The 140,388-nt window shown below is 43.8% G+C and overlaps 3 protein-coding genes across 7 annotated transcripts; 2 read left to right on the forward strand and 1 right to left on the reverse strand.

Annotated features, from left to right (window-relative positions):
* Window positions 1-31,368: 31,368 nt before the first annotated feature.
* Window positions 31,369-94,073, reverse strand: LOC111146565 (phosphatidylserine synthase 1). The gene is made up of 13 exons (XM_022502157.1): window positions 93,780-94,073; window positions 81,389-81,480; window positions 69,113-69,157; window positions 66,346-66,470; window positions 62,518-62,676; window positions 58,656-58,807; window positions 55,445-55,586; window positions 53,389-53,501; window positions 50,333-50,398; window positions 42,915-43,014; window positions 35,203-35,271; window positions 34,393-34,462; window positions 31,369-32,437 (listed from the first exon to the last, which is right to left on the reverse strand). Exons 1-13 carry the CDS (start codon window positions 93,956-93,958, stop codon window positions 32,328-32,330), a joined length of 1,422 nt encoding a protein of 473 aa, XP_022357865.1. The 5' UTR covers window positions 93,959-94,073; the 3' UTR covers window positions 31,369-32,327.
* A 295-nt stretch (window positions 94,074-94,368) lies between these two features.
* LOC111146513 (mitochondrial transcription termination factor 3) lies at window positions 94,369-114,477 on the forward strand. Of its 4 annotated transcripts, none has more exons than XM_022502053.1 (9): window positions 94,369-94,490; window positions 94,647-94,871; window positions 97,212-97,560; window positions 98,840-98,992; window positions 103,838-104,027; window positions 109,479-109,626; window positions 110,020-110,091; window positions 111,227-111,388; window positions 114,177-114,477. In XM_022502053.1, exons 3-9 carry the CDS (start codon window positions 97,227-97,229, stop codon window positions 114,369-114,371), a joined length of 1,254 nt encoding a protein of 417 aa, XP_022357761.1. In that variant the 5' UTR covers window positions 94,369-94,490; window positions 94,647-94,871; window positions 97,212-97,226; the 3' UTR covers window positions 114,372-114,477. The 4 variants fall into 4 exon arrangements, with proteins under 4 accessions (XP_022357761.1, XP_022357763.1, XP_022357762.1 ...); XM_022502055.1 differs by having other exon boundaries at window positions 111,227-111,395; window positions 114,177-114,223; XM_022502054.1 differs by having other exon boundaries at window positions 94,382-94,490; window positions 97,359-97,560.
* Window positions 114,478-117,988: 3,511 nt separating this feature from the next.
* Window positions 117,989-122,596, forward strand: LOC111146514 (cytochrome b-c1 complex subunit 7). Of its 2 annotated transcripts, none has more exons than XM_022502057.1 (4): window positions 117,989-118,041; window positions 120,231-120,302; window positions 121,554-121,720; window positions 122,386-122,596. In XM_022502057.1, exons 1-4 carry the CDS (start codon window positions 118,023-118,025, stop codon window positions 122,461-122,463), a joined length of 336 nt encoding a protein of 111 aa, XP_022357765.1. In that variant the 5' UTR covers window positions 117,989-118,022; the 3' UTR covers window positions 122,464-122,596. The 2 variants fall into 2 exon arrangements, with proteins under 2 accessions (XP_022357765.1, XP_022357766.1); XM_022502058.1 differs by having other exon boundaries at window positions 118,013-118,041; window positions 120,237-120,302.
* The last annotated feature ends 17,792 nt before the right edge of the window (window positions 122,597-140,388 follow it).

Genomic DNA, 140,388 nt, shown 5'->3' on the forward strand with positions numbered 1-140,388 from the left:
TTCTTCTTCATAGTCCTTACAAAAACTTGCACAGTCTGGGCCAGTAGCTCTCAACCCTGTCTGACCCAATGCCTCTTTTGTAGCTAATATTTTAAATGTCCTCTTGACTATCTTAAAATGAGGTTCATGTGTAAGTATTAGAAAAAGAAGACCATGTTGTATTAGTTAGGGTATACTGATTGCTAAAACAAATGGGTCCTATATTTAAAGGCTTACACTGATAGAAATTATTTCTAGCTCCTATCATGGGACTGACAGATAAGTAATGTGTGGGGAAGAGAAAGGGACAGGGAGTGTGGCGTGTGGGAGGTTTTCATGGGCCAGACCCGGAAGTGGCAGGTCACGCTTTTCTCATGTGTCATTGGCTAGAACTCAGCTCATGACCATACTAAATGCAAGGGTGGCTGGGAAACTGAGTCTAGCTGGGGGCCCAGAAGGGAAAGGAGAACATAGCTTTTGGTGGGCATCTAGCTGTTTCTGCCACGAATATAATACTCTGTTATTACAGAGAAATAAAAGAAAAATAAAAGTTAAGAAAATAATATGATTTTCATGATGCAAATCCTTAGGGATGGCCTCACTAGCAGACATGAAAGTGAGATGTCTTTCCATATGGTGAATCATGTGACTGTGAAGGCCTGGAATGCAGTTTGAGACAGGTATGTCGTCTTAGTGACTAACGTGTCCTTCCCATTTTCCCATTACTATCCAACAGTAGTATTGCTACTAGTTGTGAGAGTTCACGAAATGATGAACAGCTCTTGGTAGATGTCCAAACAAAGGGCCATTTTCTCTTAATTTATACAGCTGACACATTCCTGGAAAATCCAGTGCATATGAGAATTCTGAAAAAAAAAATGCTTTCCTTTTATGTGTAAAACAAAAATGGCCTCTAGGCTCAGATCATTATGAAGAGTTATTTTTTTTTTTAACCCACGTCAATATCCAGTGGGACACTAGGAGGCCATGAAAGATGAAGGACCATCCTTCGTGGTGGACACTCCTCTGTCTATTGCAAATGTCCAGCATCCCTGACCTCTTCCCACTAGGTGACAGTAGCAACCCCCCCCAAATCATTATGACGACCAAATACACCCTCATAACTTTCTAAAATATCCTCTGTGCAGAAGTACAACTTCCACTGAGGACATGTTCTGCTCAGTAATGCTTACCCAATTCACTCACAGATGCATGAACAAATGAACTAAATTCGCCAAGCCCGGCCTATGGCTGTAAGACAAAGGATGTGGAAATATGTGGAATGCCACCTTTGTGCTTGGCTAGACGACTTCACATATGCTATTTCATTGAATCCCCATAAACATCTTGGAAGATCGGTATTAATATAACATGAGCAAAGCGGGGCTTTGGAGGTGAAATGACGTGTCTGCCTTCATGCGGTGACTAAGTATGTGAGCAACTAGGATTGAGATCTGGGCCTGACTAGAGAATCAATCCTCTTTCCACTGATACTGACTGACCATCTGTGGAAGCCTGTTGTCCAGGAGTGATGATTATGAGCATCCCCTTTCACTCTCAGAAGGCCTGCAGCTTGGGTCATAAATTACATGGTCACCGTGAGTATTATATGCTGCTATTGTCGTCACTATTTATTGAATGAGAAGTTCAAGGGTGAGAGTGGAAAACCGTATTCTTCTGTCTCAGGCATCAGGAGGGTGACAGAGGATGCCGAATGGGTTCTCCTCTTCCCAAGTCACTGTCAGCGCATATCTTAAATCATCCGTGGAGGCTTACATTTGTTTATCTTCTAGTGAAACAATTTTTTAAACAGTGGGAAAACAAACACTTCCTAGATTTCCATTCTCGGCCCATCAAACAGGATGGTGCTCCTCACCTTCAAGTAAGATGTGCTGCCCATTGAGCAAGTGAGAGATTAGATACTCCGAGTCTGGGAAACAGCTGGAAGTGTGGGAAGATGAGCTGAGACATTCTGAGCAAGGTAACGCACGGATGCTTGCTTTGTTTCTATTTACAGGTCACAGTCCTGAGCCAGAGAGACACCCTCTTTTCTATTTTTAAAAGTCAGAACCCATCTCTATCTGTTCCTGCTTCTAACACTTTTTAAACAAATCACAGGTTTAGAAATGTCACATGCACGCATTCGGTCTCAGAGTTCTGGAAAAGGCCTGGGAATTCCTGGGGTGATTTGAGCATGCAGAGACAATACAGTACTTCGCTGGGAGTACTCAGCCCTTGTGCCTTTCCCATATCACTCTGGCAGTGACTCCTTTGCCTCCGTCCACATTGTTATCCCCCAACTTTTGTTTTAGCTTTCCAGGTATTTTATTATTTTCTCTCCAGATCTGTAGCCCCCTGTCAGGGACTGGTGAGGCAAAGTGGATCGGATTATCGTCTAGGTTTTGTGCTACACATCCCCAGAACCAACCTAAATCCTTGGGTCCTTCCCCAGCTACATCACCCATGACCCTCGTGGGTGCTCTGAAGAGCCTTCTTGGTTTCCCATCAAGAGCTCCAGTATCCAGGGTGTCCCCGCTGGGCCAAACTCCCTCTGGGGCACTTTTCAGACCCAGGTGGGGCAAGAGGTGGGGAGGAACAATCTGGACTGTTCCTGGTTTATCTGTCCCCATTGCCAGTTCTTGGGAATGATGCTTAACAGACAGCACAGTGTCCCAGGACAGGCTCACAATAAAACTCTAAAATTTAAAAAAAAAAAAAAAGAACAAATTGAGTCATTGAGAAAATACCTTCCTGTTGCAATTGCTTCCTTCAGCTTAGCTTCTGTTATATCTCAGAAGAAAAGAAATCACCGGAAATGGATACAAATTATTAACATTTCCCACTCCTCAAGTCTTGGTAGTGGAGGAGCAGGTGTGAAGATGACCAAGAGAAACCTTCAGTCCTTAAACGGTTCTTATGACATAAATCCCCCCGAGTGTGGATCTTAGACTTTTTGTTATATAAAGACAGGTTGTCTTGCTGAGGCCAGAGGAAAATACACTTCATAAATGCTTTCCTTCCTGATCACCGGACCCAAGGCAGTAGCTATTAATTGATTACTTACTCCTTCTTGCTAATTCTCACTTTTCCCTTCCCACCTAGATTAAGTGCATGCCCCTAAAGAGAGGACAGTCCCAGAATCTGTTAACCAGGAAAGATGCAGCCCTTTGTGTCAGAGTCTGGAAAACTTAGAGAGTGGATTTCGAGCACCAGGGGGCGGATCTCCTGTCTCTCTCTTACCCCATGGGTCTATCTTGAGAAGTCTAGCTCTGCTGGAGTATGCCAGGTGGGAAGGGAAAAAGATGTGGAGGTACGTTGGGAACTGGGCAGGGAGACCCTGGAGAGGAATACAAGCCAGAGATGAGTAAGTTACACTTTGTAGACCCCATTCCTTAGTCAGAACTAGTTTTCTGGATCTGTTTTCGCTTTTGCCATCCATGATCCTCAAGCAAAATTCATTCATCCAACAAACATAGCGAGCATCTATCCTGTGGAGGTCCCTGAGCGCTGATCTGTAACATGGGGATGGATGACTCAGATACAGTCTAGGGAAGGCAGACCTATAACAGCCACTTATTCTCAGTTATGTTTAAATGAATCTCACTTTCTGGAAAAGCACAGGCTTGTTTAGGGGCTCATCTGATTAGGCCAGGCCCACCCAGGACATCTCTCTTTTGATTAACTCCAAGTCAGCCTATTAGCAACCTAATCATGGGTGTGATAGCCCATCATACCTCCTTGTTCTGCCTACACTGAAGGTAAAGGAGTTATACAGGGTATGTACACCTGAGGGCAGGAATCTTGAGGCTATCCTGGAATTCTGCCCACTGCAGACTAGCAACCTCAGCATTCCCTGTGGGATAGAAAAACCGAGGCTCTCATTAGGATTGCATAACATTGCACTTCTCCCCTCTGCCACTCCTACTTCCTTTATGCCCCACAGATGATAATCTCAAGATTACCAATAAATTTTTGAGCATGAATCTCCATCTGTGAGTCTGTTTCCCAAGGAACCTGACCTAAAACGTGAGTGCTACTGTACCACTGGATTAGAGGGTGTGGAGAATGCACTGGTAACATTCAGAAAATCTCTGAGCTGGTTGTCCTTGACACTTTACTGAAAAGGATATTGACAGAGCTGTGGGGCTTATCTCTGGGCTGCCCAAATCAGGAGCAGCACATGGGTCATCACCGACAACCACATCACTCAATAGTCCTTCTCCAGTTTCTACCTGTTTTAAAGTTTGGTTTTCCTTTATCATCGTCACAACGACATCACAGATACTTACACTGAGAGCTCGTTCTGTTTCAGAAACCATGCAAAAACATTTCCCTGACCGTCTACCGAGACAGCCTAGCAGAGGAGTTAAGAGTCCCATGGATGAGGGGCACCTGGGTGGCTCGGTGGGTTGAGCCTCTGCCTTCGGCTCGGGTCCTGATCTCGGGGTCCTGGGATCGAGTCCCACATCGGGCTCTCTGCTCTGCAGGGAGCCTGCTTCCTCCTCTCTCTCTCTGCTTGCCTCTCTGCCCACTTGTGATCTCTCTCTGTCAAATAAATAAAATCTTAAAAAAAAAAAAGAATCCCATGGGTGAGACGACTTACTGAATGCCAGCTTCTCCACTGATTGCAAGATGGTTCCAGTGACTTAGCTTTCCTGAGTCTGTTTCCTCATAAAATAAGCCTCAGTTTCCTCTGTTTGATAGAATAGCCCTTCCCGGAGAACTCTTAACATGTGCTTGGTACAGAGCAAGCATTCTGTAAGTTTCAGTGATAACCTCAATTTAACTCCCAGGACAACCCTGGGAGAGGACTTATCGCTGAATGAGCTGGAGTTCAAAGAGGTTAAGCAGCTTCTTAGTCTCCAGCTAACAGCCAAAGAGTGCCAGGGCTAGGATTTCAACCGCGTTCCTTCTGACCACAAGTCTTAGCCCTTAACCATGATTCTGTCTTAGTTCACCATGGTGGGTATCGACAGGAGGGATGGAGACAACACAGCCTTAAGCACAATGCAGAAAGAAAGAGGGAATGAGAAAACACACAGAGTCTCCAAATCTCTGGGAAGAAAACACAGGTGCAAGTGGGTTTGCGCAGGTTCACCTGAAGGGTAGGTATCAGGATTCCGAGTCTGAATCTGTGAGCTGGTGTGTGGTTTCCTAAGCGAGGGAGTGGAAATCCGAGTTTCTCTTCCTCAGAGAGCTACTCTGGGCAATAGCCCCTCAGGAGAACATTATTACAGGTCTATCATCCACTCCCAAATTTCCTTTCTAAAACCTGAAAAATTCTGAATTTTGGATGAAGGCTCTGGGGCTATTGTAAATGATCTCTGACCATTTTTTTGCTACTTACCAGAGCAAAGCATACAAACACACCAGATTTCATTCACAGAATGACCTTTTGTTGAGAGAACCTTTATCCGAGAGCTCTTCAGAGGACTCTTTGCTTACCACAAGCCCCAGGCCAGCCACACCCGCCCAGCTTGACCCGAAGGCAGGCCCGGGGATCCTTAGTGGCTGGCTACAGTATTTCTCCTAGAACTACGGCTTTCAGCTCTGCCCCGTAGAATTCTCCTGCATTGTTTTCCATGCCCAGAGTGCTGATCCTGGAGTGATTTTATGGCATTATGGTATTTGGTAGGGCTAAGGGCATTGAGGGTCCAGGGGAATATTGGGGCTGTGGGCAGCGGTCCAGAAGAGAAACGGGTGTTATGCCCTTCTCGGCCTCCAGTTCCTTCCCTGGAACCTTAGGGGACAGCAATCATCCACTCATCATATCTTCCACATAACCCCCATATATAAACTTTACATATTTTGAATGCATAAAGTCCACATCATCCTCCCTCCTTTTTCACTATTTATTTAAATAAGATGAAATGGTCAATGAGATACAGGCCTGGTCTTATTTAAAATGACAGATTCAGAACTGTAAAAGGAAGAGTACCCCCAAATAAATGACTGGTGTCTCCATATTTCTGCCAAGTCTATATTCTAATATTCAAACCCTATTTAGCTACTTTGATGTGGGTCTGAATGCATGAGCTTCACTTTACCACCATTTGTTTAGCTGTACTTTGGCAAATGTCAAGTCCAAGTCCGTGTATTTGGACTGTGGTGGACAAAATGAGGTCAGCAGCCTCCCAATGGGCTGTCTGTCTGGCTGACCTCACTGACCTTCACTCCATGAGGAATTACATGACCCAGAGGGAAGAATCAAAGGAATAAGGCCTCTGGTCACTTTCTTCACCTCATGAGAAATAACAATGATCAGCCAGCACAGAAGATACTCACCACTACTCCTGCTCCAGAGCTCACCCTGAGAGCAAATCAGTGAACACTTGGAGCATATAAAGTGAAAGCAAATTAAAAATGTTTCTATGGTTAGTCACTTGGAAATTATTCTCAAGTTTGTGAACTATCCAGGGTAGCGTCCCATTCAGCCCCCTTTTCACTGGCAATCTGTATTTGGTCAACAAATAATCATTGGTGATTCCTTTTCCAATACACAGATGGGAAGCAGGGGGGAAGGAAAACAAAATCAGCTTCTCCTTTGTGTTAAATTCAGTTTTACAAACAAACCAGGTATCTACTAATGGCCAGGCATTCTGCTAGTATTACGGAGAAGGGGAAGGGACAGACCGGTTGATTGACTTTCAATGACAAGAAGTTAGCACGAGATGCTACAAAGATATACAAGATAAGGGATAGTCACTCAACTTGGCCTTGGTGGGGATGGTAGAGGATCAGGGAAGGCTTCCTGAAGGAGGTGACAGCTATTTCAAGTCCTGGAGATAGACTAGAAGTCATTTAGGCAAATGCGCGAGTAAGGGATAAAGACATTGTGTGCGGAGAACAGCTTATGTAAAGGTTCTGAGGCAAGCACATATATTTGTATATATATTTTATATGTCATTTATTTTATTTATAGATTAAGAGTGTATGTGTTAGTTTTAACCTACATCCTAGGAGTACTTTGTTAATATCTGAAGTACCCTAGTCAGAGATACACATTCCAGAATGTTTTGTAAGCTCTGATAGACTCTAACTGGAAATCTACACTCTAGGGTAGTTTCTACAAGAGCTTCAGCAATTTTCCCCTTCACCCCCAGCTTTATTGAGATATTACTAATTTATATTCAAGTTTAAGATGTGCAATATGATGATTGATAAACATATACATTGCAAAATGATTACCACAGTAAAGTCAGTTACCACAGTAAACTTATCCCCTCACATAATTACCATTTTTTGTGATGATAAAATTTAAAGTCTGCTCTATCAACAACTTTCACATGTATAATACAGTATTGTTAGTTATAGTCATCTTGCTGTACATTAGATCCCCAGAATTTATTTTTCTTATATCTGGGAGTTTATATCCTTTGACCAACATCTCCCATTTTCCCCTTGCACAGCCTCTGGCAACCACCATTCTAGTCTCTATTTCTGTGAGTTCTATGAGTGACTTAGTTCACTTAGCATGATGCCCTTGTGGTCCATCTGTTTGTCACAAAGACATGATTTCCTTCTATTTTATGGCTGAATAATAAATTCCATTGTACATATATACCACATTTTCTTTATCTATTCATAAATATTCATTTTCTCTATCTAGTCAACTTAGGTTATTTCCATGTCTTGGCTGTTGTGAATAATGCTGCAGTGAACATGGGCATACAAATTTCTCTTTCAGTTAGTGATTTCATTTTCCTCAGATATGCACCCAGAAGGGAGATTGCTGGATCATATCGTAGTTCTATTTTTATCTTTTGAGGAACCTCCATATTGCTTTCCATAGTGGCTGTTAAATTTGCATTTCCACCAACAGCATATATGGGTTCCCTTTTCTTTACTTCCTCACCAACCCTTGCTATCTTTTGTCTTTATGATATTAGCCATTCTAACAAGTGTGTGCTTTGATTTGCATTTCTCTGATGATTAACTATATTGAGCATCTTTTTGCATACCTGTTGGCCAGTTGTATGTCTTCTTTGGAAGAATGTTTCTTCAAGTCCTTTGCCCATTTTTAATTTTGGAAAATTGGATTTTCTTCCTACTGAATTGTATGAGTTCCTTATATATTTTGGATACCTTAGACCTTATCAGATAGATGATTTGCAAATATTTTTTTCCGTTTGGTAGGTTGCCTTTTTATTTTGCTGATTATTTCTTTTGCTGTGCAAAAGCTTTTTAGTTTGATATAGTCCCACATGTTTATTTTTGCTTTTGTTATTTGTGCTTTTGGTGTCATATCCAAAAGAATCTTTGCCACAAACAGTGTCAAGGAGCTTTTCCCCTTTATTTTCTTCTAGTAGTTCTATAGTTTTGTATCTTACATTCAAGTCTTTAACCTACTTTGAATTAATTTTTGTGAGTAGTATAAGATAGGGGTCCAATTTTATTCTTCTGCATATGGTTATCTAGTTTTCCCAAAAACCACTTATTGAAGAGACTATCCTTTCCCCATTGAGTCTTCTTAGCTTCCTTGTCAAGTATTAGTTGACTTTATATATGCATGGGCTTATTTCTGAATAGAACTTCAGCAGTCTTTATCTTCCACCAGCCCTAGAGGGTCTGCTCATTGTGTAATGGGTTTAGAAATTATTTTTTGTTGGTGAAATAACTGGTGCAAAAGATATGTGGATAGCCGAAATATAATACACTTCCATGCTTATATGAACACAGTGTAAGAACTTTTCAAGTTCAACAGCCTACACCCTTCATAATGGCCTGCCTAGCCACAGACTCCACCTTATCTGCATGTTGCAACTAACAGATGAGGCTACTGCCTGATTTTGACTAGAATTCTGCCCCTAGAATATTTTCTCATCATGCAAAATGCATGTCACAGAACAGAGATTTTATCAAGCTTAGAAAAAAAGATTGTGATTATAAGGTCTGTTTATTAGTAAATGTTTGTATGTATAACAGAATTTGGTCTGGGTCTTGCTTTCAATGCAACCTACCCTTACCCTTTAGTTGGGCAGTCTTAGTAGAGGAGATCTATAATCCTTATCATTTTTAAACTATGGTAGGCTACAGAAACCCAGCATGAAGAACCTAATAATTATAAGTAGCCAAATTGGCTGGAGTCAGATTTCCACAGCATGATTCCTTTGTTTGTTTTTAACAGTGCTAGCCATCCATCCCCACCACTCCAGGGAGGGAGTTATCCAACGTGGCTCAATTCAGCTGAGCAGCAGGAAGGACAGAATCCCATGGAAAGGAGCCTAAGTTCTACCAGGAAGGCAATACCAGTTCTGACAAATCTGCAGGGTGATGCAAGGACAAAATAAGGCCACTTGGGGACTGGGAGAGCTGAAAGCAGGATGGAAAGAGGCATGAGGCGCAGGTTAGGGTGAATGACTCAGGACTGTGGCTGGCTCCAGCAGGTGATTGCCAGATCACACCTTTGTCATGGTGCCAGAACATACTGTGTCAGCTTAAAGCGGTAGCACAAAGCTGAACACCAGTCAGCTACCCATGGCCAAGCTTATTACCTATTGCTTCTCCACTCATCTCTTCTGAGTCTGCTCTGCCTCCTGGGCTTTTCTGTTGGGCTAATGGCATCACCATCTACTTGAGAATCATGCCGGGCATCACCTGTATCACCTCCCTAATTTTAATCAGTTGCCAAATCAGAAAACTCCTCCCAAGTTGACTCCATCCCCAATTTTGCCTTGGTTCTAGCCCTCATCATCTCTTTGAGGGACCACTGATGCAGCTTATACAACAAGAGGCTCCTTGCAGGTCTTCCTGCTTAAAGTGTTCCCCTCCACTTCTGCCTCTCTCCAGTGCACGTTAAAGCCCTTTAGAAGCTCTGAATTGTCCTTAGTAGACCAAATTCCAGTGCAGGGTGTTTTAGTGTGGTTTTATCACAAGTAATAGAAAGTCAAGTAGGACTATTTTGGGTGGAAAGGGGTAATTTATTTGCTTACACAGCTGAATTATAGGAAATATAAGGGTGTGCCCCCCGAAATTGGAATCAGGGGCTCAAATGCCATTGGAATTTTTTCCATTACTCTGTGTATTATCAAGCATTATCTTCTTGCCCTTCTCCACAAGCCTGGACCATGATCCATGGCCACTTAGAGCTTTTGTCTACCTAGTTGCACCACTGGTGTAAGAAAGGCTTTTCTTTTTTTCAATTTCAATTTGAAAATTCCCAGGGAAGACCTCTTATTGTTCTGTCTGGGCTGGTGGGCCCATCTCTGGTCTGATGAATATGGTTGCTATGGGCAAGGAAAACTATGATTATCGTATATGCCCCTGATCAGAAGCCAAGAGCATGATGTACCACCCATATTGATGAAAATGGGTGTCCTTAGACAGTCTAGCTAAGTTCTGGCCACAAAAACATGGCCCAGATAATTCCCTTTCTGGCTAGCTCACCCCTAACAGTATGGCATAGGAGTTCAGCCCTTAGACTGTGGATCCAGAGAGATGTAGGTTCAAATCTCAGCTCTCCCAATTACATTAGTTGCATAGTCTTGGGCAATGGGCAAAACCCCAATGAGCCTGTTTCCGGATCTGTGAAACAGGGAGGGAAGTAAAATAATACCTATGTGAAAATTTAAGGAGATGGGTTTCAAGAGTGCTTAGAACGGACCTGGCTCATGGTGTGAGCTCAGTCAGCCCTTCCTGTTCCCAGTACCCCTGGCATGAGTGGGCAGCCTTCAGAAGGCAGCAGGGCCTCAGGCTACTGCCTGCTGCCAACAAAATGAGATCAGGGTTAATCAGAGGAACAGACTGACCTGATTCACAGCACTCCAGTGAAGTGACCCATCTGACACCCCAGAGAAGACAGTGCCAGGAAGATGAGTTGCTTGGCAAATGATATTCTCCAAAAGCAACAATAAGGGGTCCTTTCAAAGCACCTTGTCTCCCTGCCAGAGGAGGACAATGTCTGGGAGAAAGCCCTTCTCCAGCTCCATGGTTATGATGCTGCCACCCTTGTGGGTCACAGCCTGGAATCATCTCTTTATTAAATAATAATTAGGAGGCCTCTGTAAAGGGAATCTGGGTATAATTACCTGACTTATGAAGCCACCCAGTTGAAACTGGGAGGCTGTTTTACTCGTGTGGCCACACTCTTTGGCGATTTTTGTGGTTCTGGAAGCAGCAAGTGGTGTCTCAATTTTGTGGGGGGCTCAGAACTCAAAGTCACATGTGTAAGTATACACGCCCCTCAGGAAGTCTCCAGCCAAGACTCCTATTCAAATGGAGAGTCCTCCCCTTTCCTGCTCAGCAAGACTGGTCTTGGAACAGAGAACACAAAGAAGGACCAAGGGACCAGCTGGGCAAGGAGTCTGCTCATTAGTAGCCTCCACAGAGGTGTTGAAATGAAGCAAGTTAAAAGCATATTAGTTTAAATGAGATTTTTCATCAGTGAGGGGTGGTGTTTAGATAGGAAGCAAGTGCAATCATTTTATGACAGTGCATAATTTAATAATTAATGGGGAAGTTGTCAGCGTAATCTTGATGGAGTCCCAGGAAATGAGAAATCTGTCTTTATTAAGGAGAAGCCGGGAGAAAGTTATTGGAATGCCGACAACTCACCAGCAAGGTCCTGGTAGCAAGTCCTTATTAGATGCATGATTTGGGACAGACTTTCTGTCCCTTCTGTGTTTCATCTTGATTTGCCCAGACCACTACCTCTTTTAATAGAAATACAGAGAAGAATAGAGGACATTGCTGGGGGCTGTGAAGCAAGCACAGCTTGCTTCTCAGAAGGGCTAGCCAGTGCCTCTGCCATGCTCCTCAGGAAGGGCAGGGAAAGATGAGCCAAACCAGCTCCCTGGGGGCTCAGCCATGTCCCTACTGCCCTCCTGCCTGTCAGGGCTGCGCAGAACCCCCAGTGGGCCAGTGAGGGAATCCTAGGGAAAAATCCTACAAAGGCACCAAGTGTACAGTGGTTACAGGACGGTTCTGGGGCCAGAACACCTGGGTTCAGCTTTCCACTTGGGGACATAGTGGTGTGTGATCTCAGACAAGCCACTGAAGTTTTCTGGGCTTCAGTTTCTTCATGTGTGACAGGAACAATAACTGTGCCAACCTCATAGAGCTGTTATGAGGATTAAATGAGTCATTCTATGTGAAGGAGTCACAGCAGTGGTTGGCACTTAAAGCCTACTCGACAAGGGTTCTATTGTTACGATTCTGTTCTCTAGAACTTGGCTGTCTACTACAGTAACCACTAACTGTATGTGGGTATTGAGCACTAGAGATGTGTCCAGTCTGGGCTGACAGGAGGTATAGGTATAAAATACACAGATTTCAATGACTTTGTACAAGAAAAATAATATATAATATGTCATCAAGAGTTGCTATATTGATTATATGTTATAGTGATAGCACTTTGGATATGTCCAGTTAAATAAATATATAGTATTAAAGTTAATTTCACCTGCTTCTTTAAAAAAACACTTAGTAAAAAACACATAACACAAATTCCTCATTTTAACCATTTTTAAGTGTACAGTTCAGCAGTGTTAAGTATATTCACTTTGTGTGAGACAGATCTCAAGAACTTTTCCATCTTACAAATATGCAACTTTATACCCATTAAATAATTCCCCTTTTCCTCCTCCCCCCCTGAACCCTTGGCAACCCCCATTCTATTTTTTCGTTTCTAAGAATTTGACTACTTTAGATACCTCATGTAAGTGGAATCATGCAGTATTTGTCTTTTTGTGACTGGGTTATTTCACTTAGCACAATATCTTCAAGTTTTATCCATGCTATAGCATGTGACAGGATTCCTTTCCTATTTAAGGCTCATAGTAATAATCCATCCTCTTAATTTTTTTAAGGTGGCTACTAGAAAACTTAAAATTTTATTTGTGGCTTGCATTTTATTTCTATAGGATGGTACTAGTCTAGAACCAGTAGTTCTCAACTCCATTAGTCTCAACCCTCCCTTATAATGATCAACTTGTAACAACCCCTTCACTCTCCTGAAATGAAAATAATACATAACTCACCAAATGCCTAACTTTAAAAAAGCCAACATAATGGCCTAACTATAATGTGAAGGATCAATAAAAAGAAAGGAATCCATAGGAAAAATGTATTTCAACTTATGATTAGATTGAGTACTTGAAGACAAAATAATCATGCTTGAATGCATATGCATATGCATATCCATCATTAGTGGAATAGGTATTAATGCAGAGTAGTAACTCAAAGTCTAGGAAGGATATTACCATCAGAGATGTGATTTTCTGAAATGCAACAACTTGGTCAAGTTCCAATAAATCAAAGTACAATTTTTTTATTTACATGGTTACATTCTTTTGAAACTGAGCACAAATTCAAATGGAGCAAAATATGTATGTATATATGGAAACTTTAAGTTAGAGTCCAGGCTGAGAGACTTATAAAGAGTTTTCACCTAAATGAATGTCCAATGGGACATTTAGAAATGAAGAGGACCCCAGAGTGATTTTTCACTGTGCAAAACTGTCCCATGCATTGTAGGACATCTTGTATCCTATATACCTTGTATGTCTACTGAAGACCAGCGGCATCCTCCAACCACTGCAACAACCTAAAACAACCCCTCCATTTTCCAGTGTTCTGCATCAGAGGTAGCAGAGTCCCCACTGAGAAGCAGAGATACTGTATCATGAGAAAACAGTGTGGTGGTCCCAAAAGTTCTGTTCAGCAGGCTGCTCTGTTTCCTTGCCTGGCATCCCATCTGTGTCCTTCAGTATGTCAACCCGAGGCTAGTCCACCAGTCCAGCCCTGACTGTTCTCCATATCAGAAGGCTAGACTGCAGTTCTTCCAATCAAACACAACAGGCTCGGCATCTTTCCCTTCAAACCCATGCCCTCCCTTGACATCCAAGTTTCGGTGTCACTGGTGTTTTCTCAGGACCAGAAGCTTCCTTTCCTCTCCCTCCAAACCCATTCCCAACCCTCAAATGTGGTGGTCACTACTATGAATATGCCCTGTTTCTAGCTCACTAACCCTTCCTTTTATCCTTGGGCTTCTCAGTGGCTCCTCATTGCTCTTCCTGACTCTGCTTTTCACCCAACCACCCTCTTCCCCCACTGCAAATCTATCCTGACCCTATATTGGGTTTGTATCCAAGCATCTCTCCTTACTAGCTGCCTATGGGCAAGCATATTAGCCTCTATGTATCTCCTTCCTCATCTACTAAATGGGATCATAACACCTGTCTTGTAGTGCTGTTATATAGAATGAACAAGAACGTGCTTGTATGACATCAAGCACTGGCCTGGAACATATTAGAAAATAAACAATGCTGGTTCCCTAGACCTTATTTTCTCTTATTCAATCTTATTCCTTTACTTTATGCACTGAGGTAAATATTTGCCCATATCTCATATCATCCCAAGCAGAGAGTTGTCCAAGAACAGTCCAGAAGGGTTGCTAAAGCATCATCAGTAATGGTACAAGGTAAAGAATTCTGTACTTACTAGAACACAAGGGGAGCAATTTCAGTGGGTTGTGAGATCCCAAAGGGGATTAAAAAGTCACAATTGATGGTCCCCAACAGGCCAGTAGCAGAACCCGTGGCTTGGGTTTGCTGGGTGGGGTGGATGGGCTTGTGTAGAGTGGAACTGCAGAGGCAATAGAGACCATGAGTCCTGCCACCTTTGGTCCTGTATGCTTTACACACTCACTTCTCAGTTTTGCTTCCAATAAACATCAAGCAAATATTTTTCACACATCAGTTTGAAGGAGTGTCCGACTGATGCCGGCCCAGGGTGCTTACATCTTCACCTGGCTATGGCCACATCAATACTCAAGGGTGTTATTTCTAAGCCCCCAGGGCCCAGCTGCCCTGGGAAGCTTTTCCTGCTCTGTGTGTCCTTGACCATCCTTCCCTTCTTGGAAGTCCTGGAATACCCACCAAGCCCATGCCTGATAAACTCCTCACTTGGATTATTTTGTGTCTCAGTGAAAGGATGAACCTCTCAGCCCTCAGGATCCATGGCACCTCTTTCATCATGGAGCTTCGTTCTTTACAACATACATCTTGGGACTCTCAGAAGGATTCATCTTGCCTTGGGCAGATTTTGCCTCAAGTGATCAGACAGAGATCAAAATTAGCTGTGGTTTCTTCTAACGAAAAAGTTGAAGACCACCTAGGAATGCCTTAAGATGGACTTCATCTATCTAATGGTGCCTACCAACAACAGCTGAAGAGCAAATTGTTTTGTCATGAAAATCCAAGCACCCATTTGAAGTCCCCTCCTAAAAAAATTTTAAAAGGAAAAGAGCTCATTCCTAAAGTCGTCTCTTCCCAATAGAGAACCTCCTTGAAACAAAGTTTAACCTTTCTGGGGTTCAAGTTCATTTATTCTTTGCATATAACTACTTCAGCAGCTTCTTTATTTCTAAGAACAAAGGCTTGTTAAAAAGAAAAAAGTCTCTCAAGTCTCCTTGGACATCAAATAGCTCTTCAAAGGAAATGCTTTGATGAGTTAAGTGTAAATGAGTCAGAAACATATGGATTAGATTTCTCCTATAACACACATGGATTTAAGAATTAAGAGGGAAAATCTTCTTGGAAAATATGGTTTGGATTTGGGTTCTGCTTACTCCACAAACACGGATTAAGCTAAAGAATATGGATTTTCCTCAGGTCTCGCTCTGCCCCTTCAGCCTTGGGCATTTGGCGTCATTCTTTCCAAAGAGTAATGTCAGATCAGGAAGATTTTTGAATGGGGCAATTTATAGATCACTAATGTTTAAGATCCAAATAGTTTTTGTAACAGATTCTCTTCCCATCAGGCTGGTTCTGAAGAATTTTTCAGAAACATCTCTGTTTCTGCTGGCCAACGCAACTAACCAGAAGGAACCCCAAGCCCTGTGTTTTGGTGAACTGAAAACACTACCCTCTGGGAACCAGAATCTGTGGCTGGTAATCCCATTTCAAGGAGGCCTCCTCCCACTCTCGGGTAGAAGATTTTACCAGTTGTGGACTTGATGGGACATTATGCATACCCCACAAGTGGAACCCAACTAAGAAAGTTTCTTTTAGTCAGCACATGCTTTCATACAGTGTCCAAAAGGGATTATATGGGATTAGGGCTGTGAGAGGAGTTGACACTGTATATGGCTCATGGAAGGTGCTCATTATATGTTGGTTCTGTTGGAAAACTCTGAAAATAGACTCCTACTGCCTCCGCGGATGGGCACTGCTCATTCCACATAGCCCTACTAAGGGGTGGCCTGGCTGGGGCAACAAGTCTCCAACCAGGGGTACTTAAAGCTGGGTTATTACAAGGATTTCTACTGTTCGAGCATGGAGGCCGGATGCAATGTAGAGTAAGCCCTCAGATACCACTTTTCTCCTTGTGCACAGAGAAAGCCCAGCCACAGAGAGGAAGGGGAACAAAACAGAAGCAGAGTGAGAGAAGAGAGATGACAGGCTGCACACTCCTCTTCCAAGCCAGGAGCTCATCCTGTCAGTTCTGCCTCCCAGTGTGAGTCTCTTTTTTCTACAGTTTTACAGAGAAATAATTCACATACCATACAATTCTCCCGTTTGAAGTATATCATCCAATGGTTTTAGTATATTCATCATTATTTACAAGCATCATCTCAGCCAATTTTAGATTTTCATTACCTCAAAAAGAAACCCCCTACCCTTTAGCTGTCACCTCCTCTCCCATCACCCCACCCCTTTGTCTTAGGCAATCACTAACATACCTTTTACCTCTATAGATTTCCCTCTTCTGTACTTCTATAAGGATGGGATCGAATAAAATGTGGATTTTATGACTGGCTTCTTTTTTTAAAAAAATATTTTATTTATTTATTTGACAGAGAGAAAGATCACAAGTAGGCAGAGAAGCAGGCGGAGAAAGTGGGGGAAGCAGGCTCCCTACTGAGCAGAGAGCCCAATGCGGCGCTGGATCCCAGGACCCTGAGATCATGACCTGAGCCGAAGGCAGAGGCTTAACCCACCGAGCCACCCAGCTGTCCCTATGACTGGCTTCTTTTAATTAGCACAATTTTTTAAGGTTTATCCACACTGTACCATGTGTTAGTACTTCCTTCCTTTTTATAGGTGAGTAATATTCCACTGTATGGATATACCACAATTTGTTTATCCATTCATCTGTTGATGAGCATTTGGGCTGTTTTTACTTTTTGGCTATTATGAATAATCCTGCTATGAACATTCATGTACCCCAAGTATGTCTTGACCCTGGCCCCTTCTCTCTACTTTCCTGGTCTGGGCCTAAGCCACTGTCTATGAGATTCCCATTCCTGCCTCCTTCTCCCACTTCCCCCCTCCCAAATCCACTCTCCATCTGACTTCCAGAAGGATCTTCTAGAAACATAAATCAGATATTGTTGCTTCCCAGCTTATAACTTGTCAGTGAATTTCTACTAAACTAGAAAATAAATTCATTCGATAGTCAACAAGGCTCTGTGTGATCTGGTGCACACCATTACAACCTTTCCCTCTCAGATTCTGCTACACTATCCCTCACTCACCTTGCTCCTAGCTCCTGGCTTTCTCTCACTTCATCAACACAACATCTATTCTGCCTGTCATGTGGCTGTCACCTCCTTGTCTTTCCAGTTGTAGCTTTAGTGTTGCCTCCTCAGAGCAGCAGTCAATGATCAGCTAAGATAAAGTCAGGTCCCTCTACCACCCTCACCTCCCTGCTATTTCTCACAGCATTTGCTTTTTTCTTCACATAATTTACAGAGTTTGGAATTTCTTGTTCACATAGTTACTTATTACTCATCTTCCCCAGTGTAAAGTTGGTTTTATTTACAATTGAATCCCCAAATTCTAGAACAGCGATGTCTGCAGTTGAAAGAACAAATGCGGGTTCTGTGAGATGAAGAGAGGGATTTAGTTTTTTACTCTAGTTTCTGGATCCAGTCCTTCCTGGGGGCTCACCTTAGGTACCATGAGATGCTCCTGTGTTCTTATGATAAGCACTTCTCTTTCCTTGAGCTAGTATGAGTGGGTTCTGTTTCTTACAATTCTAACAGTCCTTGACTAATGACTTTTTTTTTTTTCCAACTGTTCACAGGTATTCTTTCAAAATTGCCATTATTGGGCATGAATTGCTTTTTGAGTTTCCTTGTCTCTATGAATTTATTTCCCTAAATTTCCCTTCCTAACTTTCCAAACCTTCACGTCTGTACTCCTTTAAGAGCATGTCTATTTGCATAGCCTTGTTCATGGCAACATTATTCACAATAGCCAAGATGTGTAAGCAACCCAAGTGACCATCAATGGATGAATGGATAAACAAAATGTGATTGACTGATCTCTCTCTCTCTCTCTCTGTCTCTCCAATGGAAATAAAGGAAGAAAGTCCTGTCACATGCTACAATGTGAATGAACTTTGAGGACATTATGCCAATTAAAATAAGCCAGTCACAAAAAGACAAATACTGTATGATTCACTGAAAGGAGGTTATTTAAAATACTTAAATTCATAGAAACAAAAAGTAGGGTGGTGGTTGTCAGGAGCTGGAGTGAGGGGTAAATAGGGAGTTGTGAGAGTTTTAGTTTTACAAGATGAAAAAAATTTTGGAGATCTGTTCAACAATGTGAATATACTTAACACTACACAATTACACACTTAAAAATGGCTGAGATGGTAAATTTTATGTTTTTGTTTCTTTCTATTACAATTAAAAAATTTCTTTAAAGAAGTATTTCTGGACGCTTGGGTGGCTCAGTTGTTAAGTATCTGCCTTCAGCTCAGGTCATGATCCCAGGGTCCTGGGATTGAGCCCCACATTGGGCTCCCTGCTTGGCAGGAAGCCTACTTTCCTTCTCCCAGTTCCCCTGCTTGTGTTCCTATTCTCACTGTATCTCTCTTTGTCAAATAAATAAATAAAATCTTTGGAAAAAAAAAAAAAAAGCATTTCTAGTTCATTCTCCTTCCCTCCCTCTGTCCCCTCCTAGTTCAATATCTCTAGGTCTAGGCCATGGCCCATGCTGGGCTAGGCAATAACCAAGGTGCAGGCTCTGTCTGGAGATGCTCACAGGCCCCCACCACATGCTGACGAACACTCCCTATTCTGTAGAGCACATCAACAAAAGGCAAGGTTAGAGCTAGAGGCTAGCTTAGTCTCCAGCATGGACTGACTGCATGCCAGGCGTTTCCCTCAGAGGATGTTTCAGACCAGCTCTGGCCTTGTCAGAGATTTTCTGGCTAAAGCTAAATTGCCTCCACTTCAGTGTATCCACTTTTGCTCATTTCCAGTTGATTCCTCTTTGTCCCCATTGTGAATGCTGCAGGAACTAGGGTAATAGACTTAAGTAGGCTTTGGGGCATGATAACCAAGAACACTCTGTAGGGGGAAATATTTGGTACAGGAGAGATGGTACAGGAAGAAAAAAATACCCCTAAGACTCTTATTGTGTAATCAGAAAACTCCTATATAAGTACTAAGTAGATTTAATTTCACTGACAACAACTATTAAGATAATGTTACCTAATATTTATTGTAAATGTACTATTTTTCTAAGGACTTAAAATATCCCATTTATTTTATCTCATAAAATGTAAGTACTACCTCTACCTTACAGATGGGGAAATGAAGGCCCAAAGAGCAACCTGCCCAACCTGTTCCAAGATGTGGAACCAAGATTTGAATAAATGAACATTAACTGCTCATTGAGAACAAATCCCTGAACTAGGCTGTTAACAGAGCCCCCAAACTGGAGAGAAAGCATCCATACATAGGACATGGCTGAAGAACAATTTAAAGTAAGTCTCCCTAAGTATCCCTCAATAGATATGAATAGGATTTGAACATGTATGAGTTTACCACATATGGAAGAGAACAATAAACTGTCTAGCTGATTGTTCAAATCTTTGATTCATGAGTCATTGAATCACAGAATCTCAGAATTGGAAGAGATCTGGGGTCATCCAAATCTCACCTCTTACCCAAAGCAGAGATCTCCTCTACAGAATGGGTGGTAATTCCACTGTCAATTTAAAGGCAACCAAGCCACTTCCTTTGTTTCCTAGGTTTTGATTAGTACAAAGTTCCTATTTTTCATCAGCCAAATGTACCTTCCTTAAGGAAATTCTCCTATTGGTCCCAGTCTCCACCTCTCCGATCTACATTAAATAAATTACCTTTCTGACTGTCATGATTGCCCTTCTTTGCATGGAGAAAGTAAAGAGAAGCACACATTGATCACCTACTCTGCTCCAGGACATGACAATATCCGCACTAAATAGGGATGATGATTTCTTACTTAAGGGCTTAGAACGTCAGAGATGTTAAGAAACTTGTCCAAGAACACACAGCCTACAAGTACTAGAGCAGAGATTTGAGCCCAAACTCACCTCTTTGCTACTCTACTGCATTGCCTCCCAAAGTTAGTTATCAACATGCTCTTTATCATCTCTTCAACAGACCACCTAATGTCCCTCCTTTCTTCAGACTTTTCTCCTTAGAGCGCATGCTCTTCAACCTTTCCTGATGGTGGTCACTCTCGAAACATGCTCCAACTTGTCAATGGCCCTCTCAAAATGCAACATAAGGCTGGAATACCATTCCCAGAGGGGCCAGACCATCTTGCCTGCCTTGCTTGCCTGACAAGCCATCTTACCTGCCAGGATGGCTTCACTGACTTCAGAAGCATGGTAGCCCTATCACATGTTTGCTTCATAGAGCTACAACCCCACGTCTTTTTCCTATTAGCTAGTTTCAAGTCAGAGTTCATCTATGCTTTACTTATACCACTGATTCTAACAAATTTTGATGGCATTCTATTGGATTCCTCTCGTGGTTTGTTTTGAGACAGTATTTCAATATGTTATGTAGCCTATTAGCTGCCTCTCTCACTTTAGGTTATGGGAAAATTTTAAAAGTATATCTAGTCTTCAGTGTTGTAATACAAGTTACTGTAAGAATGTTGACCATGCCAAGACCAAGGACAAAGCCTCAAGACATTCTATTAGAGACTTCCAAAGAGTGGCTACTAATTGACTAAGGTTCTTTGTACAGTTGTCTACCCAATTGTGAGTCCAGTGAGCTATTTTTAACCCGATATTTATTCAATTCCTTCACAGTTTACATAATAAGAGATTTTGTAAAACACCTTGCTGAAATTTGCCCAAACCATCCTTTCTCCAAGTGTGTTCTGTGGAACATTTCTCAGTACAGTATTTTAAATAGGTTTCTTTGGTGCAGGATTTCTCAGGACCTTTAATGTGCTAATATACACTGTGACTAGGAGGAGGTGTATTAGCATACTGGGTTTCTCAAAGTTGGGGTGGGTCATTTTTTTAATCACCTAAAACTATTTTTTAGCTTAGATGGGATTTGTACTCTGAGATTTGATCTCCCAGTCTGGTAATCCTGTGAAAAAGGACACATTAGCCTTACATGCTTTGTTCATAGTGAACCTGTGCTAATGGTCAGTGATTAATGCTTTCTTCTGTAAGGACGGTCACAGACCATCTTTAACAACTTGTCCTGGAACTTTACTGTGGATTAATATCAAGCATGTTGATTTGTAGTTTTCAAAATCTACCTCTTTACTTCTCTCTCCTAATGTGTTTTGTTCCTCAGCGTTGACCCAACAATAGCTCTAAAATTCAGTACCACATTGACACGATATTTACCTGGAGTTGACATTTCTAACAGAAGTAGGTGCTATCTTGGGCTCTGATTTCCTTCTACCAAGGCATGTTTTGCCTTTCTCCAGTTTGTATATCATACTATTGATGGGAAACATATAAAGGAAATCTTGAAAATAACCCCATCATGTTCAAGGTAGAGTCCTCACTGACTCTGCATCAGACTTGCTTGTTTCTCCCACTGCTTCCCATGGACCTTCTGCCTCCTTTTTGCTAACTCATAGCCAGTTCCTTCTAGAACTTGCTGGAGGATCTCTCACATCATTTAGGTTCTTCCTGACCAACATCATCTCTCCCTTCCTGTATTTCTGTGTTATGCATGTATTGACTTGCCTTGCTTCCTCTATCATCCTTTCGTTCAAGAATTCATTCATTCAACAAATATACCTACTGTGTTAGGTGCTGGGTATCAGAGAGTGGAAAACAGTCTTGGAGTCAATAATCTGGCAGGGAAGACAGATGTTGCATAGGAAGTAAGAGTTATAAGAGGAGGTGGACAGTGCTGTGGGAGCGGTAAGCTAGTCTGGGTGTTGATGAAGGTCTTCCTACAAAGCAATGTTGTGAATTGAGAACAAAAGGATGTGGGTGAGTTTACTAGGGCAATAGTGGGAGGCAGGATGTGATGGGAAAGACCCTGGTGGATTTGCAAGTGATAAAAACAGGCCAGAATGACCGGAGGGCAGAGGTGAGGGGGACACGGTACACAGGAGGACCAGAAATTCCTCAGGAGCCATAGTAAAGAGCAAAGAGAAATCACAGAAGGATCTGCAGCAGGGAAATAAGACATAATACAATGTAATCAGACTGAACTCTTTTTTTCAAATGGTGGACATCGATCTTTTGTTTTCCTTTCTGGTCCTATACATGACTTGCAAAAACTCTCCCTACCTCCTTTTAAAAAGTTGTCCTAGCCCTTTCCAAATAGCAGCCCAGGCTTTGTTCACTTCGGATATGCAACTTTTCCATGGGCTCTGTCTTTCTTTTATAAGCATCCCTGGCTATCTATATGCTTTCTGTTCTTGTATGCGCCTTTTAAAATTCTGAACTCATTAGTGATGGAAGGCTTCTGAGGGTGGAGCTGGCTCACTTCAGGAACTTGTAGGACGTGGTGGACGAGGGCAGGAGCATGGGAGGATGGAGTCAGAGGCCTCCAAACCCTAGCTCTGGTTGCAGCCAGCTCTGCAACTCTGGCCAAGTTACTTGACCACTCTGGGCCTCTGTGTCTTTTCTTTCTTCCCCCTTTCCTTTCCCTCCCTTCCTTCCTTCCTTCTTTTCGTCCCTGCCTCCCTCCCTCCTTTTTTCCAATTTCTTTGTCATTGTGGTGAAACATACATAACATAAAATTTATCATTTTAAGTGTACAGTGGTTTTTAAATATATCTAAAATGTTGTGCCACTGTTCTATCACCATCCTTCTCCAGGACTCATTTTAATTTATAAAACTGAAACTCTACCTATTAAACAGCAACTCTCCATTTCCATCTTCCCCTCGGCCTCCAGCCACCACCCTTATGCTTTCTGTCTTAGTGATTTTGACCACAGTGCTTCATGCCAGTGGAATCTTACAATATTTGTGCTTCTCTGAGTGGCTTAGTTCACTCAGCAAAATGTCCTCAAGATTCTTCCATGTGGCCACATAGTAAGCATTCTCTTCCTTTTTAAGGCTGAACAATATTCCATTGTACGTCTGTACCATTTTCTTTATCCGCTCATCTATCCAGACACACTTGGGTTCCTTCCACCTTTCAGCTATTGTGACTAGTGCTCCTGTGAACACGGGGGTACCAATCTCCAAGAGTCTGCTTTCAATTCTTTTGGACATATACCCAGACTAACCCAGCGGAATTGCTGGATCATCTGGTAGCTCTATTTTTAACTTTCTGAAGAACCACCATACTGTTTTCCACAGAAGTCACATGGTTTCACGTTTCCCAACATCACACAAGGGCTCCAATTTCTCCACATCCTTGCTGACACTTGCTCTTTTGTTTGTTGTTTTGGATGGTATCCATCCTAATGCGTGAGCGGGGCACCTTAGTGTCTTGACCTGTGAACCGCAGGGGTTTAATTGTGGACTGACCGACCCCGAGCCCCTTCCTCCGAATGTCTCCTGGCTTCCTCCATCTCTGTGTGTGTGTGTGTGTGTGTGTGTGTTACAACATGAAGGCTGGGTCACATGGGCTCTTTGCCATCCACAACCTTCTTCTTGAACCGTTTGCAAGGCAGAGTTGGACTGCAGAAACAGCATCTGGGAGCAACTCTCTTTGGATTGGAAAGGAGGTGAAAATGTGCTATTCTGTGTCATTTCCTCAGCCATCTTTTAATACAGCCCAGTCTTCTGGCTTCAGTCAGCAGGAGGGATCGGTAGGCTGATTATGGGATTGGAGTCTTCAAGAATGGTAGGTCAGCCTCTCCCTGCAGCCAAGGGAGTGATTTATTTTTGGCTCAGTTCACCCCAGAGAGAAGTCGGATTCACACAGACACTTGCTCAGAAGGGGCGGATGTTGCACATGGCTTTCTTGAGGAAACACATAAGTGCTTTATCCAGGGGATAAAACATTTTACTCAATGGTGTGTCACTGCCTGTTTGGAAAGCTTGTGGTAAGCAGATGCGAGAGGGGAGATCATTTACATTCAAAAGCCAAAATAATTCCCCACACTGAACCGGTCACAGCAGGATAAAGTTAGCAGGATGAAAGAATTATTTCAGTTGGGGGAGAACCACCAAAGGAAGTTCTTTGGGGGGCTCTTTTCTCACTAATGCAGTCACCAGGCCTGGCAAGATATGGAAAGAACATCTTCCCTAGATGCCCGGCAGCCATAGCCCCTGGCAGCCTGGCCTCTGTGGCTCCAGAAAGAACCCCCATGAACACTGCTGTCACCATCTGAGAACCAGAGGGGCTGCAGGTCTCCTCAGGAAGGAAGTGGCTTACATGGGAGCAGGAACTCCTCTGTAAACTGTCAGATGTGAGGAAGCACATCCAGTCAGCAACTTACAGGGAAAGAACCAGTCCCCTGGGAGACAGGGGATCTGTGGCAGGAGAACTGTGTCGTTCTGCTTTTGTAACCTGGCACCAAGCTGTTCGTGGCAGGTGACAGAACTGCCGAGAGGCCAAAGGGCACGGGGAGCTTGTGGGGGTGGGGTGTAAAGCTTAATTCTTCCCTTTTGTGGTCGTGCTTAGGACAACCTCCTGGATGGATTAGCTGGTCCCCGGCAGTGATGGATCCTGAGGCCCCAAAGGAGGACTCGTCCTGAAGGAAGGAGGTGTCTGCCTGGTGAACCGGGCTCCATTTTGATTTTCTCATTTCCTTTTGCAAGTTTGACTTTCAGACATCAGTCCAAACACAAGGCTGGCTGTGTTAGTCAAGGTTCTCCGGAAAACAGAACCAATAGGGTATCTCTATCCCTATCTGTAGCAATCTACATGAGACTTGCTAGGAATTGGCTTACGTGGGTATGGAGGCCAAGAAGTCCCACGACCCATGGTCTGCAAGCTAGAGAACCATGAAAGCTGGTGCATGGCATAATCCAGTCTGAGTCTAAGAGCCTGAGAACTGTGCGTGTGTGGGGGGACAGTGTTGGGGGGAGGTCGTGGTCTGAGTTTGAAAAGCCTGAGGACCAGGAGCAATAATGTCCGAGAAGATGGATGTCTCGGCTCAAGCAGGGAGAGCAAATTCGCCCTTCCTTCACCTTTTTGTTCTATTGAGGCCGTCAATGGATTGGAGGATGCCCACCCGCATTAGCCAGGGCCATCTGCTTTACTTAGCCTGCAGATTCAAATGCTAATCTCTTCCCCAGACACTCTCGCTGACACACCCAGAAATAACATTTTACCAGCCGTCTGGGCCTTCCTCAGCCCAGTCGGGGGTGACACGTAAAACTAACCACCCCACTGACCTAGACATTTCCTTGACCATCACCACTGGATTTATCTTCAGTTTTTGTTGAAATTACTTAGATGTCCATAAATGGAAACTTCCGGCAGAGACACAAGATTGAGACCCACAGCGGAGGTGATCCAAGGGGCCAAAATATATACTTCCACTTGGGTGTTTTCGAGAACCTTAGACCTCTCGTCCATGTCCTAGGTGTGGTCTGGCTGGTCCCACTCTTGAGCTGAGCTTGGCGTTCTGTGAATCCAATGAGGTCCAAAGGAAATGACAAGAAGACGTGAAGGGCGAGTGTGGGGGTGAATAGGTGCTTGCGAGAGGATGTGTTTCCGTGGTGGACACGATTTTGAGTTTAAGTGCCATACTCTCACACACACACTGCTCTGCCGTCAGCTTCCTTGCTGACCACGACCTTAATAGATACCCTGGCAGACTTGGGCTGTGATAACAGTGGCTTGGGAACTCTGAGACCCTGGGTGTTTTCTCAGCTTTCACCCAGCCTTGTGAGCTGGGTTGAGGTCAGGTTTAAGGGGAAAAGTGCTGAAGGGCAGCACAGCAATCCCAGGCGCTGTCATCTGTGGTCCGAGATGGGTAAGGGGAATTCACACGGTCGGTCACTGAGAGGTTTCTTTCTGCCTCAGCAGAGTGGGGAGCTGCTTGTGAAATCGAAGCCAGAGCTGACCCACCACTGGAAGGAAAATTCAAACCCATGCCACCCTTTGGTCTTCACCGTGACCCTGCGGCTGTCCTTACTGCTAGTGGCAACAGTAAGAAGTCTGTTCCCAGCGAGAGCACAGAACCTTGACTGTTAACAGGCACAGGTGGAGAGTTTCAAAAATCTTACAGGAAAACTTCTTTCTAGAGAGTTACAACTGGGGTGACACGGGCTTGCTAAGTGAGAACACGAGGGTTTGGTGTGGGGTGGTGTGGCACTGGGTCGGCAGGAAAAGGGTGGGTATGTGACAGTCACCGACCATCCCGTCCCTCTGTGAAGAGTGGCTTCCAAAGTATTCTGGCCAGTGAGTCATCAGAAAACTGCTCTCTCTCATTCATATCTCAGCAGGGTATTTCACGGCTCTCTATTCTCCCTAGAAATATGGTGGTGGTGGGGCAGGGGAACACAGACCCTTAGAAATCAAAGCCATATGCATACCATATTAACAACAACAACAACAACAAACACAAAACCCGGGCCATTCCATTATTGCTGACCATAGGAATTCAGTATTTATAATTTACATTCTTTCCCATACTTCGCTGTTTTTCAGAAGTGAAGAGCGGAGGTTTACGGCCTCACCAGATCATAAATCAGATTCCTGAGGGTAGAGGGAGCGGCTACGGGCTGAGGAACTGCCTTCTGACAGTTTGCAGAATGCATCAAAACATGAGGAAGAGAACCCAGAGATGGGACCTGCTTCAAGGAATCACATCTTGACTCATCTGAGGCCACACAAAGCGCAGAGGAGGCCAGAGTCCATCTTCTCACACAGCACTGGTTATTTCATCCACCCAGCACGCAACCAGCCAAAATCACACGGGGAGCCAACATGTGGAGAGCGGTTTGGAGGTTTGGCCATCCCTCACACAGTGAGCACCTGAGAGGAGTCACACCGTCGCCTTCCAGGGGGAGGGCAGACAAGGGCCTGGGCTCCCCCATTTGAGCAGGCTTCTCACTGTCCACGTATCTGCCATGGATGCTGGCTGGAAGCAAGGTGGGGGCAGATCTGTGGAGGCTCTGGTCTGGCAGTGGGGCCTAAGACCTGTGCACAGCAATAGAGTCAAGGAGCCTGGAGTGGAAGAAGGAGCATTAGGCTCTGGGCTGATCCGACAGCCTCTAATGGCTGTGTGCTCTGGGGTCAAATATCCTGAGCACCATAACCCCAGAAAATGGTGATAACACCACCAAACTTACTGGATTCAAGAAGAACACACATACATACATACACCTGGACCCACGGGGTGGGTGAGGGGCGGTTTCAGGGAGGCCTTGTCCCCCTGGAATTGAAAATGTCACCTGGGGTCTGGCTCACGAGCAAAGCCAGCTGAGTACAACTGCTGTCCTAGGAAGATTCAGGGGCACGAGGGGTCCTAATAGCCCCACATAGAAGTCTTTCCATGGTTCCCTGTCCTCTGAAAGCCTGTCTGGAAGATAACCTAGCAGTGGCCCATTAAATCCATCCCCTTGCTCCTGGTCTGGATTTTGTCCACTCCAAAAGAAGGTAGAGGATTCTAAACATTTTGAAAGCTGGAGATCTTTCTTAAGCCTTTCCTGGGTTGCAACCATAAAATTCCCAACACCTAACCTTGATGTATGCAGTCGGATTGACGAGAATGAGCCGAAGGAGCCCTTCATCAAGTGAGCAGGAAGAGTTGAGGTTTACAGCCCGGATTTTCCAGTACGGATTATTACATAAACCTGCCTGCGATTTGACACCATCATTAAGGCTATACTTTGTATACTTCAGATATGGAAATATAGTATTTTGGTTCTTGAGTCTCCAATTTGTCTACTTTTAAAGGCAAACAAACCTTATTTCCAGTGGTTGGTAGAATAACGAGTCCTTTCCTGAGCATCCAGAACAGGGACATGGCCTATATAGAAACACCAGCACCTGAGGCCCCGGGGGCCACGCAGATCGAAGAAAACCTTCCAGAAACTGTGGGACATTATCAGTGCCCACAACTTGCAGGCCCTCTGAACATGTTTTCAGAGGCTTCCGATAACAAAGAAAAAAAAATAATTAATACCTGGGGCACAAGAGTTTCATACATGACTGCATCAGCCGTGAAAGCAAAACTCTTGGGCAAATTCTATTTTCTTGAATGATGTTCCTGTCCTCACTGGATTTATGAGAAGGGGATGGATTTGCCAATGCTCTTCTCCTTGCTCCAGGAAGACAAGAATGCTGGGGACTTTGGAGTCCCTTTTGCCAACACTACAGGCAGGGAGCTTGGCTATCTCCCCCTTACTCCCCCGCGACCCCGCCCCCCCCACCCCCCACCCCCGGCCAGCCAGCCAGGTGCGCTGTACATAGAGACTGATTTCCAACCACAATATCATGATGTATAATGAAAACTAAGCATAGCCCTGGGAGGCCTTGGAGCTACTCGGACCCGTGTGAGACTTTAACAACAAATATTTTCTTATACAATAGGCAGCTTCAAAATCTATCCAACAAAGCTGCAAGCAAGGGAATGTCAAGATAGACAAAGTCACAGATGAATTTCTGAAATGGGTTAAAGGCAGCCTTTGGTCAACAGAGGAGACAAGGAAGATTTTTACAATTCAGCATTCTAACAATCCCCCCGCCACCAAATCACATGCAACTATTTTTCTCCTCCTCTGGTTGACATTCATAAATGATTCCTCTGAATTCACAGAAGATAGGGAAGTAAAAAAAAAAAAAGCCTAAGTATTGCACCAAAAATAATGCCAAAGTTCCAATTTGAATTTTTGTGACTTTCACCTGTGATAGTCTTAGCATCATGTTTAGAATAAAATGAGATCAAGGAAATGTTGTAAAAACTGAATTATTATGGGCTAGCAACGAGACTGTGCAGCCCATCGGTCTTAGCCATGGCCAATGCCGATCCTTGCGAAGCACCAAGTCTCAAACATGACTCTTACAAATGCACACCTACATATGAAGGAAAGACATGCATTTCTGATGAAACACTCACTGACAGACAGAAGTCTTGGCTCTCCTTACGTCTTGATTTCAATCATGTAAGTAGGGAATATACGGAGGATGACAACGGCCTACATGTGGGATTCCTGCTCTCTCTGACAATGAGAACACTACAAATGAAGCCCAGCTGGTGAACACCGTGGTGGGCCTGGGAGTTCTGCAGGAGGAGCTGAGTGTAATTCAAAGAGCACACAAGTCCAATCCCGTGTTTAACGTGCTCACTTCAGTCCGGTGTCCAGTGGTGAACAGGTGGTTCTATTCCTGTATTTAGCTTCCCCCCACCTCCCGTTAAGGGCCTGGCCAAGTGGACTTCTAGAAAGAAATGAAACAACCCAGGGTTCACGTCCAAAGGAAGATCCTGGACAGTAAGAGCTATCGCTCAGAGACGCAGCTTCAGAGGGGAGACCTCTAGGGCAGAACCTGATTTGTTGGGCAAGGAATTTTATTTTCTTTCTCTTGGGTGAGTACTATACTCATGAGCTCACTACAGAAGAAGTCCTAGTGAAAATAAGGCCGCATTTATGGGATGTCTTTTATCATCACAATGCTTAGCAGGTCAATAAAATGTTCTAGCATCACTGTATGAGCAGTTGGGCCAAGTCTTTTTCAAACGGTGAAAGTAGACACAAGGAAAGCAGGGAAAGGCCATGGAAGACCAAGAATGACAAAAAAGGAAAGGTATCTAATACCCCACATGGTGCCACTTATGGAGAGAAAGACAGGAAACATTTTTTGCGCATTACTTCCAAAACAAGCGTATTTTAAGAGGGTGGTTTGCAAATGGCGAATGTGAGAGGATTTGCAAATGAATCGTTTCTGATATTAAATGATGCCTCAGATCTGTTTCTACCCAATGAGAGGTCCATTTCCATAGAAACGAGTGGAAAAGTGGGCCAAAGCCAGCAGTATGGTTTCTAGGAGGAAAGGCAGCAGAGGATTGGGTCAGCCACGGAAAGCACTGGTTTTGTAACCACCATGTCAAGAGCTTTTACTGAAAGGGGGGAAAAAAAAAGAAAGTTTAAACTCGAAGAGCAGGCACAGACAGTATCTGAGGACTTTGCTAGACGTTCAGACAAAGCCACAGAGGAAAAACGGTCTCATGCGCTCCGTGCTTTTCGATGTCACACAGGACAGTCAGCCGCCGCGTGCTAATAGGTGTCTCCTTCTAAGCTGGCCTTGGAGAAAGGAACATGCTGCAACTGTCTGACTGAGCTATGAGTTAGGAGCGTTCAAGGGCCAGGCCCAGTTCTCCCAGAGAATGAACTGGGAAATACTCCGCGATGTGGGCCAGGTGCACAGGAAGGAGAGTCGGGGCAGACTGTGTCTATGATACTGTGATATACTTGGGCACTTGGTGCTCAGAAAAGCAAAACACGTGGGGAAATGAAACAAACTCCCCTACTTGCAAAGAACATATACGCTCTACCTGTGTTTTAAAAATGCCTCTTTGATGGGCTCTCAAAGTGTAGGCGGTTTTTGCAAGGAGCACCTCTGTTGTCGCAGCCCTTTCTGAGAAGGACGGAGCTGCTGAGTGGACCCCATGTGAATGTGGAGCTGGGCGGGGGTGCCCGTCACAGCCGTCTCCCCCAGTCCCGGTGCCCGCGGAGCGAACGCAAGTGGCCGGGCGCTCGGCCACTGCAGCCAAGTCTGGATGACACTCTCCACCAAGTGGTCACCGGCGGCCCGGAGCACAGGATATGACCCCGGCTTTGCATGATGCATCTCACCCCCTCACCCCTGCCCTGGAATTCCTTTGCAGAAAAGAAAAACATGACACTTCTAGGGTGAAAGATTTCCTTAAAGGGAGAAAGGACATTGAAAACTCTGCTCTGTGAAATGAAGGAACAGGAGGATTTCTTTTGGCAAATATTTAGATCTCTGAGCCAATCAGCCGAGTACCAGCCCCTTGTTAGAGGCAAAAAAAAAAAAAAAACAGCTCGGTGTGGGTACCCATCACCACGTACACACACAATGACGATCCCATTGGTCTCCTATGGCTCATCCGGGGATCTGCAGAAACAGAACGTGGGTCTGTACACCCTCTAAAATACCATCTTTCCTCTCTTCTCTTGTCACTGCAGAAAGCGCGTCCGCACTCCAGTCTCCCTAAAGTCACCTGAAGAATACTGTGATTGCTTACAAATGGTGAAAAATACCAACACGATGCGAAGAAATGAGCATTTTACACAGACTCATCTTTGATGGACTTTCACATGAATTATTTTATTTAAAACAGGAATCCATCAGAGGTGGTGAACTATCAGGGTAAGTAAATGTTCTAGAGCATGGCACGGATGGAAGGTAATACTCACCAGCACCTCACATGGGACTAAAAGACAATGTCAGCCACACGGCACGGGGGAAACCAACACAATGTAGAAGGCACCTGGCTGGGAGAGAAGCCTGGTGTGCGTGGCCCGGGAGCAGCCCCGCTTCTGTGCACTGTGGCCGGTCAGGACAGACGACGTTGGGAACGAACGGGACGGGTTCTGACCTGAAGCCCTGGAGCCTCTGTGAACAGCGACCCTTTGCTCAGACCGGTTTCCTCCCACCGCGGGTGGTGTAAGGTCCTCAAGAGGGAACGCGTTTGCGAGAGAGCGACACAGATGCCCTCCTCCCCTCCTCCGGGGAGGGAAGCGCCCTCCTCAACTCAACTTCAGCAGTGGCTTCTAACTTAAAATCAAATACTAACGACGATAAAATAGAAGGCAGAATGGGGGCCTGAACCTGGACGGACCCACTGGTCCAAAGGGAGAGGCGGATTCGTAAAAATAAAGACCGGTCACCAGTCCGCACGTGCCGTAAACACCCGTCTCTGGCCCTGCGACCACAGGACACACCAACGCAGGGCTGTCCTGGGCGGCGGGGAGGGAGCCCCCACCCGCCAGCACTCCGCATGCCTCCCAGTGACCGCATGGCAAGTGCTGAAGTTGGAAGAGACCCCGAATTGGCAAAGGATCCCGGGCAATGAGCTGCCCAGGGTGGCCGGGTCTATGGGAAACAAGACTCACGCTCTCAAATAATGACCCCCGAGCCCCCTCTCCTCGTCCCGATGGCACTGCGTGTTTGCCCTCCGCACGGGGAGGTCCACACCATCCCATTTCCCCTCTCAGTTCTAGGCACTCTCTGGGACATCTGCGACGAGCCAGGCATTTTTCATTTCTTTCCCACTCCGTTGGTGACTTTTGACTTGGAATGCCGATTCCTTCTTCTGGAAGAGTGGCTCTCGTTGTTGCCTGGATGCTTGGGTGGGCTATCTTCAGAACCTGGCCAAAGGAAGGAGAACACGCCGTCACCATGGCTGTAGGGGGCTGGGGGCTCATGCCTCAGACTCAGAGACTCCCTGCTCCGGCCATCCGCCGTCTGTGTGCGGGCTCTTCTGCTGATACTTGCACTCCATCTAGTGGCCTGGTGAACACAGGACGGCAAGGCCCAGAAGCCCAGCACCAGGCTGCTACTGCCTGCCTGTGCAAGGAGATGGGGGGCGGGGGCCGTCCCTGAAGAACTTTTACATTCTCGCTGTGTAAGGTGGATTGCGCTCATGACAAAGGGAGAGGACAAACCAACTCAAAGCATAAGGAAGAACAATGACACCACATGGGTGTCGAGTCTATTCTCACAACCAAGGGAGGCATCACCCAGAGTTCTGTGCCCTGACGGGTGGATGCACTAGAGTTTCTATATCTCCCCCAGGAAGGATTCCTGACGCTACAAAATTAAGGCTCTTATGCCCTCTATCGTCTGAGCCACTGAACAGCTTTAAAAACTGGGCCCCTGCCCCTCAGGATCCCTCTGGAGCCTCCTGCTGAAGATGCCACACACCTTCGAGATGCTCTTGGGCTGCAGGGACAGCACCGTCTCTGGCATGCTTACTGTTTGTCTGGGACCTCAGAGAGAAACTTCCACATCAGCCAGATGCCTGAGCAGCCAGCAGGGGTCAGCCAGGTGGAGGGTGGAAGCGGGGGAGCAGGCTGTGGGTGGGCCTCCCAGGGAGTGGGGTGTGAGCGAGGCTTGGGAGAGAAGCAGAACTGCCGGGCATCATCAGGCTGCCTCTGTCCTAAGGCTGAGCACATGGCTGTCCTTCAGCCCAGCAGTCAAGGCAGACAGTTCTCTGCTCCAGGGCTCAGATCCAGGCCCTCCACCACCACAGCCACTAAAAACATAACAAGTTCCCAGATTTTGGTCTCCATGGCAAGGGCCGTTTGGCTTAGTCCAGCGGATTCTTTCACCACACTCAAGTTCTTTTTTTGAACTATTCTGTCTACCTTTCATTTAAACATATCTCTACCACTGCTTCCTTCCTGCAGTCTTCTTTTCAACAGAGAAGGGCTTCGAAGTGCCAAGAATTGATCTGTGAGGAGATAGTTCTGAATGAGGGAGCCCCTTGGCCCACTACTATTAGCATTCCAGAACAGGGTACCCATCGACATGGATTCAGGACTTTCAGAAAGGGCGTCCGGCCACTCAGCAGAGGGCATGCTCGCCTCTTCCCTGGAAAAAACTCTGAAAAGCTTGGCCCCAAAAAACCTCAGGAAAGCAATGCCAGTGGCAGTGCTTTCCTCTCTGTGGGACCGTGGTTCCTCTGAGCAATTCTGTGAGCTTGAATTCATGGTCTCCAGCACGCATAGTTCTCTCCCTTTGGCCAAGACGTCCAATCGGCTCATGAGAACTGACAAGAGATGACTGTCCAGTGGTATCTTTCCACAAGCCTCATTCTTTAAAACAGCCAGGTGGCCCCAAATCTTTCTCAAAGGCTCCCTGCAGAGGCCAGTGGGAGATCCCTGGCTCCACTCCCGAAATCTCTCTTATACTCATCTGCCTCTTGAACAAATACACTTAAATCAATCCACCTCTTCTGAGAGACCTCGCCTCCTGGTTTGTAATTCTTCCTCTTTCCACTCATGACCAAAGCCAGGAGAAAGAACATTCCCATCAGGCTGCCTGAGACGGGGGCAGGCCCCGTGGTATCTTCCCATCTCAGAAGAGGCAGAACCACACGGCGCCTCTTCTCATGAGACCAGTCTCTTGGGCAGACCCCGCCAGTACCCTGCAGGTTTCATGAACAGGTAACGGATGACATGTGATGGGCAGGTCTGAGAGACTTTGGGGTGTACATTTATCAACATTCAGAGGATAAATACTGCTTTCAAATCTCCTTACTGGGCCTCGGGGAGGAAGAGAACCCAATATAATTTTTAAGCAATGAGTAAGAGAGAGATACCTTTTGAGCCTTTCCCATGAGACCAGGAGATGTCTGGACTGTAGGTGCCATCTTCACACTCTGAGTACGTCTAGGGAGAGAAGCGGACTTAGTGATGGAGCTTCAAGTACTCCCCAGGGTAGGGGGGTGAGGGGATGAGGGGCAGTGATGGGGGCGGGCCGGCAAGCCAGGCTGCTCCACCCGAGTCCCTGGCAAGCGGCAGAACCTCCTCACGCTTCTTTTCCTTCGCTATAAAACCACGACTGTCTCCCAGGGCTACAGTGTCAATCTTCTAGAAAGTACTGTCAGTTCCTCAGACTTAGGGTGTAAGTCAAGGATGAAAGCCGTATTTTACTGAAGAAGATATGAGGTAGAGGTAGACTATCAACATAGCACAGCGTTTTCAGGCCTCTAACTGTAATCCCTGTGTCTTCTATGAGGCGGGCAGGGCAGGCATTTGAGGAGGGGGAGCCCCAGGCTGGATCACAGAGGGACACACACAACGTCCAAGAGCCGGGAAGAAAACCCAGTCTTCCAAACACCAGTCCAGGGCTCTCTGTGTAATTTTATTTTTTAAACAGACCCATTAACAGGGTCTTAAACCCCTTGCAAAAGGAGGATAGAAATAGTGACCGACTGAGCAGAACACTCGCAAGCATGGGCAGCCACTGATAGGGGACGAATCCTGAACCCGTTACGTTTCTGCTGTGGCCAGAACAGAAGGCGCGTGTTCCCCATGATGGCCACGCCATGTTCTCAGATGAACGCCGCCCCTGCCCCCACAAAGCTCCAAGCAGGACATGATCATTTTAAAGAGGGGCCTTTGCATACCTTTTCTCGGTGACCATAGTGCTCAGCGTACCAAACCATGCCATAGAGACACAGGAAGGTGGTAAAAGCCTAGAAGAGAAAAACAAGCACACAGTGTGGCACCAAAAAAATCCCATTTCCCGGGATTTCAGGGTTTCGACCTGTAACACATACAAGATGGCTTGTATCTCTCCTAGGACACTAGAGATCCTCGTGACTACTTATGACGCCGATAATCAGAATGCAAGACCATTTCTCGATGGCATATAAGATGGGAAGCATTCTCTGAACACTCTGCAGGTGCTCCTTGAGAGGGCATATAGGATTTTATATACTTTGTCTGGTTCTCATGACCCTTCCTCTGCCACCAGCACTGGGAAGTTACGAGGACTCAGCTGGTCGGCTTCTGTGGGGAAGAGGAGATGTAAATGAGAGACGAGTTTCACTCCCTCAGGGATCACAGTGGCTCTGGAGGGCATGGAGTCTGCAGTGTCTGAGTTGGGGGCAGGCACTGCGGGACACTCTGCCTGTGGCTCTGCACCGCTTTCTCAGCTCCTTTTTTTGTCTCCATGGCCCTCCCTCAACCCCAGTTCTGGATGTTTTTGTTTTTCTTCTGTAAGTCCACAGGAAAACATGGAGAAAACAAAACTGTTTTAGAAGCAAGCCCCCGAGTGAAATGGGAAGGGAGCGGTCTTCGGGTACCCAGAGGCAGGAAAAACTTCTACTTCCCCAGACAATTCCCCACCCACCTTGCACCACACCCTAAATTATACTCTAATTTAAGCAAAGAATAGCACCTACGGAAATCCAACGCCTTCAAATATGCCAAACCACTAAAAACCAGGGAGAACTTTCTGGTTGTCTTGTTGGGAGCACCCGAAGGAGACGGGGAGAGTGAGGACAGATGAGTTCCCCCCAGGCCCTCCAGCAAGGCCTGACCTTCCCACTGTAAGTGAATCACCAAAACAAAATGATTGTCCCTCCCAGTCCTGTTTCTTCAGAATGCCTTGCCTTAGGTACTCACTGACAACCAGAGCACCCTCATTGTCTGACCGCTGTCTCTTCCCCTGCATTTCCTGTTGGGGACTGTCACCTTGAACCAACCATAAGAACAGTTGTAAAATCAGAGTAGAACATTCTCTTCTTGAGTAAGTTTAGTTCTTTCTGAGAATCGTAACTTTAGATCCCAAAGGGCTGCCTCAGATAGCACTCATTTCCACTCCTCTCATTTCACAGAAGAGGAATGAAGGTTCAGAGAGATGAATGGCCTTTTCAAAGGCACAGCTAATATGTGGCTAACTGGGGCCGGGACACAGGTCTCTTGGTATTCCTGGATCCTCTATTGATTTTATGTCTATACATCCTCACATCTCTATCCATCCGTCCATCCATTTATCCACCCCTGGAGAAAGAAAAGCATCAAGGAAACAGCCAGGACCAGCAGCATCCCCCTGCATGGCCTGGACTCCAGATCAGAGCTGAGCCCGCTAGGAAGGCGGGGGCTTTGAGCTCTCATCAGTTCTCATCACCGCAGTGAGCAGTCTGGCTCTGGCCCAGATCCTGTCAGTCAACCACATTTACGGAGCATCTGTTGGGTACACAGCATCACCTTAAGTGCAAAAAAGACAGGAGTCCCAGGGCTCTAGAGGGCCTGCATCCACGTCCATGAAGTGGGAATACTGGTGTGGTGGAGACAACATGAAATGGAAGACCCACTGGTCCATTTTATTTTAAAGCCATATGCAAGAGGGCATACGTCCACAGGTGAGGGATTTAAAGAAAAGGAAGCTCATATCCTCCCCCATCAAAAAGTTAGACAATGAATGAATATATTAAGATGATAAAATGAACATAACTCCTAAGATTTAGCATATTCTAGGACTTGCTCAAGATTTCTAATATACACCACCATTAAGTGTACCATTTTGGGGGCATGGAAAGAGTGGGGAAGCCTAGAGGATTTGCATAGTGTCAAACTTAAGGATGTGCTTGCTCCTTTACAAAGAGCAAAAACAGACTGTCCTAGGTTTGGGGGTGGGAGTTGGGGGGTGGGCAGGTTGTTTGGCCAGATAGCTGTCCTCACTCCACTAGCCTAAGGGGCAGTGAGCACGGGGATGGCGGTCATTGCAAATTCTGCCCACTAGAGGCCAGGAATGTGGTGCTCCACCTTCCCCAGCCTTGTCCCTGGTGGGGGTGGAGGGGGGCTGGTGGGCGGGCGGGGAGGGGCAGCTGGGGCTTAGCAATTTGCGGGCAGGCAAACACTGGCAGGTGGTGAGCGACAGGTGCTTATCATCACAATCGCCACACAAAGGGCCTGCTGTGGTGGCCAAATTTATCACTTCACCTGGGTACTTAGAGGCCCACTTCACACTTGTCCCAGGAGACAAAGCTTTTAATTTATAGGTTTGCAATCACACCTGCGAAAATCTAGGTGTGTATCCACTTAAAATGCCAAGGCCTGGATTTAAAATAGCAATTGTACAGATTTTGTTTAAAGAAAGAGCAAGGAAAAAAAGACAAGAACATGTGGGATGGTCAGACCTGGCTTGGCTTCCACTTGGAGTACAAGCAGGCAAACTGAGGACGACTGATCAGACAACTGCCTAGGAGCAGCAGACACGACATCTGCGCCTGCGTTCATCTCAAAGTCTGGATCAGTCCTCCTACCAAGCAGGGGTAATAATCAGGGTCTGTCTTTCTCTGAGTAGTAAGGAGGCCTGGCCACACCTAACTCTTACTGAATAAGGTTCGCCTCCTTCCTGAGTTTCAGATCCATCTTGATGGTTAATAAAGGCCCTGAATATGGGCAGCGGGGACCCCTAACCAACAGAGCCAATGGCCTCTGTTCAGGCCAGGTCCCCCTCTGTGGCACTACTAACACTGATAACACTCATCAGGGCAGTCTTCTTCATCTTCAAAGTCTTGATCTCCTGGGGCTGTTTCTCAGGCCGGCCTCCTAAATGCGGCTGCTGCTCCAAAGAATCCCATCCTCGGCCAGTTTTCCTGCCCCCGCTCTGTTCCCCTCACCTAATCCAGTGGTTCCAGCCTTGTCCTGTGCACCAGTGGCCCTCACCTCCTGCACCTCCACCGCTGATGAAGTCTTCCTGTGTTACTGGACTGACTGGAATTTCCAGTGATACAGGACATCTTTGCCTGTAAGTTCTAAGGGTCCCTCAAACCCCAAAGCCCTCATCAAATTCATCTTTCCCTCAATGGGCTTCTCTGATATCCCCCAATCTGTGACTAACCCCAAAAGCCACCCAGGGGCACAAACTAGAAACCCTAGAGTCACCCTCATGCTATCACAAGGAGCGTGGTGACCTGTGGAGCTGACCTCTTCAACAGCTCTCAAATCCAACCCTCTGTCATTTCTTGCGTGGGACCCTCAGTACTCTCAGACAGCGCCACTCCTCCCTCCAGACTCTCCCACCCCATGCAGCCTTTCTCTGAGAACCAGTGTCTTCCTACTGAATGACTGTCCTTGGATCTCCAACTACAGACACACAAGTGTCCTTCTGAAGCAGAAGTCCCTTGTCCCCTCCCCCCACCTTACTCTCCTCACTCTCACTCCGCCACGGGGGAGCTGTTTTCCTGAGATGCTGGGCACAGGCACAGATGCACATCTTTGCACATGCCTGTTTCTCAGCCTGCCTGGATGTCTCTCCTGGTCTCTATCTCTCGAACCCACTCCTTCATTCTCCATGCATTTGCCCAGTCCAATGCGTCAGAGACTGCAGGTACTAGAGTCAGTGGGGACAAGAGGACAATAAAAACAATCTTTGTAAGCAAGAGGTACAATGCTGAGGAGACGATGTAAAGAACCCAAAATTATGTGACACTGAGTTTCGAACTCAAAGAAGTATGTGCCAGGTGTGAGCAGTTCCCCAAGGAGAGTTGACCAGCCCGCTGGCAGGGTGCATTTCATGGAGGGCGGAACTGAAGTCTGGTCTTGGCATTCGTCGCTGGGTAGAAAAAGCAGGGGAAAGCATTCAGATGAGGCAAAGAAAGCACCCTGGGTGAAGATAAGAGAAGTCTGGAAGGGTGACTCATTGAGGTGACTAAGAGTCGTCTGCGGTAGCCTGAGAATCAAGTCCAAGAGGGTGGGTATGATGAGGGCTCCCGATGACGACCGTCCAAACACACACAGAAGAGTTCCCACTGCAGCTGGTAGGTCTTGTGACTGGGATTCTTCTTCCTTCTTGACACTTCTTTCTACACAGAGGAGCTTTGCTGGTATAATCCTCCTGCCTCTCTCCACCCCTGACACCTTTCACTGGAGAAGAGTTCTCTCTTCACTGACGGCTGAATCTGAGATAAGGAAGCTGGACATTTCCTGTCCTTCCATGGGTGCTAGGCTGCCCACACCTCATGAGGAGACCTGCTTCCTGGGGCCTGAGAGTGCGTCTCATTCTGGGCTTCACTCTTCAGAAGCCCCTTGTCGCTGTGCTTCGAAAGCTGATGCTGAAAAATGTGCATCCTCAGTAAGAGAGATGCTAGGCTGATCTCCACAGCCTTCTCGCACCCTATCCTTGAACTATTCTGAATTGAAAAATGTTGTATTACTGGGCCTCCTCCAGCCTCCGAGGACAGGGAATGGTTCTGAGGAGGGCAAGAGAGTCAGGTCTGAGTCCCGGAAGCTGGTGGGGGGGCAGCGTAGAGAATGGGGCCGAGGGGCAGAATGCAGAGGAAGTGCATGTCCAGACAGCTGCAGGGACAGCGGGGGTGGGGGGAGGGGAGGGAGCTGGGTGGACAGAACCTGGTGACCCGCTGGTTTCAAGAGGGGCAGAGGAGAGGAAGCAGCCCTGAGGTTTTTAGCTGGGGCACCTGAGGGCTGGGAGGACATCCACTGCAACCCTTCAAAACCCTGCTCGCATGATACATCCCGGGAGACTTCAGCAACTCCCCAGTTCGTGTGGTGCTCTCCGTCCAGTGCTCCCTCAGCTCTAGGTACACACCCTTCATACTGTTTGTCACACAGGAACATGGTTCGTTTGCATGGATCATTCCCATTTGGACCTGGGGATCCTTGAAAGGGGGAGCCTTTGCAGGGGGGACAGGAACTCTCTTGCCAGACCATCTGGATGTTGGCCCCAGCTCTGCCCTCACCATCTGTGTGACCTTGAGCCAGCTCGTGAACCTCTCTGGGCCTTTATTTCATCTATAAAAGAGGGCTAATAAAGTGCCTCCCCTCCAAGAAATCCTCAAACGTGCCATTCATGAGAAGTGAATGGCCCCCAGTAAGCGTTAATACAATCTCATCCCGGCCAGCTGTCTGTGGGTGGCATCAGAGACCGCTCTGAGGAACACTCACTAGATGTGAGCAGATGACAGACTTACAAGGACCACGCTAGGTGCAGGACAGACCAACACGTGGACAAGAAGTGGTTCATCATGTCCTCGATAAAGTGACAATCACACAGACACCAAGGCAAACCAAAAGTGACCGACGTAAGGGAGCGTAGGCTAAGTGCCAAATAAGTAAAATAGAGAAAAGTCTCTAAAACTTAAAGAGAGGTTGGAGGAGCCCCTGCAGGGCAGGTGACTAGAGAGGGCTTCCTGGACACGGCCTTGGGAAGGCCTTGCTGGCCACTGGTGCCCCAGGGTGGGGCTGTACATGGATACTGTGAGAAGGGCGCTGCCCCCGTCCTGGGAGTCCTCCTCCTGCCTCAAGCTCCTGGCGGTCCCCAGGGCTCTGCCACCAGGTAGGGGCAGCACCCATCTCCGCCCGCCGTACTGCATTTGGTCATTCTACAATTCACGCACCTGAGGCACGTGCCAGAGAGACATGTGAGAAGCACATGGTTAAAATCTCCAGTCTCCTCTGATGCGCTCTCCTAACCGATTCTTAAATCTAGTCTCACTTGGATGGAAAAAATACATTTGAACATGAATTCTGGAGTACAGGTACAAAGGAAATCATCATTCCCTTTCATTGTTCAAGATAAAACAGGACAGAACAGGCTCAAGGTGCTCTGGCACAGCTCAAGTTTCTAATAAATGACCCTAAAAATAGACGCTGTGAAATGAAAGGCAAAAAAAAAAAAAAAAAAAAACCTTAAAAATACAAAGTTTAGTCATGCAAGAAAAAAAAAAAAAAGAGAGAGAGACCCAAATCTGATTAAGCCTCTAGATTCAACTACTAATTTGCAAGGAAAAAACAAAACAAAACAACAGAGGACAAAGCCATGTGTTAAATCAGAGTACACTATAAAATCAGTAAAATCCCGACTCTGGGCAAATCTACAGGACAACAAAGCTCGGTCCGTCGATGAACTGTAAAAGATAGGTAGAGACAGAGGAAAAACGTACATTAAGGGACTTAAAAGGCATGCCAGCCAATTCTAACAAGTGGATGTTGATTATCAAATAAACTGCTAAAAGTGCCAAATTTTACAAAATACCAGAAGTCTGAACATTGATATTTGATAGTATTATGAAATTATTCTTTTTCAGATGTCACAATGGTACGGTGGTTGCATTAAAGAAAAAAACATTTTGACCTTCTTTTCGGGATGCATCCTGAACTATTAAAGGTGGATCTGCTTCAAAATAATTCAGCGTGGGGACGGTGGGTAGGGAATATAAGGAAACAAGAAATCCATAAGGTGACCACTGTTGAAACTGGACAGTGGATGGGTGACATCTACTTCCACATATGTTTGAAATTTTCTATGATTATAATGAAAGCCCGAGTTCATTTTCTGGACAAAGTAAGTGAAAAGTGAAGAATCTTAAGCTTAAATGTAAAATAAGACTTTCCTCCAAAATAATAAAACAAATTAAGAAGGGTAGACACAGAATGGTAGGTTAAGATCTTACTTTGTTCACTTTTAATTTAAATTCAATTAATTAACAGAGTGTATTAGTTTCAGAAGTAAAGTTAGAGATTCGTCAGTTGCATATAACACCCAGTGCTCATGACATCACGTGCCCCCCTTAATGCCCATCCCCCAGTAACCCCATCCCCTCACACCCCTCCCCTCCAGCAAGACTCTGTTTCCATTGTTTCCTATGCTTTGTCTCCCTCTCTGGTTTTGTCTTATTTTCTTTTTCCCTCCCTTTCCTTATCAGAGAAAGATAATTTTGATTTCATTCAGATGTGGAATTTAAGAAATGAGACAGAGGCTCATGGGGGAAGATCTTACTTCATTTTAAAGAAGAGGAAAAAGTCCCAGGACAGTGGAGCTAGAGGCCCCCAAGGGCTTTTCCCTTCAGAGAGGAAGCTCAACCCACAGGGCTTGGCCCATCAGAGTCAGGCTGTGAGGCAGAAACTGCATGGTCTGATTACCTTCAAGAACATCTCACATGACCTATAAACCAGAGTCCACTATCTTGTACATAAACCCTTGTACAGCCATACATATGCTACAGGGCACGGTAACTGTCCTTGTCCCTTCATGGAGCTGAACTCCCAAAAGCAGAATAAAAGCACGTACAGTGCACCTGCAGAAGGCATTTGACTAGCACCTGCTCAGGTGACCCGTTTTGGATGCTGGGTGGTCTCATGTGTTTAACTTGACCTTTAGACTGGTGGCTGGTTTCGGGTTATTACAAATAGAAGGTTCTGTCTGCAAATTTCTAAAAGAACTTGGTGTACAAGGGTTTTCACCATTATTGTTTTGTTTTTTTAACCCACTGAGCCACCCAGGCGCCCCTCATTATTGTTTTGTTTTTTTAAAGAGACACCACGGGGAGTGCTGCTGTCACTTTTGGGTAAATAAGTAATGACTTACCACACAAAGAAGCCAGAGCACAACATAGAGTATCTGGGTCTTAGAGAAGAGATCTTGCCCAAATTTTATGCACACGATAGCTTCCAGGAAACCGATGACCCTAGTCAGACAGAATGAGTGATTAAATATTAATTCTTCTTATCATATGCATTATACATATGCATATCAACAGTGCAGCGCTGGGCATATGCATTACCAGAAATACGCGTTATTCCATCATTCTGCGTGGGTAGCAGGCTCCCCACAAATGATACTCGTTCTATTCCATAGCAATTTCTTCAGAAATAACATACATATTTAGATGGCATACAAAGTTTACTTATTGTTATTTTCCTTAAGACTTAATTTTTTTAGAGCAGCTTTAGGGTCATAGTAAAACTGAAGGCAAAGTACAGAGATCTGCCATCTACCTCCCCGAGGGTCACGACCCCTCCCTGGAAGGGTCCATTTGTCACAACTGATGAGGCTACAGGGACATGTCACCATCACCCAAAGACCACAATTCACGTAAGCGTTCGCTCTTTGCGTCGTATGTTCTGTGGGTTTGAACTAATGTTCAGTGATGTGCATGGATCATTACGGGACCCTCCAGGTGAGCCACACTGCCCTAAAAACCCCCATGTTCTGCCTATTCGTCTCTCCACACCTCCCCAGATGTAATGAAGTATTTTTCACATCTTCCTTTCTCCCAGACGAAAACCTCAGCTCCTGGATCTTAATAGCTGGAAGTCTCCAACTCAGCCTATCACCTCGGGGTGAACTGTCACCGCCTCTGTTGGAACCCACTTGTTCTGCCACTCAATCTCTTCAGCCATTGCCAAATTTGCCTTGTCTCAGGTGGGTTATCTGCCCCCTTTTGCCCATGGATCCTAACTCTGTCCTCTAGTCATATGGGGCAAGTTCGAGCCTTCCGAGCTGTCTTTCAATGACTTAAAGACAGCAATCCCATTCCCCTCCCAGACTTCTAAGCATTTCCAGATCCAATATTCCCCGTTCCTGCTGACCATATAAATAATCCTTTATCCTCCAAATACAAAAAGTTTAAAGAAAACAATTTCGTTTTACTCCTTAGTTAAAAGAGCAAAGGTGGGGGTGGGGGTAAGCCCCTTTTACATTCTGGATCTTCACTTATGAATATAAAGATCAGAACTTTACTAAGGTTCAGAGCTTGAAGGTAAGACCAGAGGAGCTGGCTGTGTGATTCCAGACACGACCCAAGAATGCTGATTTCAGACGACTCCACTTTAGGTGTCCCTCACTCCAGGTGGAATCTGGTCATTCGGTGACCGGTGTAGCCCCACAGATATTCTCTCAAAAGGCAAGAAGGGGCTCAGGAGATCCTCAGTGTCCCTACCCATGGGCAGACACCAAGATCACTGCCATGGGCAAACGTACAGACGGCTCTGAACAACGGAATGCCTCCAGTCTGCCAAAGCAGAAAATCTTAAGGTATTGTTACAGAGTTTGGGGCTCTTCTCCCCTAGCCCCGACCAAACAATGTTTAGGAGTGGTTGGCCTGCAGCTCTAAAGACCACCTCCACCCCACACCCCCCGCAGCAAAGTATATTCCAGCGGGGATCCAGTGCAGGGTGGAGTGTCACCAGGATGCTCAAGTCTGGACTGTGAGGTGACGCTAGATGGCAGCAGAGTGCAGGCAGGTGCCTGGCGGCTGGGGGGGGGGGGGGGGGGACTTGGAAAGAACACTTAACCTTTGGCTGGGGCTTCTTGAAGAATCACGAAAGCAAGTGCTTAGCCCAGGAAGTCAGTGTGCTCATCTGCCCTTAGGCCAGACTGAACACCCAGAGTTTACTGTGAGAATTCTGGGTATTCTACTCCATTGAGTCACCTTTCAAAAACACAGTAACTAGGGCTGTGATTCTCAAGCTTTTATGACCCAAGACCCACAGAAAGAAACACATTTTTCTTTGCGACCCCATATGCACGTACATATACACACACACACACACACACACACACACACACACGAAACTGAAACGGAAGTTCCACAGGATAATTTGTTCCTTTACTTTAAGAAAATGCTGGCAGGATCGACTCTAATGGGTCTTCATAATGATGAGAAATTAAAGACAGCAGAGCATTTCAGTCAATGACTTCAGGGTTAGGATTTCCTGGCTCCTTCATGCTGAAGAATCTTAGCTAAGCCGTGGTCCCTGCAGTGAGTGCGTGACCACAGAGTAAAATGGCGTGGCAGGAAGTGAGGGGAAGGGGGCAGAGATGAGGCACAGGGCAATGCGGGTCTTGAGGACCACACTAGGGCTTGGCTTTGAGTCTGAGGAAGGGTTTTAAATGAAAGGCAAAGCGAACGTGACTCAATTCCATTTGAATATGGTCATTCTGAGGGCAGGATCAGGAGGGCTTCCAATTTGGGGACAGGACCAGGGGAGTCTCTGTGGAGGTGTGAGGAGTGGTGGGAAATGGGATGCATTAAACCCAATAATCACATGGACCCTTCTACCACCAGTCATTGCCCCCCACCCATTATCCCTGACCCTCAGGGAATCCTGATGGAGTCCTTCTGGAAGGCTAACTACCTGGTAGAAAACCCAAGTGGCGGCTCCTTTAGGGCTGAGTCCAAAGGCTTGGACACACGGGGAGCCGCTGTTGCTGAGCCTGTCAGCTGAGACTGCACAACATCCTCACCAAGGGGGTCAGGTGGGGCGCAAAATTCCATCTCTCTGATCTTTATGGAATGAACTAGGTGGCCAAACTGTGGTTTGATGGGATTAGGTGGGGCTGCTACTCCCTTTGATGCCTCCGCCCATCCTTATCTTTAATCAGCGAGGTTAGAAGGCAGCCAAACACCTGGGCTGCAGGAGCTGCTCCTGCCTGGGGATGAGGCTGTTCTGCTGACTTGGACCTTCTCAGCTCCCCTCCCCTGTGGAGCCTGTTCCTTCCAGACATGGTACAAGTAAAGATGCCATTAATGTAGAGTCTGGGGTAGGGAGCTCCTCAGTGAGTGGGATAAGAACGGACGCAGGTACACTACAGAAACTTGAGACACAAAAGCACTGGGCGTACGAGCCAGCTGGTAGAAGCAGAGAAGTTTTCAATTGGCCAACAAAACCCACTTCAGGATTCTGAGAAAGCCATGGCCTGGGTGCAACTGGAATTTACCACACATCCTGCCCCCTGGCAGCACGAGAATACACTGCTGCGATGGCTCATGGTGGGACCTTCTCGCAGTGGAAAGGAAACACATACACACAGGACACATCTACCACACAACCACACAGGTGCCCAGGAACTGGGTTCCGGTTCTGCTTCAGGTGAGAAAAGACACCTTCTTAGAAGAAGTGATAGCTGCGCTAGGTTTTACCAGATAGAAACAAAAGGTTTGATTGTATTCCATGAAACTTTCTGACTTCCCAAGAACCCCAAGGTCAAGGTGGGAAGGGTGGGAAGAGGGGCAAAGGGTCCTGGGTGGCATACCCACGACAGTTCTGCTCACCTGTTTTTGCTCTCTATTAGGATTTGGGGCAAGGTATCATTTGGGGAACAGGATTCAGCTGCTAAAAAAATTTTTGTACCTACTGCCAGAGGTTTTGGGCTGTCAGTGGAGGTGTTTATGAGGAAGGAAGCAGGGAGTGGTGAGATAAAGGAGGATGGGATGAAGGGAGAGACAGTGGGAAAGGGAAATTGGCTATGAAGCTACCCTAGCAGTGTGAATGGAGGTGGGTGGACGGGGAAGAAGGTGAAGGATACAGGAGGCTGTGAACGAAGGTTAGCAGCAGGGGTGGGGACCCGGCCGTGCTGGGAGAGGTCAGTATGGGATGAGACCTCCCGCAGAGGTCTGTTTCCCTTGCACACATCCTCCTCCTGGAAGGGCCCTGTGCCTCACAACTGTTGTCCATCTTTCCAGGGGAGGTGTGGGGGTGGGGGGGGGAGAAGAGGTTGGAAGATGGGGTGCCTGGGTGGCTCAATCAGTTAAGTGTCTACTTCAGCTCAGGTCATGATCCCAGAGTCCTGGGATTGAGCCCCACATCAGGTTCCCTGCTCTTCAAGAAGCCTTCTTCTCCCTCTCCCACTTTCCCTGCTTGTGTTCCCTCTCTTGCTGTCTCTCTGCCAAACAAATAAGCAAAATCTTTAAAAAAGGGGGAATGGGGCGGCTGGAAGAACAAGCACAATTATAAGAAACTGTGGAGTGGAGTGACATGGAATGGGCAGCCAGCAGAGAAAACTGAGAAGGAACAAAAACGTAGGAGGAAAACCAGGCCAGTCGCTGAAGTTTCAAGATGGCAGGTGCTGGGGAGAAGACAGGAGAGCTGCAGATGGAGGAAGGACCTGCTGATTTGGGACCGGCCTTGGCCAGAACAGTTCAGCAGGGCACCAGAGATGGCAGCTGACTGTCAAACAGTAGCATTTGGGTAACATGGAGCAAAGGGCAGTTCTTACAGTGAGACGTAGGCGGTCCTGGAGCCCCCAGGGCTCTGTAGACTCTTACCCAACCCTCCAAGGCCCCACCCTGGAACTTTCTCCAGAAGGAAAAGTGACGGCTCACATCTCCAACAGCCAAAGCTTGTTGGACACCTTCCTTCAGGGCCTCGTGATCAGACACCTTCTCTTTATACATCAGGCTACTTTTCTCTTACTTGGAAACTCAGTTATGATGAGGGCTGAGTGAGGAGAAAGATGAAGATAAAGATGGTATAAAGTGCACACCGGGGGAATCTGTTCATGGCGGTCTAGCCCTAATGCCCCCACGGAGCTAGAAACGGTGTAATGGGACTTTCTAAAGAGAGAAGGGGCCGGCTTTTTCGCACTACCACTTTCCCCTTGGTGGGGTTCCCATTCCGGAGCCGGATGGAGTCCTAGCTCTCTCCTGGGTACAGCGTATTTGAGTATAAAAGGCTTAAAAGCTCAGATCTGTGGCATGACTGTGGGAGACCACATTCTAAGTCTGTATTTAGTTACATCAGCAAGCAACTAATACAAACTTTCTCTGGGTATACTATTTACAGAAGAAAAAAGTGCTCTCTTCAGGAGAAAAAATTGTGAAATGGTGGGAATGACACCTCAGGTGGTCCTGTTTGCCTCTTCCCCTCCTCTGCCCACCTCCCCCAAAGCCAAATTCCACTGTCACTATAATACGGGGTGCTCCTACTTTGTTCCCCCACATCTTCGCACTCTGCTAAAGCCTGAAATGACTCTAAAATTAGTGAAAAGGAAACTATAAAGCAGCTCCTAGTTATTAAAAGAAATGAGACATTTAAACACTTGCTGTTTTGTTTTTGTTTTTGTGAGAGAGACAGAGTGTGAGCGAGCGAGAGGAGGGGCAGAGGGGGGAGAGAGAGAGAGAATCCTCAAGGTCGCTCCATGCTCAGTGCTGAGCCAGATGCAGGGCTCGAGCTCACAACCCTGAGATCATGACCTGAACCGAGATCAAGAGTCAGATGCTTAACGGATGGAGCCACTCAGGTGGCCCAACATTTGCTGTTGTGATGAGGGATGGAAAAACACATGATGAGGGCAGCAGGAGACAGGAGGAGGAGGGATGGGGCAGAAGAGGAGGGATGACGGCCTCCGAGAGGCAAAGCTGCAGAGAGAAGAGACAAGGCTCGGGCCCTGCTGTTTCTCCTTCCCCAGCTGACGGGAGGTGGCCCTTGCCAGTGTCCACACACCCAGGTGGATGGCTGTGTGTGATTACTGGAAAGCCCTGTAGTATTTTCAGCATGGCCCACTAGTTCTCAAGAATCCGGAGTCCTGACACCACCCTTCTGGAAGCTCTCCATTTTCAAGAAGCATAGTGAATAAGCCCCAGGAGCGCTCCTTTGCATTTTGCTTCATTTTATTTGGTCCCCTTCAATAAGATGCGACTTTCTATAGCAGTGTTTTCTGTCGCTTGGGCCCTTCTGATTTTGCCTTTTCTTTCACCACTGGGGATTGTATCTTTTGGTTGCCTGATGAGAAACCAACTTTGTCATAACACTACCTCTCTCTCAGAGCAGCATCCCCTTTCCCTCAACAGGTAAACAGGGACGGTTGTGTGGAAAATACGTCCGCTGGCAGCAGAGTGAAGACTCTGGCAAGGACTTGCAAATACAAAAAGAAAACCGCATGTGGATGGAAGGTTCCCGTAAGTGGTGGAGGAGCTCTGCGGACAAGGAGATGCAAAACCAATGCTTCTTGTCCTCTTGGGGCAGGCCAGGGAGGAGGAGAGCCCACGTCCCTCTTTTACATGACTCAACAAATGTGCCCTCACGTGGCCTCTGCTCCATGGATGGTAGTTCCTCTCCTGTCACGTCACTCAACGGTGGAAAGCTAATCCATGTTATCACCCAATAAGATACTCTTAGGGTAGGAAAATCAGTTTATATCACAGAATGTACGAGATACAAGGACAACGAGCCTTTGTGCTCTAGGAGGGAGGAAAAGCCTGCCTACAGCTAACTTGAATAACCCCTCAGACTCTGAAAGGACAGCTGGACACACGCATGTGTGAGTGCGTGTGCGTACACACAAATACACCCAGAAAAATATTTAGAAGGAGTAACAGAAATGTTAACCACAATTATCTCTGGTCCGGTGACTTTTCTAGATCATCTTTAGCTTCTTCTTTTGCCACTTTTTTATCTATTCCTATGTATTGTCTTTTTAACTGGAAAAAAGAAAGTTAACTCTGTTTAAAAATCTGTTGAAAGTAGTAATTTCTTCCCTACTATGGGTATTCATTGAGTATTTTTTATGCCGCCACACTCAATTTAGAACCTAGACTAGGTGTTGGATCTAGTCTCCGGGACAGAACAGCACGCACGGGTTTGCCGGGTGTCTTCGGAACGTCGGCCGCTAAGTGGAAGGATAAACTGTTGGTGATATCTACGCGAAAGAACCAGTTACCGGAGACACTGAAGATGATCTCGCATTGGACACTGCGGGGCTAAACCAGATAGCCTGTGGTCTCTTTCAAATCATTTTTCTTTCTTTCAAGATTTTATTTAAATTCAAGTTAATTAACATAAGGTGTGGGATTAGTTTCAGGTACGGAATTTAGTGATTCATCAGCTGCATGTAACACCTAGCGCTCATTAAAACAAGTGCCTCCTTAATGCCCATCACCCAGCTCCCCCTTCCCCCCACCCCTTCCCCTCTAGAAACCCTCAGTTTCTACATAGTTAAGAATGTTGTCTCCCAAGTTCTATGCAGAAAATATCTTTTGATTTCCTATTTTTCTTAAAGAGCAGTTTGTCTATCATCTTTTCTATGATTATTTTCTATAATATTGTCAACTACAATATTCTAAACTTAAATCAGAAAGGAGAAATGTTAAAAAATGAAAAGGCCTATAAAAACAACAGTTAAGCTTCCACAGGAAAATTGTACCAAGAGACACTTAATTCAGGGTCAAGAAATAACCAAGGAAACTTAAAGGCTGCTTTGAAACGTGCACAGAGATTACTCACCCAAACACCCAGCACTGTGTTCCTACGCGTTTGCACTGTGTGTCGGTGAGGTAAGCATAGTATTGCCTGAAAGAACAAAGGTGGAATTCATTGAGAGCTTCTGGAAGACCAAGAGGTCAGTATAGAATTAAATCACTTTGACACAGTAAATATAAAAGATATTCTGCCTTGTTCTACAAACTCCAGCTGCCCGGTCTACCTCTAGTCAAGGGAACAGGAAGCCGGTGCCTGCTGAAACATTCCTGTAAAAGGTTAGGAGTTCGGTTTGGGTTTGGAAGGAGGAGAGAGTCTGGCATAAAGGGCCAATTATTCTCGAAGGCGGTTTTGATTCGGGGACCGAATGGGCAGTTCGAGTCTCTCTGCATGGAAGTCATTCCAGAGGGTCACGTACACTGTCAGTTAATTGTCTCCTCTGGCACTCTCCAGGACAAAGGTTGCTGATTGTAACCCAGGCTGGACACACACACATTTCTGGCTCTCAGGAACTAGAATGGGACCCCGGCTGCAGCTCACTGTTCCCTGAATACGAACGACTTTGAATGCTACTGATGAGATCCGAAAAAAAGAGGCAATGATATGAAGTTGAAAGGCTTAGGCCAGGACCGTCCAGTAAATATATAATACAAGCCACAAATGTAATTTAAAATCTTCCAGCGGCCATGTTAAAGAAAAAGGAATAGATAACATTCGTTCTAGTAACAGACGTTATTTAATCCAATGTATGGAAAATGGCTATAATGAAGTATTTTATATTATTTTTGCACTAAGTCTACAAAATAAGGTGTGTATTTTCCTCATAGAGCACATTTTAACACAGACAAGTGACATTTCCAGGGGTGGCTGCTTAGGACAGCACACGCTTAGACCCTCATAACTACCCCCAAAACTCGATCTATCCCTTTAGAAGCAGCATCTGAAGCAGTAGCTCATCATCTTTTCGGGGTCACAGACTCCTTTGAGGATTTAATGAAACCTATGATAAAGGCACATTAACACACACACACACAATTTTGCAGTAAGCCTCAGGGGATTCGTGGACACCTGGAGGTCATCCATGAACTATCATCTCCTGACCCCAGAGGCCTGAGTGGAGAGTTCTAGTCATAAAGAATCCAGGTCTGCCTCATTACATCTTCATGACCTGATATGCTTTACCGGTTTAGTGACTCTACCCTCCAATGGCATCCAGTCCCCTAGACTGTGCTTTCTACTACCAGATTCAAAGAATGTTCAGTCAAACATCTTCTCAAAGCAAGAGAGTCGAATCAAAAGGGATGAAAACGGGAGATGTGGTCTGTATGTAGGATTTATCTGGAAGCCTATAAGCTTCCTCTCCTTTTAGGGGCCTGGCACTCGCTACTTGGAGCGGCTGTGTTAAGACCCACTAGGAACACCTCCATCTTTCCAAGCAGCTTGCGCCTTCTTGCATAGGAAATGCCTCTGGTTCATAAAAAGCATAGAAAAAGTGGCTGATTTTTAAACAGCAACAACAAAAGAATCATGTAGAAATCCATAGGGCTTGGCAAAAATGTTATGCTCTCAAAAAAACCCCTCAAAATACTGGACATTTAGTCTCTGGTTTTTGTTTTGAGTTGTTTAATGATACTGAAATTTCACAATCCATTAGATATGGTTGTGATTCTCTTTTATAAGAGATTTCTTTTCCCCACTTACTGTCTTCGTTGATTATTCCTAATTTTACGAAGGAGCTGCTGCTAATCTTTCTTGAAGATCATTGTGAGCCTCAAATGAAATTAAATTTTAAATGAGAGATGGAGGTTCCAAGCCACCAAGGGAAAATAGCATATTTACAAGAAAAGTACTTCAACAGGCCACTGGTCTGTGACACGTCAGAACGTCGCCTGCCTACCAACTGCTGGTTTCTCATTCGATTCACAATGAATGCCCGAGATGGAATTCTGGACCCTTAATTCTGCAGGACTCAGTTGTATCTTACTTGGTTTGCTCAATCCAGGATCTGGGGGGAACTATATATAGATAGATGTAGATATATAAATAGCTATACAGATATATAGCATATATCATTTTTTTAAAGTATTTAAAAATAAAATATTTTCATATTAAATATATATAAATTAAATAATATATAAAATATGTAAAATAAAAAAATTAAAATATTTAAATAAATGTTTATAATGATTTTATATAATCTGTATCTATATCTATATGCATTTGCTTCCTTTTTATACTAATTAATGAGGAACAGAAGAGGTGCTGAACAGAGTAAGGAGGTTTGTTAGACTGAGGAGAACACCCACTCTTCTTGGCAAGTGAGGCCCTCTGCTTGTGTAGTTTGCATGCATACTGAAAATGGTGAATTAAGTTATCCCACAGCTTCTGGAAAACTAACACTTGTAACTGCTTAATTTATATTTGAATTGACTGCACAGATCTCTTTGGTGTTCTTACTGCTCAATGCCAGTGCTCCAACGTTAACTGTAAAACCCAAATACGTTAGCTCTAAGTAGGAAAAATGAAACAGAGGAAACAAGGTCTGTCTGATATTCACGGGGATCAGTCTATAAGAGGGGCACTTTCCAAAGAATGCCTCACCTCTGGGGCCCTACCTGAATTGGGGAAACAAGAGCATGAACATCCAAGCTTATCTGAGTTGTCCTGGAGGACGACAGAAAGGACACTGCTAGACGGAAATTAACTGCTCTAAAAAAGCGAGTAAAGTATCATTCTAAAGTAACGTCATTTATGACTTCTGATCAACCATGAAAACTTTCGTATTTTTTGATCACCTCCTTTTAGAAAAAAAGTTTTTTTTTTAAATTTAAAAATCTTCAAGGGGGGTAGAAAAGGAATAGCAGTGGAGGACACTAAAAAGTTTTGAAGATAATGGCATGTGTGGTGTTCTCACTTCATGTGACTGAGGTCTGAGAGCAAAACATTTTCTTCAGATCCAAATGTATATTCCTTTAATATTTTCATGGAAAATCTGCTCATTTACATGACTTTCCTTATGCTGAACAGGAGAATACACAGCAGGCTAACGTGCTCAAATGACAGTCACGCTTGTATAGAATTACCTCACTGTGGGAGCCGTGATGCCACCAATAAAGAGAATTCTACACCAACTTAATGGATGACTGGCTTGGAACACAAAGATATGTTTCAAGAAGAAGGTATTCAACTCAGTTAGCTGAAAAAGAAGGAAGCATTAGTCAACCTGATACTGTATGCTTAGTCATAATAATATATTCCTCATGACAGATGTTCTAAAAAAAATAATTAGTATGCTCAAAGCATTTTCAGAAAATACAGGGGGTCTTCCAAGTCACTAGTGGAATAGTTGCTACTTTTAAACTAAGTAACAGCCAGTACAATATTGACACCAACCAACCGGGGTTTACGGGAGAGGTGCTGGGGTCGGGGAAAGGGTACATGGTGGCATCGGCTATCTGTCATGTTTCCTGGGACGTGGCTGTCACTTGGGTCATGCGAGTGATGTGCTGGAAGAGTCAGGAGAGAGATGCCTTGAGAACAGCAGTAATCATGAAGACGAGTATTTGCCATGGAACACTTACGCAGTCTTACAGAAACCAGGCTGGGTCTAAGATATGTAGGACTGCAGCAAAGTAAGCTATTTAATCGCCAAAAGAAACTTGAGAATGAGACGTGACTGGGAATGCATCTAGCATGTGCCTCGGCCAAAGGCAGCTCTTAAAGGTGGGTGTGAGGAACTGGTTCAAGGTTTCATCTACGGGCCGTGGTCCTCTTCCCTGAGGTTAGCATCCCAGGGCAGCTCATCACATGAGGCAGCATGGGAATGTGTTCCCTGCTGAGCCCGCCTCCTGCATTTCCGGTCCAAACTAAGCAAGGAGAGGAGATCAGGGAGGGTCACCACTTGGAAAACCCACGGATCACCAGGTTCATTTCAGTGACGTAAGACGTTGTGTCTTTTCCCATAGCACTGATTTCAAGGGTATAAAATTTAAAAAACGGTCCACTAGTTAACACCACACGTGGAAAGCTGGCCACAGCTCGGTGTTCATGCTCATGGGAGACCTGGGCTCTGTGGAGTGCGGCCCTTCTAGAAGCACAGCTTGCTATCTCTCCCAGACAAATCAAAGCTCCTGCTCAGTTCTTGGATTAAAGGAAAACCTATACCGTCTTAGATATTACTCTCATGAGGTAAACTTAATCCCCATCCATTTAAACTCCCATTTTTACACACACGGATTCCCCAAACTATGGTGACGATTTTAAACATTCACATACACTTCTGTTTCTCGAGAAAGTCCATTTACTGAGATGAACATTAGTATTTTCCACGTGTGGACCAGGACCGTGGTCTTAAAGGTGACACAAGCTTATTTTTTCTTATGCGGGGCGTATTCCTTGCATGTGTTCAAAATAACGGAGTCTTCCAAAAGACTCTTCAGGCAAAAGCTAGTCTCCCAAAGTTGTAAAATAATTAACCTGGGGACGGGAGGATCAACACAAGAGGCTATCTCTAGAAGACAGAGATGTTTGGTCATCCTTTTCCAAGACCCTCAGCTGTCTGAATCACTTCAGTCACGTAGTGGGCTGCATGGAAGGAGACCTTCCCTCCACCGACGGCACCCTCCTGGAGGACCCAGGTCCCCAAAGAGCGCCAGCGCCCCACACATGGTGGAGGGCTTCTTTTCTCAGCTCTCTACAAATCACGGAGAGTGGTAACAGCTGAGGCATGACTCTAAAAATTAAACATTAAACCTAAAACATAAGAAAAAGCCTTTGCATTTGTTCCTCTGGCCCTGAAAAATGATCACTCTGAAAAGCTATCCAATGCCTAACTCCCCAGGTGACAGATGCTGACCAAAAACTTCTTTCGGGGAATTTTAAGCTGTTTCTAATTTGCAATTCAAAGAAAGATACTTGAAAATGTCTTCCCCAGGAAGTAAGACCTTAGGCGTGATAACACTGTTCTGTTTAATTATTTTATATGTCAGCTGCAGAATCTTCTATCTTCCGAACCAGCCAGCTGCTAAGCAGTGTCAACTAGCATTAACTCTAAATTCCTAGGCGGTTCTTATTTTGCTTTCATTCCCATTACCCCCTTCCCTTCCCACCCCCGCCGAATTCTGAACATCCGAAAAATACCTGCCAGATGATCATGAAAAGGTATATTCCAGCCACTCTCTGAAAAGACGACTTGGGGTCAAACCATCGAACGTAGGTCCAGCTAGCAGGAGTGAACTGGAGCACAGCTCTTTTAATTTTCCCGGTGGTGGTGTGGATGTCTCTGTAAGGAAGAGAATGGCCCCAGTGAAAATCTGGAGAGATAAAGAAGGGGAAGAAGAAAAACCAAAAAGACAAGAAAAAAAAACCCCAAAAACAAAACCTGCACTGACAATTTTACACACATGCTCAGAACAAAAAGAATCCTTTCTAGTCGAACCGTCTTTCCCACAAGGATCTCTCTATCCATACAACGTGTGGAGAGCTGTAAGCTCGACGGGGCATTTCAGTGATGACAGGCACAGGGCAGAGGTCAGGTCACTGCAGAGACAGGAGAGGCCTTCCCTTGTGAATGGGTGACAAAAGAGCCTGAGACATCAACGACAACCACCTGGAACCAAGCCAGGGAGAATGAGGGCGTTGGCAAGGATATGCTCCCACCCGCTGTGCATCTCCCAAGTCAGGACATTTTAGTCAAAGAGAGAACATGCTCCAGACTTTGAGGTCGCCCACGCTGTTTCTTCATCTAAGATAAGTGAACACTTGGGGATGACACGCAGTGATTTTTAACCTTCCTTAGTTTTAATCCTAGAAATCACTCAGTTAAAAATGTCATACTCCCATGACAGAACAGGTCAGGCCTTTTATTCTTATGGGGGAAAAGGGGAGGGTTTGTTCCCTCATTCATTCATCTAACCCATCAACAAGCATGTATTGAGAAGATCTCGGGACACCTGAGTGGCTCAGTTGGTTAAGCATCTGCCTTCAGCTCAGGTCGTGACCTCAGGGTCCTGGGACTAAGCCCTGCATCGGGCTCCCTGCTCAGTGGGGAGCCTGCTTCTCCCTCTGCCTGCTGCTCCCCCTACTTGTGCCCCCTCTCTCTCTGACAAATAAATAAATAAGATCTAAAAAAAAAAAAAAAGAAAGAAAGAAAGAAAGAAAATCTCACAGCAAAAATATTTGAGGCACAAAAGCAACAACAACAAAAAATTAGAGATTATCCAAAAATAAGCAAAAACTATGAAGGAACTGTATTTAAAAAAAAATAGCCAATTATATGGAAAGAAGAAGAGGAATCTGGGAATAAAGAAAGTGACACAGTGGGATTAAGTACTGGAATGTTTAACACAGATCTTCCTCAATTTATGATGGGATCCCGTCCTGATAGTCCCGACATAAATTGCAAATATCATACGATGACAATGCATTTAGTACACCTCACCAAACATCATAGTTTAGTTCAACCCACCTTAAACTTGCTCTGAACACTTACAGTTGTCTATGGGGGTTGGGCAAAATCTTCTAACAAAGCCTCTTTGATAACGAAGCGTTGAGTATCTCATGTAACTTACGGAATACTGCACTGAAAGTGAAAAACCAGGGCTGTCTGGGGGCGGAGGGGTTGTGACTATACTGGTCATTTACACTCATGATCATGTGGCTGGCCGGGAGCTACGTGGCCACTGCCCGGCATCGTAGGACAGGGTCCTATGTGCATCCCTAGCCTGGGAAAAGATCCAAATTCAAAACTCAAAGTATGATTTCTACTGAATGCGTATCACTTTCACACTATTGCAAAGTCAAAAAATCATGAAGTCAAACCATCGCTGTAAGTCCAGATTGTCTGTAAACAGGTTAATTCAACTTTATATTCATTTACATATTTGATGTAACATAAAAAATACACTAGTGGGATTTCCGCTTAGGAGTTGGGCTTGTGTTTTGGTCAACCGACAAAATGACTCTCACGTTGAATCGGAAGCATAAATATACGAAAAGGGGGAAGTGTATGGCAGTAAGAGCCCCTCGTAAATTCAGACTCAGCGGCTGACGACCTGTGTGTCCTTGGGCAAAATACTAAACCTAGTTCTCACTGTTGCCAACCCTCGAAGGAAGAGAAAAGTAGTGCCAATCCCTAGGATTGAGGTCAGGCTCAAATGAGCTACTGCTTAGAAAGCTTGCTTACACCAACATCTGGCACAGCTATGGTTTTTGCTCTGTTACACACGGTCTTAACTATATTAAAACGTGTGTTATCAAGTCAGTACCCAAGAAATTCAGTATCACACATTTCTATGTGTGATAACATTCAGAAAGGATTAAAGGTAAAATTCAAAGGAACACTGAAATGGACACATACATACATTAGTGAACACGGGTGAGAATATAAAAGGGTGTAAATAAATTTATTTACAGGAAAAAAATAAAAAATGTACACACAGATGTATGTTTAAGAATGTCTGCTCTAGCTTTCTTCATGAAACTGAAAACTTTGAAACAACTAAATGACCACAGAAGGGAACAGGTTAAATACCTCATGATTTATTCATAGGTTGGGATATGAAGAAGCCCTTAAAATCATGGTTTAGGAGACTAATGATGTGGGAAAATGTTCATGTTCTGTTGGATAAATAAATGAAGGTGTAAACACAATAAAAACAACCACTTTCAGGACCACTACTGAGGTTCTCTCCCTCCTTGTCAGCGGCACAGTTCCTGTGGCTGTCAAACTGAGGAACGAGTTCAGAGGAGTAGGACGAACAATGACGGAGGTGGGCCAGGCACAGAGGAGGGATGTGCAACGTGAATCAGAGTCAGAGACAACCACCTGGAGAGGTATTGAGGGAGTTGAGGCAGGCAAGGAGAGGGCCCGTGACCCTGGCACATGGGGACAAGGGCCAAACCCAAGTCCAGAGGCACACGTGCTTGGGCTCAGAACCTTGGGTGCCCCAGAGGGTGTGGAGAAAAGAAGTAGACCTGCCCAGCTCCCCTGGTGCATTTCGTCCTAAAGACCACGAGAAGACATCACAGAGGAAAGACAGGATGAATCTGACGTTCTCAAAAAGATCGCTCGGAATGGGTAACCAGGGAATGGGGGACTAACTGACCCAGCGACGGCAGGGTGAATGCAGGCTGAGGCAAAAGCATAAAAATAAAATCATAAGATCATAAATGATTCTGCATTTTCTGGATGAATGCCTGAAATGAGGTCTATAATCACTCGTGAGTTTCAATTACTAACGCGTCATTAATTTCTTATCATCCAAGACCACACTGAAGTTGCGTGCTTGTCATGTGGTGAAGGACGCATTGTGAAACCCTGTGACTCACGCCCAGAAAGAAGGCCACTCACTTGAAGCTGGCCCAGTGGTAGGTCCTCATCTCTAGGAAGCGGCAGACGACCATGCCCAGCCAGATGCCGCCGCCGTTGCAGAGCAGGATGTCCAGGATGACCTGATCCCACCAGCACTCGGCGAAATTGGGCAGCAGGTGCATGAAGAACAGCTGAGAAACACAAGAGGCCACAGTTTTAAAAACAAAACTGCAGAACGACAGATTTCCTAGGAGTAGCATAATCTGTCAGGGAGGTTGTTGACGAGTCAGGTTTTCCTAGTGTATGAACAGAATAAATAAAAACAAGGTCCGTGATCAGGTTTGTGTTTTATGCTGTGGACGCTCTATGAATATCAAGAACCAAACAGTTTTTGTTTTTGTTTTTTTTAACATAGGGTTTTAAAGAAACGTAATTGCTCCAGAAAAAATACTACTGATGAATGACCTTGGCTAAGGATGAGACAAGGATCTAGGAAGGGAAAAGGAGAAAAGTCTTTGTACCTGCCAACAGAGCGCTGGCATAATCCTCAAAATTAGCAGCTTGAGAGTTCAAGCTGCACATTTTAGTAATATCCCATAAATATTTAGGTAAAACAGCAAGGAAACGGCAAAAGTAGAAAGTTCAGGTTTTGATGACATCTTTTAGGAAACCAAAAGCTTAATGGGAAACATTTTGATAACTGATTCACAATCATGACCTTATTAAGTGCTTCTGATGTGCCAAGTGGGGAGGCAAAGTGGAGTCAAGATTCTTGCTCTCAAGGGCAGGAGTCGGACACTTATCCAGAACCACAAAATAAGGTGGGCTGTAGCAAATGTTTCCGTGGCGACATAATGGAGCATGGTGGAGACAATAGGGAGATTCCTCCTGACGGATGGCACCCGGAACACGACGTACTGGACTGAGAATGTTAAGGACAGGAATGACTGGTTTCAAGAGAAGGAGATGAAGACTGAGGACATTCCAGAAAGAGGGAACACCAGGATGGGGGAGAAGGGGGGAGAAACCACCTGTGGAAATAGTTTTGTCCAAAACAAAGAGTGGGTCAGCCATGTCCAGAGCAGCCCACCCTGCTGCGTGAAGGCCCATTTTAAGAAGGTCTGAGATGACAAAGACAGCACCTGGGCATTTCTGGAAAGAGGTAACCCCATAATTACAAACCTCTCAGGGAATATGATCAATACTATGAAGTAAAACTGTTCATGGAAGCATTTCAGAGACTGTAAACACTGCAAGTATCTGAAGAGTCTGCCTGCTTAGCGTACTGGCCGGTGAGGAGACGGAGCGCAGCTGCTGTGTGCAAAGGCAGCGGGCTATGTCCCTCCCTGAGGCGAGCCAGGCACAGCCCCTGACGTGTGATCCCAGGTTCCCAGCCACGAGAGGCAGCACTAACTGTCCCTTTCAACAGGAAAGAGAGACACGTCAACAGAAGTCGATGACACATATTTGCTGACATGAGACTACACAGGGGACCAGGATGTGGAGGACAGGCTTCGTCCTCAAGAGCTTTCCTAGAAAGTGCCAGATCCTGGGGGTGAGGTGGCTATCCAGAGGAAAGACTGGAGCTCAGGGAGGGGGACACGGGAAAACAGAAGGAACGAGGACTGCCCATCCAGAGCGGAGCACATCTGGAACCCAATCAGGGCTCACCTAATAAAGCAAGGTGCTGGGCTCTGGTCCCCTCATCTGTCCAGACCTGAGCAGGAGGAGCTGGAGAGGGCTCAATTCATTCATTCGCTCACTAGGAATCTGGGAAGCAACCACCACTTGTGAGACACGGTACCTGGGACTATGCAGACATGGGCCCTGCCCTCTTGAGGCCTAACACCTGGCAGCAAAGAGACACTATAAGCATCTAAAATACGATGAGTGTTTCAAAGGAGAAGGGCCAGGCGCTCCATTTCTAGGTGTACAGACTTGGAGCATAGCCAGCACAGGGAGCTGGGAAAGGAGGGAAGAACCTGCACGTGTGCTCTGGGGTAGGAAAAGACACAGAATCTTTGACACGAAGAAAGCAAAGATGGCTGCCACACAGACAGCAGCATGGGGAGGGTCTTAAGCAGCTAGGGGAGGTGGGCCATGACAGGTTAATATCGGGCCTTACAGGCTGGTCCAGAAGTTTGGATTTTGGACAACTACTAAAGGGTTTTCAGTCGGAGAAGGACATAACTAGATTGAGAGGTGAAAAAGACCACTTTGGGAGGAGACAATGAAGGGAGGAGGTGAGTGGTTCATCCGAGAGAGGACAGGAGGTTAGAGACACGTCGAGCAGTGGTGGGAAAGACTTAGACGGAGCAGCTCTGCTTACGAGAGCGGAGAGGATGCTGAGGAGCAGGGAAGGAAGGCATGGGGCCATCTGTAGTGTGAGGGAGGAGAAGGAGTCAGGTCAAGAACGGCCCAGGGCCTGGCCCAGGGTCCCACAGCGGTGAGGTCAGGAAGATGCCTGGAATTCTGAGGGGAACATGGTGGGAGAGCAGGAACGTGGGCTGCGCACCTGGAATCAAGTACAGCTGGAGTCCGATCCTGGCTCACCTCATGAAGCAAGGCTCTGGTTCCTTCGTCTGTCTACTGGGTATAGACACCACCTTTTCAGTTTATGGTGATGATTTAGGATAACGCATATAGAGGGCTGGGTACTACTGTGGGTTGAATTGTGTCCCCTCAAAACCCATACGTTGAGCCCCTAACCTCATTCTTCATGACATGAATTCAATTTGGAAAGAGAGTTGCTGCAGAGGTCATTAGTAAAGATGAGGTCATCCTAGAATGGGGGGAGCTTCTAATCCAGTGTGACTGGTGTCCTTGCAAAAAGAACACCACATGAATGCACACAGGGAAGGCCCCACTTGGAGGTGAAGGCAGAGATCACGGTGATGCGTGTACAAGCCAAGAAATGCCGAAGATGGCCAGCAAGCGATTAGAAGCCGAGAGGCCTGCACCAGATTCTCCTTCACAGCCCTCAAAGGACACCAATCCTGCCAATACCGAGAACTCAGATGTCTAGCCTCTGGGGCTATAAGAAGCACATTAACAGAAGCCTGATGTGACTGGCATCCTTCCCTAAATTAGGGTCAAGACAACAGCTGGCATCAAGAAAGATACTGTACACATGGCCAAATTTTACTCCCCATGAGTGATCAACTAAGAATAAAATCGTAACTGAATGATAAATGAGTAAGTCCCCTAAATTTCATTTTCCTAATAGTTTTTTAAGACTATGTCTCTTTCAGGAGCACCTGGGTGGCTCAGTCAGTTAAGCATCTGCCTTTGGCTCAGGTTATGGTCCCAGGGTCCTGGGATCCAGCCCCACATCGGGTTCCCTGCTCAGCAGGAAGTCTGCTTCTCCACCCTGTGTCTGCTGCTCCCCGACCTGTGTTCCCTCTGTCAAATAAATAAATAAAATCTTTAAAAAAAAAAAAAAAAAAAGACTCTCCCTTATTCATTAAATGAGACAAACCTGACTACTGAGATATCAGAGCTATATTAGGAACCCGTTTTTCAGCTACAAAATATCCTGGAGGCTCCTGTAATTCCCAAACACCGAAATTCTATTTATCTCAAACTGGAAACTAGCTGGTGGGTAACCTACCTATTTATTTCTAAGTAGATGTCCTCATTACCTTGTATTTGTCTCACTGGGGTTTTTACTTCATTCTTTTTGCTTCATTTCATTTGTTTCTCTTTAAGACTTGTGAGGCAAGAGACACATTTTAAGTTAACGAGGAATTTGTGCCCTGCCCCCCACCAAAGGTATAAAGTATTCCTAGGGGATTGTTTAAACACAGTTTGTACCAAGAGGCAGAGAATCGATGAAATGCCTGTTAATGGACAGACTGCCTTCCTCCTACAGGTAAACCATCTGGTCACAGCCCCTTCTTACCTCGGTCAGCTCCCAGGTAATACTGATTGTCCAGCAGAGACCATAACTACGGATCAACAAGGCCTTCATGGCCCAGCCCCAGAAATGTCCAAACGCAAATATATCAAAATGGCTGATAATTCTCTCCCAGGTGATAACGTGGCAGTTGACAGCATACTCCTGTTCAAAATAAAAACGCAAATAATGAATGGATACTCTCACAATCAACTTCCTGTCCAGGATCCTGACAATAAATGAAAAGAACTGATATGACCTTGACAACTAATACCGGTCCTGCCCCCCATCCCCCGAAAACTTTAATAGTGGAACACCCTTTAGGAAAAATGGACAAATATTAAAGTTTATGAATCAGAATTGCTTTGCTCTGAATTACAGAAGTTTGATTAAAATGGGAAGCAAAATAATTCCACAAAGGCTTATAGCCCATCTTAAAGAAGTGGAATCACACAGCCCAGGTCACCTGACTATATAGCACAGCTATCTTAAAGCCAGTGATAAGAACGTAAATAGAATCCCAATTAATAAAGAATTAAGTAGAATCCCAATAGGTTTATACATTTAAAGACACATCTAAATATCATGTAGAGAAGGAACCAGAACAGAAATGTAAAATATATTCAGTATTAAATGGCAGTGAAAATACTATGTATCAGTATGATGCGATGAAGCTAAGTAGAACTCAGAGGAAAACCTAAAGCCTTAAATATTTAGGTCAGAAAAGAGGAAAAGCTGAAGGATCCAATTTCAGAAATTAGAAGGAAACAGAATAAACCTCCCATCTCCAAATGTTATCACATGCTACACAATTTCAATATTTAAAAATGACAAAGCTGGGCACCTGGCTGGCTCAGTTGGTTGAGCGTCTGCCTTCAGCTCAGGTCATGATCCCAGGGTCCTGGGATTGAGCTCCCTGCTCATCTGGCTTCCTGCGCTTCTCCCTCTGCCTGCTGCTCCCCCTGCTTGTGATCTCTCTCTCTCTCTCTCTCAAACAAATAAAACCTTTTAAAAATAAATAAATAATAAAGATGACAACGCTTTTAAGACTTTTGGTTTTGATTCTAATACCTTTTTGTTTTTAATAGGACATTTTAAAGAAATTTTAGATCAACAACCTTATATTTTGGTATTTATTACGAAAGCAATTATCATATGACAATATAACATTTCTAGGGACCTCTACATTTGACATTCTTTCTTCCCAAAACTAATCTGACAGGATGGAGTAAGATTTGGAAAACAGCCACCTATTATCAGGCAGTTGAAAGTATTCTTGTAAAGTATTAATATTTTTAAATTCTAGAAATGATGTCTCCTAAGGGAGAAGAGGAATTTGGTATTCCTCTCTCTCTTCCAAAACCTGCCACCATCAGGTTTCTGAAGCCTTTCTCAGATCCATCCAGTACATTTCTGTCTGTAAAGCTGAAAGGGCGTTTTTAAAAACTGCATTTTTTTTTTTCAGAAATGTTATGATAGGATATTACAATGTGTAAGTGGGAAAAGTGGAGAAAAGAGGAAAGGATCCAGCAGGGAGAAATCAAGACAAGACTTAGAACCAACAACAAACTGCACTGTACTATGAGGAAAATTCTCCTCCTGAGTCTGGAACCACACATGCCTGTCGCAGGCATCACAGACCCCGAGGCTGAAGCAGCCCCACAGCAGGTCAGGGAAGAGCTGCAAGGCCCTATCAACCCCATAATCCTCGGCCACCCTAGCCTCTCCTTTACACTGGACACGCTGCACAGGGTCAGAAGAGAGGGCTGAGTTCTGTTTTTCCGAAGGCTGCTCTTCAGGTCATCGTGGGCTAAAGACGAACTTGGAGGCCCTTCTAACTCTCCGTGAGAATATTTTGGGTTTCAACACACGCAAAGGCCCTTCAAAAGTCACAAAGAGCCAACTACAACTCAGCATTATAATCATTAATGCACAGATTTGCCATTTGCCAATGGTCACACCAGGAAGACCTCGAGGTCCTGGTCGTGGGAGGGATGCAGGACACCGCAGTTAAATGCTGCTAGGGAGCCGGATGTGGGCACAACTCTGGGCAGCAAGGGGAAAGGGGCATTAAATGAGGGCATCCCGGAGCCAGAGGGGCAAGGCGGGGAAGGTGTGCGCACACAAGTGAACAGCCGGTAAAGACAAATTGTGCCCACCTCCCAAGCGGTCACAGGGCTGATCCTGGCAGTCCCATAATCTCCCTCGCTTACCCACCACTTAACCAAATACCAAGTCCTATTCATTTTGCAGGTCGGGTTGCTTGGTGATATAATCCCTGTTGCTCAAAAACCCAAGAAAATGGTGGGGGAAAAGATCATACCTAGAATACCTTTCTCTCGATCTCTGTTTCACAAGGCTTCTTTGAGTGTCAAAGCACTGACATTATTTTAACTGTGTACTTCAGGCATCGTCCAGAGGAAAAGGAGAGGTCCTGAAGTCAGAGGGATCTCACCAGCTTTGTGCTTTGAATGAGATATTCATCCATTTTTAATTCCCATTTCCTCCTCGACAAAATGGGGGTTATTAATGCCTGGCACGCACGTGTGAGCCTTACACAGAATATATGTAAGTGCCTGGAAGAACAGCCAACTCACGGTCGGTAACTGCCACCAGCCTCACCACACCTCTCACTGTCGCTGTCATCATGAGTAGATGCTCCAGGTCACCCCATGTCACTCTGTTCCCTAAAGTAGGAAACCTCCAGAATTTTCTTACTGAGACCTTTGAATAATCTTTGGCATTCTTATTTCTGCCTGTAGCATGTCCTTTATAAAAGTTAAAGTGTTGAAACACCAATGAAGAAGGAGCTGACCAATCTCAAATCCAGTAGAACAATCACTTCTTGGACCTTTTATTAGGTCCCTCTGTATTGTTTCTTTTTTTTTTTAAGATTTTATTCATTTATTTTGAGAGAGAGAGAGAGAGAGACAGACAGAACATGAGCGGGGGAGAGAGGCTGAGAGAGAGAGAGAGGGAGAATCAGACGCCCCACCGAGCAGGGAGCGCAACATGTGGCTCGATCCCAGGACCCTGGGATTATGACCTGAGCCGAAGGCAGATGCTTAACCAACTGAGCCACCCAGGCACCCCTTTCTACTCTTTCTTATGAAAGTTCCTGCCTGTGGCCCAGATGCTTGTTCTCCTTTTCTGAGCATTACTAGGTTTTTCCTTCAGTCTGTACCAAATGTCAGGTATTATTTAAGAAAAATAAAATTAAAAAGGAAAGAAACAGCATTAGAGTATAAAATAGTATCTTCCTTAAAACTGAAGTACAGAGTAGTTTTACCCAAGAATAAAATTATTTTTGTGGGTTAAAAAAAATAATGAACGAAGTGGCCTGGGTCATTCACATTGGTCCCTTTATAGTAAAGGATCATGACTTCGAGGCCCGAGTGGGGAGCAGAGGTGTTGAGGGTCACACTGCTAGAGGGCAGCCACCCCCATCACTGAGGACCTGCTGTGTGCAAGGCACCAATCTAGGCCTTGGAGATAAGGTTTCTCTGTTTCGCTCACAATAAAACTCCCCAAACAAGCACATTGCCCAAGGTCATACAGCTAACAAGTGACAGAGGCAGAATTCACACCCAAGGCTGGCTGACAACCGGTCGCCCTCTTCCCACTATCCCCCTTTGCTTCAAGAGGGGATATCATTTCCCCAGACTCTATCACTCATGGAAACCACACACCTCACCTTCCCAGAGACCTGGCTTTTATATTATCTACATGGGAAATATGCGGAAGTAACAATTTAGAACTTCACGTTAGTGAAGCTGACTGTCTCATACCCACGAGTCTACCGATTTCTCTAAGAGACCACGGACAAGTCCATACCATGACGTCGGCTTCCCTTGTGGCATATCGAAGATTTGGATCCAGCCAGTACATCAGGGATTTAACCTGATCGAAGTTCAGGAAGAGGAGGAACACCAGGAACAGGAAGTAGAGCACACTGAGTCCTGAGGGAAACAGAAACATTCTCACATTTAAGAGAGATCTGGGGGTCAGACGCACAACACACGTTAGGCTCAAGTCAGACATGGATACTGCAATGTCTGTCGCTTCCTTAGATGAGGGAGCCTGATACACAGTCCTAATTCACACTGAGAGGGCCAGTAATATGTCTGAGAAAACGAGGCTCAAATGGAGTCTCGAAGGACTGGCAACATTCAGCAGAGACAGGTGTGAAGGGGCCAGAGGTGGCCCAGGGCCACACATCCACATCTCAGATTCCACGTCAGCCCTGTGGGCATTATATTTCCGTTGCATCGCATCATATCTGGCGTCCTAAAAATCACTCCATGCTGTTTAAAAATAAAGTCAATTGTCTGAAAACAAAACAAAACAAAACAAAAAACCAATCGTCTGTTTTTAAAACAGCAAAAGCCTTTTGGAAAGGTTTGGAAACCAACCACTGGTGACTACCACTACTCTTTCTCTCGAACCTGCTAGAATTAAAACACTGGTGCAGGTCACCTAGACACTGTGGTACAAATGACCTTGGATCACAGCACTCTGTGGGAACTTGGCTCAGTGCTAATCTCCCACGAGCTGTTCCGGAGGAGACAACGTCCACGGCTGGAATGAAATCCTCTGGAATACTGACAGCACCAGCCTATCCAAAAGGGCCCCTCCCAGTCCTTGGGGAGCTCAGGGGTCTTGTGCACCGCAGGGCGGACCTGGTTGTGCACCCTAAGGCCACAGGGCCACATGTTTTGTTAGTCTAAGGACCGCCTCACGTTTATTATCAGCTGCTTTTATACATTTTCATCTCACATGTCCCCCGCTACAACTTTTTATTATAATCCTTTCAAAATAATTATTTTAAGACAGAAAGAAACCATCTGTGTGGAGCAGGCTTCCGGATTTCATGGCTGAGCTTCAAAGTCCGTGAAACTCCAGACATCATATGCACAAATGTGTGCGTGCACGTGCATGTGCACTGAGAAAGAGTTAGTTCTCATCAGATCCTCAAAGGGCTCCGTGATCCCCAAGAGATCTCAAGTAAGAAATCAGCTGCTAATGACCAATAATGGATCATTTGAAATAGGAAAAACTCAAATGTAGCCAACCAGCTGAAAATAACTCATAATTTCAAGCAGCAACATTAAGTCTATGAGACGTAAGTATGATGCAACCAGGACAATCTATTTAAAAATGGAAACGAGGGGCACCTGGGTGGCTCAGAGGGCTAAGCCTCTGCCTTTGGCTTAGGTCATGGGCCCAGGGTCCTGGGATCAGCCCCACATTAGGTTCTCTCTGCTCAGCAGGGAGCCTGCTTCCCCCTCTTTCTCTGCCTACCTCTGCCTGTGATCTCTCTCTCTGTTTCAAATAAAAAAATAAATAAAATCTTAAAAAAAAAAAAAAGGAAATGAATCACGCCACTTTTCTGCGAAAAATCCTCCCGGGACTTCCCACCACCCTTCCTGTCTGCGCTCTTTACTGGCCCGCAAGCCCAGTGGGGCTCTGTCCCTGCCCGACTCTGGCCTCTCTCTCACTACTCCCCTAGGGCCTGCTCTGCTCCACCACATGGGCCTGCAACATACCACGCTCTTTCTGGCTAGGAACAACTTTAGTAGCCTTTCCCTTTGCTTGGCTTCTGGGGACCTCAATCCTTGCCAGACCCTACTCTGCACGCACATTTCCAGGAAGCATCCTTCTTTGCCTGTGCACGTGAAAGCAGTCACTCGATCAACATCACCCCATATGGCTTTACTTAACTTCCGAACACTTGACGGCATGGGATATTTTTGATTATTGATTTAATAGTGTGTTTGCGATAGATGTCCTCTCTCCCAGGGGGAGCCTCCTGTCTGTCTGGCCCTCCCCTGCAGCCTGGGGGCACAGCCCTCCACACATGGGCACTCAGTGAACACCTGCTAAAGGAAGGAAGTCAGCTCACTCAAAGGGACTCACCTATGATCTCTGAAAGTTGAAAAAAAAACAGGTGACCTTGAGCAAAATACCCATTTTTAGGGTCCTTCTGGTAACATTACATTTTCTGAACCTAAAATAATGGACTTAATGTCTTATTTAGGCAAGACAAAGCCAAGAGCCAACACTTGAAAGATGCATTTTAAGTCCATGCAGGGGATTTGACAATATGTGGACTCAAAATCATGTAAAAACAAGATATCCAATATTCATGCATATGCTTATTGCTAACCCTTGTTGAAAAATCAGGGCTCTCTGTCTAAAAGCTTCACCCTTTCCAGGATCTTTCCCATCCACAATTCAGGAGAAGCTAGGTTTTCAGTCAGTTCTGGATGCTGCCACGGCAAACACGCTCACAGGCCCCGTGAAGAGCAACATCAAGATACATCAAGAAGGACAAGCCATGTGCCCTCATGTCAGACCCCGTGCATGTTAAGAGACAACAGCACAGGTGGGGGGTGAATAGAGTTGGAACAGCTCACAGGCATGAGAATCTAAAGTTATCACCTGTATCTCTGCTTTGCATCAAAGAATTTTCATAAAAATTTGTATTAGGAATACCGAAAAGTAAAAGGTTATTAAGTTTTACTGTAAAACAGCTATAATGATGTACAGAAAGGGGATTTTAAATAGAATCTATTTCTAAATCTACTAATGGGTAACTCACCAAAAACCATTCTCCACAAGGCCGGATGAGGTCGAGTAAATGGGCCTGCAGAGAGAAAACGTACAGTTAGAAAAAAACTGGTTTCAAAGTAAAACTAAAAGCAAATTGCTGATCTCTACAGAGATTAAAAAAAAAGGCTCTCTACTGTCAAAATTTTTTTCCATGGAAATATTTTGAGATCAAGTCTAGGTCGAAATGTTTTATTCAAACTGTAGCAACTGTCACCCCAACTGTAACAGGTACCAGTCTCCACAACAGACCTTTGTTTTCTAAGCTTTGTTTTTAGGATTCAGACCCTTGTTTCCCAGGGAGACGATGTTACAACAGTGAGCAGCTTACCAGGCCAGCCTGTGAAGAGTTCTTAAAACATACCTAAGTTTAACAAGTTTAACAAGTTTAACGAGTGAAATCTCCCAGCCCAGCCACTGTGTGCGCGCGTGTGTATGTGTGTGTGTGTGTGTGTGTGTGTGTGTGTGTGTATGAGAGAGAGAGAGAGAGAGAGAGAGAGACAGAGAGACAGAGAGACGGCAGGGTAGACGCTCTGGAAATTAAACAGGAGAAACACTGCTTTGAGAACTTGTGAGGCGGGGTAGGAAACTGAAAATAAATCCTTTGAGCACTGGAACGTGCTAGCGCAGTGGCTTCTGATCATGAACCACGGTAACAAAATACCTCTGACACTGCAACCCCGACCAGATGCCCAGATGCAGCTTCCACACCATGAAAACACAGGCTTCACAGGACAAAACTCACTCTGACTACAAGTGACCCATCAATACTTTCTCTCCTTGTGTATCTCTTTAAAAACAAAACAAAACAAAACAAAACAAAACAAAAGGAGAAGGAAGCAAGCATGCCAGGCCTCCATCTACTAAACTGATAAACCATCAAGGGAAAAATTACAGTTCCCGAATACTACACACTGCTCTCGTGGGCACTTGACCTATTTGGGGCCGCCCACCTCTGTGGGACAACAGCCTACCTACACACTCCTGGAGGATCTCCAACATCAGGATCCCATGTCTCCTGGGGAGATGCCAGAGCTGGCTGCCCAGCCCCCTTCCCAACTGGGGCTTAGCCTGTGCCAGACTTGATCTTGGAAGCTGCCGACACAGACCTAAGTATGCAGAGCTCTCCTCCACTTCCCCCCTCCCTCTGCCTGGACCAGCACGGACAGTAGCAGGGAGGTGGCACTGGTGATCGGGGCAGTTCCCTGCAGAGGGGACAGTGGGACAGACTACAGCCAGTGCTCACTGGGGTTCCCTCAACAGACCAGTTCTGGGTGACCTGCCAGTTCCTAGAAGCTTAGCCTGCGACCCAGCCTCCTAACCAACCACCCCCCCCACGCCGCCCACTTTGCAGTCCTCCAGCCAACACCCTGCAAGTCTTTTTAATCAGCAATCAGCATCCGGTGTTGGCAACCTGGAATCCTGTCTGCAGGAAACATTCCATTGTAATTTTTATTCTACACCCATCCTCCATCACCTACCTCATCTTAAAAAGACGACTTTGAAACATATTTTAACTGCTTTCTTTTGATGGGTCAGGTTCACAGTAGGGAAATCAGTTACAAGTATCCCCTGCCATCCAATCTAGTCAGTTCTTGAGCCTAGAGTGAGTGTGGTTCGTGCGGTCCGCTTTGTCCAAATTTATATGGTGTCTGAGTTATAAAATGGCAAGGAGTGAGGGCTCAGATTGAGGGATTTAAATAAAGCATCTCCCAATCTGTTCCACTTCTACATCCTGGTAGTGCAGGCTCACACAGCAAGGAATCCATGTTTTCTCTCTAACCGGATGCTTTTTTTCTCAGAAAGGCACAGTGAGGCACAGAAACCAGGGTCCCCTTCCAGGTAACCACACGGCTAACTCTCTTCAAGTCACTGGAAAACGGATGGCTAAAAATGTCTTTTAATTTCCTCTTCCCAATGCTCTCGTCACCACTGTTTGTTACCACGAGTGGCTTCTGTGTTACGGTAGCTGCCCGGTGTGCAAGTGTCACATCATCCAAACCCCCGCATTCACCTCCTAGACAGAACATGGGACCCCAGCTTTCTCTAGGCTTCCTCTCACGAGGTGAAACTCGAAAACGGTATGATTCTTTGGCTTGCAACACAATTCCATGCCCAATCAACACTCAGAATCCCATAAGTCAAGGTCTTCTCAAGAGGAATCACTATTATAATAGTACTTTGCTGGGCACTTAGCACGAGGCAGATGGCGGGGAGACACCTCCCCACCCCCACTGTCTCCTCGTTGTCGTGACAGACTGGCGGTGAGAGGGTATAATTGCATCCCTTTTACCGCTCAGGACACTGAGGTACAAGTACTTTGCAAAGTCACATGGCCCACAGGACCCCACCTCTGGTCTGAGAAGACTTCGTGCTTTCTGATCCATTCAGTCATGCCTGGGCCAACTCAGGAGGACAGAGTGGGGGTGGTGGGTGGGGAGACCTCGAGGACTTAACCAGGATTGTCTCAGGGCCAGGAGAACAAGGGGAGAGAAGCAAGCTAGTGAGTGGTGTTTAGAGGTGCTGCCATGTGGAACTGGTAAGCAAGGTCAGGAAAGACAAGGGGCAGGACGGGGAACTGATGTAAGGTTCCTCATATCAACTAATAGAAGGGCCTCCAAGGTCGTCTTTAGCCCACGATGACCTGAAGAGCAGCCTTCGGAAAACAGAACTCAGCCCTCTCTTCCGACCCTGTGCAGCGTGTCCAGTGTAAATAAGAGGATAGGGTGGCTGAGGAATCTGGGGTTGACGGGGCCTTGCGGCTCTTCCCTGACCTGCTGTGGGGCTGCTTCAGCCTCGGGGTATTTCCCTTCGTCCGTCTGTGATACCTGAGACAGGCGTGTGTGGTTCTAGACTTGGGTGGAGAATTTTCCTCTTACTACAGTGCAATCTGTTGTTGGTTCTAAGTCTTATCTTGACTTCTCCCTATTGAATCTTCTCTTTTCTCCACATTTCCCACTTATACTTCATAACATTACATCACAATGGTTCTGAAAAAATACCGTTTTTTTTTTCTTTTTATGTTCAGTTAGCCAACATACAGTACCTCATTAGTTTTTGATGTAGTGTTCCATGAATACAAGTTTTTAAAAATGTCCTTTGGGGCGCCTCAGTGGCTCAGTCGGTTAAGCATCTGATCTTGGGTTTCAGTTCAGGTCATGGTCTTAGAGTCTTAGGTCGAGCCCCGCCTCCGGCTCCCTACTCAGCGAGGAGCCTGCTCCTCCCTCTCCTTCTATCCCTCCCCCTACTTGTGCACTCTTTCTCCCCCTCTCAAATAAATAAAATCTTAAAAAAAAAATTATAATGTCTTTTAGCTTTGCAAATTGAAATGTACTGGATGGCTCGAAGAAAGGCTTCAGCAATCTGATATAGTATGTTTCAGAGACCGAGCTGCTCTACCCTGAACCAGGTAGGTGGGAAGCCTTGTTGCCTTTTGTTACAAAAGGTATAGATAAGGCCCTGAAATGTAAAGTGAGACTTTCAGCAGCTACCTGCAAAACCCATTCCAGGCTTTATTTCAGTCATCACATCTGCCCGCTTCTTCCTGAAAAGGCACTCTAAATGTTTTGGTGCAGTATTTCAAGGAGTACATTCTAGCAGCATTACTCACTAAGATTACCAACTTTACCATCAAAGAAGGGAATATGGCTAAAAATATTACTTGTATCATTTTGCTTTTTAAAACAAATGGAGGGGGGTGCCTGGGTGGCTCAGTGGGTTAAAGCCTCTGCCTTCAGCTTGGGTCATGGTCCCAGGCTCCTGGGATGGACCCCCACATCAGGCTCTCTGCTCAGCAGGGAGCCTGCTTCCCACCCCTCCCCTGCCTGCCTCTCTGCCTACTTGTGATCTCTGTCTAAAAAATAAATAAAATCTTTTAAAACAAATGGAGGGAGGCAGCCGGTGTGTTTTTCTCTGTTATAAACCCTGACACTGATGCTCACCAGATCACCCACACTTGACTGCCCCAGTCAGGTCACATTTGGAGCTGTGCTTCCCACAGCACTCATCTGCCTGGGCATGTTCCCACTGCCTAGCCTTTCCCGAACATTCATGTTAACAGATCCCGCTTCCCAGCAGACTACTTTCTCAGCAGGCAGCCCAGGGCAGGGCGCCTTGTCCTCCTCTGCCCCATGTTCAGGTCCAGAAGTCAGGGGCACTCTGTCTCAGGGTCTGTAGCTTTTCTAGGCTTTATTTCATACTTGAGAATAGCTGCGTGCAAGAACGGCTCTTCTTGATCACGTGGGAGGCACGGGGAAGGGCTTCTCCAGGCGGCCACGCAGAACCAGTGCTGGTTTGTTCCGGGCTGGGTTTTCTTCCCGGACCATGCTTAAACACCGCTCGGTTTACTTTATCAGTCCCTCCATCTAGGACACGTTAATTTTCAATCAGATATTAAGAGTGAGTTTGATTTCAAAGGAAACAGAAATCAAATGGCTTTGCCATGACAAGAGCTAGCACTTCAAAAACTGCCTCAGAAATTAGAACGTAAGATCACACACAAAAAATAAGAATAAAAAAAAAATTTAAAAAGCAAATAAGATCACAGCTTGACTCACCGGCAGCCTGTCATGATTCCCATGAATAACTAAGTTCAAGGGACAGAACTTCCAAAAGCTACGGGTCTGTGCCCTTTTCGTCTGCTTCTTCCCTTGATTGTCACTGTTTTTTTTAAGCTTTGATGAGGTGTGATTAACAATGACTATTACTATTTGCAAGTTTAAATTCCTCTAGGAAAAACCTAGAAAAGGTGGGTAAAATGATCTTTAAGCAAATTTCAAACCTAAGAAAGAATTTTTTTTAAGAAAAAGTAGTGGAGTGGGAGACAGGATGGGGGAAGGACAGGCATTTTGTTTCAAATTTGGGGGACAGCAATCTTCTGGATCACCTTCAAACCTCACGGATATGTGACTAACACTATCTTAGCTCAGAGAAGTCAAATGAGGCCAAAGGACAAACCGAAGGATGTTATCAGGAAAATCAAGACATACTAGTATTTCACTCTCCTCAAAATACCTTAAAGAAGTGCTGAATGGTATTCCTCTTGCAGACAAGGAATGGAAAAGGGAGGGCTGATTCCATGAATTTTCTTCCGGGCGGTCTTGATCCCACATATAGTTACTGAGAGGCTCCCGTGAGCCACGCACTGGGGGTACAGAAATGGCTTGGGTGGTTTGGGGAGGGCAGGGTGCAAGGGGAAGAAACGGTTCAAGAAAGCCCCCAGAGGCTGGACAAGTACACCTGAAGGTCACCTGTTGAACAGAAATCTCACAGCCAAAAAGGTTTCTAAATTTCACTGCAGTGATAGCGTGATACAATTGTAACTACACCCTAATGATGCAGTGGTATAGTTAAAATCACACCTCTGCCTGAGTGCGAGTTGCTATAATGAAATGGAAGTAGCATTTAAAAAAATCTTAAGGGAGAGATACCTGGGTGGCTCAGTCAGTTAAGCATCTGCCTTCGGCTCAGGTCATGATCCCATGGTGCTGGGACAGAGCCCTATATTGGGTTCCCAGCTCAACGAGAGCCTGCTTCTCCCTCTCCCTCCGCCTGCCTCTCCCCCTGCATGTGGTCTATTTCTCTCTCTGTCAAATAAATAAAATCTTAAAAAAAAAAAAAATGTAAGGTAAGTGATAGAGAATGAGAGAGAAGAAGAAAGAAGCAGCGCGGTGTAGATTATCAGGTCCTCTGTCCCTGGCCTTACCCTGGGGTCTCTCCCTCCATGTCTGCTCACAGGCCCGAAGGAAACAATTCTAGCACCTACCCCAGTCGCTCACCCTGGGGATGAAATTCTGTTTGAGAGTCCAATCCTCTCCCAGATAACACAGTGCTAAAAATCTAAGCCCACGAAGCCATCCTTTTTCTTTCCTTCTTCTGGTCAGGGCAGATCTATCATGTGCCTCCTCCTTAGGGCACTACAGGTTCCTGTCTCAGGTCTGGATGGAGGAGAGGCACAGGGCTCAATTCGAGTCAAAGAGAATTGAGGACAAGTGTGCTGGAGATTTCTAGAAAGGGTTTCTTCTCCCTTAAAGAGACAGACAGAAGAAGCGCCCTCCTCCTGCGCTGGATGCCGCCCAAGGCTGTCTATCCACACTGCAGCGGCTCTCCTGGGATCCTCAGGGAAGCCAAAACAGCACCCACGGGCTGAGGATGGTGCAGCAGAATAAGGTAAGGAGCTTGGGTCTTTGCATGTCACCAAGTGGCTCAATTAGCCAACCGCGGAACCACTGGATCTCAGAACTTCCTGACATGTGGGAAAGCAAACATTCCCTTTATGCTTCAAGCCATTTTGAAATGGGTTACCTCTTACTTGTGGCCAAAAGCATCCCGTTATAAAACCCTATGGAGAAAGTTAAGGGATTCCTTGGTTATTTAGACTACAAAAAGCATCATGCTCCCCCATCCCCCACCGCCCCCCGCCAGCTTCCTGAAGGAGAAGTTGAGTCTACCACCTAGCATAGATGAGCTCACACAGACAAGACATAGGGACACAATCAAAGCTAGGCGTGCACTCAAACATGCAGGGTAGCCTTTGCTAGGTCAAGGAGAAACGCATTCGAAGTTGCCAAAACAGAGCCATTCTGGGCATGCCATCCATTGCAGGTACTCCCCCAAAACTGCCTTCCAAGGAGAAGGCTAACGTTGTGCTCTGTTTCTCCTGTCCATTTTCATTACTTAATCTGAGACTGTGCCAAGGGTGGGGGAGAAGAGAAAGCAAGTTGACAAGACTGGAACAAGAAGAGGTATGTACACTTTGCTGAGAGAAGCATCGGGGCCTCCTGGGAAGGCCTGAAGTCTGAGTGCTGGCTCTGGGAGAGGACACCCACATAGCTTGGGAGCACCCTTTCCCAAGGGCCTGGCCAGCGCCCCCATCATCCACACTAGCACCTTCTAAAGCCACCCCTAACTTAAAAATATTCAATAATAATATTCAATAATAGTAACATTAATAATATTAATAATTATTATTAATATAATATATAATAAATATGAATAATAATATTTAAAATATTCAATAAGAACATTCTTCACTGTGGAAAACTTAGTTTTACTGATCTTATGTAAAGAGTGGACAAAGAAATCTTGAGAAAACAAGGCAGACACAGTGTGTTTGCTATGCATACACGGCTTCAAGAGAATCCCTCTCACTAGGTGCTGTCCTAACAGTCTAATCTTTCCCTACATAGAATACTGAACTGCTATTGTCCTTTTCTGTATCTACTGAAAAACCTTCTTTCTAGCATGTTCTGCCTACAGGGGAGTGGTGTGAGTGCAAGCACACACGAGATGGCAGGGGAAGGATGTGGGGGGAAGAGACGAGATAAAAGAGAGAGAAGGAGGCACACCTGGGTGGCTCAGTTAGTTAAGCGTCTGCCTTCAGCTCAGGTCATGATCCCAGGGTCCTGGGATCGAGTCCTGAATTGGCCTCTCTGCTCAGCGGGGAGTTTGTTCCTCCCTCTGTCGTCCGCTTCCCATGCTTGTGCTCTCTCTCTCTGACAAATAAATTTTAAAAATCTTAAAAAAAAAGAGAGAGAGAGATTGAGAGAGAGAAGGAAGGCTTCCTCCTTCCTGCTAGACCCTCTGGTCACAGGTGACACGTGGGCAATGGAGGATCATGGACACAATCACTGGCGCGGTACAGACCAACTAAGACCCTAAGATGATATTCCTGCAAAAAAAGAAAAGGCAGACACTGATAGAGAGGAATGGAAGAAAAAGGAGACAAAAACATATAGGATGACAGAGATAAAAACACATCCCAGTGGACCTAGTAAGAGAATTAACCAGAACAAGACAGACTAAAGGAGACGAGGCCCTCTCACCAGGCTGACATCGAGTGGCCGGGTGACCTCTCGGGGCTCAGTGAGGGCCGAGCATCTCAGCTCTCGCAGCCGTAAACCAAGCAGGCGAACTATTGAGTGACTTATCTTTGAGAATCCTCAGACTTCAAAAATGGCACTGGAAAAAGAAAAGGCAAGTTTAAAAAGAAAAAAAAAAAAAAAACAAAGGCAGAAAAGAAATCTTCAGCGTCGTGGAGAAGCTACCTGTGAGAACTCAGCAACAGTGAACATGTAGCCAAGAACAGCTTAAGGCTTGCAGAACAGAACCGAGCCCTCTGGACTGACCAGCTCCCTGAGCACCTAGCATGCCTTGACTGATGTTTAAAAAAACAAAATAAAACAAAACAAAACAAATAGGATAGGTATGGACTAGATAAGAAGTAAGAATAAAGGGCACGGAGCAGTAAAGGTCATGCCACTGCCTGAGGACATTGGAGTAAGCAGCAGCCTCTCACAGGATAGGAACAGCAGGATGGCTAAAGGAGGAGTGGTTGTCTCCACCACTTTAAAGATTTTGTTTATTTGAGAGAGAGAGAATGAGAGAAAGCATGAGGGGGAGAAGGTGAGAGGGAGAAGTAGACTCCCCGCAGAGCTGGGAGCCCGACGTGTGACTCGATCCTGGGACTCTAGGATTATGACCTGAGCTGAAGGCAAATGCTCAACGACTGAGCCACCTAGGTGCCCTGTCACCACCACTTAATGGTCACCTGCTCACCCTCCTTCCGGGCTCAGCGTCTCTTTGCTTTGGGCTGTATTTTTATGCCATGTTTAGAGGAAAAGGCCAGGTTCCAGAGCTTAGGGGACCACCTACAGACTTGGGTGGTTCGTGTGTACAGAATGTTTTATGCAGCAAGCGGCCACTTAGCTGTCCTACAATGCAGGACCGTTGAAAGAATGGATGGGCTGCGTAATATCCAAGCTCTCCTCTTAACCAAAAATTCCAAATTCTGAGGTTCTGTGTGTTGGAAGACAGAGGGAAAAGTACGTTGGCAATTAGCCAAAAAAGCTCTTTGCCATCAGGAACTTTTCCTAGAAAATTCTATAGCAGTACCCCTTCATTCCAGGACCTAGCCATACCTTGGACATTGAGTCATCATACTCATACTTACCTCATAATTGTGCATTTCCAGAAATCTCAATCATCACGGAAAGACCAAACTATGTTTGTCAGATCTGTGTAAGGTATGCAGGTGTGACAGGCCGGATGTTTGTGTCCCCTGACAAAATTCATGATGTGATAATCCTAACCACTACAGTGAAGACTTCTGTTGGACTTCTTGGACCCTACAGGACCATAGAGCTACTTGGCTATGAACATTTACTGTTCTTTAAGACACAGGATGAAGGACGTTAAATGTGATTGGGAGATTATCTGGGCTGTCATTTCCACCAAGGCCTTAGAGTGCATGGGCCACTGAGGGGATGAAAAGTAGGGAGAGTATCTCCATCTGAGTTTCAAAATGCAAGACAACACCCAGCAGAGCCATGAGAGCAGGCCAAATCCTAGCTGGGCAGAGCTATGGAAGCAGACTATTACTACCCCAGTGGATCTGGAAGGCAGAGCATTGAGCCAAAGAGCTCTGATTCTTCTTTTTTTTTTTTTTTTAAGTTGACACTACCTCCCACATGGGGCTGGAACTCACGACATGGAGATCAAGTCACATGCTCTACCAACTGAGCCAGTCAGGTGCTCCCAGGATTGGTTATTCTTGACCCTTAAAGTCTCACCGAGTTTGCCTTCCTGGTTTTGAACTTGTTTGGGACTTGTCACCCTCCCTTCTTTCCCATTTCTCCCTTTTGGGATGGGAGTGTGTATCCTGTGCCTGTCCCGCTACCGGACTTCGTAAACACATGTTTGGTTTCATAGGTTCCCAGCTGGAGAGGAATTCTGCCACAGGATGAATCTTGTGCTGTTTAAACCCTCGGTACCTGTATTCTGCAACAGCAGCCTGCACTGACTGAGAGCAGATTTTCACATCTTGAAAGGTTTCCACTAAACATTTAATCTAGAAGCTTGAGTGGTTGGAGAGTTAAACTCAGCTGTCAAAGAACTTGGTTATCTACAACAATTCATTCTCGTAAGGATTCGGTCATGCTTTTTACTGGTTGGACTGTTACGCTCCCAGCAAAAAGCACATAGCGCTGCATTGGATTAAGCAAAAATACAGAACAGAATGCCATTGCCATCATCTTGGAAATACTGAAGGCCGTGCCACGTGTCATACTGTGATTTACAATAAGAACTATAGATTTGGTCTTTGTGCCCTTTTCTGGCACAGAGCTCCTAAAGCCTTTGCAATTTCAAGTGATGAGAATAATGAATATTTTTTGCTATGTTAATGAGACCTTAGCAAAGTGCCTAAGGATGGGGCTGGTTGCCAGTGGAGCCAAACACATGATTACAGAGTTGGAACTTTCAATCCCAACCCTAAGACCTCCAGGGAAGGGTGAGAGGCTGGAGGTTGAGTTCAATTCCCAATGGCTGATGATGGATTGATTATGCCTATGTAAATGGGGCTTCCAAAAAAACCCAAAAGGAGGGGGTTTAGGAGAGTTCCTGGGTCGCTAAACACTTTTCTGACACCAGGAGAGTGACACACTGTGGAGAGTGCATGGAAGCTCCTAGACCCTTCCCACATACCTTATCCTATACTCATCTCTCATCTGTTGATGAGTACCCTTTGTAATAAAATGGTACCGTCAGCTAGTGAGTAAACGCATTTCCTGCATACAGTGAGCCATGTTAGCAAATCAGTCGAGCCCAAGGAGGGGTCATGGGAACCTCTGGTTTATAACCATTTGGTCAGAAGCGCAGGTGAAAACCTCAGACTTGCAAATGGCATCTACAGTGGCCTCTATGAGCCCTTAACCTGTGGGATCTGATGCTAATTCTGGGTAGACAGTGTCAGAACTGAGTTGAACTAGAGGGCTGTCAACTGGTGTCTAAAAATTGCTTATTGATGGGGGAACACCCCATCCCTGCTGCTACCTGCCCCCCACAACACACATAACTTGGAATTGGTATTAGAACTTTGACACCATGGTAGATTTCCAAGTAGCAATGAGTAACATTCACAATGGGCTTCTTATATTACACATTACATTCTATTGAATAAATGGGAAGATAAGAGAAGAAACACATCCTCAAGTGTGAAGTTTAAATCCGAGGAGGACCCATGGAGCATAATGCGTAGGTAAGACTGAACAATTTCAAAATATCTTAAGAGTAAAAGAACAGGATATAAAAAAAGCAGCATTTAAAAATGGTTATAGGGAATAAGTACAGAATATTCTAGGGAGAAGTTACTGAAGAGGATTAAGAAAAAACAAAGTAAGGGACAATCCAGAGGAAAGGAATGAATCTTAAGTAAGGTAGCTTTTTTTTTTTTTAAAGATTTTATTTTATTTAACAGAGAGAGCAAGAGAGAGCAAGAGAGAGCGAGCAGAAGCAGGGGGACTGGCAGAGGGAGAGGGGAAAGCAGGCCCCCTGCTGAGCAGAGAACCCGACCTGGGGCTCGATACCAGGACCCTGGGATCACGACCTGAACTGAAGGCAGACCCTTAAGTGACTGAGCCACCCAAGTATCCCCCTTTAAAAAATAAACAAACAGGGGCGCCTGGGTGGCTCAGTGGGTTAAAGCCTCTGCCTTTGGCTCAGGTCATGATCCCAGGATCCTGGGATCAAGCCCCGCATGGGGCTCTCTGCTCAGCAGGGAGCCTGCTTCCCCCTCTCTCTCTGCCTGCCTCTCTGCCTACCTGTGATCTCTGTCTGTCAAATAAATAAATAAAATCTTTAAAAAACAAACAAACAAACAAAAAACCCCAAAATACACAAAAAAACAAAAGACATTTCCTCACACTATAATCATGATGGGGGTAAAATTCACAGCAGTAATGGTCTTTTTTTATATCTGATCATGAAAATTCATATCCCAAATGCATTATCTGCAAAGTTCACCATGATTAAAGATCACCTGGGACAACACATTATTTAAGTAATATTCATTACAGCATTGACCCTGTCCTTAGCAAAAAGGACTAAATAATAATTGAGTATTTTATGACTCAGCTGATACAGTAAAGATAGCAACAGTAAGAACAGCTGACACTTATGGAGAGCTTACAATCTGTCAGTCGCTACTCAGAGAATTTAACATGTAGTAACTTAGTTAACCCTTTCAAGAGCACCTACCTGACAATCTCCATTTACAGAAGAGAGAGACTCAAGTACTCGGGAAGAAGCTGGGGGTCTTCCCCAGGGCCACAGAGTTAGCCAGTGGCAGAGCCTGGTTCGGCAGAGCCCAACCACCACAGATTAGGTTTTTATTCCCATCTTCTGGTTTCATCTTCTAGATGGCAGGCCTCTCAAAAAACACCAAAAGGGCACAATGCACAGAAGAAATGTGGTAAAGCGTGACATCACTTACCATTGGGAAAAGCTAACACACTGATGATAAGGAAGAAGAAAATGACAGAGAGGATCCCCCTCCAGATGTTGTCCTCTGGGACAGAGTCATCCCTGAAAACAGAAAAGAAAACACTGAGTATTCATTTTCAGACCTAAACAGTTAATCCAGAAGGCATAAGAGTTCCATGTTCTAAAAACCAAAGATTGTTAACTTCATTTTGCAAGCAAAGTCTTTACACACACGCTACTTACTCCTCACTGTCCTTTCCTAAAATAACATTTTTTTTAAAGATTTTTTTTTTTTTGCTGTTAAATGTTTATTGTTAAGTGCTTTGAGCCATGACAATTGATAATGTAGAAATACAGTTATTTACATGGAAATATTGTCATGATGTATTGTTACAAGACAAAAAATATCTTCTTGAAAAAGAGTAGCTAAGGTATAATTTCAATTTTTTTTTCATTATTGTTCCTGACAAATCTATTTTTTTTCTAATTTTATTTTTTATAAACATATAATATATTTTTATCCCCAGGGGTACAGGTCTGTGAATCGCCAGGTTTACACACTTCACAGCACTCACCATAGCACACACCCTCCCTAATGTCCATAATCCCACCCCCCCAACTCCCCTCCCCCCATTAACCCTCAGTTTGTTTTGTGAGATTAAGAGTCACTTATGGTTTGTCTCCCTCCCAATCCCATCTTGTTTCATTTACTCTTCTCCTACCCCCTTAACCCACCATGTTGCATCTCCTCTCCCTCATATCAGGGAGATCATATGATAGTTGTCTTTCTCCGATTGACTGATTTCGCTAAGCATGATACCCTCTAGTTCCATCCACGTCGTCGCAAATGGCAAGATTTCATTTCTTTTGATGGCTGCATAGTATTCCATTGTGTATATATACCAGATCTTCTTTATCCATTCGTCTGTTGATGGACATCTAGGTTCTTTCCATAGTTTGGCTATTGTAGACATTGCTGCTATAAACATTCGGGTGCACGTGCCCCTTCGGATCACTACGTTTGTATCTTTAGGGTAAATACCCAGCAGTGCAATTGCTGGGTCATAGGGTAGTTTTTATTTGACAGACAGAGATCACAAGTAGACAGAGAGGCAGGCAGAGAGAGAGAGGGAAGCAGGCTCCCTGCTGAGCAGAGAGCCCGATGTGGGACTCGATCCCAGGACCCTGAGATCATGACCTGAGCCGAAGGCAGCGGCTTAACCCACTGAGCCACCCAGGCACCCCTAAAATAACATTCTTATAGTAAAATCCAGTCTTAGGAGAAATGCAGTTGGCATCCTTACATACTGACACACATTCCACTGAGACAAACATTTGAAAATCACTTTTCTTATTCTTCTTCAAAAAAATTTTATATATATATATAATTAATATATATATATTATATATATATATGTATAATTTATACACACACACACAGGATGTCAAAAAGTAAGGTTTATTTTGGAGAAATGTCTTTTGATTTCAAGAATGACTAAAGATAACCTTTATCATGTACACCGTGGCAAAGAAATTTTTAGAAGTCAGAAAGAAAGCATAAGATTATAAGGAAGAAAAGCACAATGCAATGAGATTATCTATTAGTTCTTAAAAATGGGCAGTTGGTTGGGGTGCCTGGGTGGCTCAGTGGGTTAAAGCCTCTGCCTTCAGCTCAGGTCATGATCTCAGGGTCCTGGGATCGAGCCCCGCATCGGGCTCTCTGCTCAGCAGGGAGCCTGCTTCCTCCTCTCTCTGCCTGCCTATCTGTATCTGTCAAATAAATAAATAAAATCTTAAAAAAAAAAAAATGGGCAGTTGGTCATCTAAGGGATGAATGAAAAGGGCAAAATGTTGGGTAATAAGAAAGCACCAGAAAACAGCACTAAAAGAAAAATCATGAGAAAACAGAATACAAGATTTACAGTCAGACCAGAAGCAAAAGAACTATAAAGAAAGGGGATGAGTTTGCTCCCTCTGTGCCTGGTCACTTCTAATATAGTGCTCTATTTATCTCCTTTATAACCTTAATAATTGAAATGATCCCATTTGTTAGTTGATACGTTATCTGTCTTCAATATAGAAGGTACACTCCTGAAGCACGTGGGTGGCTCACTCGGTTTAGTATCCAACTCTTGATTTCAGCCCAGGTCATGATCTCAGGGTTGTGAGATTGAGCCCCACATTGGCTCCACGTTGGGCATGGACTTGCTTAAGACTCTCTCTCCACCCCGCCTTCTCCCCTCCTCTCCTGCCAAAACAAAATAAATATAGAAAATAAAGTCCTGAAGGTAGGGCATTATTCACTCAAGATATCCTCAAAGGCTGGCACACAATAAGCCCTCAATGGATATTTGCGGACTGATTACTGATTAGGAAGAAAATCTATTGTATAAAACCATGTAAAATTTCCCAAACGGAAATTTTCTTAACACTGATGGCAGAGAAAAATTAGCTTCTGACAATTTATATTAAAAAAAAAAAAAAAAGAGGAAAGTCTAGTAACATCCTTGGGACTCAAGAGAAGCAAGCAAAAGAGGGAAAACAGAAGTCTCAGACAGTAACATTTTCTGAATTATTGACAATTATTAAGAAGCTTGAGAGAGGGAAGTCCAGCATTTCAGTTTAAAAAGGTGCAGGATCAGAAGACAGAAAACAGGAGAACAGAACGGAAGGAGATATTCAGACATAATGAGACTAGTAGCAATAATTTTAAAATTGATTTTTGGATGTTGAGTTTTTATGTGCGCAAGGACTGCAGCGAAAGGTCTTTCAAAAGACAGATATTAAATTAAGATTAAACATTACTAGAGGAAAAGAAAGAGGTTAAAAAAAAAAACCTTACAGGAAAATCAAGTTAACATATTAAAAAATCTTGAGCATCGGCATACATGAAGAGGTGTGGAATGACACAGTAATCAATTACCCAGTTAAAGACGAGGTCCTCGGGTATTGGGCTTCAAATGAGAAGTTAACTTAGATAACAACTTCTGTTCAGGTAACTGCACCCAATTACGTAATTTCCAGATTTATAACAGGACTTAACACAAGGCTCCGAGGTAAGAAAGCATACAGATCCCATTCTTTAAATCATCATCTGGCTCAAGAGCACTAACACTAATGGTGAGGAAACAATGCTTCACAGTTAACTTCATAGATCTGCCTATAAAACCAAACTACACGATCAGACGAACTTCCTCTTGCAGCAAAGTGCAATCATATTTTAATGTACACTCCAACAATCAAACATCTGCCCAGAGGTTATGAACACGGCCCTGAAAATGCTGGCCCAATCATTTACTAGGGCACCTGCCATGGCTTTTGGCTTAGGCAGGGAAGCCCTATATCCAATTTCCACGAGGCACTTTTATTGAAGAATGGCTACACACAGGGACTGGAGGGACACAATGTCTTCATTCAAGCCAGTATCACACTACCCATATTGGTAACAATAATGACAATAATAACAGCTCTCCATTATCAAGTATTTACTGTGTACCAGGCACAGGACAGGCAGTTTCTAAACATCATCTCTAACTGTCACAACCCATCTATGAAATGGGGTACTATCAACCATATTTTACAAATGAGGCAACAAAGGCTCAGAAAGGTTACATAATTTTAATTTGCCCAAGCCTACATACCTAAGAGGTTGCAGAGTTCCCATTTGAAACCAGGTCTCTTAGGCTCTGAAGATGACGAGCTTTCCCTATGCCAAGCTGTCTCCTACAAAAATTATGTCATCCTAAATCTATCTGACTCATGTTAGATGTACAGGGATGGTATAAGAGAGTTTGACAGGGCACACACCTGTATGTTACAAATAAAATAAAAGCAAGGCTGAAATAAATTAACTGTTGCCTGGGAAAAGGTTGATTCTGTAACTCATCCTTTATATTAAAATATATTCTGGATGATTCAAAGAATAAAAGTAAAAAAAAAAAAAACCAGTAACAACAACAGCAACAAAAAAACCCCCAAACCCCAAACCCTAAAACAAAGACCCAGAACCGTTCTGGAAGAAACAATGAATGAATTAAAGAACCAAAACCAAAACACACGAATTCCAGAGTAGGGACCTTCCTACAGTATGACACAATCCAGAAATCACTAAGGAAAAAAAGCTGGTTAATCTGCACAACAAAGAAATCAGTAAAGGACAAGTGATAAACTTCCCAAATACACAAAGCACTCATCGCAAAACCAATTAATAGAAAGAACAACAAATGGACAAAGAAAAAAAAAAAAACAGAAAAATGGTTGAAGGATATGAAGAGACAGTTCAGAGCAGGAAATCCAGTGGCTCTCGGGCAAGTGAAAAGATGCTCAATTTCACCCGTGGTAAGAGACAAATTAAAACAACACCGGGAGATCATTTTTTAAATGTGCCTATGACAAAGGTAAAAATTGAATGACTGAGCTGGAGAGGATATGAAGAAAAACACAAACAGGTAGTCTCTCACATTGCCAGGGGTAATATAAATTGTAACCACCTTAATGTAGGGCAATTTGGCAATATATTAACTTTATGAATGCACATACCCTGTGACTCAGCAATTCTACGAATGGGAACTTATGCCACAAATATACCCTCATTTACAGAAAATCGCATGGGTACAAAGTTGTGCACTGGGGCATTATATGTATTAGCGGAAACAAGCTAAATCAATGTCCACTGAATGGGAACTGATGAAATAAATTACAGAGTTTATTTATTCATAATGGAATACTAGGCAACCAGAAAAAGAACGAAGATCTTTTTAAGTTGACTGCTACAGAATAAGAGACATGGTGAGATAAAGCAAGTTGTAGAACAGTGCGCATAGGAAGCAAATATTCTGCTCAAAAAAGTAGGCATGTGTATGCACACTGTGTTTCTGGAAATCTACCCAAGAAGTGCCAACACTGGTTTCCTCTAAGGGGGTGGGGGGCGCGAGCGGGAGCGAGACTTCTCTCCCCATACCTTTTCTCCCCATACCCTTAGGTATATCTTGGCTTTCAAGCAATGTGATACATAACTCTTTTCAAAACAGTTAATTAAAACTTGACTTAAACCAAGGGCAATAGCAAACCAGTCTCTATTTAAGATTCACTCACTAGTCAAAAATGCTTGAAAATATACCTCAACATTAAATGTATAAAAAACTTAAGGTCAGCTATTAAAAAAAGACATAAAACCAAGGAAACTGCAATTTTGTAAAAATACTGACCGATTTTATTAGAAAGGATCAAACAGATGGCTTAGTTTCAGTAGGGAAAAAAAAGGCTGACTAAACCTGAAAAAAAGCAGCAGTGGGGTCTGAAAGTTGGTAGTTTTTTATCTATTTGGGGGGTGGGGGAGGTCTATCAAAGACAGACAGCAGTGTTCTTAAATGGAAAATACACAGTCAAGATCAGACTTCTATGATCAAAGATGGGAGGGCGAGCAGGTGAGCGTAAGGAACGTGAGCACCATCAGCGCCCAGCCCCACACGCGGCTTGGGAGTGGCATGGGTGTTCCCGCCACAGCTAGACAGGTCCCTTACAAGAGGTGGATGCACAGAGAGAATGAAATGCATCAACGCTCCTGCCCGCACCCCACCCTGCCAGCTCGCCCAGCTCTGACAACCTTGACCACAGCCCTGACTTCCTCCCAAGGTCTACTGCAGCCATGGCCACAAATGTCTCCTCTTCTGGTGCTCTGAATTTGCCAAGTAACTTCCGCAGCTGGCATTTTATTTTAACTGCCCCACAGTTCTGTGGAGGAGGATTATCTTGCCACGAAGGATGAGGGAGATAAAGCTCTTGGCTTTCTCTGGCCCACAGTTACACATAAATAAGAGGCTGAGTGGAAAGAGGAGCCAAGGCTTCTGGAACACTGGCTCTAGGTCAAGACTGCTACATTTAACAAAATGATACAGACAGACTAGCTGGGGGTGGGGTGGGGGGGCAGGCGAAGTCCTTTTCCCTCTCTGCCAAATTTAGGAGGTGCTCGGGAAGTGTGTGGGGGTAGCCGTGACTACACATAGTGAAAATACTGAATGGACAGATAACAATAAAATTGTAATTTAAGCTCCAGAGGGCACAGGTCCCATCTCATTCCTCTGAGCTACCTCCGGCGCCCAGCACAATCCTTGGCACACAGCAGGCTTTCTCAATACGGTGGGCGTCGGAATGAGCGAGATGCTATGGCTGAGCAGGCCCAGCGACTCAGAGGTCACGTGAGGGTGAACCACAGCCTGAGCCCACAGAGGGCACCAACAGTGGCTTTCCGGTCCCAGTGGGGATGGCCAGTCAAATAGTCTAACAGTTCAACTCCTTCTGTCGAATGTTGTTCCAACCAGTATAAGGAACTAACTGTCCAGAGAACAGAGAATGTTCTAAAAGCAGGAAAGTGGAAGGAAAGTCCTGAACTAAAAAAACTGCACCCGGAAAAAATTCTGGACTCAGATTCTGTGTCAGTTGAGTGTCTGACTACAGGCAGTGGGGGAGGCCAACTGCAGGAAACTGAAGCAAACTCCACGCACTTGCTCACATGTCCACATGCCCCCTCGACAAGGCTTCCCCCTCAGGGCCAGGCAGACAGGAACCTTTTACCAAGCAAGGGGTTGTCCTCCCTCCCCTAATCTTCTCCTTCCCATCCCTTTAATAGGAGTCCTTGAAATTGAGACACACAGGTAGGGTCATGTTGATAAGGTCCCTGATAAGGATCCTCTGTCCCAATGGAACACCTAGTCCCAGGTTACAAAGTGGATCGATGTTGACTAGCTTTGGTATTGTCTTTAAAGGCTACATTCATTCCATTTTACAGTGAGTTACAGTCACTGTCAAGAACTGTAACTTAGATCCGTCAACTAAAGGAGAAGAGTGGTTTTTTAAAGTTTTTATTGGATAAATGATTTCTGGTATCTGATGCATTTAGCATTTACTGGGTGTGTATCTTGGGATGATTAAGGTATTTGGCCTCAAGAAATCAATATAGTAACAAATATTATAATGCCAGTAAGAGGCATAGAAGAATAAAAGATATTTGGAAGTATATAAACATGTCTTCCTCAAACAACCGAGAAAGGTCCAGGAAGGGGCTCATCATCCAGGTGACTGTGGACGATGCCATGGGCTCGTGGTTAGAGAGAAGTCTCCAGGAGGTGCTCCCCAGGAGCAGAGAACCACCAGCCTGGCACTGGGTGTGGGGTTGGTGAGCCAACTGGGCCTGTTGTGTGCCCTGTGTGCAAGTGTCGGGGGGTCAAGGCTAGAGAAGCAGAATCCCCCACAATGAAAACCTCAGAGTCCAGCCAGCATCCCCTACAGGTGATGTGGATGCAGTGACAGACTGTATGCAGGGAAAGATGGGGTCACAACTTTGTCTTAGAAGGTCATGAGGGCAGCAGTGTGGAAGACAGATGGGAGGGAGGTGGAGTAAAGGTTTGGGAGCATTCTGCCCCAAAGGATAAGGGGATTGCTGAGCCAAGGCCTGGGCCTGGGGAGAGGAGAACAGCTCTGAGAGCTGGGAAGTCCCAGTGAGACCTGGTGAAGATAGACCAGGTCTATTCCAAGTGAACACACACCTGGACTTTCGAATAGATGAACTGAATTAAACAGGATGCCAGGGCCAAGGGCTCGGGAAGCAGTCGTGGCTGACCAGATAAGTCTCGGTTTCTGGATTCAGGGAGACTAAGAAAACTGCTAGCTTCTCTACAAAAATCTGAGGCTAAAAATCTGAAGATTATTATCAAAAGACTCATTGAATGACCCTTGGTAACAGATTTCTAGCTAAAATGCTAAACACCAGGTAGCAATTGGTAGCATGCAATCCCTCTCAGGTAAGGCAGCATTTAAACCAAATAAACATCTGAGGTCACCCAGGAACCTAGTTCCTACAGAAGACCCCAAAGAAATAGAGGATACATTTTCCCCTCCAACAAGCTTATAATCGTATTAGGGAGCTAAGACAGCAGATGTAAATATAAGAAAGGATATAGAAGATGCTTACTGAAATCCAAGGAGAAATATGATTCAAATAGGAAGTAGGAAAGAGAAACGTGATATCTCTGGTAACTGGACCTCATCAGAGGGCACCTCCTGACAGTGTGCTCTGTTCCCCCCCAGGGCTGGTTGAACCCCAGCACACAGCCGCTGTGGGCCATCACTTAACAGAGCTGGTGTCAGGGAACAAGGACATCCAGGTCTTCTGTTAATGGGAGAGAAAGAACATGATGTACATAAAGGAAACAGAACCAAGACAACTGAATCAGCAGTATCAGGAGACATTTTCTAATGGGATTTATATGGGCTAAAGGGGAAAGAAAGGGGAAAGCTGGCAGGTCTCCATGAGAGGGGTAACAAAGAAGGCAGAACTAAGTAAGGCTTGGGGACCTGAGGAAGAACTGGAGCTCCAAGCCCACTCAGGGAAATGAAATAAAAACCATTCTTAGGAAGTAAAGAAGAACAAATCAACCAAAAGTCTGTCCACGTCCCTGCCCTCCTGTCTCCTGAGTCTCCATCAAGGAGAGAGCCAGCACCAACAGACTGAGAAGGACTTGGGGACAGCAAGCTGCAGGAAGGTAGTGACGACTGGACAAGAGAGACAGATTCCACAGTCTTACTGCCAAGTGCCTCTTAAGGAGAGGGTGGGCTGCTGTGAAGGGGACTTAGCAGATCTGGGTGTTTTCATATCTGATGTTCGAGCTTTTGCCATGTGGGCCATGCACTATGTCCAAGTTTGACAATCTCTGCAAGCAGAATAAACACGAAGCACCTCAGTAATTCTACTCTGAACTTGAGACAAACGTTCTCCTTGCCCCACTTTGGCTGAACGAACTTCCAAGACCTATGCCAAAGCATTTATCGTAAAAGAAAACTTCTCAAATGTGGCAAAATGAGCTTGGGGAGAATGATTTGATGGCATCTGGCTTTATCTGTTTTTTTTTTTTTTTTAAGATCTTATTTATTTATTTGACAGAGAGAGAGATCACAAGTAAGCAAAGAGGCAGGCAGAGAGCAAGGGGGAAGCAGGCTCCCTGCTGAGCAGAGAGCCAGATGCGGGACTCGATCCCAGGACCCCAAGACCCTGACCTGAGCCGAAGGCAGAGGCTTACCCCACTGAGCCACCCAGGCGCCCCCGGGTTTACCTTTAATGACAGTGAGAGAGACAGGAGATTTAAACACTATGATTTAACAGTGAGTTGGCCTAGTTGCTATTTAACAAAAGAACTACTTGACAAATCCAAACCCATCTCAGACTTCCATGTGTGGTATCTATTCCTGCATGATCCTAAATTCTCGCTGTGTCTCTGAAGCATAGGACCGGACCCAGCTACCGTGGCTCACCTCCTGGTCATCGGCACCCCAAAAGTATTCAATCTCCTGTTCTTTTATATCACGTGTCTTTGAAAGACACATTTTCCCCGCTTTCCCTGAAGGAACTGTACTGAATAGTCATCCAACTAAAATCCTGGTATAAGTATAAAGTGCTGGAGACAATCATTACAAAAGAGGACAGAATGAATAATTTTCATTTAAGAAGTCATTACTTTCCACCTTTACAGAGAAAGATAGAACGATCACTGTAATGCCCCACTTTAAAGGGTCACAAATCATTACAAAAATGAGTAAGAGGTAGTAAGTACCATCTGCATTAATGGGGCTTATGATTTTATACAAGGTGAAACTTGTTACTTATGAGTTCTTCAATATACGGTTTCTCTTTATGAAACTATTGGAAGAAATAAAATGATTATTATTTTTGGAAAAGGCCATAGACTGAGGTTCAGATTATGCCTTTTCTATTACTTCTGACAAGCTGTTAAAATTCATATTCCCTGCAGCAATTTATCGACTGCTTTGGCAGAATATGCTGTAAAAGGGAAATTACAAAAGAATGTGAATTTCTGTATTAGAAAAGAGGAAGAGAGATCTATTCTTAGAGGGTCTAGATAATATGAAAGATAAAAGGCTGAAACAAACGGCTCATTCTTTTTCTCATCATTTAGAATAAAATACCATAATTACTTTTCTTATTTCCAAAGAAACTCCCTGCACTAATTCCATCACTGTCAACCCACACGGGAGATGAAGTTAAACCGAAATTAATACTAAACAGACATATATGTTACCCAAGCAAAGCAGTGTCTACTATTTCAATGCCTTCATCCTTTTTCTTAATAACAGAGCACACTTCATCCTCACTCCTTCACAAATATAATTTAGAAGACATTAGCATACAATGAAACGATGTAATAGTTATGGCTAATGTTTACTGAGCACTCAATATTTGGCATGCACTTATCTAAACACAGATTATCTAAAAAAAAATGAACTGAATCTTGACAGATAATCCAATAGGGTATTAATAAATATTTCCATTTTACATATAAATAAGGAAACTGAGGCTTAGCAAAATGAAGTGGCCACATTGCTATTAGGTGGTAAAATCAGATGACATGACAAATGAAGTATTTGAGAGTAACCATTATTAGAGACAAGAATGCTTTTCCTCCCGGGCTAGAATATGTTCTTAGTTAGATTCTATGGAAAGGTCTGGTCTAGTCCCACTGCATAGAATTAGCTGAAGACTTTACAATTATAGTGGTTGTATCCCTTAATCATTACAAGTAATTGTTACACATGCCTTACAGTTTAAGGTAGGTTTATGCACACAGATAAACACAAAATGAGACCCAAGAGTCAAATGGATTGTGGAGGTTAAGAAACAAGTGTGTTGTGGGAAGATACTTAGTTTTACAAAAATCTGAAAGATGGCAGTGATTCCCAATGGAGGCACCCCTGTCACTTCCTTGTGTGCACGTGGGCATGTGTACGTATTGTATCTCTTGCATGAAATGTGCACACACAAGCATTTATACAGGGGACAGTTCATTCTCTGTTGTACAATGCTGTCCCATGTGTCATAACACATCTAGCGTCCTTAATCCCCACCCACGAAATTCCAGAAGTTCCAATGCTTGGGACCACTCAGTATACTTCTACACATTTTCTGCTGACCTGGAACGAGATTGATTGCTGGATAAAAACACGGAGAGAAGTCACTGACATTAACTGTGCATTGTGAATGAGGTACTCTGCTAAGTGCATTCACACATACTCATTTATTACTCATAAATCCGTATGAGGTAAGTACATATTTTATCTCCATTTTACAAGGGCGGATCCTGAGGCTCAGAGAAAGGGGAAGGAACTCAACCATGGGCAAACAGACATTTGAAGCCAACAGTCTAGCTCCAAAACTACACCTCTCTGGGTTAATCTTTTAAGCAAGAGTGTGGTAGGCATGCCTTTCCTTTAAAGAAGTTTATTCAGAAAAGAAAAAAAAAAAAAAGAATCCTTGTAAGTAGGACCCATGGTGTGCACGTCATTCTGAACCGGGGGGGGGGGGCGGATATTTCCCTGGGTTGGGGGTGAGGGGCCACATGTTCAGTGACTAGTTATATGATGTAGGTATCAAGAGTTGGGCTGGATAGCTTCTATGCACAGTATATATCAGAAGAGCTTTGAGCGAGTGCGAGTGTGTGTGTGTGTGTGTGTGTTCAGGGAGAAAAGAGAGTTGTGCTATGCTGAGGTTTATGTGTTTTATTTATCACTTCCACAGCATATACTATGCACCAGGCACCACTACAATTGCTTGACAATATCTCATTGTGTAGCAGTGTGCACAAGATGTGGTAGGTAGCTGTGTTGGGAGAGGAAGGATCAGCTTTGACATCTACCTACATCATTTGTGTTGTGGTCCTGTTTGAGGCTGGGGGACGGGTCATGCTAGATGGTTTGTGTGCCACGCATACCGGAGGGGCTGCATGGGAAAAACATGTAGTGTAGTGCAACTCACATGTGCATTTTGGGCATGGCCGGCCGTGAATACTGAAGGAGATCCACAGGAAGGGTGCTGGTTGTGGCCTGGGCCTGTGTAGGGTGCGTGGAAACGCTGTGGACCGGGGTGCTTTCAGCGTGTAGCGGTCTGTGCTGAAAGTGGTGCATAGGAGATGATTCATACGGTGTGCTCGGTAGGGATGAGGGCTGGAGAGGAGGAGGCCGCGTCGTGATGTGTTTGGGGAGCGACGCTCAGTAGGACAGGATAGGTGGGCATCGCGCTAGCTGACCCTCGAGTGCTCCTGGTGTGGCCCGAATCGCTGTATGGGAGGAGGTAGCACAGGGTGGGGGTTGAGGGTGGGGGTTGGAGGGTAGGGGCGAATGCCGGTCTCGAAGAGCTCTAGGGCAGGAAGCTAGGTGTGCTGTGAGACACCGCGCGGGTGGAGGAGCTGATGGGCGGTAGGTCTGCGAGTGTGTGCGTGGAACAGCCAGCCCGATTCCTCATCCAGAGCTCCACCGGCCCACGCTCTTCACAGCCTCCCGCCAGCCCCTTCCCTTCGCCCAAGGGCGCTCCCTCCACGCGGCCCGGCCCGTCTCACCGGGTGAAGGCGAAGTACATGAGGCTGACGATGGTGAAGCTGAGCAGGGTGATGGTGTGCGGCCGGTAGAAGAAGTCGATGGTGATGTCCTCCACTTGCTGCTCGTTGATCATCCGGAAATGCATCTTGTAGTTCACATCATCTTTGCTCAGGGTCCGACTCCCCACACAGGACGCCATGGCCCGCCTCCCCGTCCTGCGGCGGCGGCGGCGGTCCCGGCCCGTGGAGGCTGGGACCCCGGAGGTGACGAGCCGCTGCGGGCGAGCAGCCGGACGGCGGGGCCGGGTCTGGAGCCGAGCACAGGCTGGAAGCCGAGGGAAGGACCGGCGCGGGAGGGCGGGGTCGCGGCGCCGCCAACGCAGCCTCGAGCGGAGGGGGGGCGCCGCCGGCCTTGCCGCCGCGGGTCTTCCGGGAGCCGCATCTCTGCGGACTCGCGGTGTCTTCACATTCCCGGTGGACGAGGTCTAAAGGAAGCAGCGTGGGGCAGAAGGGAAGCTGTGACCCCTAGCCGGCTCCCTCCCCTCCGCACGCCGCCCGCTCTCCCCCCGCGCAGTCTCGCAGATGGTCTCGCCCACTCCGGCCGCAGTCCACGTGGGCGAGGGAGCGCGGCGGCGCCGGCCGGCGCGCGTGAGACGCTGCGGGACTGTCTGCGGGGCCGGACCAGCTTGGCAGCCACCCACAAACAAACCGAGAGCGTGGGCCTCGCCACAGGTAAAGCGGAGCCGCGGGAGCACGCGGGGCGCGCTCCCGGTGGGGGTCGGGTCCGGACCCACCCGCGTCCAGGCCACGACCAGGACCTCATGGCCCTTGGGTCTCCGCCGCCCAGTCGGGAGCGATTAATTTAGTTTTGTTGTTTTTTTTCCCTAGCCGACGAGACGAAAACGCAACCATGCTTGTTTGTTAGCGCTTTTTGCTAAGGACACGGAAGGAAGCCTAGAGTGTCAGCCGGCTTCCTGCGGAAGTTCGCTGTGGGAACTTGTTAGAATGGCCTAGGAGGGGCGTGTGGCATTCACCAGCGGCCCCTGATTACAGAGCCATCTTCACATCCACCCCTCCCCCCATCTCTTGACTTCACTTACCAGCGTTACAGAGGTAAAAATCTTGAACTCTGGAAAAACAGGACTTAAGTGACAGTTCCTATACCTAGCGAAGGACTAGAGCAAGAACCTACTATGTGATGTTTTAATGGACTTGACAGGTCCTTTAGGACTTTTTTCTTTAATCTTCCTGATGGAACCGTGTTAGATTTACTGTGACCACTACGCAGGGCTTTTGTGCACGTCTGCAAATGCCTTACCCGCTTTTGAATACTGAGTAGACAAATGATTTAATCATAGTTGCAACTGATTCATTTCCATCCAACAGACTTTGGAGCAGTGCAAATCCCTGGGGTAGTGGGAAATAGTCCCCTGGGAGGGTGGGTCCGGAGATAGGACCCAGCCCTGCTCCCGTGAACGAACAATTCATCATTTGTTAAGAGGTATATACAGCAATGAAATGATGATGTAGGGAGGAGACTGCCCTTGTAAATACAAACAGGATAAACATTAGTTGAATGCAGAAAGGTCTTTTAATGAATATGGCAGAATTCAAAAGTTAATTTCCGCTATATGATAGGAAAAGTATTAATTTGAGTGTGGAAAGGCTTCACAGTGAATGTGGGATTTCAGAAGTTTGCTTTGAAGTAGGATGCAATGCCTAGACAAACTTGAAGTCAAAATATTTTAAAGCTGATAGGAACCTTAAGAGTCATATTATTGTATCCATAACCTTTTCAAAAAATTGTTATTTAAAGAATAGTTATTGAACCCCCATCATGGGCCAGTTTGCCCGCCACCCCAAGAAATAGTCTTGTCAACTAGTACAACTGAGGTTTTCTAGCTTCCAGTTTGCTCTCTTATGACTTTGTGTAGAGAATGAATGTTACAGGTTTGAGGGAAAACCTGACTGATTTGGCAGGTCATTTCCTACCAGAACTTAACAAAAAGCACCTATCCCACAAGGCTGTTGTGCATACCTATTTCCTTTCTGAAATCATTTCAGAATGACGACGAGACTCACTTTTATAAACTCTTTCAGGAGGCTTCCCTAAACTACAGATCTCTGGGAGGAGGTTAGATCTTTAATATCCGGTCTAATTCTGAGCATAAAACAAGCTGAATTCCAGTCTGTAGAAAAACAAATCAAAAAGTTGTATGTTACAACTAATTCAGCAGAATTCATTTATATATGGATATCTAATCAATAATAATAATAATGGCTAACATTTGTGAAAGATTTTCCATATGCTGGATTCCATGCTCTGTGTTTTATGGATTATCTTATTTAACATAAAATTATATGCATCAAATCTAATCTTGTAATTAAGCTGTGTAAATATAAAGTTTCTTCATAATCTTGGAGCTTAAAGTATTAACAGCCTTTTCTTATAAAAATCTTTTTAAAAACAACTGCATTTTTGGTCAAAATATTCATGTATTCTTTCCTGGTTGCTTATGTATTTCTGTGCTAGTTTTGACCTTTTGTTTTTGAAGGCCTTTTCTTTTTCTTTTTTTCTACAGCCAAAAACCAGAATTTGGCAGAATTGGTTTTGTTCAATTCCCTTTTGAGGAACAGCTTTATCTGAAATAATCAACAGTGTTTAGCCCTGAGGATTAACCAAGAAACAATCTTCCAGATTAACAGTGATAATAAAATTTAGGACAGAGAGGGGCGCCTGGGTGGCTCAGTGGGTTAAGCCTCTGCCTTCAGCTCAGGTCATGATCTCCAGGTCCTGGGATCAAGCCCCGCATCTGGCTCTCTGCTCGGCAGGGAGCCTGCTTCCTCCTCTCTCTCTCTGCCAGCCTCTCTGCCTACTTGTGATCTCTGTCTGTCAAATAAATAAAATCTTAAAAAAAAAAAAAAATTTAGGACAGAGATAATTCACTTAGGACAAAGTAGATTTCTTCTTGTTTTTCATTTTGTGAGTAACGCATAGACATAAAATTCATTTGCATAATTCAGTGTCTTGATCAACAGTTTGCTTCTTAAATGTCCTGCAAACCAAACTTCAAGAACACTTAATTGCATCACCTTATTTCCTTTAAATATTAAACTAACAGAGATGATTGGGTTCAGCTGTAATTTAAACATTAGCAGATTTTTGTTTTAAATGGTTTTATACCATTGGTTTTGCTTTTTTTCTCGTCGTAAAGAATCTTTATTTTTCCAGTTCAAAAGTTCCCATCCTTTGGTTTGTAATTGGGATTGCCTTGTTTTTGGCTTTTCCTGTGGTTAAGTAACATGGGACTACTCCAATCATCTAAGTCTATTAAACATCTTTGAATTAGAAAAAAAGATTTTCCAGTTTATTATTTTGTTGTTTGAATACTGTTCTAAACATTTAAGTCAAATAACTTTCTCTTTTTTGATGGTTATATATTTCGTTTGTAGGCTATTTTAAGAAAAATGGCTTTGTCAGCCCAACAGATACTCAGATGGTTCAATTCAGTTAAACTGAGTAGCTTCATTACAGCTATACAACTTCGAAAACATTTTCCGAGACCAGGAAAAACACTGTTGCATGGCTTTTCTGCTCAGCCACAGATGTCTTCTGACAATTACTTTGTCCAGTGGGGATTCAAGACGTACAGGACTTCCTCCTTATGGAATAGTTCCCAGTCTACCAACTCAAGTAGGCAAGAGATTGGTTCTGCCCAAGGTACTCTGCTTCCTTCCATGAGTGAACAGACACAGAAGACAGAAAACATACCCAGTTTTGATTCTGAGCTGTCTCTAGAAGGTAATTCTGGACTTCTGGAAGAGTCCCTCTTGCCCCACTTTGGTAGTTTGAGCAGGTCAATGGTTGATAGTCTGTTAGCCCATTTCAAGTCATACTTTGTACCAAGTAAGAAAAAGAACAATGTCCGTTCTCTTCATTTACTTACCTGACTGAGGAAAAAAAGGTTTGTAGATTACTATATAAAATACTGTGTTCTAGATATATATGTAATAGTTGCTTTCTAAATACTTTATTATTTATTTATAAAAAATTTTTCAGGTGGTAATTAGGTTTACTAGGGTATAATTTATCCTAATATGATATTCCTGATTAGGATATAATTTTATCCAAGTAAAATTTGTCAGTTTTGAGTGTACAGCTTATGAATTTTGACAAACACATCTAGTAGTGTAACAGCCTCCACAACTTATAACCCAAAAGAACACAAATAGAGCATCCCAAAAATCTCCTTTGTCACTTTTTAGTCAGTCCTCTCTCTCCTATGCTTCCTATTCTAGGAATATTCCCATGCAGGGAATATTTTACCGCAATGAGATATTAGGTTAAGTAGAATATAAAAGAGAGCAGGGTCAAGGGGGGCAGGGAGGAAAGACTGGCTCTAAGAAATAAGAAAGGGTAGTGATTAGAAGCAAAAAATAGAACAAAAAAAAATCATAGTCTTGATTCTTTAGCTCAAGGTAGGTTACAGTTTCCAGTGTCTCCCATACCACGTTTGGTTTAAACAAAACAAAATCTCAGAATCAAGGCCCTGCTAGAGAGGGGCATGTCCACAGCGAAGGACTACAGGTGGTAGAAAGAGAATCATAGAAGTCCTTTTAAAGCGTACTTGAGAATAACTTGGAGGAGAGGGGATTGCATCAAAAGACATTTCAGGATATAATGACTCTAACTCATACAAACAAATTAGGCTGGTAGAATATGTTGTACTTTGGGCTAGTTTAACTGGGTGGGGTAGAATCTATCTCAAAATGTATTTGAAGGTCAGTTGATCTTTTTAGAGTTCTTACCTGTTGATTAAAAGTGAATTAAAGGAGAGGAATTTAGTGTAGGACCTCCTCCTTATGAACAGAAACGTACCAACAGATAGGTTATCTTGGAGGAACAGTTTCTCTAGTCTTAGCCTTACCTCTCTGAAGGCAGAAGATATGTGAACTTCTCAGATACTTAGTTCTGCAGTGATCCCAGGCCTTAAAAAGAAGCAAACTAGGCAAGAGGTTTAGCATTGGGCATACAGACTGGAGAGCTGACTGCCTGTCTTTTTACATGGCCTGTGTGGAAGCGCTGGACGACCGGCCTCCAGTGTCTCCGTTACAGCCGGTTTCTGAGGAGGAGGCCGTTCAGATTATTGCAGACCCGGCACTGCCCCCAGACTCGTACACACTCCGAGACTACGTGGATCATTCCGAGACTCTGCAGAAATTAGTGCTGCTAGGTAAGTCTCAGTAACCTACAAGGACTTCTTGAGGGTACCCCTCATTCGCTTTTTTGCCTTGCTTTGTTCAAATCAGCATTTCTAAACTTTTATCAAGATGAACAGAAGTCAAATAGTGTGAAAAGGCTTCTAGTGAAAAACCGTACTCTCTGCTTCATCCTTCCTGACCTTCATGCTGTTCCCCAGAGGTATCTCCTTAACTTTTACAGCTTTTTCTGTTTGCAGTTAATCTCTGTTTATGTAACTGTTTATAGTGCTGTTGCTTGGTTCATCAGTTTTAGACATTGGTTGATCTCGTGTATTACACATATACTTTCCCCCTGTTCGGTTCGCCCAGTATAGCGATGGTAAAAATTTTTAGACGAATCCTTAGTCAGCAATGATATTAGGATTGTAAATATTGCTTGTTGCTCTCTGGGATTGTTTTCCTTCCTGTACAACTTTTCATTTTTCCACAGTTGTTAATAGTTCTTGTTTTTCCTTTGGTTAGTTTTCTTTATTTCTAGGGCCAAATTTTCCCACATCTTCCAGTAGCCTGTCAGGACAGTGTTTCCTGCAACAAACCCTGCCAGATGAGGAATTCCTTCCTTTTCGCTACCACCTGCCACCCTTCCTCCTGGAGCCCACCATCCCCCTAATGTAGATGGTTTCTATCTAGGCCTGCTCCATAACTATTTTAGCTTGCTGGCTGGGAGCATGCACTTGGGTCTGGATAGTTGAAGACAGCCAAGGGATCTCACTGTAGACTTTTTACTTAGTCCTGTCCTGTTCAGTCCAATACCTCATTGCAGCCATCTGCTTCTCTCATCCCTGGGTCTGGCACATCTCTGACTTCATTTTCCCAGATGATAAACATCCTTTCTCCCAGGGGATTGAGAGGAAGAGGGTAGGTGAGGGATTCTTTCTCAAATTCATCTGCTTCTCTCATTCTCCACTCACGGCTGTATTTTAGGCTCTCATTTTTCACTGGAAGGTTAGGAGTGTCCTAACTTGATAGTCGTTTTATCAGCAGTTTTGCCTTGATGATCTCTCAAATACCAGTTCTCTTTCTAAAATGCCAATCTGACTATGTCAGTGACCTGCTGGAAATCCTTCAAAAGCTTCCCGGGATGTCAGAGCTCTGCCTAGTCTGGTCCCTGCTTACCTTTTCAGCTCTGCTGCTTGCCCCTTCCCTCCTTCGGTTTGGCCAGCTCTGACAACTGGAAAACTTAGTTCAAGTAACTTCTAAAATGTCTTTGGTGACCCTCCTCTAGATCCTCACAATCACCACGGCTTAGTTCCATTCTAGCACTAATAACAACATTACAGTTGTCTAATTCCCTGTTCCTGTGCAAGTTACCCAAATGTGCAGGGAATGGCCTTTGTTCTCAAGAAGCTTCAAGTCTTCAGAAGCATCTAAATACACACTTTTAAGAATAGATGGTCTGCAGGGATGAAAGGGAAGGTGAGAATGCTACATAAGACATCCAAATAAGTGTTCTGTGGCTTCAGAGAGGAGAGAAAGATGATGTCTGCTACAAAGAGGAGAGCCAGTCACCTTCCTTCTGGAACAGCTTTGCCAGCCTTACGATAGGTGCCATGGCAAATACAAGATAAACAGAAGACATGGCCCCTGCCTGTAAGTAAGTTACAGCATACTTAAGAGTTCTGGAATATATGTTTCAGCCATTCCTTCTTTGTATGTTGATAAGTCAGCAGCACATCTTGGAAGTAACTTAAATGACAGGACCGTGGAGGAGCCTGATTGCCTTGTCAGATAGTGTTTTTGAGGACCCACATGTCCCAATGCCTGTCTGCTTCTCAGATCTATTTTCCGCCTTTCTCTGCCTGTTCTCTCTCCCGGGAGGCCAGTCTCCATGCACTAGAGCTCCTTTGCCAGCTGGCTCCTGGGCAGCTTCAGCCAGTGGGAGACACTTGCGGGAGGAGAGGGAAGGCAGGTGGGAGTTTATTTTTTTTCCCCGTTCCCTCCCTGCATTGGGCCCTGTAACTGCCTCGCTCCATGACAACGGCTCCTACCGAGCATCCCTTCTTAATAGCTTGCGGTTCCCTCTGGGTCCGGGTAATACTTTTTGCTCCTTGTCTGTTTAGCACTAGGGGAGCCCTTGTTCACGCTGTCACACCACTGTGTAAAATCCCTTCATTAAAGTTCTTTTGGTTCACACTTTCTAGGGCACAGTCTGCTGCCTGCCAGACCTTGACGGAAATATGTGTAACCATAACTGAATACAGTGGTAATCATCATAGTAACTGAAGGGATGAAAGCAACTCGGACGGCGTTTACCCAGAAGTTAGAGGCGTGGATTACTCATTTTTTGTATCCCCAGAGCCTAGCAGAAGTGCCTGGTCCGTACTGGGAATTCGGGGACTCTTTTTTCAAGTTAAAGAAATCTTGAGTAAGCCCAAGTGGTTTGTGCTGGCAGCGGTGTGCTCTCCTGATGAGATTCTGCTCTCCGATAGCTGTTAAAAAGGCAGCTTTTCAGGATTTCTGTTTGAGCGCAGTTGGGGTGTGACGGCTCATGCCAAGCAGGGCACTGCAGCACATGTCAGCTTAACAGGAAGTGAAATTCCAAGTCCGGACCCTGTGTGTTATTTTTAAAGCACCCCTTCCCACATTTATCACAGAGATTGGGAAATAGTTTCTGTCTGATTTATGTATCTATCCATCAAGGACTATAAGAGAAGGAACGCTCACCTTCTCTACATACCCATTTCTACCTTCCAGAGGTAACCCTATCACCAGTTTGTTGAATAGCTTTCCCTACCTTTTTCTGTGCAAATACACTTATTACAGAAAGCCATACATGGTTTTTACGTTTGTATGCAGTCAAGCTTAATAATTGACAAACAGTTCTCTTCTAGTAGTTTTGGAGTTAGTACACATTTAGAAGCTTTACCTTCTGAAATTTTGTTTCAGATATAGAAGGAATTTTTTTTACTTAAGTGAAATTGACATATGTTATATAGTTTCAGATACACAACTTAGTGATTCAGTAGTTCTGTACATTACATCATGCTCACCATGATAAGCATAGTAATTGAAACAATTATTTTTCAAATGTATAGCTAGTGGACCTCTTATACTGCAATGAATGTGTATCTTTTCACCATTAATTTGAAATGCCATTATTATTATATGCTAATTTTTTATTTTATTCATTTAGTTGATCCTCGATCTGTTTCTGGTCTTCATTCTGTGTCTTTGTGTAATCTGGTTTTATAGTCGTAATCATCTTAAATCAGTACCTGTTTAATATCAAGAAATTTGGGTTTATGGGGTGCCTGGGTGGCTCAATGGGTTAAAGCCTCTGCCTTCGGCTCAGGTCATGATTCCAGGGTCCTGGGATCGAGCCCCATGTCGGGCTCTCTGCCTAGCAGGGATCCTGTTTCCTCCTCTCTCTCTGCCTGCCTCTCTGCCTACTTGTGATCTCTGTCTGTCCAATAAGTAAATAAAATCTTAAAAAAAAAAAAAAAAGGAATTTGGGTTTAGAATTATGTTTTGATTGTTTTGATAATAATAGATGGATATAGTAATGTAAGAAATTATAATTTACTTTTCTCGTTGTGTATACCATTAAAGAAAGAATGTTTTTATTTAATTGCTTTTATACTGAAGACTTGAAAGCTGCATCTGGAAATCAGTTTGAGAGTTATTTTTCACCTGAAGAAATATTTTTAGGAATATAAAATTTAAGTCTAACCTTTAGGTATTAGATTATCTTCAAATGTTTACTCTAAAGGTAATGCCTTTCCTGTTCATGGTTATTTTTTTTAATCAGATGAAAGGGGGAAAAAATGAGAGAATAAAACACTCAGTTTTGGGGCATCTGGGTGGCTCAGTTGGTTAAGCAACTGCCTTCGGCTCAGGTCATGATCCTGGCGTTGCGGGATCAAATCCCACATCAGGCTTCCTGCTCGGCAGGGAGTCTGCTTCTCCCCCTGACCTCTCCCTTCTCATGCTCACTTTCTCATTCTCTCTCTCTCAAATAAATAAATAAAATATATATATATTTTTAAAAAGCTCAGTTTTAATGAATTTTGAATTACAGGTTACTTTGATTCCCTGCCTAATTAACATTGCCATCTAATTATATCCATAACCAGAGAATACTTTAACAACTTGCTTTCTCCCTCTTTCTTTCTCCTGTGCCTTGTCTCACTTACTTAGACTTCCTAAGATTACAAGACTATCTGAAGGTCAAAGTTTCTATACTTTCTACTTTGTTGTCTATCTGAGGGCTGTGTAGGCTCACCTGTTCTCACACACACATTTCTTGAGGTCCTTCAAGGTACTTGTCTCCATGCTGAAAACCTGGAGATTACAATGAGTGAGACAGAGGGTTATTTTTATTTCCCCACCCGGAGGCGATCATAAACACATTTTGAAAATAATGCTTATAACTAAGGAAATGACAAACGTCAAAGAAAGTAACAATTTATTTAAAGGGGTTTTTTACACTATAGAATTACCCGTTAAGCAATTACTATGGAGATCCCTTGGAGCTCATAAGCATCCTTCAAACAATATTCAAGAAACCATAGATAAAAATGATGATCCTAGCCAGGTCAGTATGACTTGGTGAATTTGTTTTGGGCAGAAGTTTAGCCCCAAATGAATTGTTTTCCTCTATATGTGACTTTGACAGAAGTACTACGTTTTCATTTTAATTTAATTTTATTTTGGCAACTAGTTTAGTTTAAATAGGTTTAGAAGTTTCTGTTGGCCTATCTCAGTTCTCTTTTGGACAGGTTGTTGATCTTCACCAGTAATTCCTTGTATTTTTATGTATGAAGTTTAATGAGCTATCTAAACAGTTATCTTCAAGCACTATTTGTAATTTATTATAGGAGTGGATCTCTCAAAGATAGAAAAACATCCCGATGCAGCCAACCTCCTTCTGAGACTGGATTTTGAAAAAGACATTAAGCAAATACTTATGTTTCTTAAGGATTTGGGTATAGAGGATAACCAGCTGGGAACATACCTGACTAAAAACTATGCTATTTTCTCTGAAGACCTTGAAAATCTTAAGACCAGGTAGGACTTTTACAGTGGTTTCCACATAACCCAAGAAGTGGTTATGAAGGAAACATATGTGTAAGTTATTTTTAAGTCTTAGCTGCATAAGAATCTGCTGATAATGAATATGAAAGTTTGTTGTTGTTGTCATGGACTTTCTTTGATCAAGATTAAGTATCTAAAACAGTTCTTTTATTTGACTTCTCATTTATGTGTTCAACTTACTGCTGAGTCAATACTTACAGGGTTCTCTTCAGAAACTGGAATAAAAAATTTTTTCATCCATTAACAAATGGCTAGATTACTGAGAGTGCACTTAGAGTTATGAAAACCTGAACTTTTGTGGGTTGTTTTAATTTCTGGGCAATTTTTGATGGTAGACATCTGACATCCTCTTGGCTCATTACTCTATAATTTGCTTAATCATTTCCGTAAGTTGGCTATTTTCATTGTTCCTTTCTTTTCTTCTTTAAAAAGTACTTCGATAAACATCTTTGTACATTCAGCATTCAAAGAATTTATTAAATCTGTGAGAATCAATACAGTGAGATGAGATAGTATTGATCTGTGACATAAGAATCCTGCTAGGCATTGGGAACACCAAAGAAAAGAAGACAGAGCCCCTGTCCCTAAGTTCACCTTTTGAATTTATCATCGTCCCTACTTCTCACCTCTATTCCCAGACTGACTGAATGGGAGCATGGTTCAACTTGTTGACCAAATCAGAAATGTTGGTAGTAACTTTGGCTTCTCTTCTTTTAGTATCCACAGTGAATAAATCACCTATCATTTTTTTTTTTAATTTCTCAAATCAGTCAATACATTTCTCTTAATCTTCACTATGAAAATCACATTGGGTCCCCATTTCACAAGAAGATGGCTTTAACAGTTTCCTAACTGGTCTGCCGCTAGTCTTCACCCCCAGATTATTCTTACACTGATGGTGAGCCTTACTGCATATCAGAGAACTTTACAGTTCCTTGAACATCAGAACCCAATGCCTTGTCTGAATTAGTGAAAAAAAACTAAATGAGAAACTGATTCCTTGTGTTGAACAATTTGAACTCCTGTATATGCAAGGCACTGAGCTACACTTGAACCACAAAAGATAGATACGCACACCCTCTCTCTTTATGGGACTTACCTTCTGGTATAATATAGACAGACTATTACAGGGGAGAGAATGAATGATTCCAGGGAACTCAGTCTGTCATATCCAGCTCTGCTTCTTCTGTCTGGAACACTGATCCCTTTCCATTCAAAAACCAGTTTGCCCTATTGTTCAAGATTTATTCAAAGGAAGTGTGCATACCAGGAGGTGGGGGATTATTGGGAGCCATTTCAGAGACTACTCTGCTAATATTGGTTTGTTTGTTTTTCCTGTGTCTTTTTTTTTTTCTTTTCAGCGTAACAGTATTCATTGTTTTTGCACCACACCGAGTGCTCCATGCAGTCCGTGCCCTCTCTAATACCTACCACCTGGTTCCCCCAACCTCCCACCCCACGCCTCTTCAGAACCCTCAGATTGTTTTTCAGACTCCATAGTCTCTCATGGTTCACCTCCCCTTCCAATTTCCCTCAACTCCCTTCTCTCCATCTCTCCTTGTCCTCCATGCTATTTGTTATGCTCCACAAATAAGTGAAACCATATGATAATTGACTCTCTGCTTGACTTATTTCACTCAGCATAATCTCTTCCACTCCCGTCCATGTTGCTACAAAAGTTGGGTATTCATCCTCAACGTGAGACAGGAATCCATCAGAATCCTAGAGGAGAACATAGGCAGTAACCTCTTCGATATCAGCCACAGCAACTTCTTTCAAGATATGTCTCCAAAGGCAAAGAAAACAAAAGCGAAGATGAACTTTTGGGACTTCATCAAGATCAAAAGCTTCTGCACAGCAAAGGAAATAGTCAATAAACAAAGAGGCAACCCACGGAATGGGAGAAGATATTTGCAAATGACAGTACAGACAAAAGGTTGATATCCAGAATCTATAAAGAACTCCTCAAATTCAACACACACAAAACAGACAATCATATTAAAAAATGGGCAGAAGATATGAACAGACACTTCTCCAGTGACGACATACAAATGGCTATCAGACACATGAAAAAATGTTCATCATCACTAGCCATCAGGGAGATTCAAATTAAAAGCACATTGAGATACCACCTTACGCCAGTTAGAATGGCCAAAATTAGCAAGAAAGGAAACAACATGTGTTGGAGAGGATGTGGAGAAAGGGGAACCCTCTTACACTGTTGGTGGGAATGCAAGTTGGTGCAGCCACTTTGGAAAACAGTGTGGAATTTCCTCAAGAAATTAAAAATAGAGCTTCCCTATGAACCTGCAATTGCACTACTGGGTATTTACCCCAAAGATACAGATGTAGTGAAAAGAAGGGCCATCTGTACCCCAATGTTCATAGCAGCAATGGCCATGGTCGCCAAACTGTGGAAAGAACCAAGATGCCCTTCAACGGACGAATGGATAAGGAGGATGTGGTCCATATACACTATGGAGTATTATGCCTCCATCAAAAAGGATGAATACCCACCTTTTGTAGCTAATATTGTTTTTAATTGAAGTATAGTGACATGCAATGCTACATTAGTTCCAGGTGTACAAAGGAATGATTGAGCAAGTCTGTGCAAGGCTATCTGTTATGCTACGCTCACCAGAAGTGTAGGTACCATCTGTCACCATACAGCACTATTTCAGTACCATTGACTACTTCACTACTACTATTAATATCACCATTTTCCAGGGGAGACACAGAAAGGCTTCATAATTTGCCCAAGATGACGTGGATGGTGTACATGATGGAGCTGGGATTCAGGCCCAGTTAGTCTAACTGCAGAGCTTGGGGTATGGCACCACGCTGTCTCCCTATTCTTAATTCTGTAAAGGAAACCTAAGTTGAAGGGAAGCTGAAGTTACTTGCTCAAGATCACACATAGGCTCCTAACAACGAAAGGATATTCCCTCAGACAGCATAGACTAATGGTTCCTAAGCCTGGCCGACTCAAACTCTGGAACATTATTTTAATTGCTTACAATTTTTTAATAGGTTTATCCACATCAAAAAACAAGCTTCTACTGTAAGAAGTAAGAGTATTATAAACTTAATTGAATTTAGCGTTTCTTCTGGTATGTACAGTAGTCTTATTTTCTAGGATTTCTATAATAGCATTGATTTCATATACTTGTTTCCTTTGAATGAAGAAAATTTCAAATGTATAAAGTTACTTGGTTCTTTGTAAGGATATTTAAAAGGATAATCATTTAATTATTTAAAATTTTTTTGACTGAGCCTTATATCTTAATTTTTTATTAGAAAAATTATGACAGGGGCACCTGGATGGCTCGGTTGTTAACTATCTGCCTTTGGCTCAGGTCATGATCCCAGGGTCCTGGAATCGAGCCCCACATCAGGCTCCCTGCTCCGTGGGAAAGCCTGCCTCTCCCTCTCCCACTCCCCCTACTTGTGTTCCCTCTCTTGCTGTCTCTCTTTCTCGGTCAAAAAAATAAAATCTAAAAAAAAAAAAAATTTATCAGAAGGTAGCAACAGTTTTGACAAAGTTTTAGTCAAATATTGATTTTTGCTGTGACCCAAAAAAAGGGTTGGGGGAGAAAAAGTAATCCTCTTTCCCACCTACTTGTTCCTATCCCTCATCAACTTTCTGAGACCACCTGTGGAGGCAGCAACTATGATCAGGTTTTTTGTTTGACCTAAGAATGTTCTGTCATATGCAAGCATGTGTGTATATGTGTGTACAAATACACATGAACACACGTACATACAACTTGGTAACATTTATACATACTATTCTGCTCTCTTTCTTACCTTAACTGTATGTGAGAGATAGTTTTGTACTAGGACTTCTTCTTCTTCTTTTTAATGCTTGTATAGTCCACACTGTGGATTGTTCAGTCCCTCATGACAAACTTGCTGGGGTGTTTCCAGTCACTGCTATCATAAAGAGGCTGCAGTGACTCTCCGTGTGTGTGTGTGTGTGTGTGTTTGTGAGAAAATGATATACATATATTTATCATATATATCCCATATACTGCTGTGTATCTGTAGGACAGATTTCTAGGAGTGACATTGCTAGGTGAAAGGGTATGAGCATTTACAATCTTAATAGATACCGACAAGTTGTCCTTTATAAGGTTGTTTTCCAATTTAGGCTCCCACCAGCATCGTACAGAAGTGCAAGTTTCTCTATTGCCCTCACTAATACAGAGTCATCAGAATTTATGGTCTCAGTTCATTTTATAGATTAAAAACAATGCCTTAAAAATCAACCGAACAAACAAACAAAAACATAATGCCTCAGTGTTGTTTCAGAAATAACATTTGGAGGGTCTTTTCCAATGCTGAATTTCTATCTACATCGCCTTTTCTATAAATCACCTTTATCCTTTGCCATTTTAAAATTAAAGTCTTTTTCTTTCTTTTGTAAGCATTTTAACAAAATTAGTTATTTCTCTGTGATACGTTATAAATACTCAGCACTTATTTTGACTTTGTCAGTGGTTGGAGGGGGTTGCCTTGCATTTTAAATTTTTATATAGTTAAATTTATTGGTCTTGTCTCTCATGTCCTCTAAGGGAGTCCCTTAAAGGAGTAGTAGTCACTTATAAAATATAAGCTCTGGTGGTACATGGTATAGAAATATCACAGGCCTTCAGTGTAGGCATGTCTGAGTTCACATCTCAGCTTGGTCGTTAATTAGCTAGTGGTCTAAGAGGAGTTATTTAACTTCTCTGAATCTGTATTTTTTTCATATACAATGTAGAAAATTTACCTGGTTCACAGGTTATTGTTTTTGTTTTTCTGGTAAGAATTAAGACAACGTCCTTATATATTTTAGGTATTTAATAAAACTGCCTTTTACTATGTGTATAAGGTTTTAAAAACCAATAATGTTATTTTATAGTCAAACTTTCTATTTTACTACCTTATTTTGGTTCCCAGAAACTTAGGAAATTTCTCAGTTGTTAACAAAAGGCGTATTGTAAATCGTAGTAAAAATTATTGACGAATATACATACTCATTAAATTTGCTAAACTAAAACATTCCCCTCTCCATTTCAGCCACGCGTGAGGGTGTTTATAAAAAGAGTTTGGAACCTCTTATTTTCTAATTTGTGGATTTTTTTGTTCTAAGCAAAAAATTCTTAAACAGAAGCTATTGGTTTTTTTCTACCAAGTATTAAAATAAGTCAGATTAACTGAAAAGAGAACCTGTTAGTAGATTTCAGAATTATTTGGTTTCTAAGTAGAAAAGGGAACCATTCTAGAGTTGGTTGGGTGCTTGTTTTGCTTTAACCATATTTGGACCATTACTATAGAATGTTTTTACTTATCCTTTTTTTTGTTTGTTTGTTACTTTGGAAAGTAGCATGACTTTCGTAAGTGTTAATCATATGTACATGTACTTTTTGTTTATTCCTCTAGAGTGGCTTATCTGCAGTCAAAAAATTTCAGTAAGGCACATATTGCACAGATGGTCAGAAATGCGCCATTTTTGCTGAGTTTTTCAGTGGAAAGATTGGATAACAGATTGGGATTTTTTCAGAAAGAACTTGAACTTAGCGTGAAGAAGGTAAAGAAAACAGGAGAATTTATATTTTTCCATGTGCGCTCCATTTTGTAATTTAAATCTCACATTTCTCACAGATCCCTGGCCCATATGAATTCTATAAATGCCTGGTATTTTTGTATAAGAATGAATTACCCTACTAGGTTAAATATATAACTGTATCATTTTATAATATTCCATTAAGTTAGTGCCTTAAGTTTTGTTTTCAGTATTTGTTTTTTTCCTCAAACAGTTTTAAATTTATGTATTTTCAGGGTTCCTGAATTCCTGAATTCTTTCTGAATTGCTCCATATTTTGAGTTTTAGATTTGTGTCCCTAATAATGGCTTGTTTTCCCAAACTAGTTGAATGTGCATGTATAGTAATAATAGGGTTTTTTTTTTTAAATAACTATAGACTAGAGACCTGGTAGTTCGTCTCCCAAGGCTACTAACTGGAAGTCTGGAGCCCGTGAAAGAAAACATGAAGGTAGGTCACCTTTAAGATTTTCAGAAATCAGCTTCTTTCTTTAAGTGCTTAAGAGGATAGATTTTGCTACTGTCTTCTTAAAGAACACTAGATTGTGAAAGAAGTTATTTCTGGAAAGATGGACCTAGGAAATAAATACATATCAAGCAAGCAGTTTATTTTAGTTAGTACGTTCACGTGTTAAGCAGGTGTTAGTTGCGGAAATCACCTTGTAGACACTGATACCAATAATCCTGGAGTAATGCATTAGGTATCTGGGCGATGTCTGGGAACCGCGTCTGTTACCCAGTGTGAGATCCCGGCTTTATGTCACCTCGGTGGGAGAGGAGATTTAGAGGCTGGATCCAGAAGACCTACAAACAGGCTAGTGGCCAGCACATTGCTCTCCTTAGAACTGTGCCCACTGCCCGCTCTAGTTCCCTCACAGGATGTACCAGACACTTGTTACTGTCCTTCCTCCAAGATAATAGTATAAAGCCAAAGGCAGCTGACTAGTTAGTATACAAAACTGTAGTGGTATTTGAAATTATGATAGAAGGCCTGTTTTTCTGAGGTGCTTGAAGTATTTCATGTCCAGTTGTTGAAGAAGTTTTTGTTATGCATCTGGCCCTGCACTGTGCTCTGATGGGTCTTATCATTCAGCAGGGGCACAGCGTGCAGAGTGGTGAGAGCAGTGGATTGGTAGGGGAGCAGAGGACCTAACTACACATTTGGGTGTTTAGTTTTACCATCTCTGGAATTTTGACATGTTTTTCCAGATAACATGTATGTGAGTGTTCTTGGGAGCAGAGGCTCAAAAAACACGCTGACAGTCTTAACGGCTGGTCTGTGGTGTAGGGCCCATACAGATAGCCCGACCAGGCCTTCCATGTCCACCATCATTCTGTTTCATCGTTATGATAGCTCCTTTTGGTGATCTTCATGATGATAACCATGCTATGAGAGTTCATCTCAGGAGAGGGGCTTGAAATTCAGGTTACCCCAGAAGCACTGGGGTGCCCATTGGGGGCACTGGCATAGCTCTCTCCAAATTTTAAAGTCCTCATTCCAATTTTGAAAGAATCAGTGTGTTCTCTGGCATATTACCAAAATAACTGTTTCCATTTGTGATTCAAGTAACTCTACTTTCTTGTAGGTTTATCGTCTTGAACTAGGTTTTAAACGTAATGAAATCCAACATATGATCACCAAAGTCCCAAAGATGTTGACTGCAAATAAAAGGAAACTGACTGAGACTTTTGACTATGTGCACAATGTGATGAGCATTCCCCACCACCTCATTGTCAGGTTCCCACAGGTAACAGGTGCATGGTTCTCTCTGGGAGCTCTCATTGCCCTTCATCCAGAACTGCTCTCTGTGGGCATCGTGCTGTTCCACTGAGAAAATGACTTGCTATTTGGGAAGGAACTGGACCAAATATAGTCTGGTTCTGAGGCTGACAGTTGTAGTAAGGTTGTATTTCTTTTGCCCATCTTTTAAATCAAGAACACATCTAGCAGAAGAAGTTGAGGGATCACTTGTGAAAAGTTCACAACTTCTAGGGCACACGTGTACATCTCCGTCAGAGACACAAATGACGAGTCTGTTGCCAGATAGTTACCTACTGCTCATCCTGCCTATTGGAATGTAACATATTCCCAATTGTGTTTTTCTCCATTTAAATTTGAAATACATCACTTCCCTTAAAGGTCCTTTCAATTCTATTTGTACTTTTTATTCACAGTCTATATATATGCCAGTCTATCTATATCCATTAGTTAGGGCTGCCTGGGTGGCTCAGTTGGTTAAAGTGTCCGACTCTTGGTTTTTGGGTCAAGTCATCATCTCATGAGTCCTGAGAGTGAGCCCCACTGGGCTCTGCAGTCAGCAGGGAGTTTGCTTGGGATTCTCTCCTTCTGTTCCCCGCCCCCCCATCACAGTCCTCTCAATGTCTCTCAAATGAATAAATAAATCTTTTAAAATAAATAAAACCACGAGTTAATGAGCCATATTGTAATGATCTCCTACAAAGGCATGAAACAGTTCGTTTGCTACTGTGCCAAGCCACATTTATATTTTACAAGCTCATCAGACTTTGCTGTTCTTTAGCAAGTGACATTATCTGCTTGTTCACAATATGTTAATTCTTTGAAAGCAGAGATCCTGTCTGATTTATACACTGCTGGATTTTCAGTGCCTAGAACTATACTGGGATATTTAGTAGATATTTGCTGAACAAATGAATGATTGAATTTCATCAAAGTCATCCTTTCTTTCCTGTTTGCCATGTGAATAGACATTCCATATTTATATTCATATACTGGATAAATGAAAGATTGAATTTCATTAGAGTGATCCCCCTACTCTGTTTGATACATGTGTTCTTGATACACAGATAAGCAAAAGAAATATGACTTTAATATAACTCAGAACTAGATTGAATTTGGTACAGTTCCTTCATAAATAGCAATGTTTATTTACCTATCTTACTTCACTATGAATAGGCCCTTAATAGAGAGTTTTTCTGTTTCATTAAATGTATATGTATTCATTATTAAAAGTGCAGTGGTACAGATGTGGCTTTTTGAAACAATTGTAAAGTAAGTGGTCTTCAACTAAAAAGCAGTAACAATTAGTTTTCCCCTGGGCTGTTAGATAATTCAGTGACAGAGCATGATAAAATAATCTGGTTTGGGGATATAAAAATCAATCAGACATGGTCTGTATTCTTGTGGAATTTGTAATCTAGTGTGGGAGACAAGTTTCTAAAATGTAATTGATTTACATAATGTTAGAGTCTTAACCAGATAGACTTAAGTCTAAGTCTACCTTAACCTAGACTTAGATAAGTCTTAACCTTATAGAGCTTATTAATGTAATTTAGAAGAGGTAGGAAAAAATTATAGAAATAATGGAAGCTACTAAGTGATCACTGTGTACTAGCTCTGCCTTTACTGCTTTACTTGTATTAATTCATTTAATCCTCACAACCACCATATGAGATGGGTACTATTATTATCCTGATTTTACAAGTGAAGAAAACATAAAAGGATTGTCCAAAGGTTACCCAGGTAACAAGAGACAAAGCCAAGATTAGAACTCTTGTCAGTTGAGTTTAAAAATCCATGCTCTGAACGAGGATATGCTACCACTCTAAGAACCGACATTTGAGTGGTCAGTAGAATGAGTGGGGTCTCAAAGATGGACAGAAACTTTTTAAACAGAGGAAACTATAAACTTGACCAGATGGATCAAAATCATTTCTTTAAAAAACACAGCCTCTTAGGCACCCCAAACCCTAGCTTCTGGAAAGCCCAGTTATAGAACTGTGACTTCCTTATTGGGATTCTCAGACTTGGAGGGGTCTGGCTAATACTATTTTTAAAAAACAACAACAACTAATGGAAAAATACATTAACTGACAGGACTGTGGGGCAACTGATAGACTTTAAATTTTTGGCTGGTGCTTCAAAAACTTAGAGGTATGAAATGAATTTTCTCTTGCAAATAAAAATTCTTGTTGGCCTATTTCTGACTCCTTTTTAAAGTCGCTGCCACTCATGCTACCCTTAGGAGTTTTAACCCCAAGACGGGTTGCTCCCCTAGTTGCTCCCCTAGGGGCCTCCTTTGAGACCCCCAGAATGAAATGGATGTCAGAGGGAGCAGGTGGGAATTTTACCAAAATAAGGAAGCTTCACAGATTGTGAAATCTTGCAAACTTTTTGGTGCCAATAGACCTTGATTTCTAACTTTGGTTCTCAAACTCGGCAGTCATTAGAATCACCTGGAGAACCTGTGCGCCCCATTCATAATTTCTGATTAAGTATTTTGGGGGCAGGGCCTGAGGATTTGCTGTCTTAACTTCTCCTCCATCTGGATTAGCCAATGTTCTTTGCCTACAATATAGCCCTTAATTACTTTATAATTGTTCTTTTAGTTCTTTTTAATCATAGTTTCTTAGCAGAAGCTTTATCATAGTTACAGAGCATGTGGTCAATGCTTTATAATTGTTAGCCTAATTAAAATTTTTAGCCAAATAAACATTTTAATAGTTCATCTTTCAGTACACAATGTTTTTGTTAAAAACTTTTTTTTTCTTTTTTAGGTATTTAATACAAGGTTGTTTAAAGTCAAAGAAAGGCATTTGTTCCTTACCTATTTAGGAAGAGCACAATATGATCCAGTAAAACCTAACTACATCTCTTTGGACAAGTTAGTGTCTGTACCTGATGAGATATTTTGTGAAGAGATTGCCAAAGCCTCAGTACAAGATTTTGAAAAATTCTTAAAAACTCTTTAGTTTTTGATGATGTTAAGATATAATAATGTAAAATGAATGTATATATGAATGAATGATACATATTTTTAAATAAATGCCTCAGGCCTCCACCGATCCTGGAAAAAATTTCTTAATATTGTGAATTTGGGCACACTTGTGGCAGATCTTTCTAACAAGTTCCTAGTGACTTAATTTTTCTTCAACTTGACCATTTCCTTCCTTCTCAAGGAGGACAAAACAAACAACAGCAAGCGAGAGAAGGAGTCACTTTCCTATGGGTGGGTACACTGTCCTGCTGGTGAGGATGAGGACAGAGGTTTCCCTCTGTAGTTGCAGGCCTTCTAAAGTGGTTTTGTCACAAGACCACTTTATTTGCTTTGAAAGCTTACTAGAGTTTCTGGAGCATGCTGTTTTATTATTTACCTAATAGTTACTGTCCGTGTAGATCATGCTACAAAATGCATTCCATTTTGGATGATCTGCACTGTCTTCCTGAGCATAGATACTCAGAGTTGCTCACAGTTGGCTACTGAGAATTGGGAAAAGAAAAGGGATTGGGGGGACAGGGGACTGGGCAGTAGTGTGAAGATAAATAAAGGGCAATGAGATAAAGCAAAAGGTCGTAACAAACCTCTGACGTATTGCCAGTATGCAAAGATATACAGCATGAACTGATACAGAATTGTAATCCTGGGCCTTTTAGACATGTAATCCTGGGCCAATAATTTAACCTCTGGGTCAGATCCTTATTTGTAAAACAAGGCCTTGTGACTTCAGCTATCCGCCTTGGGATCACAAGCTTGGGTGGGTAGTTAACAGTGGTGGCTTCCAGTGAACCACCCCAGTGTTTGTACTCCTTTTCCCCTCCACACTGACTCTGTGCCAATGGGATCTGGTCCCTGAAACATCAGGTAGAGGCTAGATACGTTCTTGCACATTGGGACTTGTCCTCTTGAAACATTTGCTGTCAGAACCCTGAGCCACTACGTAAAGAGGTCGGGTGACCCTTGGAGAAATGAGGTGGAGAGAAAGAGGTGCCTGGCCAGACCTCAGCTATTCCAGCCATCCCAACGGAGCACCAGACAGGTGGGGGAAGAAGCTATCTTAGACATTTCAGCCTCAGCAGATAAAACATGGAGCAGAGCTATCCAGCTGAATTCAGAATTAGGATTAAAAAAAAGTGTTTTAAAACACTAACCGGGAGTAGTTTGTTGTATACTGGGGTTCTGTGGTGTGCTGTAGGTTGGGAAGGCTCATAAACTGAATCTGTAATTGATCAGGTTCTTCCTGTTAGGTATTTTATTCATTTGCCTGACATTTGAGTTCCTAAAATGCAGTGGTGAGTGTGGCATAGATATGGGCCTTTATGGAGTTCTCTAATGGATGAGATCAATACACAGGAAACAAGATTCAGCTAAAAAAGCATGGAACCATCCCAACTGGTCTTTTTAATGGCTCCAAACCTCATTTTGCCTGTATTAACAAATCACTTATATCAGCCAGAATAGGCTATAATGAACAGTTCTAAAACCTTAAGTGGTTTTCTAAAGATTGTATTCATTTAGAGAGAGAGCAAGCATGAACACTGGTGGGGAAGGGCAGAGAGATAAGGAGAAGCAGACTCCCCACTGGCCAGCGAGCCTGGTGCGGGATTCCATCCCAGGACTCTGAGATCATGACCTGAGCCCATGGCAGATGCTTAAGCGACTGAGCCACCCAGGAGCCCCAAACCATAAGTGGTTTAAAACTACAGAAGTTTTTTTTTTGTTTTGCTTTTTGTTTTTTTAATCTCATACATGTCTTACTTGGGACCAAAAAAGCTCTGCTCCATGTCATCTTTGGTGATAGAGGTTGACAGAGCCTCTACTGTGTCTTAAGTGTAGCCAGTATATGAAAGGGAAAGGAATGAGAATTGCTCTTAAAAACTAATCACATTTTTCTTCGCTAAACTGTCACATGACCATGCCTGCCTTAAGGCAGCAGAGAAATGCAATCCTACCCATGTGCCCAGAGGGAAATAAAACAGAATTTTGGACCAAACTTAAAGACTGCCAGCAAACATCCAGGAGCTGTAGGCTCAATACCACTAGGAATTGGAGTTTGGGACAGTCTTGGGCATCTGATCTCTTGACAAGGTCTTCCCTCTCTTACCACCTTCACTGTGTAACCAGCAAGCTGAAACTTAAGGGTAACGAGGAAATAAGAGTTTACTGAGTACTTCTTGAAAAGCAATGTGCCAGTGTTTAAACGTATCACACTTCACATCTTTCAGACTTCACTTTGGCTAGTGTAGTCTGGGAGCAGACATTCATCAGTTTTTCGTGCTGCACACAGAACTGGGTAATGTGAGAATCTGGTGGCACAAAGAAGAAAAAAGGGGAAGGCAACAAAAGTTTAGAACTGGAATGTGACTAAGACCACTGAATCTAACCTTCTGAATTTACCATGAGATGGAGTTCTACATGGTCCCAGTTCTCTGCTTAAGCCTGAAGAAAACAAAAGTAGATATCTGTAGGTACTTGTTATGGATTGCATTGTGTCTCTCCAGAAGTCTTGTTGAAACCCTACCCCCAATGTGATGGCATTTAGAGATAGGGCCCTCATAATGCGAATACTGTTCTTGTAAGATACAAAAGAGCCTGCTGTGTCTTTGCCATGTGAAGACACAGTGAGAAGGCAGCCCTCTAAAATGCACAGGAAAAGCTATCACCTGAAAGTGCCCATTCTTGCACCTGATCTAGGGATTCCAGCTTCCAGAACAGTAAGAAATACATATTGTTTTTCAAACTATCCAGTCTGTAGTGTTTTGTTTTGGCAATTCAAGCTGACCATGACAGTAATGGTGGTAGGTCACTAGGAACTGAATGAGCCAGTCACACTATAATCGTTTCTGTCCCTAGAGACTTAACATGTTGGGGCAGAGACCTTAAGAGTATACCTTCATCTTAAAATCACAAATTCTGCTATAAATCTTAGATTTAGTATTAAAAAAAACCTTTTTTTTTTTTTTTTTTTTTTTTGTTCTGACCTAAACTTCCACTAAAATGGCTTGGTGTGGCCAAGCTGGAAAATGGAAGGCCAGAGAGGGTTAGTGTCTCCTGGATTAGTAGTGTGGTATATGGCCCTAGAATTAAGGAGTCCCAAAGTTTTACCCGGATCCTCTGATACTAGAAGATAAATCTGGATTCTTCGTAGCTGTGTAGCCTTTGACAATTCAACTTTTCTGAGCCCCTGTTTCCTCTCTACAATGGGGATAATCCCAGTACTTACCTCATGGATTTAGAACTAAATGAGAACATTTAAAATGAGAATACAAAGTAAAAGGTTTAGCGCGTTGCTTGGCACAAAGGGCGCAATAAATACTCCCTAAATTCTCACAGCTCATCCAACACGGGACCCAGTCTGAAGCCCCTTATTCCTTGCCTAATATTCTTCCCATCGGGTCACATGAAACGTTTCATGGAACGGGGCGCGCAAGATGCCAACCCGACTACACTGGCATGACCCAAGCGGAAAAAACGGCAGCCGCAGACGCCCCAACTCCGCTGCCAGAAACTGCGCCTGCGCGGGCGTCCTTCCTCGCCAGGCGACGCGCCGTGAGGCGCCTGCGCATTGGGCCTAGAGCGTCCTCCAGGACTTACCCAGCAGGCAACGCTGCAGTCTCGGGTCAAAATGGCGAGCAGGCCTGCGGGTAAGTTACGGGTGACCTCTCAGACAGGCATTGCCATACTCAGCCTTTTCTTCTTGCAGCAATTTGCTCCGCTTCCTCTGTCCTAAGTGGCTAGATGTGCGATGTCAGGGAAGGTGGAGGCTGCGCTCCAGCCTAAAGGGCGCTTCCCCCCCACCCTCTTACTGTCCCCAGGCCGGGCTCACCTGAAGGGTTGAAGGTGGATCTACCGTCGGTGAAGGTGCCCGCGGTGGCTCCGATAGCCCTGCCATTCCAACTGCCCGTACGCGGCAGGCCTTCCCTCGGCCTTGAAGTGTTCAGGGGGCAGAAAGAGATAATTAGTGCATGACTTTCAACTAAAACCGAGTGCTTGCCGTGAGTCAAGCCCTGTCGTGTGCGATCACTTCTCCTGCCAGTGTGACGACGGAGATAATGGTTTGCCTCTTAACGCTGGTCTGGTAGCCGAGGGAAATGACTGGAGGAAATAGGTCTGCAAACTTCCTTTCACCCCTCGCGCTTCTCGAACGGCATTCGGGAGAGCTGAGCCAGGGTTCCTGCGAAGCTTCAGATTAATGTAGGCTTATCTGGAACGTCAGCTCCGTCTGCAGATTTGGAGAAGTTTGTATTTACTGTAGGCACTAAAACAAACATACGTACTATCCAATAGAATATACAGATTACCGGAATATTTAAAACAGAGCGTGAACACCAAGGATTTTCCCTCCTCCGCACCTTTTTTTGCAGGTCTCTGCCCTCTGGAGGTATAAATTGGAGTAACCTTTAAATGCTCTTGGTCCCTTTCTCCTCGCTTTCAGCAATATGAAGCTATTAGGAAAGAGCAGATTGCCGGAAAAATCCATTACTCTAAATGACATTGAACTTTTTGGGGGGTGGGGGGACATTTAAGAATTCATTGTTTCATTAACTTGACAAATATAGAAGGCACTGTGCTCTGTCCTGTGTTTGAGAACTAGATAGACCTGGTCTCAACCCTATCACTGGAAGGCTCTGATCTTGGATAAAATAAGTTCCCTAAACATTACTCTTCTGGTAGGACAGGCGTGTTGTAAATAAACCGAGCTAATGTGGATAAAGCAGATAAGATAGTGTCTAGCTCACAAGTGTTAAATGAATATTACTCATCACTGTCAATGACAAATATATATACAGATCATTTGTTTTCTACAAATACGGTTGTAGGTTGTTGACTCTTTGGTACTTGTTTTTCTAGAAGCAATCTTTTACATGGTGCTTCATTTTTAAGGAGCTTTGCCAAAGCTGTGTAATCTGTGATACACTAAGGAGAATGGATGAGGAGGGGTTGGAATAAAAGAGTTTGCTCTTGGTGAGAGGCTAGCCCCAGCCAAAATTTTAAAAAGAAAATTAAATTTGCTCTATCTCCCCTTCTTAAGAACACCTGTCCTATGAACATTAGGCACTTTCATGTTGTCCTTAACTTCTGCTGAGTTATCCCATCAGTTTCAGTCCTGCACCCCAAAGAGCTTTAACAGTACCTATTTCTTCTCATCCATTTTCAAATATCCATTTCCTTGTTGGAAAGTTAGCTACTTGGAATAGGAAAATGGGCTTCTTCTGCTAATCCATATTAATATTAAATGATTGACTGATAGTGTCAAAATCCTCCCAGAAATACATATATTTTTAAAGAGGGTAGCCAAGTGAATTAAAGGTAATGTAGAATTAAGATTTCAGAGGAAGAAGGTCATTGAGACCTGCCAGCATATTCTGAAGTCTTACCTTCTTTACATATAAGTCCAGTTCCCTTGATAAGAAAAGTTTACACATGTTTCCTGTAGTTTATTTCTGAAACTACAGAAGATGAAAGAGTTCCGAGTTCATTCCCACACCCTACCCCTTTAGTTCTGATGCTAGCAGGGGGTACATAGAAGATAGGATAGTTGATGTGAAGAGGCTGTAGATCTTTTGTACATCATGTGTTTGAGTTTACCCTTTTTTCCCATGACTTGCTGTCCATTGTTTTTTTAACCTGTAATCACTTTTGCTCATAGATAAAATAAACAGTTTTTATCTACATTGTACAGAATATACACTTTGAAAAGGAAATTTCCTTTCTATGTTTGCATTCTCTAACAAGGTGACTGTAAGAGTACTGGTTGCTTACCTCTCCAGGTGTTCATATAGTATAATAAGTAATAATTGTATCATAGAAACTAACAGTGTGACAATATTAGTTGCAGCATCAAGCCAGTGGCTGGAGGGTATTCGAAAATGGTACTACAATGCTGCAGGGTTCAATAAACTGGGTGAGTATCTGTTTTCTTTCTTTCTCTCTTTCCTTTTTTTTTTTTTTTTTTTTTTTTTGCTTTTGCAGGAGTTGTTAGGAAACCCAAAAGCAGCTTAACTAATCGTACCTGTGTATATTAGAATATTTTAAAATTGGTCACATTTTATTATCCAGTCATTTCCTTTTTATTAATTTGAGAAGAGAGTAATAGAATCAATCATCTCAGATGTTTGAGGTGCATATAAGTTATGTTCTTGAAGTATGGTAGCAGTACATTATCCTTATTATATGCTCCCTTTCCCAACTCCTCCATCTGGCATTTGAAAATTTAAGTTATATGAACTTTGAAAGTAAGAGATTTCACAGATGTTAAAATTGCCAAATGTCCAAATCATCAGATCTCTTCTTTTTTTAAGATCTTTATTTATTTATTTGACAGAGATCACAAGTAGGCAGAGAGAGGAAGGGAAGCAGGCTCCCTGCTGAGCAGAGAGCCGGATGCTGGGGATGCGGGGCTCGATCCCAGGACACTGAGATCATGACTTGAGCTGAAGGCAGAGGCTTTAACCCACTGAGCCACCCAGGCGCCCCTAAATCATCAGATGTCTGAACACTAAGAATTTCAGCTTTTTTAAATTGAAGCTTGACAGAAGCATCATTAAATGTTACTGGTTCCTTAGTACACTGTTATTTTAAGGTTCTTTAATACCTTGATCTCAGATTCAAAGTATAAGAAAATAGAGATGTGATTTACTGATGTGTGTTTAAAAACAAAGTAGATACTTTAGATATTTTAAAAATTGTTTTAGATTAAATGTGAATTTTTTGACAGTGGATTTTAAAAGACTCATTGTTTCTAGAGTACCATTTAAGAAATAACCCATTATGAAGGAAAGGAAAAAATAAAATAAGAAAATGGGAGAGGGAGACAAACCATAGGAGATGCTAGGAAACAAAACGAGGGTTCCTGGAGGGAGGGGGTGGGTGGGCTAAGCAGGTGATGGATGTTATGGAGCGGACTTGATGTAACGAGCACTGGCTGTTATATACAGCTCATGAATCACTAAATTGTACCTTTGAAGCTAATAATACACTATATGTTAATTCATTGATTTTTAAATTTAAGAAAAGAAAAAACCCATTATTATGTATGAAATGCATATAGTTCACCTGAGTCTTAAGTTATGTCATAAACCTGTTTCACTCATTTTTTTTTAAATGTCTGATTTTTGAGATGTGTATTCAGTCTAACTCTTGTTTTCTGTCACAGGGTTAATGCGAGATGATACAATACATGAGAATGATGATGTGAAAGAAGCCATAAGAAGGCTTCCTGAGAACCTTTATAATGACAGGATGTTTCGCATTAAGAGGGCGCTGGACCTGACCATGAGGCATCAGATCTTGCCTAAAGAGCAATGGACAAAATACGAGGAGGTAGCTCAGCTTTTATGTATGGGACAGCGTTGGGCACTAAGCATTGAGCATTAGAAACAAACTCATTCATTGGTACCGTTCTTTAGAGTTCTTAAAGTTGTGTCAGAGAAATACCTTCATGGCAGTCCAGTGAGGTTAATAGAGCAAATGTTAACTCCAGAGATAAATTAGAGATAAATTTTGTGACTTAGGGGTGATGTGACTCTAAATCACTAAGCAAGTCTCTAATGTAGAGATCCAGGGCTACAGTCCAGATCCTCTATCTTCTGGGTCATTCTCCTTCTACACTCTGTTTCCTGCTTGATGAAAAAATGGTAGTATCTGTGTGATCCGCTCTTGGGGTAGCCCTTTGGCTCCCAGAAAGGACTCTGAAGTAAACCCCCACCGCTTGAACTGTACTGAAGCTAGGCAAAAGCTTCTAACCTCACTTCTTCTTTGGCAGACTTTTCCCTCTCAGCCTATCAAAGCAACTTAATACAGTGGCTTTGTTGGTTTTTACATTTTAGAAAAGCAGACAGTTCTTAGACTGCTTGAAAATATATTTTCTTAAGTTGGAAATAAAAATTAATTTTGATGAATGTCTTTTGTTGAAGACCTGTTGAGTGTTTGGGATATATCAGTATGTGATGGCTGTATATAATATTTTTCTTTTATTCATTCTTTAGGATAAATTCTACCTTGAACCATATCTGAAGGAAGTTATTCGGGAAAGGAAAGAGAGAGAAGAATGGGCAAAGAAGTAATCACGGAGTTGAAAACTGTCGCCGCGGCTGCCCTCAAGTATTTTTAAGAAGTTGAATAAAGCTGAGATGGACAGTTTAGAACTATCTGAGCTGCAGATGTATTGCTTTAAATAAATATCTATTATGATTACCATGGGAGTGTTTGCATTCTAAATCTTATTCTGAATAACTACTACCTGTTAACAATTCTTTCTAGACTTCTAAGATGTTTTTTAGTTGGGATTTTACTGCTTCCTGGAGCTCAGAGAGGCCACTTTAATCAACTTTCCTCACTGGTTGGACAACATCTTATTTTACTGAAGGATATAACATTCTTTCAAGTAGAGTAATCACCTTTATATTGCCTTTGTAGATTACCAAGATATGTAGAAGCCCCCTCAGGTCTCACTTGGCTGGGATGGAGTAGAGCAAGAAATTAGTGCCGGTGACTTTACTGTATGTGACGCAAACAGCACTCTAACAGATTGCCTCTCAGCCATCACAAGGTACCCGATGAAAAAGAGGATTCACGCCCTCCTTGGGCAGGATCGATAAATAGCATTCTCTATCCTTTTTTTAAGAAAATGATGTATGTGGTCACAGTATCGCTCTATGTAAGATACATACATGTGATCTTGTGTTAATACGTGTATTAGCAAACAAAAACCAGACAGTAAAATAATTGACAAAAATACAAAATAAAAGTGTTAAGGTTATAATTTTAAATACAAATTAGAACCATTCAATAATGTCATTCCTACCCCTGAGTTCTAAAATGCTTCAGTGGAAGGAGCTGTGTAGGACCTGCAGCCCGTGTGGGGTTCTATGAGCCTCTGCTGTGTGCAGAGAGCTCTGATTGGGATCTTCCCTCGGAGAACAGAACAACAGTGTAAAAAGCAAGTTGGGGTTTCTATTTAAAATTCCTAAAGCAGGATCAAAGTATATATATATATATATATATATTTTTTTTTTTTTTCCACAGAAAGGGTTACGATGTTTGACAGTCATTTATGTTTGACTTCTACAACATGAACATGAGTGTCTTAAATTTTTTGCTTAAATATCTAAAATATTAGAAAACCTCATTAAATTCTCAAAGAGCCTTCTCTTTCACAGAGTTTTTCTGAAATGCCTAATCATTCTTGCCAATTTTCTTTAGTCTGCTCCGAGTTGCCTGGATCTCCATTTGATAATGGTCTTGGTCACGATAAAAGTTCTCCTTTAACATACTTAATATTTTATAAGATTTGTGATTTGATTTTGCAGTCCGTTTGAGTTACGTTTTTGGGACAGTATCACAAATCACAGAGAGACATGAAGACGGCAGTAGATGCTAGTGTTGGGGAATGGTTTAGTGAGGGACTATATATCATTAGTGAATTATTAAATTTTTTGTGTCAAGATGCTTCCTTATACAGGGATAATGAGGCAACTAAGATAAATTCTCAGACAACCAAGAACCACCCAGTGTTTCAGTGATTCAGTTTCTTTCCTCTCATGCTTTTTCAAATAAATTTGAATCTCTTACGTGGCTGATGGGTGTTAATAAGCCTATGACCCTTTGGATAGCATTTTGGCAATATGAATCAAGAATTACAAAATCTAAATAATTCCAATAGCAGTCATCATTATATTGAGTGATTATGATTGTTTTACATGAGGCACTGTGTCCTTTACAATCATTGGTCTCACAATAATGCGATGAGGTAGGATTATTACACCTTTGCAAATAGGCAAACTAAGGCTTACTTTACAGAGGTCAAGCACCTTGCCCAAAGTCGTGCATTCACAGAAATAGTGTGTGACTCCAAAACTGTGCTGCAGTGCTGCTTATCAGAGTGAAAAACCAAACAAGTATAAGTTTTCAATAAGAGGACATACTTAAGTAAGCTTTACTGAGTGAGGAAAGTGTATTTATGAAGATAGTTTTAAAAGTCAGAAACTTCTTGCGATATGAAGACAGATGTAACCAGGTGAAGCAAAATCCCCAACTGTTTGTTAAGGAAAGATGGGAAACTGGAAGGTGATAGTGGAGGTTCTCATTTTGTGAGTAAGGGTGGTTTAGTATTCTTCCTTTCTCTGACAGTTAATTTTTCATAATTGAGTAACAATCACTTTTACAGTAGAAAAGGCAATAGCAGATATTGGTGTTTTGGGCACAAAAGCTGTAGGTCTTAGGATCTCTCGCCTTGCCTGAGCTCCCTGCCCCAGGAGCTTTTATGGGTGAAATGGTAACCAGCAATAAGAATGAACAATTTTTCTAAAACATGTTCAGGCTAAATAAAGAAGACTGGACTGAAGAACAGCAAGCAGGCTGTGCCCTCGTGTTTCCCTTGTTACCAGTCAATTCGCTACTATGGTGAGGACTGAAAACCATCCAGGGAAGAGCAAGGCTCCCTGGAGGTTCTTAAGAAAAAGATCAGGTCACACTGGGAGGAGGTTTCAACATAGTCCTGCTTGGCAGAAGAAGGTTGAGGAAATGGACTGTCCAGAACCCCCATTTAAAAAAAAATTATTTTTTAATTGACATATAATGTATTATTAGCCCCAGGGGTATAGATCTGTGAATTGCCAGGTTTACACACTTCACAGCACTCACCATCGCACATACCTTCCCCAATGTCCACCACCCTCTCCCTCCCCCACTCCCCCCCAGCAACCCTGTTTGTTTTGTGAGATTAAGAATCACTTATGGTTTGTCTCCCTCCCAATCCCATCTTTTTTCATTTATTCTTTTCCTATCCCCCCCAAACCCCCCACGTTGCATTTCAACTTCCTCATATCAGGGAGATCATATGATAATTGTCTTTCTCCGATTGACTTATTTCGCTAAGCATAATACCCTCTAGTTCCATCCATGTCATTGCAAATGGCAAGATTTCATTTCTTTTGATGGCTGCATAATATTCCATTGTAGATATACCACATCTTCTTTATCCATTCATCTGTTGATGGACATCTAGGTTTTTTCCATAGTTTGGCTATTGTGGACATTGTTACTATAAACATTCGGGTGCACGTGCCCCGAAAAAAAAGCGTTTGTATCCTCAGAGAATTTCCTTGACTAGGACTCTCCAGAGGCTCCTTTAACTTCCAGATCACTTTTGCAGGAGTCTGACAGTCATTCAACTAAACATCCAGTGCGCATCTTTATAAGGAGACCAGAGCTGAAGCACCTCCAACTGGACTCCTACAAAGGTGTGTGGGGAGAAGGATGGGGTGGAGGGAGGCTGGGGCACTAAACTTGGGAACTATGCTTGTAAATGCTGTTGACATTTAAAGCAAGCCTAAGGGATCCACTGAAAGACGGGGCAATCAGCTGACCAAGGTTAAGGTGTAACGGGAGGAACTGGGTCATCCACCTGCTCCAAGTAGAAAATGAGGCATGACGGTAGTCTGGTCTGTGACTTTGTGAGAGCTCTTTCTAGCCAAACTGTAAGGATTTTCCACATCACTTAACGACCTTATTCTTCTAAATGGAAAAAGTATGCAAAAGTTCTTTGAAAACCATAGAACACTGTATCAATGTTTTTACTATTAATTATAATTATCAGTATTGTTCTGCTTGTTATGCAGAATAAGACAGAAAATAGGAACCGTATTTGGCCCACTGAAAGAATGGTTGAAGGGGTGAGAATTTTGTTAATTGGCCAATGAAATCCTTTCATTTGAAGAGAGGGTCATTCTGTTACCAAAAGTGTACTATGAAAAATTTGAAAAATCAGCACGGGAAAATCTGAAATACAGGCTCATGGAATAGTAAGATTCAGAGATGCCCAGATACGAATCCACTTACTCTGTGACTATAGGACTCTGGTCTAAGCGCTCCATACCTTGGTTTTCTCAGCTCTAAAGTGGGAGTCATGATAGGGCCCACTTTACAGGGTTATTGTGAAAATTGCCTGACTTCATTACATGCCAAACACTGAGAGTAGTTCCTGGACATGGTAAACACTAGAAGAGTCAGCTTCTGTGCTCCTTTATGGAAATAGAAGGGAGAATAAATATTCTGGGGAAATGCTGAGGGCCATTAAGTCTGGTAGTGGCCTAGTGGAGGCCCAGGTCTTGGGCTCTTTTCTTCTACCTCCTATGTGACACTCTCATTTCTGGCCCATCTGCCTCCGTGCGATGTCTGGCCTTGAATGAAGTACCCATTACCCAAGATGAGGGCAGGTGGAATCAGACCTGTGTGATAGCTTAATTAGGAAGGAGCCCAGCCAAGACTTTCCTGTCTCCTTGTTTTGCTTTTTGGGTTGGCAGCGTTTTTTAAACTTTTAATATTTCACATCCTGCTAGTTTAGTTTGTACAGTGTAAACTGTTTGATAGCTTTTATTGTTCAAAGTTTGAGGTTGTTTTAGGTTTTGAATATATGGCTTCCTAGACCTTGAAGAAAGATAGATTTGCTTACTCTCAAATGGCCTACTTTGTTTTTCATTTCTTTGCAAAACACTTAGCTTATGCTCATTGTTGTCGTGGATCACTCAGCCTTCACAGTGTCCAGGTGTAGGAAACAGAGTAAGGTATGGTGGGGGCTTAGGTCCCCAAATTCTGATTCTGGTATTCCCAATGTTGGTAACGTTCCCCAACGGAGTTCTCACAGCCTCAGTGTTTATGTGATGCTCTACGAATGGGGCCAACATGTTAGTGAAGGACTCTTCACCAGCAGCACCACTGCCTGTTTTAAAACTCTAGGATCTTAATAAAATCCCAAGTGTAGATTTTGATAAAGATTGTATGTTTACTTTAAGGACTCCCTTTTAAGGCATTAATTCTTTACTAATTCTGACTTTCTAAAAGACCCATTAATAAGAATAAAAACTGGGCCAAAGCCCAAAGTTCCTACAGCCATAATAATCCTCCTATATTCACAAACATGTTGGGGTTTGGTACTACAGACATCCTGTGTGTGGCTTTGAAAATAACCAAAGTACTGGGAATTTCAAAGTTAGGCGAACATAAAAACTGTACGAAGCAAACCCGGGACAACCTGGAGGATGGAGGGAATTGAGTTTACTCTGAATGGGTGACGGGAATTTTAGGAACTATGGTATCAGAGATGAACAGGGTTGGAGGGTGAACTGAATCACGTTATTTTAGAAAATACAAGGAAAGGGTCCCTTGTTAGAATAAGATACTAAATTCTGCCACTAGGTGGCGATGCACTACAACTTTACAACTTCAAGGTCCACCACGCCAGTGTGATTGAAGATTTATCCATTCCGTGCCCCACCATCTCCCTCCCCTTCATTATTCAGGATGACAGCACCTTACAGGTTTATGGCCATCAGGAGAATTTACAACGAAGCTATATACTGATGTAATGAAATCTAATATATGCTGTGCAATGAATTATGAGATGTTATTTAGTTTCAGGATTTTATTACTTCAATCAGTTATGACCATATTTCCTTTTATATGATTGCTCACTCTTTAAACATACCAGATGACTGTATAAGGAACACCTAATAAAGTCTATAGATGTTAAAGTATAAATGTTTTAATTTATTTGCCATAATTTGTTTAAATTCTGGTTATACTGGTGTTCGTATTAAAGGTCATAACATGTTAGAATCTGAGATCTCAGGTTGGACGGTGCCTCTGAATTATATTTTGCTAAGAAATGTCATTGTATGTACTAGCAATTGAGCAGGGAGAAAGAATGGAATCATTACAAGGCAGTTAATTGTTAGCATAGATTCCAGAAAGTCTGTTAATATTTGAGGGGTTTATGTATTATGACAAAATATTTAAATTGTTATTCTGGATTCTGACTATATCTCTCCTACAATCAAAAGTATGTATTATTTGTTTTACTTTGTATTTTAATACACTTGCCTATTTTTGCATAAATGCCAAAAATGTAATTTCAAAATAAATTCCTGTGAAACTTCTGGTAACAGTATTCAGTTGAGTCATTGCTCTGTTAGTATTCTATCTTAAAGTTTTATACATATATATGAAAACTATATTTATACATATATATGAAAAGCCAACCCCCCCCAAAGATAATTGTTTGGTTTACAAAAGAGTCAGTTTATAATTCCTTTCTTATGCATGCATTTAAATTGTGGTTTGCTACTAAACTGGAAACTCAGATCTGAAGTCAACAATTTAGGCGAGCCATTGGCCTTTATAGATTGGGGTTTCTCAGCTATGAGATGAGGGGGCTTAGCTGCAAAGTCTTTAAGACTCATTTCAGCACCAACCCAATCTGGGTCTGTGATTTAATCTATGCACTTTGTTGTTAGGATAAACTGCCAGTGATGGAGCGTCAGCTTTGTCCTAGGCCTTGTTCATACGTTGCCTCCTTTTATCCTCCCTTCAACCCTCTGAGATAGATATTATTACATCTATTGTATGGAAGAAGAAATTGAGCTTGAGAAGGTCATTTAACTATTGCTCATTACATAGTTAAAAAAATTTTTTTTGGTGTATGCTTTTTATGTGCTTTATGCTAGGTGGGAGCTAGGGATAGGACAGGGTTTCCTCAATATCGGCACTACTGACACTTTGGGCTGGATAATTCTTCGTTATGGGGGCTTTCCTGTACACTGTAGGATGTTTAGTAGCATCCCTGGTTCCCCCCAAGTTGTGGCTGCCAAAAATGTCCCCACACCTTGCCCAATGTCCCATGGGAGACAGAACTGCCCCCCAGCTGAAAACCTTCAGTGTAGGGATACAAAGAGAGAAACCAAGAGGGTGGAGACGGATATGTAAATAGATTCATGAATATGTAAATTATCTGTAAATATGTATGTATCGGGTATTATGGAAACATGGAAAAGGCAAACTCACTCAGCCTGGAGGATATTCAGGGAAGACCCTCTGACAACTTAGCTGATTCCAGAAGAGTAAGCGAAGTCAGCCAAGCCAAGAAGGTGGTGGAGGACTTTGTAAGCAGAGGGAAACAAAAAGGACGCACTCAGAGGCACCAAAGCGCAAGGTGTACGTCTTGGGAAGAACAAACAGTCTTGCTTTAATAGAGTGGCACATGTCAGCTGGGAGACGTGCGAGATGAAACTCGGAAGGGCACTTCATACTGACCTGCTTGGACTTTGTGATCAGGAAAAGTGTTTGAAAAGATTCTGAAAATCTTTCCCAGCATTCTCCCAGAATTCCCGGAATTTTCAAGTTGGGTCAAGGGGGATGAATTCTAAAGTTTCTCAATACCAAACTGCCAATTTGCTTTTCATAACTTTGTAATGATTTATATGTCTCTAAGCAATCCATGAACACCCCTGCCTGAACTGTGTACTCCCCTTAAGGACAATCTTTGTTGGGACATCTGGGTTAAAGCTTCTGCCTTCCGCTCAGGTCATGATCCTGGGGTCCTGGAATCGAGCCCCAAATCGGGCTCTCTGCTCAGCGGGGAGCCTGCTTCTCTCTCTCTCTCTCTCTGCCTGCCTCTCTGTCTACTTGTGATCTCTCTCTCTCTCTCTCTCTGTGTCAAATAAATAAATAAAATCTTAAAAAAAAAAAAAAAGAACAATCTTTGTGAATTTGGTTGGATAGTTTCTTGTTTAAATTTGCATTTCTTGGATTGAGTAAACATTTTTCCATAAGCTGTTTTTAAGTTGTTTTTCCTCCTTTTTTTTTTTTTTTAAGATTTCATTTTTTTATTTATTTGACAGAGAGATCACAAGTAGGCAGAAAGGCAGGCAGAGGCGGGGCTGGGGGTAGTGGGGAGGGGAGCAGGCTTCCCGCTGAACAGAGAGCCCGATGTGGGGCTTGATCCCAGGACCCTGGGATCACGACCTGAGCTGAAGGCAGAGGCTTAACCCACTGAATCACCCAGGTGCCCCAAGTTGTTTTTCCTCCTTAGTCAATCTTGTTCATGTCCTTTTCCTATGCCTCTATTTTTATTTTTACAGGTTTTTTTGTTTTGTTTTGTTTTCTTCTTAGTAACCCCCCCCCCAAAATTTGGGTCATTTCTTATCTATTTGTAAGAGACCTTTATGTATTTAGACAGTACTCCTTTTACTTATATTTGCTGAGATGATATTTTCTTATTTCATTGTCTGAGTTTTGTTTTGGTAATTTTTGATGCCTTTTCAACTTTGTTCGTGGTGGTTTTTGTTGAATGGAAGTTTCCAATTTTTATGTAGCACAATCTATCAGTCCTCTCCTCTGTGGTTTTGCCTTTGAGGTCATGCTTTGAGAAGTCCTCCCTTTACTCCAAAGTTATATAAATATCCAGTGAGGTTTTCATCCAGTACTTTTAGCTGGAAGAAGTAAAACCATAAATCTTTAGTCTCCAAGGAATTTAGGTATATGGTATGAGCAGAGTATGTTTTTGAGAGATACTAGGAGATCCGGTTGGCAAGACTGGATGATCAATTATACGTGCAGGGAATGGAGGTGGGGGGTAGAGAGGGAGGCATGGAGGGGATCCACTAAAGGGAATGCTTTAGGGGGGAGGCAGGTGGTAATCAGCCCCGTCTATGAGCTTGTCATTCTGTAGGATTTTTTGCTCTGCTGGATATTCCAGATCCACTCTCTGTACTTCTCCACTCTGCTTTGCAGCTGGGAGGCTGACCTGCATGGACTACATCAATAGGCATCTTGACCTCTGGATTCTGGCTTGAGGTTGGCCAATGGAAAGTCACCTGTAGGAGATAGCAGATAAGAAGACAGACTAGGATGTACTTCCCCAGTCCACCTTCTGCTGGGCTATGGATTGGCAGTCCCTCTCAGGATTCCTGCAGCTCTCTCCCTCTCCACACCCATCCTTTGTTGGTTTCCTTTAACCCTGCCTGCCCTTTGTTAGTGATTTCTTCACTGGATGTTCTTTGGTTGCGGGAATCTGACTGGCAACCAAGGACCCTGACTCATACAGAGTTGGGCTCCCCTCAAGAGTTGTTGGGTTTCCCCATGAGAGTACCAAGGGCTGTCCCTTGGAATTGGTTTGTGGTCCATCACTGGAAAACTTTACAAGCTTGCTTCTTTGAAGTTGGCCAACTCATGGCCCAGAGTAAGCCTCCAAGAGACCACACAAGTTCCTGTCGAAGGGAATGACCTTCCAAACCCTGTCTCCTACCACTCCCACCTCTCTGCCTCCAAGCCTGATGGATCTGCTTCCAATCAGAGACTTACTCTTCCACACAATTTAATTCAGGGAAATGCCAGTGCTAAAAAGATGCTGTATGACAGAAAACAGAAGGTTCACCCAACCTGACAGACTGCCGCGCTTTCTGGGCAAGCTCTTTCTTCTTGTTTAACTCCCTCTTCCCCAAACATACTTTAAAATTCTACCTCTAGTCTTTGTTTCTCCTGTTCCATCTCCTGGGATGCCACTCGCAACCCTCACCATTGTCTCTGCTTGCCCACGTTCTAGCTTTATTTTCAGAAAAAAAGGAAATTCTACCTACTCAGAGAAGTCCTCACTGATCCCAAGGCACCTGACCTGTCCATTTTCTTTGATTTCTGAAGCACTTACTGTTTCAGCCAAACATTTGTTATTTAAAATTAGCTAATACTATTTACCTAGTGTCCACTATGTGCTAATAGCAGTGTTGTTATTTCTTAAAAAAAAACTTCAGAGGTGCCTGGGTGGCTCAGTGGGTTAAAGCTTCTGCCTTCAGCTCAGGTCATGATCCCAGGGTCCTGGGATCCAGGCCCACATCGGGCTCTCTGCTCAGCAGGGAACCTGCTTCCCCTCCTCTCTCTCTGCCTGCCTTCTGCCTACTTGTGATCTCTGTCTGTCAAATAAACAAATTAAATCTTAAAAAAAAAAAAGAAAACTTTAAGCTGGGCACATTTTCATAAGTGCTCAGAGATCTTAGGTAACAGATCCAAGATCACGGCAAGTGAGCAAACTGAAATTTAAATTCTGTAGGCCTTGAAATGGCATGCTGTCTTTTCAATATCTGCCATCTTGTGTTTACCACCTCAACATTTACAAATTCAATTCTATTCCATTCTTTGCTTATGCTTTTCTTTTAAAAAAAAGCCTCCCCGTCAAATGAAATCTTTAGTTTTAAAAGTAGCGTAATCATACTCTCTCTGAGGAGGTGACATTTGAACTACGTCCTGTTGGAGAGGAACCCCCATGGGAAGCCGCCCTGATTCTCAAGTTGAGCTGTGCAGAGAATCCCCAGGGAACTCTAGAAACAAACAAGCAACCCAAACCAAAACAACCTGATGCTTGGGAGCCATCCCTGTGATTCTGAATTGACTGGATTGGGATGCAGCCTGTAATGCGGATGTATTTAATATACAACTACGGCAGAGAAACACTGGTTTGGGGAAGAACACTCCTGGCAGAGAAAACAGCAAGTGCAAAGGACCTGTGGTGGTAGCTGGCTGGGAGCCCCTGAGGAGAAGCTGATGGAGAAAGCCATCCTGCTGACCCTGAGCTGATGGAGAAGGCCATCCTGCTGACCCTGAACAGAGGATGGGAGAAGGCAAACCCAAAGTCAGAAAGGCAGGCACAGTCACCCAGTGGAAGACATTTTAGACCAGGGGAAGGAGTTTGAATTTTATGTAAATGCAACCATAAGCCCGGGAGGGTTTTAAGCAGAGCAGTGAACTCTGATTTGAAAGCAAGTGGTATGTATAAAACTACCTCATTCTTTTTCAGGAAAGCAGAGCTCTCCAGCTTATGGGTGTCTAAGAATTTATTCAGCCACTTGCTCATTGATTGGCATTTGGGCTGCTTCCAGCAGAATGCTATTACAAAATAGAGCAGCAGCGAATATCCCTCTGCACTTGTGCTTTCGCATTTTTGTAGGAGAGAGTCCAGAGGCTTAAAAAATTTAGACAGGGGACATGGTTGGCAGGGAGGGGAGAAAATCCTTTAAAACTCCCCATCATGCAAGAGAGACAGATCTCTTAAGCCCAGGTCTGAAATGCGTGTTCCACACCAGCCAGGATAAAGCCAGGTTTAGCGGACCATAAGCGTTTTGCGAGTGTCCTACAAAGACACTGAAGTGTGAGGAACATGGACACACCCAGCGTTACTGAAATGGACACTGCATTTCCCCTGAGGTTTTAATAATACCATAAATTGATTACATTTGCTCACTTCCAGTTCTATCCAAGCGATTTTGAGAACATATCGTATGTTTAATATTTTACGTTCACATAAAAGTCAGCTTTTTAAAATCCTGTTGTAAATCAGGACAGAATTTTCCTTTTAGGTAGATAAGTATACTTTAAAAAAAAAAAAATTCCCATTGTCTAAAGAAAAGGTGCCTAATGTGAATGTTTCTCCATCTATTCAAAAGTTTTTTCTTTCTTAAGGCATGTCCACCTTCTGTGTCCGTGTGTGCACAAGTCAGTTTTAATGTGTAATTTAACTAATATTTACTCCTGCATTATGCTAGGTGAGCTGGCTTCCAAAGATGAGCTGCACCGAATCCTTGTCCTCCCTGGGTCTGTGGCCTGGAGGGGAGCTAGCCCCGGGAACCTGCAGCCACAACCTGGGATCCACAAGGTTTCCTTGCACAAAGCAGGGGGTGGGGAGACAGCATGGAGGATAGGAACCAAGGAATGCCTGGTGAGGGCTGGAGATGGGTGATGTTCAGTTGGTGATAAGCAAATGGAATGGACCGTGGCTACATTAAGCAGGCATCTGTACTGGGAGACTATTGTGGAATCAGTGGAAGTTGTTTTAATTTCGCATTGCTGCTGTAACAAGTCACCATAGACTTAGCAAATTTATTGTCTGACCGTTCCGGAGGTCAGAAACCCATAATAAGTCTTATGGAGCTAAAACCAAGAGGTCTTCAGGGCTGGTTCCTTCTGGAGGCTCTGGGGGAGAATCTGTTCCTCTGCTCCTCCAGCTTCTAGAGGCTGCCAGCATCGCCTGGCTTGTGGCCACAGCTCTCTGATTTCTGGTGCTATTAGCACAGGGCTTACTGCTATCTTCGACCTCCCTGCTTCCCTCTTCTAAGAACCCTTGTGAGTATGTTGGGTCCACCTGGATGATCCAGGATAATCTCCCCATCAAAAGATTCTTCACTAAGTCGCATCTGCAAAGTCCCTCTTGTCATGTAAGGTCACAGACTCACAGGTGCCAAGGATTAAAGAGAGGACCTCTTTGGGGATGGGAAGCCATTATTCCACCTACCATGGAAGGCAAAAGAGAGGCCCCCAGAAAAGGATGGACGGGCTCAGGCCCTGTCAATTTCCTTTCCCAGGACTGATGGACTAAAGCCCTGTACTGGCCGAGGCAGCTGCTGGCCCCCACTCCCCGCCTGTGTAATTTCCCAGCTCTCCCTGCACCTGTGTTGTTCCCACGAGACAGAATTGTGAGCTGGAACATCCAGGTGGGGGCTCTGGCTCAGGCACCCCATGCTGACTGCTGGGAGAAGGTGTCCTGCTCCCCAAGCTCCGGTAACAAGAGACGAGCGATTGTCTCCCTGCGGGACTCAGACTGGAGGTTTCCCTCCCATGCCCTGCCAGGAGCACATCCAGATGCTGGCAGCTCTGATGTGGACACAAGAACACATCTATGCCCCAGGAAGGAACAGTCACCAGGGGCGTCACCCTGGACAGAGCTACTGGGGCTGGCGGCCTGAAGAAGACTGTTAGAGTAACTCACGAGAGCTTGTCTGTCCTCCTTCGGGTGGCTTATTTCAGGACACTTGTGCCCTGTATCAGGCTGTCATTTCCCCAAGAAAGGGGACTAATTCTAATATGAATAAAAGGTATCTGCAAAGAAATCAGAGACCCAGAGTCTGTTCTAAAAGCCACAGACGGAACACAGGAGTCCCTCACTTTAATACGGCCCTGGTGAGTGTGCAGATTGGCAAGATCTCTCTCAAAAGCAATGAATGCGGGAGGCCTGGGTGGCTTAGTCGGTTAAGTCTTCGTCTTCAGCTCAGGTCATGATCTCAGGGTCCTGGGATAGAGCACCGCATCGGGTGCCCTGCTCAGTGGGGAGCCTGCTTCCCCCTCTGCCTCTTCCTCTCTTTCTATCTCTCATGAATAAATAAATAAAAAAAATATTTTTTAAAAAAGCAAAAAAAGGGGGCCTGGGTGGCTCAGTGGGTTAAGCCACTGCCTTCGGCTCAGGTCATGATCTCAGGGTCCTGGGATCAGGCCCCGCATTGGGCTCTCTACTCCATGGGGAGCCTGCTTCCTCCTCTCTCTCTGCCTGTCTCTCTGCCTACTTGTGATCTCTGTCTGTCAAATAAATAAATAAAATCTTTAAAAAAAAATAAAAATTAAAAAAAAAGCAAAAAAAAAAAAAAAGAATAAAGAAAAGAAAGAAAGAAATGCAAAGCAAAGCAAATGCCAAGAGCCTTTAAAAGGACATACCATCCGGTCCAGTAATTCTGCATGTCAGAATGGGAAAGAAGAAAACAATCAAAGATGCAGAGATTTATGTACATGGTGGTTTGTTCCAGCATTGTTTATTGTAACACATGGGGGTAATTTTACCGTCAACAAGGGGGGATGGCGGTTGGAATATATTCACCCTTAAAAAGTGATATTCGTGGGGCGCCTGGGTGGCTCAGTGGGTTAAGCCTCTGCCTTCGGCTCAGGTCATGATCCCAGGGTCCTGGGATCGAGCCCCACATCGGGCTCTCTGCTCAGCAGGGAGCCTGCTTCTTCCTCTCTCTCTGCCTGCCTCTCTGCCTACTTGTGATCTCTCTCTGTGTGTCAAATAAATAAATAAAAAAATCTTTAAAAAAAAAAAGTGATATTCGCAAGAGGTACTTAAGGATATGGTGATATTAAAGATATGTCTTGTTAACTAGGAAAGAAAAACAGTTTCAAACGAAAACAGATGATATTAATATTATAAAGGGGGGAAAAGGCAACAGGAATTTTCTGTAAGTTTTCAGAGGTTTAGGCTGTGCCCCTCCTTGAAATCCAACCAGGGCTTCTCGATTTAGACTCCCTGGACTGAGAAAGGTACGTCTGGCTAATCGGTTGAGAGATGGTTTTAGCCTTTTTAGGTGTACTTTTTCAGATTTTCAGTGAATTGTTTTTATCATCTGAGCATTTAAAAAAAATTAATGACATTGAAAAATTAAGCTGTGATATTACAAGAAAATAAAGACAGAAAATTATCACACACCACACCTTTTCTCTGCCACGGGTGTATGTTAGAACCACCTGGGGGTCTTTTCCATAATACACTCCCCCCAGAGATCCTGATTCGGTATGCAGAAGAGAAAAAAAACAAGACCTATTGGATTCATCTGTGTGCCCCTGCTTAAGGATCTCCAATTCCAAACATGTATGCATTTCTCATACAGAAAAACAAACTCCAATCTTCCTGGGCACAGATGCCTTCTCTCTCTCCATTTCTTGCTGAGATGTTTGCTGCTTCTCTAGCCTCCTTCACTTCTCCCCCTCTCTCTTCTTCATAGCTTGCATCTTACCAGAAAGCACTATTGTAACTTATTCCTTGGAAATGCCGTCCCCTTTGATACATCTCATGTCTCTGTTATCTATAAAGTGTTGTGGATTGAATTTGCTGGCAGAGCCCTCTGGTATAGCAAGCCACGGCTGCTTTGCTGCCATTTCAATTGTGTTAAATACCCAGCTACCAGCCCATCCTTTGAATTTGGACAGCAGTTTGCAGACAGCAGAAAGAATAAGTCCTAAATTGCCCACAGAACAAGGGTCAAATCCTAATGTCCTTTTTTTTTTTTAAGATTTTATTTATTTATTTGACACAGAGAGAGAGAGAGATCACAAGTAGGCAGAGCAGCAGGCAGAGAGAGAGGGGGAAGCAGGGTCCCCGCTGAGCAGAGAGCCTGATGTGGGGCTCGATCCCAGGACCCCGAAATCATGCCCTGAGCCGAAAGAAGAGGCTTAACCCACTGAGCCACCCAGGAGCCCCTCAAATTCTAATGTCCTTAGCTGGAAAATTGCAAGACTTACTTACTTAACTTAGCAAAACTTTGTTTAAAAACAACAGAGTACGATGTCTTCCCCCCCACCCCCAGGGATGAACTTCTTACTGGAAACCGAGTGAGAAGGCAAAGAACATGCTGATCCACGTGCTGGAAATTGTCCCTGGGGTTAAAGAGAGTGGCTCATGTCTTTACCTTACTCAAATATTTACAGCACAAATGGGTGAGCCAAAAGAAGGAATAGACATTTGGGGGCAATGGTTCATTTTTCTTTTTTCTCACCAAATTGCTTTTCTTTCCAATCCATATTGAAATGTTGGTCTAAGATGTTGTAAGTTAACTACCTTGAGTATTGAGAACTAAAAACACAGCTTACTCACTGACCCATATTATAATCTTTTAACTGTTGCGATGTTATCTAAAGATCAGGAAAAAGTAAGAAAACTGATTTGCTGATGAACAACTGTTTCAAATTATGACTTTGACCTAAAAAAGCAAAATATCAACATTAGACCTTAACACTCCAACTTGGAACTTGGTCTTGGGGCTTGACTGAATTTATAACCTCAATTCCATAACTCTGTCATTCCTGGGAGAGAAGGGTCTATGGACTTTGGTTCAGAAATTTAAGATGGGGGATCTTAGAGGATAGGGACTGATGACAGCAGCTGTTCAAATGTCTGAAGAGAATCTGTCAGTGGACAAACAAATCTGTTTTTTAAGCAGAGGGGTTGTACACGAGTTAAACAACAACAGACAGCCAGTGTGTTTAGGTTTCTCTCTGATAGTTTGGAAGATCTTCAAATTAATCTTGACCCACTATTTCCTTTACTCTAGAATCTTTACTTTCTTTTAGTTATAAAAACGTGGACCATAACTACGAAGTGTGGCCATCTCTGCTGTGAGTCAACAGATTAGCCTCATCAGAATCTTAAGAAACTGAAGCTTGAGGAAGAAGGAATAAAAGTATAGACAGACTATAGTGACATGGAGGAATGGGAAAATGTCAGTAACTGAATTCAACAATTCTAGCTGGGTTCCAGGCAATGAACGTTGGGTGTACGTGATGAACAAAACAGATAAACTTTCTGCCCTAGTGACACAGTGACATTAAATAAGCCATTTGGGAACAATGGGGCAACTAAATCTCTGAGTTTGGTCCAGGCCTACACAGTTTCTGTGTGCATGAGTGTCTGATCTTTTATGGTGTTTGCCAAGTCTTATAGAATGGCATTCACTGTGGACCGAACGTTTGTGTCCCCCACCAAATTCGTATGTTGAAACCCTAGTGTGATGGCATTTGGAGATGGAGTTTTAGAAGGTGATTCAGTAATGAAGGTGGAGTCATTGGGGGTAAGAATAGAACCGAGAGGGGCGCCTGGGTGGCTCAGTGGGTTAAAGCCTCTGCCTTCAGCTCAGGTCATGATCCCAGGGTCTTGGGATCGAGACCCTCATCCGGCTCTCTGCTCAGAAAGGAGCCTGCTTCCCCCTCTCTCTCTGCCTGCCCCTCTGCCCACTTGTGAGCTCTCTGTGTCAAATAAATAAATAAAATCTTAAAAAAAAAAAAAAAAAAGAACAGACCCGAGAGAGCTTGCCTGCTCTTTCTCAGCTCTCCACCATGTGAGCATATGAGAAAGCAACTGCCCATCAACCAGAAAGTGTTCCCTCATCAGACGCCATCCTGCTGTCTCCTTGATCTTGGACGTCCCCTCCCTTAGAACTGTGAGGAGTCAGTTGTTGACTAAGCCGCAGAATCTGGGTTGCCATATTCTGTTACAGCAGCGCAAACTGACCAAGGCATCAACTAAGAGATCTTTTGGTTGTATTATGATCACCGAGGTGTTTATTTTCTAGTCCACAAACTGAATCCAAGCTACATACTTTTGGTGGATCACTGAATGACTAATACATAATATACTATTCTATACTTACTATAATAATGCAATATAATATAAAAATACATATATATATAGATAGATAGATATAGATATATATAAAATGTCCAGAGTTGGCTCTTCAGTCTCCCCCAGAGCAGGGGGCAGTTTGCTGGCTCTGCCTTCTCTCCCATCAGGGTGTACATCCACTCACACCAAGGCAGTGGTGAGGCCCCCCTCAGTTCTCCCTGCCTGGTCAGCTGGCTTGCTGGCCCACAGGGACGCCGCGCCTGGTTCCGCACTGTGAGACCTGCCTTCTTGGCAGAGCCTAGTGCACGGAATCGTGATGCTGCTGCCCTGTCCCTGTGTGGTTCTCTCTGCCGTTCCAAGCAACCCTCGTTTTCTGCCCTTTACCTATGGGAATAAACGCAGGAGAGAAGTGTTGTCCAGGCCCCTTGGCCACTTGGGCCGTTGGTCACATACCTTTACTTAGGGGACAGGCCAGGTTCATGTGGGGGAGGTTAAAAGCCACAGATCTGAAGTCAGACTGCCTGGGTTCAAATCCCAGCTGTGTGACCTTAGACCAGTGACTTAGCCTCTCTGTGCCCCCATTCCCTCATCTCTAAACAGTGGGAAGATGATCACAAGATTGCTTGGTGAAGGGGGTCAGCACGGAGCCCATCCCCTCGAACTTAGTAAGCACTTACTACATGTTGCCCTTTATGATTTCATAGGCTGTGAACAAGTCGAAACATTCACCTTGGGCTTCGTATTTCCAGCACTAAAGCAGATTATTTCTTCCTGTTTAGACTCCTTTGTTTTTAAGTGAGAGGTACTGATGTGGCAGGAATTTATAAAAAGGGATTTTTTAAAAAAGATCTTATTTATTTATTTGCCAGACACAGAGATCACAAGTAGGCAGAGAGGCAGGCAGAGAGAGAGGGGAAGCAGGCTCCCTGCTGAGTAGAGAGCCCAATGGGGGGCTCAATCCCAGAACCCCAGGATCATGACCCTAGCCGAAGGCAGAGGCTTAACCCACTGAGTCACCCAGGCGCCCCTAAAAAGGGCTTCTTTAACAAACCTGGAGAAGGGCGCCTGGGTAGCTCAGTGGGTTAAAGCCTCTCCCTTCAGCTCAGGTCATGGTCCCAGGGTCCTGGGATCGAGGCCCGCATCGGGCTCTCTGCTCAGCAGGGAGCCTGCTTCCTCCTCTCTCTCTGACTGCCTCTCTGCCTACTTGTGATCTCTCTCTCTCTCTGTC

The sequence above is a fragment of the Enhydra lutris genome, unplaced genomic scaffold (assembly GCF_002288905.1).
Source record: "Enhydra lutris kenyoni isolate GAN:26980312 unplaced genomic scaffold, ASM228890v2 scaffoldscaffold14, whole genome shotgun sequence".
NCBI lineage: Eukaryota > Metazoa > Chordata > Mammalia > Carnivora > Mustelidae > Enhydra > Enhydra lutris.

Coding starts and splice junctions, on each gene's coding strand:
- LOC111146513 (XM_022502053.1), top strand. CDS start 97,227: ATGGCTTTGTCAGCCCAACAGATACTCAGATGGTTCAATTCAGTTAAA. Junction 104,028..109,478: donor CTTGAAAATCTTAAGACCAG/GTAGGACTTTTA, acceptor TTATTCCTCTAG/AGTGGCTTATCTGCAGTCAA. Junction 110,092..111,226: donor CCGTGAAAGAAAACATGAAG/GTAGGTCACCTT, acceptor ACTTTCTTGTAG/GTTTATCGTCTTGAACTAGG.
- LOC111146565 (XM_022502157.1), bottom strand. CDS start 93,958: ATGGCGTCCTGTGTGGGGAGTCGGACCCTGAGCAAAGATGATGTGAAC. Junction 43,015..50,332: donor ACACAGTGCTGGGTGTTTGG/GTGAGTAATCTC, acceptor CTGTCTGACTAG/GGTCATCGGTTTCCTGGAAG. Junction 34,463..35,202: donor ACTATGGTCACCGAGAAAAG/GTATGCAAAGGC, acceptor TTCTCTCCCTAG/ACGTACTCAGAGTGTGAAGA.
- LOC111146514 (XM_022502057.1), top strand. Junction 120,303..121,553: donor TGCAGGGTTCAATAAACTGG/GTGAGTATCTGT, acceptor TTTCTGTCACAG/GGTTAATGCGAGATGATACA. Junction 121,721..122,385: donor AATGGACAAAATACGAGGAG/GTAGCTCAGCTT, acceptor TTCATTCTTTAG/GATAAATTCTACCTTGAACC.